Raw genomic sequence first — 144179 nt, 5'->3', positions numbered from 1 at the left:
AAACATAATCAAAGTCATTATGTACACTGCTGAAGTCAAAGAAAACATCCCTGAAGTAAAAATAGCTTGTGAAGGCCTTACCTACAAAGCAAAGCGTGCCATGCAGTAGTTATGAGTTTAACATTTTTTTCTTATGTGTGTTTCAGGTAAAAAAATAGTACATACAGTAGACATTGTGCTATTTTTTAATCCCTGCCGTGGCCGTTTCTTTTCAGTAAACAAAGTGGCAAATGACACATTTTCATAAAGTAATAACATTACTGAGGTATACTTGTAGATCAAACAAGCAAGGGAAATCTTTCAAATTTAACTTGAATTACACTTCAAATAAAATAAATGTGGAAAAGGGGTGGTTGTACAATGAACAAAAAGAAGGGGATCTTGTTTATTACATTCCACCTATAGAATAACAACATAACAGAAAAACAAACTGTTGATCACTATATGTAACATTTCCCTTGGGTCAGTGTTGAGGCATTTTGGAGTGATGTACCTGTATCTGTATCCCCTGATTCTGACTTGCTTCCCAAATCTTAAGCAGCAGACTTTAGGTAGAGATCACTATTTGGCAGCTTGGGTTGCGTGTGCATCCTAATCTGAACTGCTTACTTTGTTTACTGTTTTGCAGACTGTCTCTGAATATGTTAAAGACACAGGGCCAGTTCAGTTTTTAAGGCCACAACGCAAGTTGCTCAGTTTTTTACAGTTACAACTGAATTTAAATGTCAGAGTTCTTTTTTTTCTGGTTTGGTAACTTTATAGGGTGCATTTTTTTCTAAATTTGTACTCTAAATGCAGTAAATATATTTACATTACATTATGTTATTATTATTATTATTATTATTATTATTATTATTATTATTATTATTATTATTATTATTATTATTATTATTATTATTGTATGAATTCCTGTGTTATTGGATAGGGTTTTACTGCTAAATATACACTAGCACTTGTCTGGTATTTCAGATTACATATATTATGTTATTGATATTGATAGGAGCTGAATGCATCAATATACACAATACACTGTGTTTAGTGTAATCAGTAAGTGTTCGTAGAGTACTTTCCTGGCTTTGAGATTTAGAAAATGCAGAAAGTGCAGAACACTTTGTGAAACAGAATAGCACTCCTTATGTCCAATGTGATTGATCTGGTGCTAGATAACATACAAATGCTAAGTGTGGGATCTGCTAATTAAAAGTGGTAGAATGTGAATGCATGTGTTGTGAGGTGCTCTGTTTCAAGCTGTTTTAATAGTGGAATGTGAATGCATGTGTTGTGAGGTGCTCTGTTTCAAGCTGTTTTATAGTGGAATGTGAATGCATGTGTTGTGAGGTGCTCTGTTTCAAGCTGTTTTAATAGTGGAATGTGAATGCATGTGTTGTGAGGTGCTCTGTTTCAAGCTGTTTTAATAGTGGAATGTGAATGCCTGTGTTCTGAGGTGCTCTGTTTCAAGCTGTTTTAATAGTGGAATGTGAATGCATGTGTTCTGAGGTGCTCTGTTTCAAGCTGTTTTAATAATGTGAAATACCATTCCGCACAACCCAACCAACCTCAAGGGTTTCTCTCTGTCTCTCTTTCCTTTGACAGGTTCAGGTATTTGGGTTGTACACCAGAGAAGGCTTTCATGAAAATTTTGACTGCCCCATTAAAGTAAGTAGACACCTTCTCCTCTTGTTCTTATTTTTATTTTATTTTATTAGGGTGGTCACCAGTTTCCCAACAGCGTCGTCTTTGTTTTTCTTTTAGCGTTTGTAAATCTTTTTTTTGAAAATCTAAAAGAAAGCCAGACGCCGTGCAGAGATGCTGCTGGCTGTGTGCTTGTTCACAGGGCATGGCAGTTGGAGATTGGCTGGCTGTGTGCTTGTTCACAGGGCATGGCAGCTGGAGATTGGCTGGCTGTGTGCTTGTTCACAGGGCATGGCAGTTGGAGATTGGCTGGCTGTGTGCTTGTTCACAGGGCATGGCAGCTGGAGATTGGCTGGCTGTGTGCTTGTTCACAGGGCATGGCAGTTGGAGATTGGCTGGCTGGGTGCTTGTTCACAGGGCATGGCAGTTGGAGATTGGCTAGCTGTGGATCCCTGACCAACCATTGTGCTTTTATCCAGGACAAATTCATCAAAAATTAGGACGCAGTCCTGCTCCTTTAAAGTGCGTCAACCGGAACAGTAAATTAGCCCAAATAATGGCAATCAGTCGGCTTGTCCGCACTTTCATTTGCTGGAAAAACCAATCAGCAGTAATATTAACAGACTATTCAACAAATGTGATAATTTGTTCATTCAGCACTGATGCATGCAGTATGTAGTAATACTGAAAGAAACCATCAACTCTATTAAGGATAGTAGCTCATACAGCATACAGCCCCAAGTGTTTATAGTTGTAGATTAAGCACTGATAAATGTACATAAAATTATATTCGGGGAAAAAAATGCTTCAGCCAGTTACCAGCTATTCCATTGGACACAGTTCTTTCAATTATTACGGCAGTCCTAACATCTACTGTCTTGGGAGCCAAGTCTCATAGAGAGCGCCACCAGATCAAAATATCTGAGGCAGGCCTTCCAGATTTCAGACCCATTGAGAGAAGCTCTCATTACTGACTGCTTGCGCCTCATCTACTTTATGATAAACTGAGCCCTTCAGTCTCCCGGCCCGCCAATCTCTCACCTTTCATGAGCTCTTAATCACAAAAGAAAAAAAAGGTAATAAAAGGAAAGGCAATCAATAGCCTTTTTAATCCATGGGCATGCATGACCTCTTGTAAAACATGCTAAATAAGATACAGTAAATCAGCTTCCCTTTGATAATACTGGTGTGTGGCTGGAACTTCAACCGTCCTTATGAAAGGATAGAAGAGGGTAATATGGCCAAGAAGGGTGGAAGGTGTGTTTAAAGGGTGGCTTGTACAGGGAAATTAAAATAAGTTGTTTAGCAGTAGTGCTGGGGGGGACGGGGACGACACATTATTACAGATGAGAGTTATAACGAGGGACGTGAAATGAAAGAAAACAGCCCTGAAAAGTTGAAATGAGTTCAGAGACAAAAATACTCGAGAGGGAAGGGTAATAAAATAAACTTAAATCCGGTTAAAACATAAAAATAGAATCCTACTTTTCTGCTGCTTGTCCACCGTGCTGACACAGCACACAAACTGCATTCGGCCTCAGGCTTTCTTTGTTCCAGCATTATTCAGTTAACATTATCGATCGGATTAAGAGCAGATTCTCAAAACTTCTCTCTCATTCCTTTACAGTGTCTCCCCAGTTTGACTGTACCACAACCCCCCGTCACACACACACACACATGTATTTTTACTTCATTAGCAACTCACCTTCCCTCTTGGCTGAAAGAGAATAGTTTTCACAAAAGGCTGCTTGATAATTAGCCAAAAAAACAATTGTGAATGAATTTGTATGCCAATTCAGTTTTTATTGCATTTCTATTATCAAAAATATGCTGGTGACAAAAAAGTATGTTCAGCATTTATTTTTTTCATTTATTGATGCAGAAAAATAATGTTAAAAAATCAAATACACTAGGAAGTGATGGTAATTCTTAATCCTAAAATTATTTTGATAACTTGTATTTCCTTTAAAAAGTGTGCCTATTATCATAATTGCTTACAGACTGGGTTGAGCATTGAACACACTTTTACAATGCCTTTATTTAAATGCTGTTATTGTTTAATTATCTTTTCAGATAGTTGCGCTCCACCCGCAGTTTGGAAGATCAAGCAGCAAGCAGTTTGTCACAGGAGGCAGTAAGGTGAATGTCAAGGAAAATTGAACAGTCTGTCTATGAAGTTAAGTTATTCCTTACTCTCAAAACCTTGCTGATTTCAAAGGGATGCAACCCAAGCAATGTGCTTCACTGCAAGAGCCACCTGTGCTTCTTTTAGCTCAATGCTGATTGGAACTGCTCTTGAGGGCTGGCAGGAGGATACTGCTCAAGTCGGGCATGGATTGTAGTGAAGGTCAAGTGTATTACAATGCAGGCGTCCGGCAGTGTTGCCCTTTCAGAGCACCTTGACTCCTGCTGTTTGTACTGTGCCAAACTAACCTGCTTTAATCTGGGTAGTGGACGGATCAACCAGTTTTTGGTTAGTGCATATAGGTTACTGCCAGTATAGTAGGTACTGTCCTTCAATTCTGATACAACCATTTCACAGATGGTTTAAAAATGTCCAGTAGGTGGCATTAGGGTACATACTTATTAGTGTCCAAGAAAGTACATTGTAATGTGGGAAGTATGGCGGTTATATAATAGATATCAAAAGACTTACAAATGTAGAACACTACCATGCTGCAATGGCTTGTTGTAGTAATTGAGCTGCATTTGCAGTGTTGTTGCCATTGGGATTCGGCTTCAAATTTGGTATTGTGAGCTTACAGTCCCAAAGCAATAGCTGAGATCTCTTCCTAGAGACTTGTTTAAGCTTACTCTTTCTTTTAATACACATTGGATCCTTATTAAAGGATAACAATAAACGTTATTTCACTCAATTATTACTGATTTGTTTTCCTCCCTCTGCCTTTTTATATTTAATAATATCCCAGAAAGCATGAGGAGTAGACTGATAAAAATCAATAAACTTCAAAGGGAGGTATATCTTGATGTAGACGATTCAATATTGTGCAGAAATCACTCTTGTTAGTTCAATATTATTTCCACAATGCTTTGTGACCTGGTCTCACACATAGAGACGCAGAGTAATAACAATGTTTCTGTAATTCCTTCCTGTGTTGTTACTTCTTATACAAAAATGTAGTTAATGTCCATATGGGTTGTGTTCTTAACATCTGCAGTTTCTAAAGAAGATATGCACTTTGCAAAAATCTATCCAGCAATATGGTCCAATATGTAATTGTTAAATATTACAATATATAATTCAGTATAGCTGTAATAACTGTGAATTTCCATCTCAAAGATTGCTCCAAACTGTTTTATCTCTTTCTAAGATGTCACTTGCCTCCAGGTGAACACCTGATGTACTGGTAAACATTTTGTATTCAGATCTTCCTGTAGAGATTTTGAGAATAGGTCTTCATTATACTGTATTATTAACAATTTTTTGCTAATCCCTTGTTCTCCAGTCTGATCTTGAAAAAAATCACATGGCATGAATGTTGCCACTCAAGATCTATTAAAAATGTGTAGATACTGGTTTCCTTTTTTGGTATAGTAATCTACAAAAAGACTAGCGTACCCCAAGTTATTCTCCATTTGTCTGTCTCTATCCTCAGTTTTATGAATTCTGTGGATTCTGAGAAAATGTTTGATTTGACAGAGTGGAAATATCTCAAGTTCATTTTCAAACATTGGCTTTCCTCCAGATTTTTCTTATTACCGACAAGCTGATGTTCTCCCCTTTCTATCTGAAACGGGAAGTCATCAAGGATGCCTGCAGTGGCCTCTGCATATTGGCAACACAATTACTTGCATATTTGATCTCACAATGACATCTAAAGAATTGCAGTGGAAGAGGCAGGCATAAAATCCTGACAAAATGCTTGCTGATAGTATCCTTTAGCATTGCCTGTTGCATTTACAAAGAATCAATACATGTTTCCAGGAAATACATATTTCACTATTTTCAAGCTGAAAAAATAATTTGTTAAGTACATTGGCTGGTTTTATGTAGGGAAGCCTCTACATACCGTATGTACTTGACACATACTTTACATACAGTAGAGAGTGAGAACTGCTTATCTAATTGGGATGAATCTTGCTAAGGACATTTTTAGAAAGTATTTTAGGTTTTACAATCATAGTGCAATTACAGTACCATTCGTCTGTCTGTATGAATGTGTGTGTATATACATACCTGCGTACTGTATGCATGTCCCTCTTACTGTGATTGTAGGTCAAGGGGATCATGATCTAACGAGTTTCTGTAACTGCTGATAATCAATAGTCACAGCACTAACTCATCTTAGTGACACCTGTTGACTTAACTTTACTGTTGGCATTGATAGGGAATTGAAATCAGTAGGTGTCGAGAGCACCAAATTTTGCATACAAATGCAAAGGCACATTACAGTGCATCAACTTCTTCACAATTTGGTGTGTGCCAAAATAAAGCATTGATTAAGAAAGAGAAGGCTGACAATCATGATGGTGTAAACACGACAATAATAATAATCGGATCTAACATGACATACAGAAATATATCATGAGAAAGTGGATTTACGTGCAAGTTAACAACCCTTTGTTATTCAGAATAGTCAATATTCAGAATAAGTGAACAGAACCTTCAGAATGAGTGAACAGAACATTCAGAATAAGTGAACAGAACCTTCAGAATAAGGTAAGCAGTAGTCTGAAGAGGAGTATTCAGGTTAAGATGTGTTAGATATGGAATTAGTAAACTATTGTAGTCAGGGATTTAGAAAACCTGTGGTTAGAGACCACGCAAATAATAGTACTTCTGGGGCGCACAGCATTTTTGTGTCCCTGCAGATTTTAATTTAAAAGCAGCCTGCAGTTTTAAGGAAATGCTTATATTGGGTTTAAATGTTAATTCATTACAAATAAACAGCCTGTGTTGCCCGCAGCTGACAGGTTGATGTTGCAATACAAAACAGAAATGCAGTGCATTTACAGAGTGGATAACCTTTTTAAATTTCCTTCTAACTGTTAGGAATAATGCTATATCGAGAGCGTTGGATTGAAGCCTGCCTGGCGCTGTGCCTCAGATACTGTTAAGCAGTAGGTGGTCTGTGTGTGTACTTGTTATAATTAAAACATCAAATTACTCCTGTTAAACTAGGCTTGCTTTGTAAAAACTTTGTAATTGTGTCATTGCACATGCCCAAGGTGTGTGGCAATTTGGATATTTCTGTCTGCATGTAAACGTGGAATAGTGGTGAGAAACAGATTGAAAAGGATACTTATTTTGAATATTCATTTTCAGAATACTGAATTATACAGATTATTAAAATGACTGTCAAGTGTATAAAAATATGTATAATTAATATTATTCAAAATAATAACACACAGGTGATAGGATCATATCTAATTTAATATTCCTATTCTGAAGTTTTATTTACAATTTGTGTGTCAGTATTAAGAATAGCAAATATGGCTACATAAACGGCACAGGAATTATTTGATACAAATGGGTTTGGTCTGCTTGTTGGGAGCTCAATGGATAAAGCTGATGTGGCGGGTTGTAACATACGATTGACCTCACACAGTGAGGCAGAGATTAGTTGCTGTAGCAGCAGTTTGACAAAAGACAGCACCTTTATGTTTTTACACAGTTGAACCTATAATATAAAAATCCATAGATTTTGAATAAATATTGGAGCCACAGAAACATATATACTGTAGGTGCCCCTATAATTTCCTCTCAGAACCAGCCTGCCTTATTTAGATAGCCTATACAATACATTCGTTCCGGTGAATATAAAATGTTTCGATTTTGTTTTCAATATACTTTTGTTTAATGTATACTTTACACAGAAGTGTGAAAATGTGCAGCTGGTTTAACAATGACAGAGAGCCTGATATGTCAGTAGCATATACTTCTAATTTGCTGCTGCTATGGAGGCTTAATGTATCGATCCCAGCATGTGGCAGATGGTTGAGACCCTGGGGAGAAAGCAGGTTTTAGGAGAAGAGAGACAGAAAAACAGATGGCAAATCTCCAAGGATACGGGGCCAATCTCAATGAGATGAGAAGAGTCGGCTAGTGTTTTCAGTGGACAGGCTCCGGGGAGCTGACCAGACGCTTGGTAAACAATAAACTGCCAGAAATAAATTAGCTGCAACATCCAAAACTAAAATAGTTATGGAACAATTGAAATAAATATTGCTCTAGATAAAGTCATTAGATATCACAGTATTCATCACTACTTAAATATGTAAATAAATATACCCATATATAGCAATATTTTTGTATATTTGTCTCTATAATGTAACTGCCCCTTCCTGCTATTACGTTGTTTCTTACTTGTTGTATACTACAATGGTTTTATTATCTCAGAAAATATTACTGTTGAGATGTACTGTAGAGTGCCTATAGAAAGTCTACACCCCCTTTCAGAATTTTCACTTTTTGTTGCCTTATGTTGCCTTATAGCCTGGAATTAAAATGCATTAAAATAGTTTTTTTTTTTCATTTATCTACACATTCTACCCCACAACTTCCAAGTGAAAAAAATATTCTAGAAATTTGTAGAAAATTAATTAAAAATAAAAACTGAAATAGCTTGGCTGGATAAGTGTCCTCCCCCTTGTAATAGCAATCCTAAATTAGCTCAGGTGTAACCATTCGCCTTTAAAATCACACAACAAGTTAAGTGGCCTCCACCTGTGTTAAAGTGTAGTGATTCACATGATTTCAGGATAAATTCAGCAGTTCCTGTAGGTTTCCTCTGCTGGGTTGTGCATTTCAAAGCAAAGACTCAACCATGAGCACCAAGGTGCTTTCAAAAGAACTCCGAGACAAAGTTGTTGAAAGGCACAGATCAGGGGATGGGTATAAAAAAAAAAAAATCAAATGCCTTGAATATCCCATGGAGCACAGTCCAGACGATTATTAAGAAGTGGAAGGTGTATGGCACCACCTAGACCCTGCCTAGATCAGGCTGTCCCTCCAAGCTGGATGACCGAGCAGGAAGGAGACTGATCAGAGAGGCTACCAAGAGGCCAATGGCAACTTTGCAAGAGCTACAGGCTTTTGTGGCCAAGACTGGTCAAAGTGTGCATGTGACAACAATATCCCAAGCACTCCACAAATCTGGCCTGTATGGTAGGGTGGCAAGAAGGAAGCCATTACTCAAGAAAGCCCACCTTGAATCCCATTTGAAGTATGCAAAAAAACACTCGGGAGATTCTGTAGCCATGTGGCAAAAAGTTGGTCTGATGAAACTAAAATTACGCTTTTTGGCCTAAGCGTTCTGTTTAGCGCAAACCCAACACAGCGCATCACCCAAAGAACACCATCCCTACTGTGAAGCATGGTGGTGGCAGCATCATGTTATGGGGATGTTTCTCATCGGCAGGGACTGGGGCACATGTCAGGATAGAAGGGAAAATGAATGGAGCAAATGAATGGAGCTATGAGTACATAGAAGTCCTTATGGAAAACCTGCTGCCCTCTGCAAGAAAGCTGAAACTGGTACGGAAGTTCACCTTTCAGCATGACAACGACCCAAAGCACACAGCCAAAGCTACAGTGGAGTGGCTAAGGAACAAAAAGGTAAATGTTCTTGAGTGGCCCAGTCAGAGCCCTGACCTGAATCCAATCGAAAATTTGTGGCATGACTTGAAGATTGCTGTCCATCAACGCTCCCCAAGGAACTTGACAGAGCTTGAACAGTTTTGTTAAGAAGAATGGTCAAATATTGCCAAATCTAGGTGTGCAAAGTTGGTAGAGACCTATCCCAACAGACTCATCGCTGTAATTGCTGCCAAAGGTGCTTCCACCAAGTATTAACTCATGAGGGTGGAGACTTATCCAATTGTGATCTTTTAGTTTTAGTAAGTGGGGAAAAAATCCTCATTTAAAAGCATGAAACTCTGAGGCACTGACACAACAAAATGTAAAAAAAAAGTTCAAGGGGGTGTAGACTTTCTATAGGCACTGTATATGTGCCCCTTTGTAATTGGAAACAGCACTGTTATAAATTGTATCCAGGTGCCCTCTTGTGGTGAAACAAGAAACTACAGATAACATTTATATTCACTGAAACTGAGGAATCCCAAATGCTGCTCATTGGGTTAATGCACTTCAGATTTATTCCTCTCATTTCAAGAGTGTCCCAGGATATTAAATACAAAGAAAACTTTGCCTTATTCACTATTTACAAATCTATTATAATACTATACGTACATGAACTACAACATAGCAAGCAAGGGTAGGAAGAAATACATGTGTGTGTTTGATGGAGTGTGTGACAGTATCTCCAGAAAGCATGCTACTGGCTGTCATAGGAAGGAGTATTTATGGGGTTTTTTTTTGTTTGTTTTGTTTTGTTTTTTTACAGTATCTATCAGGTTGGGATCAAGGCTAGGCTTTGATAGGTTTAGCAAGATCATGGTACAAAATGTTCATATCTGTATCATTTCCACTCAGTTCTGTGTTTCCTACGACTCTAATAAATGAATGCCGTCAATCGGGGGTTTGCATAAACAAAGTGCAGCTAACACATTTTCCAAGATCCTCCAAGGGTTTTTACACATGTATGTCCCTGTTTTATTTAATTTCATTTCCTTTCATGCATGAGAAGTTATTGTAGGTTTTAATGGAACATTGGATCATATTACCACTGGTAAATAAGGCTTGACATTTAATTTATTATGTTATAAAATGTTTTTAAAACGTTGTTTTAGTCACACTTGCTGTAATTACGCCTGTTTCATATTCTCCTTTTACAGCTGAATTACATGTATTGTCATACTGCATGTCCCTTAATTTGGGATATTTAACTTAAATGAAGGAGCATTTTTACATAGCTTAATATAATAAGGGGATGTTGGAAATACAGGCCATCGATTGCCCCTGATATTGTATATGTAGGAGATGTACGAAGGTTGCCTTTAATAAAACTTATCAGACTATCAGCACTGAAGTGCATGGTGCATAATATATTTGGGCGCTCATGAGGGCCAAACAAACATCTCTTTGTTTTATTTGTAAATCAAATGAACCTTTATTTCAAATCTTATCAGCTTCAACTGTATGAAAGAAACTGGCTGAACAGATGGAAGACCCTCACTCTGCACGAAGGAGAAGGGACTATTACTAACATCAAGTGGAAGGCCAACCTGATTGCATGGGCAAACAGCGTGGTAAGTTTGTCTTTAACCTCCTAATGAACACGTTATTTATACACAACTTGATTTAAGAACCACAAAATGCAGGAAAGAAAAGAAAACCTGCTTCTTGTACTCGGCTTTGAATGTCGTAATAACCCCACATTTCTGTATGACTGCAAACCGCTACTAAATGACCAGTTCTGGTGTCTGTTGACAACGTGATTACATTGCTCTGCCTTCGGTACACCCTGCTTTATCAGAAAGCAGAGCTTGTTGATAGTTTATCTACATTCCCCAACAGTAGTTTCAGCTGCTTGCCAGTGAATTCTTCTGCTACTTGTAGCTTCAGGAGGATACACAGCTACAATAAAACAGACAAATGTTTATATCAGTTCATCTGTGTGACAATTTATTTTTGATAACTCCATTAATCTGCCTATTTTTAGAGCACTGAAAATTGGTCCTAAATATTAAACTATTTTATATTTGTTTGCAGGGTGTGAAGATTTATGACATCAGCACAAGACAGCGAATAACCAATGTGCTACGGGACAATGCCAGTCTTCGCCCCGATATGTACCCCTGTAGCCTTTGCTGGAAGGATAGCACCACCCTTGTTATTGGCTGGGGAACTTCTGTTAAGGTAGCCCTGAACAAAGTGAAATTAAGCATCCCATTTGATGCTTATGTTTTAGTAAATCCACTGTCTGCATCTTTTAGATGTTATTCGCTCATTTTGAGGAGTTTCCATAGCTTGGAAAACCACTCAGGCAAAATATTCACTGTGATCTAATATGGCTGCTACTTAGTGGTAATGTGACTTTTTGGTTTTCTGATGATGGTTATGGATGATGGATATTAGCTTCAACGCAGTACACAGCTGTATTTTATGATTCTCTAAGCCAAGTTTGGTCATGGGTATTGAACAGAAAAGTGAACCCTTTTGTGACAGTTTTTACACAGCTGTCACATCTTTGTTTTATTATATTGAATATTGTGTTTTTCTGGACTACTAAAATTACTAATAAATATTTTCAGTTGACAACTTGTTATCTTGGCATGTTTAAGGGAATCTAATATAAAACAGCCAACAGCTGTAGGGCATCACGTTTTACACAACTGATGTTCTAGTTTAGCAATTTCATTAGGCCTGATCCTGTGGCAAAGGAACACTCTGGTTTGTTGTCGGTGCAGGGCAGTTTCATAACAAGAAAATACATACATTTGACCTCTCAGTCTTTAACGTTGCATAAAAAAATGTACAGCTTATTTTAGCATTCAATCTGCTTAGATCAGAAGCAGAATTATCTGTAAGGCAAATGGCATTCACTGCTAGAGGCTGCAGTTTAGAAGTGCAGGGTTCTGTAGTCTAGTATTCACTTGGTTTCAATTCCATGTAGATATGCTGTATCATTTTGCTCCTGCTCGACTAAAACAGATTGTTAGACCAGCAACATAATGACACAGAGAAGTCCCTACTGTGCTATCAATAATGTATATGGTATTCCGGTGTGGGGGATTAGTAATGGGACCCCCATTACTAACAGTAGCTAACAACATAATTCCTTAATACTTACATTAATGAAGCCGGCGCTTTTATCCAAAGCGACTTAGAGACAAGGGGGTGAACTATGCATCACAAGTGCTGCTGCAGAGTCACTTACAATAGGACTTCGGTTTTACGTCTCGTCCGAAGGATACAGGTCTCACGTAAGCAGTTTAAAAAATGATATCTGGTACTGTACATTAGGTTAAAGAAAACACTTGGTTTGGTTGGGTTATTTTCAGGTGCTCGCTCTGATTCACTTCTGAGGTCAGTTTACCTTTTGGTAAGCTGCTGGCTGATTAATAACAGGAAAAGGGACCTTGAAGGGGTGGGGATAATTCAAGGTGAAATGACCAAGAATGTGCAAGTCTACCTGAAAGCAAGGCATAGAGATATATTTAACCTAGTACTTGTGTTTCTTTCAAAACTTCACATTTTAAATATGCTTAGCAAGCAGAAGTGCATGACAGATATTATTATTATTATTATTATTATTATTATTATAGCTATTAAAATAATAATAATAATAATAATAATAATAATAATAATAATAATAATAAATCATTGGCTGTCCCTTGCATTTACTGGATTTTGTAATACTGTGCATTATCCCTAACATGTACAGCATTCTGTATAATGTAAAGGCTGCATCTCCCTGTTAAAGTCTCTATTGAGAAATTTTGACTTTAGTAGTACAGTAGGGCAGGCCCTTGGTTGGCAATTTTGCACACTTTACAGATGATTCTCAAGGAACAGACTTTTAGTGAGAAATTTATGAGCCATGTCAGAGGACAGACTTTACTGCCACTAATTTCTATGAAGGAATAATAGGCAGCACTTGAGTAGTAAAGCATGTCACTGAATATGTTTTACAAAAATATGAATTCTGTTGTACTAATCAATCATACCAAGTCCTGATTGAATCATGAGGATAAAAGAGAGAGAAACAGATCTTTCTTTCCCACCAGATTTGTGCAGTGAAAGAACGGGACCCAACAGAAGTGAGAGATTTGCCCAGTCGCTACGTGGAAATCGGTACTGTAACTGTTTTTTTTTTTTTTTTGGATGTCATTAAACTCTTTGCTGGTTCAGCTGTGGAGTACAGCCTGATGTGCTGAAGCTGACAGTGTGACCTTCCCTGTTTGTTTATCCAATGTCCTGCCAAAGTGGAAGAGAGGACTGTGGGTTCAGCAGAAAACTGCGCTGCAGGCATTTTATTTTCTTCTTCTGTTTACTGTCTGCTTGGTGTAATGTATGCTGACGTTCTGTTGCACCTGGTTAGCTTCCATGCCAGGCATTGTATTTGTTTTAAATATAGGTTGCATCATGCATTAACACCTTTCACCTTGTCAGTGTGCTGTAGTTCATAATTGCAGATACTAATTAAACAGACAGTTTAACCTTCAGGTACTGATTCACACAAGCAAATAATTAATTACAGTGTTAAGAAAGCCTGCAAGTTGACAGACATGTCTTTTGGCATTCCATACAGACAAGATGTTTGGTCTTGTTTATAAAAGAGCATAATTGCACATCGCTCTCTCTCTCTCTCTGTATGTGTGTGTGTGTATGTGTGTGTGTGTGTGTGTGTGTGTATATATATATATATATATATATATATATATATATATATATATATATATATATAAACTACAGTATATACACAATCACATTCAAAGGTAAAACACTTGAGTATTGCTGTAAACTATTTCAGTTATTTCCACATAAAAGCATGCTATGTTTTCACAGCATGAGCAGACAAAGCAACCCGATAAATGACCTGTCTAGTACTTCAAATATCACACCTGTCAACATATTTTAATTCCTCATATGTATTATTTTTCTCTTACACAAAAATACTGTAAAGAAAATGTTTTTATTAAAAAAGAATCTGCCTAAGATCTTTAGGCAGCTCACAGAATGAATTAAGGTGAAAATTACAATAAACTGTTACAACATGTAATGTCAACAAATCAAAGGGGGAGGGTTGAATAGTAGAAATCTAGGAAGAAAAAGAGCACTGACATTGTATCCGCTACATGAGTCTGCCTGACTGCTTGTGAATGATGTGTAATGGGGATGAATATGAAGACCTTAACTACCAGGAGAAATAGATAATTGAGGCTTGGTGGCACACTGCATTCATTCATTAGCCTGTCAACTCTATTGAGGCCCAGTTCTGACAGCGGCTTAGGCTGGAAGGGAAAGAAACAGTTCCAATTTAGTCAAGTAAAGTCTGACTTAGGACTACATATACAGGGCTGACAAGCAAAGGAGAGAAATCCTCTTCCCCTCAATAGCGTTCTTTATGTTTTATGTTTTTTTACGATAGTTTTATCTTGCATATCTGACACATTCTGGTATACGAATGTGTATAAATTCCATGTTATACTTCTGGCTTACAGAACATGATACATTCTGCCTCTGAATTTATTTGTAATGCTTTTTTTTGTCCAGCATCCCAGCATGTAAATAAACCCAACTGCACATTTCCTCCCTCACTTGTCATGGGCGCTGGAGGGTAGTAGGAGTTGGGTGCTTTTCCACAATTCAAGAGATTTGAGTTTTGACACATACATACCCATGTGTTTTTATACACTGCCACGTGTAAATCACTGTGTGGACTGCTGCAGTATTAAATGGTACACATTCCTGAAAACTGCAGCATCTGGAAATCTTAATATTTCTCTTTTCCAGTGTCTGCATTTGATACCGAGTTCTACATCAGTGGACTGGGACCCCTCGGAGATCAGCTGGTGATCCTGTATTACGTGAAGGAGATTTCTGATGAGACGGTAACAGCAGCTCTCACTTACACACATCTCCATTCAGGAAACAGCCCAGTGTTAGACGAATGAAATATTTCTGTATGTTTATGCACTACACCTGTTTAAAAATATGTAAGAAAAGTACAGGTTTAAGAAAAGTAGTCTTATTTTTGAGCTGTAACAATGGGATTTCTTCTACAATAGTGGTAGTGGAGGCTGGGGTATTTGACCTTGGCTCTTCTGTTCCACTGCAAGACTTTTTCTAGCTAATATTGTATGATTACCTAAGCTGTTTTTTGTTCATGTTTATTCGAACTGAACAACACTTTATGCAGTATAAACGCAGCAGTAGCAAACAGAAATGATGGGCAATCACTGTATTAAGAAGGCAGTGTGGTCCAGTGGTTAAAGTCCAGGGCTGGTAACCAGAAGGTCATCGGTTCAAATCCCAATTCTGCCACTGACCGACTCACTGTGTGACCCTAAGCAAGTCACTTAGCCTCCTTGTGCTCCATCCTGCAGATGAGATGTTAAATCAATGTCGTATTGTAAGTGACTCTGCATACAAAGCACAGTTCACAGCCTACCTCTGTAAAGCACTTTGTGATTGTGGTCCACTATGAAAGGCGCTATATAAAAATAAATATTATTATTATTATTATTATTATTTATTATTATTATTATTATTATTATTATTATTATTATTATTATTATTATTATTATTATTATTATTATTAACAGACAGACACAAAATTGCATTTACAGAGATGTCCCTAGATGGTAGCAGCTGCAGCATACCATCTTTATGTTCAGAGCTTAACCACAGCACACAAGTGGGAAGAAATACCAGGTAATCAGCAACCCCATTAAACTTACACATACTGTTTCATCACCTGCTAATCTGTCATTCTATTGCAGCAGGACAAGGAGTTCCGTGCCAGACCACGCCTGGACATCATCCAGCCTCTTCCTGAGGCCTGTGAGGAGATCTCCTCTGATGCCCTGACTGTGAGGCACTTCCAGGAAAACGAGTGCCGAGACTATGGACTAGGTAAAATGCCAGCCTCTTTACGTGGGTTTGTGGAATTCAGTTCCAAACATATTTTCAAGAAAAATTCATATTTAAAAATGGAGCACATTTAGCTTTGATGAGCATTAAATTCACAAGAAATGAACAAATAAGTCTACATTAATATTAGAAAAGGTGCTGTTACAAGGTTAGAGGATCTGCACTCAGTCCTGATTTCCAGAACTTCCCTAAATTAAGTACATTATTTAAAGAGCCAGGAATCTGACCAATCACCCCAGTTAAATACATTATTCCTTCTCAATAGCTGCATGAACAATTCCTAATAGTAACCCTATAAACTCAGTTCAAACTGTGATAAGCCCGATCAGTTCTTGGTATTGACAATGTCGAACCAGGGGACTTTTTCAGCTTGAAAAAAGAAACAAGGATCAGGGGTCACAAATGGAGATTAGATAAAGGGGCATTCAGAACAGAAAATAGGAGGCACTTTTTTACACAGAGAATTGTGAGGGTCTGGAACCAACTCCCCAGTAATGTTGTTGAGGCTGACACCCTGGGATCCTTCAAGAAGCTGCTTGATGAGATTCTGGGATCAATTAGCTACTAACAACCAAGCAAGCAAGATGGACCGAATGGCCTCCTCTCATTTGTAAACATTCTTATGTTCTTATGTTCAGAGCAGATTTAGTACCTGCTCACCTTAATACCTAAACAAGGGTAATTCTGAAACCCATTGGGTGGAGGACTATTGCGGGATTCTAGCCATGCATTGTACTCCGAATTCTTCCATCAAGGGGCATAGTGGCAAGGTAAATTGTTCTCTTCATACTGAGGTTACACTTTGACACATTTTTTTCACAGAGCATTCAGAAGGGGAATCCCTGTTCTACATTATTAGTCCTAAAGATATTGTTGTTGCCAAAGAACGGGACCAAGATGATCATATCGACTGGCTGCTTGACAAAAAGAAATACGAAGTAAGTCTACTCTCTTTTGGGTGTAGGCCTTTTCACATCTTGCAGTATGTGCCACTGTGAAGCCTTGTGGCTGAATGGGTGGAGCTAAGTAATTAGTTTAGCCATGCAGGTATAAAATATAGTTCACATTGTCGTTTTTTTTGTATTGCATTTCTGTTATAACTCTTTCTGGTTATACACTTGGAGTGAGTTTGTATTTGCTTTTGCAAAATAATACATTGAAAACGACAAATGTTTTGCTGGGTTTTGCACTTTGTCATTGTCATTATCAATGAAGTAAGATATGCTATAGAAAAAAAAGGGGCTTTTACTTTTAGGTAACCTGAGATAAAATTTTGTTTTTTGGAGGGTCAAGTGCTACAGTTTGTTTCAATAATGACAAACATCTTTGTCAACAACTTGCACTTTCTATACCACAGGAAGCTTTGATGGCAGCTGAGATAAGCTTCAAGAATATAAAACGTCATGAAGTGCAGGTATGTTGGTCGTCCTTGGTGTGCACAGCTAATATAGGAATCTGGCTTGGTGACATCAGAACAGTAAGACTTTTTGTTGTTTTTAGTTTCTTATTTTTGTATATGTGAAGAGCTTTGAGGTGCCTTGCGATGAATTGCACTGTATGAATTGAAATGATAATAATGACACGTACACGTCTGTCCCAATTTACATTAATTAAATTACTTATTGAAATCATGCTCTGAAAACTGTTTTTCTTTTTTGACCAGAAAATTGGCATTGCCTACATCAATCATTTAGTTGAGAAAGGAGAGTACGATGTAGCAGCAAGGTAAAGAGATATTTTATTGTTTCAAGTTTGCAGGTTTGTTTGAGGCGTACAATACAGTGTGTGAAAAGACGTGTTTGTCTCCCTGTCTGTAGAAAATGTCAAAAGGTGCTTGGCAAAAACATGGAACTCTGGGAAAATGAAGTGTACAGATTCAAGACAATAGGGCAGCTTAAAGTAAGTAATGATAATGATTTGTGATATGATTTAACAAGCCTTGACATTAACATTAGGACTGTCAATTCATCACAGTTAACTTCTGCGATTAATGCGTAAATTTTTGAGGAAATACACATTTTTGTAACGCATGTTAATCGCACTCCTGTTTTGTCCCTCTTAGCATACCGTAATTCATTACCTGCAGCACCGTTTTAGTTCATGCCTGGATTGAATGAATGTAGTCATCGTTTGAATATAAAATTAGTCACGGCACCGCATTATGTAACAAAGCACGCAAACTGAAGGACTTGTGAATGGGACTTTTTTTTTTTTATTTAACTTTCTGACGATTCATTGGACAGAAAGAAGGTTACTTACATCTACTGTCAAAGTGAGTTCCAGTATCACAGAAGTGCATCTAGTCTGCTGTACCACCTACGTGCAAAACATGCTTCCACTTCTCAAAATACACTCTAGTAGTTTTTCTGCTACAGACAACAACAGATGTAACCCATCAGTTTCGACAGAGTACTCCTTTAGAAATTCAGGATCGCTGCAAACCCATGAATCAAACTAAGTACAATACTATAACCAGTGTTGTTGCATAGCAACCGACTGCAGACCCGTTAATATTGTAGCTTTGTTTTATTTCAATAACCACATTTGTTTTTAAACAATATTTACAATTATGGAGAATATCATCGTTAATCAGTGAATGTTTTGTTTTGTTTAGGCAATTTCAAGTTATAAATAAAATACAATTTCAAATGTATATTATAATTATTTATTATTATTATTATTATTATTATTATTATTATTATTATTATTATTATTATTATTATTATTATTATTATTATTATTTAAACGGCACCATGGGTCATACATCAGCTGGGCAATTCATTTCTCAACAGTCCAAGTATACTGAGCAGCTTCTCAACAAACAGCCTGCCATCCATTTTTAGCGTTCTATCTCCTAGCAACAAGGTCAGCGACAAAGTCAAAGTTCAGTTGATTTGAACTCTCGGCGATGCTACCAGCGACTGTCGTTTTCGAGCAGGGCGATTGTCAGGCGACGCTATAAACCTCCCTGCGACATGACAGCGATGATCGATGGTAGCCTTGTTTTTCAACGACGGTCGAGCAATGGAGTATAAACCGGTCTTAACACTTCAAAAGTGTATTTATTATGAAAATGAGATAATGTACTGTTCATTGTTTATCACCGATGAACCTTGAATTTTAAAGTTGATCTGTATTGATAGGCGATTAGCCAGTATTTACCCAGAGGAGATCTACGACTGAGGCCTGCCATCTATGAAATGATCCTCCACGAGTTTTTGAAGAGTGACTTTGAGGTACCTGGTTATTTTTACATGTATATTATAATATAGCCAGGGGCTAATACCCCTGCTCTTCTTTGAAAGATATCAGAGATATTTAGTCCACCGATATCGTGATATCTCATCCACATATCAACCCCTAACAATGCTGTTCACTCTACTCTAATCGAAGCGTGTTCATCCACCAGGGGTTTGCTACACTGATACGGGAATGGCCTGGCGATCTGTACAACAATATGACAGTTGTACAGGCTGTACGAGACCACCTGAAAAAAGATCCAAACAATGGGACATTGCTAACAACCTTAGCAGAACTGTAAGTATGTTTAAACATTTATTTCATCTCATTTCATCCAGATTTTCAAAGCTAGCCCTTTATGCCAACCAATTGCAGGTTCTGATACCTATATATTGGTGTCAATTAAAAAAAAAAAAAATTGCTGTGACAAATTCCTCAGCTTGCCATAGAGGTTACACTACATCATGCCTGAAGGAACTGATTTACAAGTAGCCTTTAGCTCCTTGTCTCTATATTTTCTAGCTATACCTATGACCAGCGTTATGACAGGGCTCTCAAGATCTACCTGCAGCTGAGGCACAAAGATGTCTACCAGCTGATACATAAACACAATCTTTTCTCCTCCATCGAAGACAAAATCGTTCTGCTGATGGACTTTGATAAAGAGGTAGGAACGTGAATTCAAAAGTGACGCCTAACGTTTTTTGACGTATTAATGACACCTAACGTTTTACAGGCAACTTTAATTTAACAATGTGACAATAAATGAAAATGTTTACTTGCATGTAATCTGAAGTTAGCCAAATCAAGTCTTTTAATATAATACATAATACTGTGCCATGCATTACTGTAAATTAGCAGCTGTACTACAACCAATACTGTGTTGGATATGTTGGGCTCTTTTTTGTATAAACTTTAAACTAACAGGTAATTTATTTAATTGAGTGCTATTTTATTTTAATTTATTTAAGACTTAGGCTAGAGCTGTAAATGTACTGCTATGGTACAGATTTAAACTAATAGAATAAATTGTTAAAAAAAATCAACTTACTTGCGACTCGGATGACAAGATAAACTCGTAGTATTGTCGTGAAAGGAAAGCTCCTAAGAGCAAATCATGCAAGTTGCCTTTTTTCCTTCCTTCTGAGCCAGTGGTTCATAAACTTTTTTTGCTCCCTACCCCCCCTTCTAAAACAGTCAAATAAAATTATAATATATATTTAAGATGGATACACTTTATTACAATTCACTATTTGTAATTGTATTAACACCAATACAAAAAACGAATCATTTAAATGCTGCACTCTTTATTTCACAGAAAAACCCTGTAAATAAAACCGATTTCACTATTATTATTGTTATTATTACAATATTGTTATTACAGTATACCTGTGACTAGATTTTAAATAATGTTAATGCAATTACGAATAGTAATTGTAATGTTTGTCCAGCTTATTTTATTATAACTTTATTAAAGATTTAATTAATACAATGTTGCACCCTCGTTTGCCCCTTTTCTACATTCTGCACACAGCAAATCACGTAAATTAAACTAAAGATAAGCCCCCCCGCCCCCCCCCCCCCCCCCCCCAATTTATAAGCTGAAGCTGTTTCTAAATCTAGATTTATATTTTATTTTATTTGTGAACAAAATGTATCTGATATTAAAACCCGCCGCAGCTATACTTTCAAATGAAGGAGGGCTGGGCGAAGGCACTGAGCTACAATAGGTCTGAAACGACACAAGCTCTGTGGACGGGGGTTGGTCAGACTAAACGTGATCCCTGCCTGGATAGTTGATAGAGTCAATCATCCTGGAGACCCACCGAGTCTGCCATTTACCGTGGAGCTTTTACAATTGCCAGGAAGTCAAAAAAAATGTACTTTCCAGTCAGGTCTTGGCACCCCCCTAATAACATCTGAAAAACACTGTTCTGAGCTATGGCAAAATTTGAGTACTCTCTGCCATCTTTCTAGATTTCTTTCTCACGCACTGCTTTTTGCTAAAACACGTGGGTAGACTAGATTAATCGATCAATGATTTTTTTAATCGATCAACACACACCGGCATGATTAATCGATTAAAACCCCTAAAAAGTAGTGTTCTAGGATGTGCCGTATATTTCTATAGGATACTCTGTTCATAAGAACAAAACTCACATGCCTATTGAGAGTCGTCCTCCAAACCATTTTGATTAACTTCATCAAACCGAACAAATATTGTGTGAGGCACAGCAGCTGCAGTATAAGGAATTGTTGTTTGATGTATTTAAGTTCAGAGATTGCGTCTTGCGAAAAAAGAAATAGTAAGACACACTCTTTCAAGGTGAAAGTGTTTCTGTTTTCAGAAAGCTGTCGATATGCTGCTGGACAATGAAGATAAAATCTCAGTGAGTACCATCCATTTTCTTTTGGCTTTTCAAAGGCATTACTGAGTGGCAATTTGAAATAAGTGTTCTCCTGGAAACATATGTTTTGTGAAGTTTCTTGCTGTACTTTTGTATTTTTTAGATTGACAGAGTTGTGGAGGAACTGAAAGATCGTCCTGAATTGCTCCATGTGGTAAGTCCTAGAATAATTTCATGGACACAAAGAAATGGAAAAAATAAATAAAAACATTTTAAATATTTTTCTTTGCATCATTAAGAAGCTATTCCCTTAGAACCACAGTTCTATGTCAGGGTACTTTGTCCAAAATGACTGGGTTTGAATTCTGGTATAAAATAAACAGATTTAGGTTATGTTTTAAAGTTTAGGCGCTATTGCCCTCTACTGGTCATTTTATATATATATATATAGATAGATAGATAGATATATATATATATATCTTGCTCTTATTGTATTACTTGTATTGTAACGCTTGAAATGTTTTTGCCTACGATTGTAAGTCGCCCTGGATAAGGGCGTCTGCTAAGAAATAAATAATAATAATAATATATATATATATATATATATATATATTACTCTGTTACAAGTGAGTCTGAATACTAACTTTCATTCATTGTGTTGCATTTGAAAAATAGTCGGACTGACGGACACAAATACAAGCTGTAAACCGGATTCATTCTCCTGCGTCTTTTTGAGAACTTGTATAATAATTTACAGCACAAAACAGACCCTGAAACCACTCAGGGATGCTACATATATATTTGACATTGTTTTGTTATGCCTATTTAAGCAAATTAGAAAAACAGTAAGGATAACATGCTGCAGTTTTTTTTTATTTTTTAAACCTTTAAATCTGTTAACCTGTTCTGCAGTCCTACCTACACCAATTTAAATCAATTATTAGTATAATTAAAGTATTCAGAACGAATCAATGATAGATAAGTCGGGACATTGCCCAGCAGCACTGGAAAATGTATGTATTTATTATTATTATTATTATTATTATTATTATTATTATTATTATTATTATTATTATTATTATTATTAATAAAGTCAACGTGAATTGATTAACCATTTCCACAGTTTTTCCAGTTTTCTGGTGTTTATTGGCTATGCACCGATTTCATTTTTTTTTGGTATCGGGGGAGTTGTATCGGGTTTTAATCGGTTAAAACCGAAAATCAGAAGCCCTAATTATAATGCAGTTGTTGGGGTCCATCATTTAGGAGATCGCGTTTTGTGTTTCACCTTATAACGAATATTAGCATTTTTGTTCCCGAAATGATTTTCAATGCCCATAAGCCAAATTAATATTGTAGTGTACAGTGGAAAATGAAGGAAAGAGACACACACAATTTGCAGGTACTCGAATCCACGTTTATTCCCAGCTCCTGTTAGCCTGGGCCACACCAAAAACAACAAACAGTCTTGCCACAGCAGCACATTCACACAGCAGCTTGTCTCGCTCGACTCTGCCCGCGCCAATGTGGGCACCCCCCTATATGTTTTCATGTTCCTGCCTCCCTCTTGCCGTTCCTGCAGAAATCAAGCGAGTAAGGCAGAGTCTAATTCATTGTCTTCAGCACAGCACATTTTTTTCCTAGAGCAGCCTACTTTGGAGTAAGTCAAGAAAAACTTTTAGCCATCCATGCAATGTAGATTCATTTGAAACTGCTGCTTGAGTTTCACGTTTTCCTTTCCGTGTTACAACAGATTCCCCACTATAACAGGTAGCATTATAACGGGGTAGCACTGTACTTATTAAAAAAAAAAAAAAAAAAAAACTGACAAATTTTAAAATGTGACTGTGAACCGTCACTGTTTTAAAATAAACAAAAGCTTGCCCAGAAGATGGGTTAGAGGTTTTTTAAATATAGTGTATTTTTACTATTGTTGTAATTATTGTATAAAATATAAAATACTACATAGGTAGAGTGTTTATATAAAATGAGTAAAATGTTACAAGTAAACTATCTGTGTATTAGTGGGCGGAGTTGTACCGCATATATAATCACAGTGGTTAAGTGGGGGAAAGAGGGGGGGGGGGGGGGTAGTGCTCAGGAGCAGTGACTTATGCAGTTCAAACATCTTAACTAGTAGGAACGTTTAGAGAGCTTTTATTTTCTTAACTAGTAGGATGGTTTAGAGAGCTTCCATGTTCCGAAGCCAGTGTGACACCGTAAATAACTGGTGGCAATAGTAGTGCCAGGGGAGAGGAAATTAAACTGATAGTTTGTACCTCTGTGCCTGAAGCGGTTTGCATGCAGTTTGTATCCTGTGAAGCTGTGCTACAAACTGTTTGTATCCTGTGCTACTGAATAAACATGCTAGTTATCTACATAGGATACCAATGTCCAAGTCTCCAAAGTTTTACAATGCATTTTACACATGAAACATTTTTTAAAAGGCTCTTTGTATTTCCTTTGCTAGTACCTGCATAAGCTGTTCAAGCGAGACCACCACAAAGGACAGAAGTACCATGAAAAACAAATCAGCTTGTATGCCGAGTATGATCGACCAAATCTGCTGCCATTCCTGAGAGACAGTACCCACTGTCCTTTAGAAAAGGTAGGGCCAGCATCAGCTAGTCAGATTGATGCCTTCATTTCCAGTATTGTATCTGTCAGAACCAAACTCAGTTTTGTAAAGTTTATTTTCATGACATGTGGCAGGGTGGGATGTTATAAAATCAGATATCTGAGATAAGTACATTTTTCAAGTAATTTTTCTAATTCATTGTAATGGTCTTTTACATTTTTGTTTTCATATTTTTCATTAAAATATAAATTCTTAATTATCAGTAGAATTTGTGTAATGTTTCCGTGCCGATACTGTGAGTTTTCTTTTAGACCAGAGACAGATAAACGAGGAATTTACTGAAGACTTTGATTTGAGTTAAAAAATGTAGCAGACTATAGACTCCCGCTGTATAAGACTGATGCCTAGAATCAGAGGAAAGATGGATAACCAGTATAGTGTAGTGTTACAAAAATGTGTTGACTATTCAAAAGTGATGGTCCAACATTTATCACTATGATATATATTTTTAGATAGCTCTATCAGTTTGACCAATTATAATACTCTTACCCCTTATTGATCACAAAGAATCAACTTTCTCTGTGCAGGAAATTATCACTCAGACCTCTTGAAATACCGGTGCCAAATAGACTTTAATCATTGAATTGCTGCATACCAGACATCATGTAACTTAGTTCAACAGATAATCCTCAGATGCCTCAAGTGGAATATTATTTTCTCCTGCAGATGGCGATCTTTTCTAATTGATAGGTTGCATACTGCTAAGGAACACTTACTTCACAGGGAATACACAGTTGGCATTGTAGTATGTCTGCTCAAAATTACACAGCAAATTTATTTTCTTTTTTTTTATTGTCTCCTTCAGGCCCTTGAGATTTGCCAGCAGAGGAACTTTGTGGAGGAGACAGTGTTTTTGCTAAGTATGTTCTCCAGATGTGATTGGCTGGTGGCTATCCACTGTGTCCTGGTGCCAAGTGTAATACAATGGGGAAGGATATGCATTTTCACAACAGCCTTGAAAGAAATGGGCTTTGTGTACAAAAGGTGCTCTGGGAATTGTTCCCATATTCTTTGACATTGCAGGAAAGAAGAGCACACAAATCATAACAAAGGGAGGAAGCCACACACAGTGCATTTCATGGCATGTCAAAACAAATCCCTGCTACTGGGATCTACTGTCTGGACATTTAGAATTGTTGTGGAATTGTAGTCCATGCAAGTGGCACTAATTTTGAACATTGTATTAAAGAAAATATACACATAGTTATTCAAGGGAATGTATTTAGCAAATAATTTAGTGGGCTCAATAGAGGTTGAAAGGTATTTTTTTTTTTCTGTTGTAAAATACCAGGGAGGGTATATGGCACCTTTCTCAGACATTAAATGAAAATAAATAGATATTGTAGCTGAGAAGGTAGTGTCTAAAATGGTGTGGCTCTCCTCACAGGCAGGATGGGTAACAGCCGAAGGGCCTTGCAGATGATAATGGAAGAGCTGCATGACGTGGACAAAGCGATTGAGTTTGCAAAAGAACAGGATGATGCTGAGCTTTGGGAAGACCTGATCTCCTATTCCATCGACAAGCCTCGTGAGTCGTGTGTTTCAAAGTGGTGCACAGCTGTCGGTGAATTCAGTACCTGTAGTAGGAGTGTGCTGAATATTTTTGGATGAACCGACTGAGATTCTTCAAGAAAACATTACCAACATTTTAATTTAGAGTTTGGTTGCCGTAACATGATAATTGTTTATCTACTTGAAATAGGAATTGGATAATTTTGTCTTAAGATTCACTGATTTTTTTTTTTTTTAAATAATACATTTTTCAATAAAATGTGTCATTTCCCCAGTACCCCTAGGCCAAACCAAAGTGTGGTCATAAGTAAACTGTGCCCAGGCAAATACACTCTTTCTAAATACAAATGCATGTGCAAGGTGATCTATTTTCACTTGCTTGGAGTTTTTCTCAACCCGGGCATGCAACTGATTCCAGAGTCCACCAACTAACACAATTGCAAAGCCATAAGGTTTGGCATTCTGTGTGTGTTTATGATACATTATTTGTCAGTTATGTGATAATTTCCTCATTAAGATTCAGTAAGATACAGTATGTTGGTTTATATCAAATTGCATCGAAATGCACACTACTTATTATGAGTTACCAAAATAAATTACATTTTATCAAAAAAGTAGCTGTTCAGAAGCTTTCAGTAATTTTATTTATTTTTTTGGTAGATTGGATTAAAATTGTTATCCAAACATAAATTAAGTAAATACATTTAGTCTTTTTTTTTTACTCCCATTTAATGGTGTGTTATTGTCCTTCTCTAGCATTTATCACAGGCTTGCTAAACAACATTGGGACTCACGTTGATCCAATCCTCCTTATCCACCGCATAAAAGAAGACATGGAGATTCCAAGCCTGAGGGATTCGCTGGTGAAGATTCTACAGGACTACAACCTACAGGTGGGATGAGAGTGGAATACACGTGGTATTGTTAAAGGCATGATTTATTAAACAAAGATGCAGCTTCATCTTAATCAACTTAATGTGTGCTTTATTAGTATGCACGTTATGTGTGGATATATTTCAATAAGAACGTGTGTTTTATTCACATGCGTGGTGTAAGTGGGAGCACTCTATTGTACTACGTTTACAGTAGATCTGTAAATAAAGCAAATTATTATTATTATTATTATTATTATTTATTTATTAGCAGACGCCCTTATCCAGGGCGACTTACAATCGTAAGCAAATACATTTCAAGTGTTACAATACAAGTAATACAATAAGAGCAAGAAATACAATAACATTTGTTCAAGCAAAGTACAAGTGTGACAAACCACAATTCAATAATACAGCAGATAATAGTGATAGTGACATCAGGATATGATTAAATAGTGATAGTTACATCAGGATATGATTAAATACAAAGTACTACAGGTTAAACACTTGGCAGATTACAGTATTCTGAAGTACAGGATTAAATGCAGTAAAATAGGGGGCAGATAAGAGCAAAATAAAGCACATTTACATGAAGGGTGATAGTGTCCCAGGATACAAACAGAGGAGTTCTACAGGTGCTGTTTGAAGAGGTGAGTCTTAAGGAGGCGCCGGAATGTGGTCAGGGACTGGGCAGTCCTGACATCTGTAGGAAGGTCATTCCACCACTGCGGAGCAAGGGTGGAGAAGGAGCGGGCTCTGGAGGCAGGGGAGCGTAGCGGAGGTAGAGCTAGTCTTCTAGTGCAGGCGGAGCGGAGAGGTCGAGTGGGGGTGTAGGGAGAGATGAGGGTCTGGAGGTAGCTGGGTGCAGTCTGGTCAAGGCATCTGTAGGCTAGTACAAGAGTCTTGAACTGGATGCGAGCGGTGATCGGGAGCCAGTGGAGCGCTGCTATTAAACTGCAATAAAACCAATCAAATAATACATAGCGTGCAGAGTAGCTAGGCAGTACTGATGCATAATCAACTGATGTTTCCGCAATGACTTTCCCTTAAAGAAAAAAAGTGGTACTATAAAATCAAGTGAACATTCCCCCTATTTTAAAACACACATTGGGGATGATCTGTGAATTAAAATAGTAACATGGTAGGGAAGCAACGTTCAAGGCTGTGCTTCCATATTTGCATTCGTACCACGCATTGGAAGATCAATCGATAAATCCATGGTCCTGGAACGCTGCAGGTCTAATTTACTCATGAGAGCTGCTGCCTCAGCTTTAATACAGAATATGCCACTTAGCCAAAAATAGATAACCGCCAGCTTGGCAGATCTGGGAAGACCACTTAAGCCTCAGAACTGCATTGTCAGTCCGCATGTAGCCTACTCAATTGAATGTTAAGAAATAAAATCAGAAAAAAAGTAAAAATAAAATGAATCCACAACTCCAATTATAGCAAAGTGCAGTAGAATTAAATATTTTGATAGCATGACATTTGGGGTGTTGTAACATGGCAACATAAAAATAAAATACCAGGACATGCCACCAGTGGGTATTGAGGGAGCAACTAATGCATCACATGACCTTTACAGGCAAGATGTCACCCGACAGGAGCTAAGATGCATTGGGGGTGCCCACTATACCCATTTGTGATAACTCTTGACATATGAGTTCCATGGTGCCCTGATGCAACATACTAGATTTCACCTTGCTGCCATGGACAACAAAATAAAATGCTCTACATGATAACACAAACTTCAAAGACAGCTCAGATAGGGAGTGCCCTGTTACAAAGTCAAGGTAATGGTGCTCTTAATGTACCATCCTTCCATCTTGTAGATTCTGCTGCGAGAGGGCTGTAAGAAAATCCTGGTGGCAGACTCCTTGTCCTTGCTAAAGAAGATGCAGAGAACGCAGATGAGAGGGGTCCGAGTCGATGGTGGGTACTTCACGGTTCAACACACACCTGTATGGAAAGTATTAAAAAAACAAACAAAAGGATTTCATCTATTAATATCAACTCTTTGTTTGTTTTCATATAGAAGAGAATATTTGTGAGGCATGCCATGCTCCGATACTACCAACAGGTAGGTCTTCAAGTTTAATGAAGCTTGTGTGTTCCAGAAATAGGAATTATATTCTAAACTGTGTAACAAAAGTGAGCAGGGGTGTTTTTAATGTGGGACTGTCAGGTGCAAATGTTGTATTTGAAAGTCATGCCTCTGCAAACATGTTCATTGCTGGAGGGTGAAATTTGGAGTGTAAAAGCTGAGAAACGCTGGAGGAGAATACCAGGGCATGCCACTGGTGGCCGTTGGGGGCCACAACTGCTCCTGGCATTACTTCTGTGGTGCTGCATAACTAATTCCCCTATGCTGCCCTGAGTAACATTTTTATTACTTCAGAATTTTAACCAGAAAAAAGTTAATTGAGATAAGCCATCTTATTTCCAAGAGCACTCTGAATAGATCGCAAGAACAGGGCAGCAAATAATTCATACATTTCAAAAATACAAAAACTTACATACAGGCATCAAATTAAGCAACAGATTATTTTCCATTGAGCCTAGGTGCCTCCCATCTAGGATTGGGCAATGCACATATACAGTTTGTTACTAGAGGCAGATTTACTACAATGGGTTGTTTATTAAGACAGTTTGGCAGATGAGTTGAAGCTTATATCTTCATAAGCCAAAGCTTAGAAAATACTTGAGCCGGTGATAAAAATCAGACATAGGAGCCTAAAATTTAAAAAAATAAAAAATTGGTTTGCAATGTAGTATTTACAACAGAAAATATGTATTCTTGCCACTTTGTCTTTTTTCTCTCTCACAGATACTGCCAAGGTCTTCAATGTTGTGGTATTCCACTGCAGACACATGTTTCACAAAGAGTGCCTGCCTTCTCCCAGCACTGTAAGCACTGTGGTTCTAACTTCTTTACATAATAACGCTGGAGTATTTGTAGCTGCTCAACGAGGTGTAGCAAAATTGAAACAAATTAGAACATTGCAACAATTAGGTTTGCTTTCATAATCAGAAGAGTAAGAAGCAATTCATTCTTAAAGTAAAGGCTACCACACACCAGACACAGTGCATTCAGCTAATCTGTGCAGTGATGCAACAAAATTAATAGTACTTCTACTTCTGATATTTGCACATACTGTGAACGTAGCTCACGTTTTCACTGCACTGACACATTAAAACAAATGCCCATGCAAGTCAGAAAACTTATTAACCAAGATAGCCTTTATAGCACAGCTACAGCTTTTCAGTTTTTGATAAGCATGGGCATTTGTAAATCATGGTATCTTTTCATCACACTGCCACCTGTGTTTTGGATATCCATGGGGGATTATATGTTTGTTACTGACAATATGTCATGGCAGCTATCAGGGAATTTAAACTCCTCCATGGTGAGCTGTAGTTCATATCCAGTCCCCTTGTGTCACTCATGTCCAGATACTTTTCACTTCTACAGTACTGAGCTTTAGATGCTCATCATAGAGCTCCATAACACATATATTTAACTGCAACAACTAATATTAATTTGTGTAGCTAAAACCATGTGTCACAACAAACCATTATAAATCGAGTAAAGGAAAAGAAAGTCATATTTAGTAGTTTAATACCTTTAGACTTTCTCAACACCAGTCAAATGTGCACTGTATTACTGAAAATATGTGACAGATGAGGCATTGCATTAAATATTTTGGAGATCCATTTTTTGTGTGGTGTTTTATAACTTATTTATTTTTCCTTTTCAGATTCCTGCTGTTCAATTCTGTAACATCTGCAGTGCAAAACGCAGAGGGCCTGGTAGTGCAATCATGGAGATTTGAAAAATAAAACCCACACAGCCTTCTTTTAAATGTGGCTTCGTTTTGCATCCATACTGTTATTACTGCTGTAATGGAAACAAAGATATGGCTCATGCACTCATTATGGAATGTTATTGGCTCTGTTTCTGACTTAAGATACAAATAAAAATGAATAAATCTGTAATAATCTTTATATTGTAATAGAAAATATGATTTAGTGATTAAACAATTGTAAATTAATAGCAAAATCCGAAAGAAAGCAGTTAATGTTAGTTCAGAGCTCTAGTCGTCATTTATTTATTTATTTATATATATATATATATATATATATATATATATATATATATATATATATATATATATATATATATATATATATATATATATATAAATAAATTATGTACTGTATTCAATTTGTTTTAAAAAGTGTGGTTGGTCAATAAACATAAGTAGCACTACATGTTGTCCTGCCTTAAAACCTAACTGTGCATCTGAGACCACACAGCTTATTGAACTGATCTATTTCAACTGCTCAGAATCGTGCACATTCTACCCAGTGGCCTCCTACTGCAGAATTGGACGTTATGGTTATGCAGATTTAAAGGTGTATTAACCAAGTATCTAAATAACATTTTCTTACTTGTTGTTAACCCCATTTTGTGGCATGTTTTGCTGTTTTTTTTATTCCACACTATATTAAACAGTTGGTTGTTTTTCACTAATTTGGGGAGGACTGGATACATTTTTTTAAATTATTTCTCTTAATATTTATATAAAATCCTGCCAGTTGAATTGATTCAAAAGAGTGAATGATTATTGATGTATAAGTGATATATAATCTTACAAACAGAGATTACTGGATGCACCTGTCGTTTGTGTGTTTGTGTGTCTGTCTGTATGGACATCATACTTACATTTTAACCTATATCTTGATCTGGTCCTGACCCCACATATGGGGGGGGGGGGGGGGGGCTGTAAAAGAACACAGAATTCTTCAATTGCAATTACAGTGGTTCATCGCAAGGGTACAGCACCAGCCGTGGCAGCACCTAGCGTGGGACATCTTCACACAAGTCATACACAACTATACAAACAAAAACCCTTACAAAATTTCTTACAAAACTAAAGTTTGCTGCACAAGGACTGTGTGCGCTACCCTCCTAGAGAGGAGTCTCGTCTCTGGAACACTATGTTAGGCTTGACAGCCCTATCTATTTTTACTTGCGCAATACAGAACGAGATTCATGCTGCTCGACTCCTACAAGCTGTCTTGCCTGCGCTGGTATTGAATGCACTCGTTTTGTCTTCCGTACAGGTGGGAGGTTCGGCTCCTAAAGGGCTTGCACATCCTGAGACCGAATCCTTAGTATTTTTAGCTTCATTTTTTTACAGCAGGGAAGTTTCCAAGCCACTCATCTCGGGTGTTAGCAGTGAGTTTTCCATTCACAGGTTCCTGTTAATTCACAAATGTAGAATTCTATTTAACGGTCCGTTATGGTTGCCAGGCTGCATGAACAAGCTACGTGTGAGAATTTAAGAACTCCCATTCTTTGCATTCTCACATTGTTTGTTTTTCCACCTTGGCTCAGCCAGAGTGCTCTCAGCTGACTCTACACCTACAGGAGGAGACATTTGAAGTTTAAGGCTCAGTTACTGTATTACCTGGAAGTGAACTTATTGTTTACAGCAGGGAAAATGGTCCGGCATCAAACTGAAGTGAGTGGGAACAAAACAAAAGATTTAAAACCTTGGTTATTACACCTTTTAACACCTGAGTATACAGAGTTGCATAAAGCTTTAAAGTCTGAACTTGAGTCTACAATCTTAAGCTTTGCAGCCCACTGATATCACTGATACTGTATAACATGTTATTAGAAACCTGTCTTGCTTTTAAATAATTTAGTTTCAAATGGTATTGTACATGATGTTCCAGGTAGTGATTTGTAATTGCCTGGGGTCTAATGAATTCCTGCCCTGGGAGGTTTATGAGGATTAAGATACAGATTAAGGTAGAGCATTTCATATTGCAAACAAACACAGTGAATCCTCAAATAACCTTGAGCCACCCAAAGGGACTGAACATGTGTAACTGCTTAATGCCTGTGCCGTAATGGAAGTATAGTTGATTTACTCTGGGTAGAATGTGTTATCTTTTTCTCCCGGAATACAATGTAGGTTCTTGTATACAGCATCAGTCCAATACAATGGGTACCCTCATGTTGGATTATGTATATGTAAATACAGCTATTGTTAGCATAAATATACATATATGTTAATTATAGCCTGGAGGAATAGACAGGATTATGTCCAATGTAAACCAGCATTACTGATTGGCTGTGAATGTGATTTAACAATGCATAATGCCTATAGTGTCCTTGACATAAGAAAGGAGCTCCAAAATACTGTTATGTATTGTATATGTTATTTACATTTTATAGAAAATACCTGAACAAGATTGACTGTAAGGTAGATTTAGTTTGAAACATACATCTTTAGGGTGATAGATGACTTTAGAATTCAATTTGTTTTCATGACAGACAAAGAGCTGTGGCTTTTTATCTGAGAGATGAAGTAATTTTGAGAGGCTAATTTGATTTTAAAGAGTACTATAATATTTTTTTTATTTTTAACCTTTGCCATATTTACAACAAGCAGCAGTGGCTTAATTTAGCCCAATTTACCATTTTAGTATAGACTATTTCTCGTGAGATTTTACTGGTGGTCATCATTCATGAGTTTATCAAGTTTTTTTAAGTTTTTCTTTATTATTATTCTTATTATTGTACAACTTGTATGAAAGTAATATTTTACACTTTGACAGTCACAAAGTTATAATTAAATCAGAGTTTTGTATCAGTGCTGTCTACTGTTCTACTCCTTAAATAGTCTCCGGTAAATTCTCCACAACTTCAATTATATGTTATTATTATTATTTATTTTTTAGCAGACACCCTTATCCAGGGAGACTTACAATTGTTACAAGATATCACATTATTTTTTAAATACAATTACATTTTTTTTAATACATTATTTTTACATACAATTTCCCATTTATACAGTTGGGTTTTTACTAGAGCAATCTAGGTAAAGTACCTTGCTCAAGGGCACAGCAGCAGTGTCCCCACCTGGGATTGAACCCACGACCCTCCGGTCAAGAGTCCAGAGCCCTAACCACTACTCCACACTGCTGCTGAATTAATATATGTATTAATTCAATTAATACCTGGTGTAGGTAATGTGCATTGTAGCGTGGATACTGTACCAGCTTGTGTAAGAGGACCTCTGAGAAGCTGCTTCTAGAATGATAGCATGTATAAATGGGTATTTTTTTTTTTTTTTTACATAGTGCTTTTGTTAGAACCTGATTCAGTCTTACATTCTGATAATGAAAGAAGGTGTGAATAACCTACTTCTGTGTGAGTGTCTCCAGGTCATTTAAAAACTAAATCAATACAATGGTTTATAGTTAATAGGCTTTGTTGGATAATTGCAGGGTTGGATATGCATAGAGATGTATTTTGTGTATATTTATAGAGGGACAAGCAATGCTTAAGCCTCCATATTTCAGCCTTAAATTGACATCATTGTTCTGTTTTATCCCCTAAAGAAAACAAAAAATGTGTAAAGCAATATATAATATAGACACTCTCAAGGATGCTTATGAATACAAATTCCTCCATTGACATTTCTGTGATGAAAAAAAAAAAATAATTCACTGCAGTGTGGATTAAAGGCTTTAGAAATGTACAATACCTTAATGTGAAAACAGAATATGAACACTGGATCTGCTAGATTGTATTTTATTGTCTTAAGGCCTCAAGGTATGAATGAAATACATTGAAACTGAAAAGAAAAAAGTGTATTACAGGGAAATGCTTAAAGGAAAGAGTGAGAAGATCTGACACAGAGACAACTGTTGAGAGGTAAATTGAGTTTTATTAGTTATTGTGAACAACAGTGAAACTCTTAATAAATCCACATGCTGTCAATAGAAGTCAGTACAGAGCAGAGGGGGGTGGGGGGTATTTGTTAAACCCTTTTTGTAGTGTAACTTGCACCTTTTCTTGAGACAGGAGAAAACGCCCAAAACTGTTACAAATGTAATTAAATCAGAGCCTGTACAAAATAAATAAATACATAAATAAACACAAAACAGTGGAAAGCTTTGAAGAGTTATTTGTATTATAAAGCTAATCTTATTTTTTCAAGAACACTACCATATTTTAATCTGTTAGGCAAGGTTACAATTCTATTGGCATTATTGTAATTGAATAAATAGTTAAATAAACATTTCTAAGAGTTGAGAATACTGTAGAAGCTTTGGAAATGATAAAATACCCCTTTAAACCTACCCTTTAAGTGTGATTGTCAATAAAAGCTGATTTTTCTTTTTTATTGCATGGGATGCAGTGTAGTCTGGTAGATAGAACAAAAGGAATATGAGATGGGAGGTCCCAGTACTCCTGCTGACTCACTGCTGCGACCTTGTTAAAGTCAATCCTCCTTCCTATACCACCTCAGCTGTAAAACAAGGTAAATACTGACTGTATATTTACACTTCAACTTGGAATATGCAGATATTTCAAAATCGATGTCATAGCAGTACAATTCTGTCACAGAAGTAACCAGCTGCTTCCTGGTACTAAATCATGTCCAGTGTTGTGGCTCAGTTTCTTTCCAATCACCTTGTGACAACCAAACCATCTACTGCACAGGAAGTGGGTTGATACCAGGAAAAAACAGAAACTTTTTTTTTTTCTGTACATAATTTTACTCAAAAGTTCTGTATAATAAATTACAATACCATATATGAAACCAGCAAAAAAAAAAAAAAAAACACAAGGGGACAATGATATTGTTGTTAATGCTTACAGGAAATATAAAAATGACACTTTCTGCCCCAGTGCTTTCTGTGAACATAGATTACTCACACAGGATAACAGTGTGGAATATCATAATGTGCTGGAGAGAAAAATTGCCACATGTGCCACATTATTCTGGGAATAGCTAAAGACTGAAACATGCATAGATTGACTCTGATAATGTGATCACAGCAGAAATGTTTTGTATATGGAAGCCAGCCAGATGGGTCTACTGAAAGGCTTTTTATGTGACGGCTTTTTGTTGAGGGGCTCGTCTTTCTCACTTTAGGGGACATTCATCTGTTGCTTCTAATTTCTTTATCTGGAGACAGCTTGCAGTATATATTGTCGCAGTGCTGGAGAAAGGATACCAAACCTGCATAACAAACGGTCACTCTTATTTGTGTTGGTTTTGGACTTCTCTATAGATATATAGGTATACTCGTTTTTTTTAAGTGAATAACAATCACACGATACACAGTTGTAGTTCATTACATATTATGATTTCTTGAAAAAGCGGCATTCAGTTTTTCAACAATCGTGGGCTATGTGGTCCAGTGGTTCAAGTCTGGAATGTTACTGGTTCAAATCCCACTTCTACCACTGACGGTCACAGGTTCAAATCCCACCTCTGCCACGGACTGACTTACTGTGTAACACTGAGCAAGTCACTTAACCTCCTTTTGCTCCATCCTGCGGATGAGATGTTAAATCAATGTCCTATTGTAAGTGACTCTGCATATAATGCACAGCTCACAGCCTACCTCTGTAAAGTGCTTTGTGATGGCAGTCCACTATGAAAGGTGCTATATAAAGATATTATTATTATATAAAGTAAAAATAATTGAACAAACAGCACATTTCTCATGTACTTTCCATACATAATAAAAATGTGTTATTATTAAGAATGTAGAAAGTTTACAGACGTTTTTTTTTTTTTTTTTTTTTACTGCAAATGTAGTGAAAACGTGTTATTTAATAAGAAACAGGCTGCATTTCAATTGGAATCCTGCATACAGATAGTTCTCTGATTAATCCATAATTAGGGTTCTTTAGAATTGCATCAGTTTTTAAATTTGTATTTTTTTTATTTTGGTAATACCTTTTAATAGGCTCATCTGAATATGTACAGTATATAAAATACACTTGCTGTGAGACCACAAAGGTCTCTTCTTCAGGTGAGTGGTGGAAACCGAGGTAAAAATAGCACCTTCCAGGTCAGATCAGCGTCAGGAAATTATTTATTATTTATTTATTTATTTATTTATTTATTTATATTTACTTTTTAGCATAGCAAAAGCAGCCTATAAACACTCCGACATAAAATGAGTTAACTTGCAATTGGTATTAATAAAGCATAACTGTAGCTATACTTAGAAACATAAAGTGCCGATACAGACAATACGGTATGGCAAATGCTTGACACGTCACGTCCATGTGGTTTTGACAACTCCTCCCATAAGTTACATTTTAAAAGAAAGAAATTACAAACGCAACTGCGATACATACCCAACACAATAAGAAATGTAGCAGTTTCCAAACGGGGTCATTCTGTCTTTCTGGAATTCTATAAAAACATCACTTCACGTTACGTGTTACATACTGTAAAGTACTGTTCCTTTAAGAGGACCTCCCCCCTCCCGTTTGCTTTGTCCATCACACTTTCTCCGGGTACTCGAGCCCTGCTCAGTTCACTTCAGCACCAGCAGCCATGGCCGAGATCAAAACGGGCGTCTTCGCAAAAAATGTCCAGAAAAGGATCAGCAGAGCGCAGGAAAAGGTAAGCGGCCACTTGCATAATATCCGAGGGTCTCCGCTTGCAAAGCCGACTGTCACCATTTTATTTTTAAATTCAGGGATAACACGGCAGAAATGAGAGGATGCTCAGGATATCAGGGAGGAGCAGGTGTAACTGACAGCGGCAGGGTAATAGTAAAATAACAATGCATAGCATTAGTAATACATACATGCATATAATTAATTACATTGTTGTACATATTTACACATATTTGTTTTAACCTTTTGTTTATTCCCTTGTTTAATGAATCAATTTGCTGCAGCAGCAAATTGCAGTATGATCCAGTGACAGAGTGTAATGTTATCTGGTGCTGCCATGCTGAAAAGGTGCTCTGTGGCATACATCATTATTCAGTAAACTTGCAGTACCCGTTTTTAAATATGGATATTTATATTCAGATCGTAAAAATTACACCCTAAAGCAGTGTCACATAAAAAAAAAAGTTTAATATCCTTGTTGCTTTAATAATAATAATAGTAATAATAATAATAAAAAGCTTGTTGGCATGTGTTAGTTGGTTAAATTGAATCCTGCACCAGAAACCTTCTCTCATTAGAACAGGCTAATGTTTGTTATTCCAGCACGAAATACATTGAACACCAAGTAATTTACACGACAAACGTAATTGCACCCATCTGTGGTATCGCTGCCAGAAGAAATTCTATTAATAATAATACATTGCGTTTTTTTATTTTGAAGTCACAAACACAATACTGATTAAAAATTAATCAGCATTTGTTAAAGATGGCCCTGCTAAAACACGTCCATGTTTTCTAGCAAGGTCAACGTAAGGGGAGGGCAATAATGCTTGATTCTACGCACCATAAATCCCATAGGAATGGATGGCGTTTTTCAGCAATATACATTTAGCCGTTGAGTTGTGTAGTATGTGAATACCGGATAATCTATATGGATTTTGAAGTGCTCTAGCTTGGGCAGAGCCAGCGACCGATTAAAGTAATTTCCAGATTAAATGATGTCCCATTTCAGATGCTTTAAAGCACGGCGTTAGAGCGACACCTTCACCCATGTTAAAAGTGGCAGATACTTGATTGACTACCAGTATGTATTTATTTATTTACTTATGTATTTATATAAGAAGTGTATTGTTCAAACATGTGAATAATTCTCACCTATACCATCCTTAGCCTAAGTAATATAATATGCACTATGCTTTTCCGTCAGATGTAAGCATCAACGTTGCAGGACATGTGGGAAATACAAAATTGTATAATTTCAATGGTTTCTTCTATTTTTAAAATATAATTCGACATATTTTGTTTTCTTTATTTTTGCGTCCATAGAGTAATATTTGCTTTGGCGTTTTCAGGTGTTGTTATCAACGACCAAAATCACGCAGTAAAATGTCCTGTCAGAGTGAATTGCTTGGCATGTAAACATGACAGGGAAAGCCTGCTTCCTTCATCCCCGCCTCCACACACACACACACACACACACACACACACACACACACACACACACACAAACACACGCACACACACACACACACACACACACACACACACACACACACAAACACACACTCACAAACACACACACAAACACACACTCACAAACACACACACGAACACACACACACACACACACACACAAACACACGCACACACACACGCACACAAACACACACTCACAAACACACACACACACAAACTGTTGTAAGAGGATTGCATTTCTTTAAATATCCACCGTCCCACTCATCTGGCATAATGGTGTTCTCAGAGCGAATAGCACACTTGATTTAAATAGGACATAAGCTTACAGATATAGTCAGGATGTACTGTATACAGTATGTATGGGTCACGGGTGTATGTCTGTGTATATCATATTTCCATTGTGATGTCAAATTATATCAACATCCACAAGACAGTCAGGATAGAGTCATTACTGTTAATCTATTTCTTTCTGTACACGAAATCAACTGCAAGATTCATTTCTATAGCCTGGCATTTTCATCCAGATGAGCTGATATCCCCTTGCCCCCATATTGTTCCTACATTTTTATTTATTTATTTATTTATTTATTTTACGTAGAATAAAATCATATTTTTGTAATACAGCTTATATATTCTGTTTTGTTGTTATTCTGTTTTTTTGTTTTTTTAAATGCTTACTGTTTTTCAGTAATATGTATTGTTTTTGCCTTTATAAAGTGCTTTGTGGCGACCTGTTGCAAAAGGCGTTATATAAAAATAAAATTGATTGAATTGATTGATTGATATGCACAGATACGCAATTAACTGTAATGTCAGTTTTGTGGAGGGTGGTTTAATTGGTAATTCATTTAACCAGGTCTTCATTGGCCACTGCTAGCTTCTTAGTAACAGGCAAACTTACACATCTCAGTTTCTTCTGTGACTGCATCACCAAGCAAATCAGCGCAGGCATGAGGAATAAAATAGATTTGCAGGTTGAGCTACTGGATTGCACAAACCAAATTCTGTTTTTCTTAAAGTAAATATGAACAATGTACATTGCCACTGAAAAATAACAAACTACTGTTTTCAGCAGACAGATAAACACAGCTATCAGAGCAAAGGGACACGTATGCTTTTGTAAACCAATATAAAGTAGATCAAATATAAAATGTTTTTTTTTTTTTCTTGATATTACAAACAAGCAAGGGGTTCACAGCACAGTGCTTCCGTTTTGAACCTCACATGTACATTGCTGTGTAGCGTTGTTCTTACATTCAGACGTTGCTGAAAATTTGGACAGCAGCAAAAATACCAAAGAATTGAGACCGAGCGGCCTGGAGAGCCCGTTCCTTCAGCGAGGGTTATGTCTCTAGGGTAGTCTTATCTTGCTTAAATGATTATTTTAGAGAGTATACTGTCTCCAGTTATTTTAATTTCTTTACTAGTCAGCTATGAGATTGAGTTATATGCCATGTAGGTTTTCATTTATTTATTTTTTGTTTTTGGATTACAAATAAATGTTTAAAAAGGTGAGGCAGTGCCAGTTTAATACGATTAAATTTGATTAAAATGCTAGGTGACTTATCAGGGTAAGAATGCAATATACTAAGCTGCCAGTATGATGAGTAGCACAGCAGAAGATGCTACAAGGCATTCTTGCCCCTGCCAAAATGGTGTCTTTTAAATGTGACCATGGGACCATAGGGTAATCAGTGCCCCGTGGTGTACATTCCTGCTTTTCCTGTAAGACTTTTAGAAAATGCACAGTTTTAACGTTCATTTCTCAGACATTTTCCCCCATTAGTTAACTAGTTAAGGAACATTGCTTCAGTGGTCATCAAAATAAAAACAGTTTGCTAGCCACAGTGCATCATACCCTTAATGGAAATGGTTAGTGGTACTGAAACATGTTTCGGTATACCGTTAAAAGGTAATGGGTGTCCAGATAGCTAGCACCAACTATGTATTATGAACAGCTGAAAGATGGTAGGAAAGACAGTGGATGCGTATATATTTGTGACAATATTAGGTCAGTATGCCTAATGGTGGAATGACACCACTGAAGGGATGGGACCCATTGTAGTCAAGGTTAAAAAAAACATGTGGGGAGCACAGTTACAATGCTGGAATAGCAGCAGAGGACTGTTTCAGGACAACAGATAATAGGATGTGTAACAGAGTGAGTTTAGAGATCAGGCACCACCCCTCCTCCCTCGTGCTGCACTAGGCAATAAACAAATAAACCGTAGCTGCTGTTCCAGGGTTTACTGTATTTATTCAGGGAGGTTTGCAGATTGACACCCATGTATAATTACAGCATTCATTCATTTTGTTTAAACCATAAGAATAGCTTTTATATGCAACTCTTTCTATTTGTCAGTGAACAAAAATCTCACTCTTAAGGGTAAGTCTTGCTTTTTTCTTTATATCAGTATCTTTTTTATGCAGACTGTCTTAACAGACCTTCAACAGTAGTACGAGTATGAATGTGACTAAATGTACACGTCAGCTTGTATCACAGACTGTGAGCTGGCTTTAGATTTATAGTCCTAACACGTTTTAATGTAAAACACTGATAATTTATATTGTTATAATGTACAGGATTTCACAGGCAGTCACATTTGACAAGGGCTGGAACTGAAACATGCTTGTTGCGTGAAGCTCACTCGTTCTGGTCACATGTTCTGAAACTCCAGGCTCTATTCACAAAGCTTTAACTCATAAGTTTTGCAATCCTTAAAATACAATTTTAAATTAAAAACTGTTCAAGACAGCTGTTGGCTTTTGTAACACCAGTTTAGACAGTTATTATCAAACACTGTTTCACTTACAAAAGTGTACCATAGTGAGTAAAACAGAGGGGGCAGGTATACGCTTAGAAAGTCGAGAGACACACCGGCATCCAACATTTATTTACAGTTATTTACACAATATGCAGTTTCATTACAGTGTAGTGTGGCCACCACTAGGGTACCAGAAATGGCAACCAGCAAACAAAAAACACTTTTATAAAACAAAACTAAGAAAATGAAGTTTGTCGAAAATATAGGCTGAGCGCTCTTCACTAGAAAGTGGGTCCCATCCCAGTAACAGTCTCCCTGACACATCCTCTCTAAACTTTTGTGGGATAGGAATCCTTGAAACAAAATTCCTTTTTCCTCAATACTAAATACCCAATACAAAGGATCCAGGTGTACACATGGTGATCCTCAGTGGTTGATTTCTCTGCCTACAGCCAATTCATCTTGCCCAGACCATTTGTATCCCTGCCTGTAAAACAAAGGAACGGGCATTCCAGCTCCTTTAATAGCACATGGCCAGGGCTAAATGTTAATCAATAAATCAATTATTTAATTATTTTATTTCTTAGCAGACACCCTTATCCAGGGCGACTTACAACTGTTACAAGATATCACATTTTTACATACAATTACCCATTTATACAGTTGGGTTTTTTACTGGAGCAAAGTACCTTGCTCAAGGGTACAACATCAGTGTCCCCCACCTGGGATTGAACCCACAACCCTCTGGTCAAAAGTCCAGAGCCCTAACCACTACTCTACACTGCTACCCCATCATTAGCTCTTGGCCACATTCCATACATTTTTAGCAGGGAGAGGATTCTTACCCCAGCCCTGCCATATCTAACAAAATCTACAAAATCTACAGTGTTCTGTAGGCTACTCAGAAACAACCATTTTAAACGTAACGTTCTTATTATTGAAGAAAAAATATATACCGTTTCATTTTTAACACGGTAATAATTCACATGCTGATTTTGTATATATATATATATATATATATATATATATATATATATATATATATATATATATATATATATATATATATATATATATATATATCTATATATATGTACATTTACACTGGATGCACAGAGAGAAACAGGAGCAGTTTATTTATCTGTTTCACTCCGCGCTGTGAAAGCCTGCATCGTACAGAATTCAAAAAAAAAAAAAAAGGTTACTTGATGTGAAAGGACCTTTAACTAAGTTTTGTAATCTAAAGTAACATTTAAACTTGCCAGCAGTAAAAAGCAATAGTCTATATATTGTTTTTTGTTTACTATTTAAAAGCTCTTGTGTATGTTGATCTAGCTAAACCTAAATTGTTTGGTGACCTTTCCGTGACATTATCATGAATTATTTTTTTTTTCCACAATTTGCCAGTGAAATGTACTAAAAATCACAGTGACAAAATCATTTCCTTAACGATGAATTTTGGTGAATTTACTATTTACTGGAATCAATTTTATCCTGAACTGACTTGTTTAAAGCTTGAAAAACATAGTAAGTTAATGCTTAGCAGATCCTCAGTTGGAAAGTGTGACAACAGAAAATAGCATTTATTTAAAAAAAAAATAATATATATATATATAGGGTTGATGAATAGAACAGGCTAAAACAAGCAAGAGTATGTATGCAATACATTGCTGAGGTAGAAAGAAGGCAGCTGCAAGAGAAAATAAAAGGTGCAAAGTTCCTGTCAGTGATGCCAGATGGTTCAACCCATAGCACTGTCATAGAAGAGGAGCTAGTATATGTATGATTCTGCCAGAAAGGTCTGCTGACTGTACAGTTTGTGGGCATGCAGTCTGAAGAGGGCAGATGCCCAGCACATCTCAGAAGCTATATCTTCACTCATGAGGCTGATTGTTTTAGACCCTGCTGAGACTGCTGCTAAATGTTGCTTGTTTTTGCATTTTCTTGTGTCATCGTCACCCCCGGAATGATGTTGGCTGGTAAAATGTCTGTGTGGCCGGTGGATTTTTCCATCCACTAGCTATGGTGGCTAGTGCCTGGAAAAGTTAATTTCAAGCCCTGTCTTTGACCTTCCTGGGCTGGAAGCTCGCAGTCATGCGCTGTTAATCACCCGTTAAAAAAGGGAATTGGCTTGGTGGTGGGATTGAAACCTTTCAGTTTTCCTGAGCTGTGGGGAGCTGCTGAGATGGGAGAACATAATTGAACATTCTAAAAAAAACAGAATGCGCAAGACCAAGAGGCCTTCCTTTGTGTGCCACCTGGCCAGGGCTTGGAATTCAGCCTTTTCTTTTCTTGTGCCTTCCTCCATACAACTGCTGTAGAAGTCATGGCAGGTGAGGCCTACTGTTGCCTGCTGATGAGTGACTGAATAGGATTTAAATTAGCCTTTAACCTTACTCAGTTACCATCTGTCAAGGTTTTTTTTTATGCAATATAAAAGTGGCAACCCTTGTTATCTCCCTGTAAATAAACCTATACAAGAGACTTGTAAATTAAAAATCAAAGATACTATGTAAAGAAGGCATTTTAAAATATTTATCACAGCAGGGGCCATATGCCACACTGTGTCAACTCTTCAAGATGGTTTCAAAGGTTTCTATCTGATCAGTAGGCTTTTCATGAACTGATGCAGAAGACAATAATGTTTGATGAGCTGATAGTAAGCCGGATAACATTTCCTGCCCATGTTTCAAATCTGTCTAGGGGTGTTTAATTGTCCATTGAAAACTATCCACATCTAGCCAGGTTTGTATTACAGTTTGGCTTCTGTATTCAACCAATCCAGGCTACTGAGGCTTCTTTTTACTATTGATGCCTCAGGTAAATCAAAAATTTCCTGGAAATGATTTCACTGTATCATTGAGATAAGAGTAAGTCGCACCGACACAGGGCAGTCTGAATCTGATCTATATGTTAACTATGGTGCTTCAGGCACTGTTCAAGTGAAGGGCTAATTCAGTAACCATGCTGTGTAAATATATAAGACCATTTCTTACGGCCTCTGCTCTAGAACTTCCTGCAATCGTAAGTAAAATCACAGTTAGACATCACAGTATGGGGACTCACAATGTGTGGTAGTAACCAGTATGAGTGATATTTAGTGCGTTAGTATGAGCAGTGGGTAGAATGAAACTAACTTTCATTTTAATTAAAGTTCCCCTACAGTTTTGTTTAGGTATATGCCAGCAAGTGTATTTCTACCTCTTCCTTTTTGTATTTCTTCCTCTTTTAGAAGCTGTTTCTGTTATATTAGAGTCTTAAAATGTGCAGGAAGCGAGTGAAAAAGAATGACTTTTGAACTGTGTATGAAGATACAGATAACAATACTATATAGTTGTTTCAATCTATTTTTCATTATCATTATATTTGCATGATAACAAACTTTGGTAACACATTGCATGGTACCATATTACTATTGTTTTTAATACCATATTTGCTCCAAGTTTGTGCTGTGGTCTTCTAGATTGTACTGCTAAGCATTATAATGATATACCTGTGGTATTTTTGCAATGTTTCTGTATACTGATAGAGCAAAGACATAAGCTTGGTGTGTGAAAATTAAAATAAATATGTAATTTCAAACAATTAGTCATCCTTACTTTATTCCTTGGAACAAAGTCAGCTTGCCAATATTTGTCAATGACTTCCTTGATAACCCTGCACAGTTGATTATTAAGGTCCTTGGCAGCTGAATTTTAGTAGCTGCATTGATATATATCCAAGTTCAATGTGGAAAGAGCTAGAAACTCATTTTCAGCTAATATGGGTTTGTCAATGAAATGCAAACATTAAAACCAATTTTTACAGCTGGTTGAAACTTTACCAATGCAGCTGCTAAAATTCAGACCTTAATAATCAGTTGTGCAGGGTTATCAAGGAAATCATTGACAAATATTGGCAAGCTGACTTTGTTCCAAGGAGTAAAATAAGGATGACTAATTGTTTAAATTACACATTTATTTTTATGTTCACAATCACACCCCTAGCTTATGTCATCCATCCTTAAACCTGTCAGTGGTTTTGATTGTGAGATCCCTGATTAAACCAACAGAAACAATTTATTTTGGTTTTATGTTGCTAGTCAGCTGACAATATGAATTGAAGTCTTTTTTTTTTTAATAATGAGATATTGCTTCACGATATATGACTCCTGCTGCTCTGGTTTCTCTCTCTGTCTGCACACACAGCTTAGTGCAATATAATTTTCTTGTGTATTGGAATGACTGGGCACATTATGAAAACCTTCTTGGACTGTGTCAAATTTTTGGGTCACATCACAGAAGGCACCGTATGTGTTTCAATGTGAGAGTTGGTGGAAGAGTAAGAGTGCAGATATGCAATTGAACCAGCCAGCTGACATGACAGCTCAGTGGCATCATATACCATGTAAACGGGGTGTTTCTCGAGGATTAATGATTTTATTTCCTCCTGAAGCTAGTAGCGCTTTTGATCTATACATTTTTTTTTTGTTTGGCTGTATATTTTGCAACACTAGGAGCTCTTTAAAATAAGATCGATATCAATGTTTTAAATAACTACATTTAATAGAATTGAAATTGATTGGAAGTCTTGGAAAACTGCTTTTACAAAATCCAGTCCTGGAACACCCTGTAAAATTGGTATTTTATTACAGGGTCATGGAAAGTCATGGACTTTTTAAAAAAATGTGGTACTTTTTTAATTGTTGCATTTCACATTTTTAAGCCCCTGTTCATGCTTTTTGATTGGCTCACCATGTTGTCAGTCAAGTGTGTTCTCCTGTGAGTTTTATGCGAGCGAGCGACAGGAGAGATTGGGGTTGCTGCTTGATAATGGTTTAGTAGTTGTGTATTTAGTCTTTAAACACTTTAAATTCACTCAAAAATGCCAGGCAAGTGCCATTTCAATAAACGGTGGTTTGAAAACAAGACCTACAATGACTGGCTGCAGAAAGACAAAAACGATCATAACAAAGCACGATGTCGGTATTGTATGAAAAGCTTCGGAATGCAGAACTGCAGTAGCTAAAATTGTGGGTAAATTACTGGAGAAATCGCCGATCAAATATGCTCTTATGAGAGGCATGTCTGCCCTAGATCCAAGGCTTATGTCCTCTGCTAGAGATAAGTGCTGCATAAATCTGAAGAAAATTGAGGATTTTAGTGGATGCCAAAAGAGTAAGTGAGAGTAAGTGTGACGATGTACTTCGCCAGTTCGGAGAGTTTATGGAAGTGACAGTGACTGAGTCACCCGCAAGATTCAAAGATTATGAAATGAATGACAGAGTCGATGCCCTTCTGTATGAACACATGGCCAATAATCCATCTTTTACAGATTTGTGGAAGATTATTCAAACATTGCTGCTGCTTTCGCATGGCCAGGCAAGTGTTGAACGAGGGTTTTTGGTGAATAAGGGGCTTGAAGTTGAGAACCTGCTTGAGGAATCATTAGTATCGCAACGCATTATCCTCGATCACATTCAGTCAGTTGGTGGAATACTAAATGTGCAAATCACAAAACAGCTTTTGCACGTTGCTTCTGGTGCTGGACAAAAGTATATGGCACATCTTGAAGAAAAGAAAAAAAAGGAGCAGCCGTGTCAGAAACGAAAATCGGTGATGGATGAGGCAGAGGATCTCAGAAAAAAGAAAAGGAGAATGGAAACAGACATTGGCAGAGTAATGAAATTGACTGATGAATTTGCTGAGAAAGCAGAATCAACAGGACATTTAACGTAGATTAGAAAATCCAACAGCATGAGGAAAACTGGTAAAGAAAAAGAGCGAGACCTCTCTTCCCTTCAGGATAAAATTGATGAACTTCTGCAAACATTAAAAAATGCAAGCAAGTAAACAGCCAGGTAAGATTGTCTGTTAATATATTATTATTATTATTATTATTTATTTCTTAGCAGACGCCCTTATCCAGGGCGACGTACAATTGTTACAAGATATCACATTATTTTTACATACAATTACCCATTTATACAGTTGGGTTTTTACTGGAGCAATCTAGGTAAAGTACCTTGCTCAAGGGTACAGCAGCAGTGTCCTCCACCGGGGATTGAACCCACGACCCTCCGGTCAAGAGTCCAGAGCCCTAACCACTACTCCACACTATACTAAGTCTGCGCTTTTCAATATAGTATTGAAATAATATATGAGCAGTATTCATAAATCATGTCTATTCAAAAATCATGTAAGACATTTTTTGTAAATTTATAGAAAATAAAATATAATTTTATAATCAGATGCCTTTAATGTAAAGAATTTTAGTTTTATTTGTTAACGTCATCTATAATTAAAATCGTACATGCAATTTAATACAGTCCTACAGTAAATGGTTGTTTTGGCAGTTTTGTGATGACTTTGTGTGTCAGTGTTAATGTCGTGTCTGATGTTTATGGCTTGTTCATGATGTTTATGATGCTTATATATTGTAGTATGACATTATTTTTTGTCCCTGGAAATTATAATGTGTGTGGTCATGGAAAATGCTTTGTAAAAATAGTGTACGAACCCTGTGGAAATGACTAGAAGAGAGCTGGAAGTATTGTACACTGATTATCTCTCACTTAACTCTTTCTGATGGCCTAGAGTTATGTAAAAACTGTAACAAATGTATATGAACTAAACCATAACTATATCCTCCCAGTTACACTGACTGCTTGGGGAATGCATAAATGTATGCTCTGTCTGTTTTATGTAATGGGATCAAAACTATGCATTGTGGATGTTTTCTCAAACCCAACAAAATGTGCATGGAATTCAAATGCATGTAAAATGGCATGTTAGCAATAGTTCACTTCTGTATGTTTTTTGTCCCCCAGAGCCCTTTGTAATTCATGTTTTTATATGCCTCTAAAATGTAGAACTCTGCTAAGATCCGTTCTGGAATCATTACATTGTGGTGTTTAAATCTAGATGCAAATTCTTATCTATTTCCTGTGGCTTATGCCTGATTGCACTGATTGCTGCTTGCTAAACTGTAAGCTGACATATCAAAATGGTATCATGTTATTCTGGACAAGGACTCTTCACACTGAAAGCTGGTTGTTAAGTCAGAGGATCTTGCCTTCTGAAGAATTCCAAGTCAATTGACATGCAGAAACCGTGTCAGTTCCCATCGATCTTACCCTGCAATATTGCAAATAAAAATGTCATACAGCAGCTTTCCTAAATCAAGAATTAACTAGGGAAAAATACATTTCTACAGTAAATACAGTACTGTTGTTCAAACTGTAAATAACTTCTCAGTCAAACTTCCTTTTCTGTCTCTCCCTTTTGATACAGTATCTGAACTGAAGAAGAGCTGCGCTGGCACTTTATAACACAAACATCTTATTCAGCATTCGTTTTATAACTAAATAAATATTAGGTCTATTACGTGGTTATCTTTCCTAATGTATTTACTTTTTTGCTGCAAGAGGAGCTGCGGCTTTCTCCGGGAGACGAGACTCTTCGCTTTAGCCCCGTAATTCACAGAAAGTTACATTTTATCCTCCGTTTATAATGCTCTTCTGTTACAGCACTCATATTGTGTGTCCCCCGAGACCAGCGTTATAGTGAGGGAGCACTGTATATATATATATACAGTGGTTTGCAGAAGTATTCACCCCCTACCAATAACGTCACATTTTGTTGAATTACAAATAATGTATGCAGTTTTTCAAACAAACTTTTTTTTATTCAAAGCTGTAGTGGTTAAACTGAACACTGTTATATGAGGAGGAGGTTAAATGTCAACAAAACTTGAAAATAAAATGTACAAAATGAAATTTACTGGTTGCATAAGTATTCAGCCCCTTAAGTCAGTACTTGGTAGAAGTGCCTTTTGCAGCAATTACTGCTATGCGTCTTTTTGGATAGGTCTCTACTAGCCTTACACAGTGGGATATATAATCCATCCATCCATTATCTCAAACCACTTAATCCTAGAGGGTTGCGGTGAGCCAGAGCCTAACCCAGCAGATTTAGGGGTGCAAAGCAGGACTACACCCTGGACGGGACGCCAGTCCATCGCATTAAAATATCTTCACAGGAAAATTGCTCCAGTTCTGATTTTGGGGATCGTTGATGGACTGCAATCTTCAAGTCTCATCATACATTTTTGATTGGATTCAAGTCAGGACTTTGACTGGGCCACTCAAGAACATTAATTATCTTCTTGTTCAACCACTCCAGTGTGGCTTTGGCTTTGTGCTTCGGGTCATTGTCCTGCTGAAATGTGAATTTCCTCCCCAGTTTCAGAGTCTTGGCTGACTCAAACAGGTTTTCCTCAAGGATTCGCCTGTACTTTGCACCATCCATTCTCCCCTCTATCCTGACAAGCTTCCCAGTCCCTGCTGAAGAGAAGCATCCCCATAACATGATGCTGCCACCACCATGCTTGACAGTTGGGATTACCATGCTTGACAGTTGGGATGGCGTTGACTGGGTGATGTGCAGTGTTGGGCTCGCGCCAGACGTAACGCTTGGAATTTAGACAGATAAGTTCAATTTTTGTCTTGTCTGACCACAAAACCTTTTTCCACTTGTCTGCAGTTTCATCTACATGCTTTTTCGCAAACTCCATATATGCTTTAAGATGGGGCTTTTTGAGTAATGGCTTATTTCTTGCCACCCGTCCATACAGGACAGCTTTGTGTAGGGACCGGATTATTGTTGATGTGTGAACATTGACTCCCATCTCAGACACAGAACTTTGCAGATCACTCAAGGTCATTGTTGGCTTAAGTGACATCCCGAACCAGTTTCCTGCCTGCCTGGCTGCTCAGTTTGGGAGGGTGGCCTGATCTGGGTAGTGTCTGGGTGGTATGATGCATCTTCCACTTCTTAATGATGGACTTCACTGTGCTGAGAGGGATAATCAGCGCCTTTGAAATTTTCTTGTACCCTTCTCCTGCTCTGTGCCTCTCTACCACCTTATCCTTGACCTGTTTCGAAAGCTCCTGGTTGGTTTGTTGGATCACTATGTGAGTTGCAGCTTGAAAGTGGTTATATACCTGAGGGAAATTATCTACAAGTTAAATCACTTAGGCTGAAACCATTTCACTAATGTTGTGACCTTTCAAACAAATCATTTGCACCAGAGCTGATTTAGGGCTGCAGTAGCAAAGGGGTTGAATCCTTATGCAACTGAGATTAATCTGTTTTTCTCTGTAAATCTTACTTATTTATATTCTTTATTCATTTTTTAACTTGTGTGTGTGTGTATGTATGTATGTGTGTATATATATATATATATACACACACACACACCATGATATGAGCCATTAGTAGTACAGGGGTTACAATTTTATGTTGGTGTACCGATGGTTTCCCAATGGTATGAACTATTAGACACTGCCAGTCCTTTTCAGTATTATTCCCAGTGTGTAGTAAATGTTCTAAATCCATTGCTGGTGTTCACACTTTATTACAACCTCACAAGACAGAATAGAGTATTTAATAATAAAACATCCCACCAGCTTGAATGTAGCTAGAGGGACAATGGCAATGTGTCATTGTGATGGAATGTATATATTGCTCAGTAAGTATGAAGATGTGTTGAGAAACAGGGTCATGGGGAGCTTAGGATGGTGTTTTACTGTATTTATAGGTATGTATATATCTGGGACATTTTGAATAAAGTGTTAGTGGGCTTCAGAAGCAGTCAGTTTTTTTCGGCCAGTCAGTGTATGTGATGGTAACCTATTGATGCCTGGAACAGACACTACTGTATCATGTGTTTTTATATCCTGTGTGGGTTATGTACGGCATGTTGCTTACAGACTATGGGGTCTATTCATAAAGGGTTAACGACTGTCGAAATGAGAAAACAGGAGTACATGATCGGATTTTGTCCATAGCCGCCTATTTAACTGCAGTTGCTATTCATAAGAGATAATTCAGAGGCATCGTTAAGCCTCAACGAATTTCTTCTATGTTTTTAACAAATTGAGAGAAAGGATTACCTCGTTAGCATAAAGTTTTCATTGGTTCTGAGCGTCAACCAGCTATTTATAAGAGTGAATGACAGCAAAATGCTGTCGATAACTAGGAGTTATTGAACGCTTTCTACAGTCAAGTCTAAACTAACAACAGCCTCGGCAGACTCGTTTTTTAAAGACCTATTTTATTACTACACTTGCTCTGTTATACAATTTGACATACCTGTGATTAACACTGCCTATTTTGAAAAAAAAACTTAAAAAATCTGTAGCTTTATATGAAGGAACATGTTTAATATAAATATATACTCACACAAGAACATATTCTCTGGCATAATCATTTTAAAACAGTGCTGTGAAGCGGAAAGCAAGTGAGAGACTGAGAATAGACAGTTGTATTATTATTATTATTATTATTATTATTATTATTATGATGTCTTTGCTGTGATTCATGGCTGTCAGCGTTCCTTTTCTTTTTATTTATTTTACCTGTGTTCACAGTAAACAATTTGGACGAATACTGCCTGTGTGAACCTGTTTATTTTCATGGAGCGTTACAATATACAGTATATCAGTGCTGCTTATACAGGGAAATTTGGGCTTGTTTGGTATTGCAAAAAACACTGATCGAGGCTCGATCTGTGTTCGAAAAGGAGTCTTTTTTTTTGTGCACCACAAAACGATCAATTTTGTGTACAGTGTGCAATACGGAGTGAAACTTTCACTGATTCAATAAACATAAACTCGCCTGTTTTATTCTCTAGTTTAAGTGGGGTTTATTAATAATAATAATAATAATAATAATAATAATAATAATAATAATAATAATAATAATAATAATTGTTTTCAAAATTATTATTATTATTATTATTATTATTATTATTATTATTATTATTATTATTATTATTTTTATTATTCAAACATCCTCCTACAGTGCTTTTTGTTTATTTATTTTTTTAGTTATTTTTTTGGTCATGCAGTTAAGAATGGAAATCTTATGTGTGCATATGGAAATGTGTTTACCAGCATTGCCAAACAAAGTATTTTTTTTTTTCTAAATTGTCATGTCCTGAATTTTTGGCAGACGTGATAGGGGCATCGGAATCAGGTTTTGCAAACTGCCTGTGACTGGCAGCTGCAGATTGCAGACAGGTTTCGGTAGGAGGCTACTGTCAGTGGATTCCATTTTTCTTTTTGCAACAGCTACCGACGTCACCCAGGGAACATTAATAATGCTGATGATGTCATCAAAGAGAGGCGGATTTTCGTTCTTGAAGTGCTTTGCGACAGCCGCCCGTATTCTCAGATCATTTTATGAATAGCAATATGGATGACTTTCGTTAGTTTTAAACGAAATTCATTTTGTTACGGCAGTCTGCAAGTACTTTTATGAAGAGGGATCCTTGTGTATAAAGCTTGTGAAGCTGTGTTTTCTCAATGCTGATATGTGAAGAAGCAGGTATGAAGATACCACTTCTGTTTGAAACTAAATGAAAATCTTCACAACTTTAACTCTAGAGCTTCTGTTTTTCTGTTTTAATTAATTTCATTTTTCGGTACTTATTTTTTGCTATTTTCGAGTTTTATGTAAATATTTTTTTTATTCGGGCCTTTCGCATTTTACATACTGTACATAATTATTGTTTTCGGTTACTTTCCAAAATGCTTGGACGTTTTTTTTTTCTGTCACAATATGTATAGTAACTCGACAGTACAGTAGTCTCTGCGTATAGCAACACCTCCTAAGAGAACACTTCGCCTAAGGGAACAAACACTCTTGTGGTGAAACTGAGTTTTCACATTGTAAATACTCCGGCTAAAAGAACAGGAACTTCTCTAAAAGAACACCTTCTTGGCACCGATAGCGATTCATTCACAACGGATACAGTAATGTTTTGTAAACTCATCATCATCAAACTTAAATTAAAAGTGTTTATTCAGACTTTTCAAAAGGGACTTGTCAGTGTCTTTTTTTTTTAATTTAGTAGTCGCCAATTAGGTTTTTTTTGTGTTTTCTCCCCAATTTAATAGTGTCCAATTATTTTTAGGCTCAGCTCACCTCTGCCACTCCTGCGCTGACTCGGGAGCGGCGAAGACGAACACACGCTGTCCTGCAAAGCGTGTGCCGTCAGCCGACCGCTTCTTTTTCACACTGCAGGCCCACTATGCAGCCATCTCAGAGCTACAGAGTTGGAGGACAACACACTCTGGGCAGGTTACAGGCAAGCCCGCAGGCACCTGGCCAGACTACAGGGGTCGCCCCCTAGGTGGTGCTCGGCTGGTGGTGGTGCTCGGCTTTCTGTAGATTTTTCTGTGTTACAGGTAATAGGACCCCACCTGACCCTCGGACAATATAAAACATAAAACTGACGGGGTCCTATTACGAGTAACACAGGAAGTGAATTAAAAAGGAAAAATTGGCTGAATATGAGTCAAAGTAAAATTCCGGTAAATAAGAAGTTCAATTGAAAAATGGTCTTGTGTGAATGTTGGTTATTATTGTATCTTTAAACTGGCAATGTGTTCGTACTGTAGTTATATGTGGTTGTATAGGAAATTACATTGATAGATAGCTATGCTGTGTTCCATTGGAGCACTATGTTTACTTCTGGAATCCACAATCATTCTGCAAGTCAACATTTCAATCATGGAAACTAGGAATGAGCCAATATAGACTTAAAAAAAGGATACTGTTGGGAACTATTGTTCAAACAGCTGGCAGCTCTTTCCAGCAATCTGGGGGAGGGGTGTATTTTAATGTACCACTAGAAAGGGACTTTATGTAACATTCCAGCATGAAATTTGATGAAGTAAAGTCTTGTTTCAATTCTACTGATGCATGACAGTACTGACTGAGAGCTTTTCCTGACCTAATTCAATCCAGTCTGAGCCAGTGACTCCCCTATGCATCCCCTAATAAAAGAATCAGTCAGAATAATGTCACCCAGTTCCTAAAATAGGGATAATGTCCCCAGCAAAAAGTTTGAGTTTTTGTCTTGTAATAGACACCCATTTTAAAAGAAAGTAAAATGTACACTGTAAAATATTCAGGTACACATATCTACCAGGCTTTGGGAGAGGGGCTGTATGGGTAAGTGCCTGTACTGTGTATATTAACCATGACTTTGTCATGCCCTCCCTCGTTTTTAATGAAGGACCTTCTGTATCGCTGTGACCCATTCCATTATTTATCTTTGTTAGTGTCTACATAGGAAATACCTACAGTATTGTGCAAATGTGTTAGAACACCTCAAACATGTAAATCTCTGGGTGTGAGAATTTCAATTTTCAGTCAATAATCAGTGAAAATGTTAGACATTATGTGTTTTAATTAGGCATCTTAAACAGCTTGGATGGATTTTACCATTTGTGGCTATGTGTTCCTTTACTCTTACTATTTTACATGTTCGTGCATGGCTTATAAAAATGATCAATTACAGTACAATCACTAATTTCTCTGTTTTGACAATTTTCCAAGATTTCTAGTTAGAGGTGTTTGATTTCACATTCACAACAAATCAAATCAACAGAAGCAATGGGGTGTTCTCGTACATTTGTACACTACTGTATTTTTACAATAGGTTCCTAATATCGATTGTTTCTTAAAATGTGAAAAACAAAAACAGTGTATTTTCTTCAATCAAACAAATAATCTGATAAAATATTTGGATGAAATCCTTTGTTAGTTACAGTAAATACTAATAAAGAAAAACATTGGATGAAAAGGCCACTTTCACCCATGTAACTACGTTTGTGCATATTGCTTTGGACAGATGTCAGATGAGTGATGATGACATTTTGTATTGTGACTGGTAAAACATTTAGTGACCCGTCACTGTGACAGGCAGCAGTTTTTCCTAGCGGACATCAGGCACCTGCTAAACATGCGGGTGGATTAAATCGAACCTTTTTGAGTTGTAAAAGGGAAAACATTACTTTGCATATTTATCACAGTACCAGTTCTACAGATTAATAGTGCTGACAGATATTTCTGTACCAAATCTAAATCTAACCCCACTCCCTGCTTTTCAGTGGAGAGCTGCAGAACTGTTTTGCAGGGGTAGATCTGTCTATTGCAAAAATCAGCTGCTATTAACAACTCTGAATGTCTACATGCAAAGCAACACTGTAATGTAAATGTCGAAATGTCATTATCCATAATCCATTTTTAATGTAGGTACTCTTATTGGTAGTAAATTATATTGTGGGTTAGTTTCATTGTTATCTACAGCTGTGTTTACAATTTTTGGGAAAATGTTTCCCTTAAGTTTCCTTTTAGCACAGACAAGATTCGTGCTGCGCTAAAGTTGTGCCAATCCAACTAATTCCAGTGAGGTTTTAACCATGTACTATTAACACTAGAACCGCCAGATTTTCGAACTACCTAGAACCGCCACGTGGGTCACTGTGACCCATTCATTATTAAACTGCATCGTTATGAAAATGAAAGACATACTATCGGATACAACCGAAAAGTTTATTCATGAACATCATTTCTAACATTTGCATCGCAGAAACACCATATTTAAACAGAAAATTCAACATAAAAGGCTTTACTTTTAAAATGAGCGAATATACAGCACGACTACAAACAGTGAAAAAATATAATAAAATACACATTTCAAAAGAAACGGGTATGTACATATACCTGTGTACAGGTGTAAACGGGTATATATACACACAAAACTATAAAACCAAAATCATTGTTTCTAATACTACATAAAAATTAAATATAACACTACTTCCGGTATGACGGCTGCATTGTACTCTATGGAGGAGCGTACGCGTCCGTCAGCTGACTGTACCTGCATCCAGGAGCTGTGTTGTAAACACAGACACAGTTCCATTAAACACAATTGTGTAAACTGGTACATACAAACCTGTAAAACCTAAATGTTTTTTTTTTTCTAAAAGTAATATTAAAAAATAATATAGATTTCATATTAGGTACATAAGTTGTTATCCTACCTGTCATTTCAGTTTGCTGTATGCATCTGAGTGCAGCTTGCCGTATTCCAATCAAAATGACTACTTTCAAGATTAAATATTTCCTTCTGATATATTCCCAGTTGCATTTGTGAAACAAAACGAAGGATTGTTGTCTCCCAGGTACACTGAAAAATAAGCAACTAGGCTTTCACTGAGTTGGCATCTTGACAAATCCACAATCATAGCAATCTCTGTCTAGTAGTCAGTCTACAAATAAAGAAAGGCTTGAAATAAAAAATAAAAAAACATGTGTGCTAGGAGCAGGAGGCGTGTCTTGTTTGCTGCATTTACAAAAACTATAGAATATCTTTTGTTATGTTAAAAACAAGCCATGTATTGTAATGCATAGGTCACATTGACCCACGTGGCGGTTCTAGGTAGAACTGTTTATAACTTTATCATTTTTGCGATTCTGGCTATCAAACGCTGTCAGGATATTTAATTCATATATTTAGGAAAAGTCAAAAACGAACATACACATACGATTTACAACAGAAGAGTAATTAACATTTTAAATGCAAAATGGGTCACACTGACCCGCATGGCTGTTCTAGTGTTATGTGTGTTTTGTTTTATGGCTACCTGTGGCAGGGCAAAAGCCCTGCTTGTATAAATAGTGTGTGTGGGAATGTAGGGTTGGCAGGGATGGGGTTCATTCTGTCCCTGCCAACAATCACAGGTGTGGACCACGCAGTTCTGAATTGCACACAGACAGGCCTGCAGGTGCCCGGCCAGCCACAGGGGTTGCTGGTGAGCCAAGGATTCCCCAGCCGACCTGAACCCTCCACACCCAGGCAGCGCTTGGCCAATTGTGCACCGCCCCCTGGGAACTCCTGGCCACGGTCAGCAGTGGCATAGCCTGGATTCAAACTGCCGATCCCCAAGGTATAAGGCGCATCCTGCACTCCGGGCGGAGTGCCTTTACTGGATGTGCCACTCGGGTGTATAACTTGCTTACAGCTTACTCTGGGAAATCTGTTATGAAACACCTGAGAATGTACTTTTGACAATGACGGGGATGCACTGATGTAGTTCTGTGTAGGACTTTCCCTGGTTTGTATTTTTTAATTTTTTTTATATATACCAAGTGAATTGCCCTTGCGTTATTTTTTATTTTCTTTGCTGTTGTGTGGTAAGCATTTCTTTACATAAGATTTGCAACACGGTTACAGAAGATCATGTAGTTTATGATCTTGACTCTCCAACACGTTGCTATTAGCAGTCTATAGTACGGCACATCATGGTACAGTATATACTATATAAAACCTTTTGTGTTGGCTTGTGATGACTTAATGTAGTAAAGATTGCTTTCAAAATCTCTGTTTAGTACTGATCTGTTTTCTATTTATGAATGCAGTGCTTCTGACACTAGCAGATTGCAACTCAGTATTGTGTTAATGACTCATGGAAACCAGCACTCTGCATGTCATTATGAGTTTCAATGGCTCCAATATATGGAACAGACAAGAGATATATGTTCGCTCTTCACATTCATGATGCCCTTTCTTTCTTACTTTTAGGTGCTTCAGAAGTTGGGGAAAGCCGATGAAACAAAAGATGAACAGTTTGAGCAGTTCATCCAGAACTTCAAGAAACAGGAGGTAGGGATTGTGCTCATTACATTGTGCCAACAATGGATTTATACAAAATGGAATGTCTTGATTTGAGTTTTCTGTCCAAAGCTTATTCCATGTTTGAATGTATTTTAATTCAGAAGTAAGCGGCCCATGTAAGGCCTTATAAGGTGGCATGGTCATGTCAACCTTTTGCCCCATATGTAAGGTATATATTTATGCTAAAGATCGCTATGTCCTCTACAATAAGAGGTAATTTCACGTGTTTCTGGTTATATTTATATTTACTTACATTTTTGTTTTGTTTGGTAATTCACTGATGGTGAAAATAGAATGTCTTTAAAAGGCGGACATAAAAAGTGAAATATTCTACAATTTAGTATTTACTGTTTTTCAGGTAAGCATTTACATATTAAGGAACATTTGTTTTATAATAATTCTATCGTAAATTATCAGTTTTGAATATGACAACACAATTTGTTTTTAGCTTTAATACATACATGTTTACTACTGAATAATCTATTTTTAGACTGTGAAATGTCACAAAATAAGCCATGAATAAAACATAGCCCTCACCATAAGTGTGTCATAAGTGTGATTGTTGGAAAACATGGAACAAGTATTGAATAGCAGTTTGCTACGCATGAGGAATGACGGCTGTATTCATGTTATTTTTCTGAAAAGTGATTTAACATTGGATAGAAAAAACTGTTAGTTCCAAAAATGCAAGCACTGCTGTGATAGATGAAAGCTGCAATATGGTAGAGAAGTTAAGATTCATTTGTGTCAAAGCAAGTGGCTGGCCAGCAGAACACGGCTGTACAAACAAGTCCTTTGATCTCCAGCCCTGACATGAAAGAAGTTTGCCCTTCGGGAGTCCACTGGGGTATAAAACTAGTTAAACAGGTTTTTGCTTAGAAAATACAGCTGGTTTATGAGGGGGTCATAAAGCTAGTTTTCAAGGGGACCAAAAGAAGAGACCAGGCTCTAAGACTTCAGAGAGATCCAAAGAGATAGTGCCACTGGGATCAAAGGGTCTTAGGCAAATCGGAGAGATAGGAACAAGGAAGGTGACAAAAACCAGATGTATGGACCTTTGTGGCACTAGGGTCTGAAGACTGCACTGAGTTCAGAGATCTTCACACTAGATCACACACACACACACACACACACACACACACACACATACACACACTCACACACACACACACACTAACACTAAATGAAATATATGGTAACAGGATAATGAGTTGTACCTTTTCTATTGGTTAAGTGTCAGAGAAAGAGGAGGAGAGAGACACCTATGCAGAAGGGTATTTAATGTCATGCAACAATTGTAAGAACGAGTATTCTGTGTCCTGTACCTGGGACCAGACTCCCTGCATATTTCAATAAACCTAACAACTGACTGAAGAAAAGGACTCTGTGCAGTTTCTTGAATCTACTTACTCACCATCCTTTTTTAAGTTACATCAGTGATACTACCTTAAATGTGTCATAAATGTGGTACTACTGTTTTATAAAGCATACATTATTTGTAAGACACATAAATCAGAAAATAAGTTAATGTAAATCAGAGAAAAACATGTAGAATAATATTTTTGTACAAATGGCGCCCCATAGTTTTTAGGGACTTTATGCTAATAGAATTCCCTAACACCATTCCTAACACATGGCGAAATGCAGTTTGTTCGTTATCAGTTTGTTACAAGCCATTACTGGCCAATGTACCTCTCAATATACTCTACAGCAGGGCCTTTCAACCGCATACCCCTGCGGGTACTTCTAAGGGTCATAGGGGGCGCGTAGGAGAAATGCACAAAAAAATGAAAGTAAAAGAAAACAAAGATCTTGAATTGATTTTTTTACTGTATTATATATTATCTGTAAACCGCTGTGTGCATAAATATTTCATTTTTGTTTAGCAGCTCAAAGGTTAGTATAGTATAATTTTAAAGTTATCATCCACCTGTACACACGCATGATTTCAATTGAGTGGATTCCCACTCTGATATTAGGGTGGGTGAAGCAGGCGTCTCGCGATTCAGCCTATGGAGTCTTCTGTGCAGCTCACAAACTTTGCAGTTTTCAACTCGTCGTATAATAGCACACTCCATTACTGGGGCTCTTGCTAGGGAAGATAATAATCGGGGAATTGCTGAGGAGGGTGAATTGTGATGAATAGACGTCTGCACATTTTTAAAATCCATGCCGCAGTCTGGGTGCATTGGATTTTGTGTGGGGGGTGTTCAGAGCCTTTGAGATTTGAATAACCTCTTTAGATTGGTTTTAGCTCTGGGGCCGTGCTCATTTTCATTCACTCTGTCGGCAGGTGCATGGGAAGGGGAAACAGCATGGGAATTCATAAAAATGCTGATAAGGTATTTATCTGATGTGAGCAATTAATGTTCCAGCAGCTCACTCGATTTAGAATCCAGCACTGACAAATCCCTTATGAGAACAAAATAAACATGACATGGTAATATATCGTTTAAATAATTAGCCTGTCAATGCCCACTACTGTGGTTTCATCATTCCTAGAAATCAGCTACATTTTTGGTTACCGCTGCAATTGCTCTTAGAATGTTTCTATATAGTAAGTATATTTGACCTATTCACTACGACTAATATATTTAAGATGATCTTTATTTCCATTGAAGTATATATATATATATATATATATATATATATATATATATATATATATATATATATATATATATATATATATACAGTACTGTGCAAAAGTTTTAGGCAGGTGTGAAAAAATGCTGTAAAGTAAGAATGCTTTCAAAAATAGACATGTTAATAGATTATATGTATCAATTAACTAAATGCAAAGTGAATGAACAGAAGAAAAATCTAAATCAAATCCATATTTGGTGTGACCACCCTTTGCCTTCAAAACAGCATCAACTCTTCTAGGTACACTTGCACAAAGTCAGGGATTTTGTAGGCATATAGTCAGGTGTATGATTAAACAATTATACCAAACAGGTGCTAATGATCATCAATTCAATATGTAGGTTGAAACACAATCATTAACTGAAACAGAACAAACTGTGTAGGAGGAATAAAACTGGGTGAGGAACAGCCAAACTCAACTAACAAGGTGAGGTTGCTGAAGACAGTTTACTGTCAAAAGTCATACACCATGGCAAGACTGAGCACAGCAACAAGACACAAGGTAGTTATACTGCATCAGCAAGGTCTCTCCCAGGCAGAAATTTCAAAGCAGACAGGGGTTTCCAGATTTTGCTGTCCAAGCTCTTTTGAAGAAGCACAATGAAACGGGCAACGTTGAGGACCGTAGACGCAGTGGTCAGCCAAGGAAACTTACTGCAGCAGATGAAAGACACATCATGCTTAGTTCCCTTCACAATCAGAAGATGTCCAGCAGTGCCATCAGCTCAGAATTGGCAGAAAACAGTGGGACCCTGGTACACCCATCTACTGTCCGGAGAAGTCTGGTCAGAAGTGGCCTTCATGGAAGACTTGTGGCCAGAAAGCCATACCTCCGACGTGGAAACAAGGCCACTATGCACGAAAACACAGGAAGAGAGAGAAGCAACTGAGGCTGCCTAAATCCACAGAAGAACTGTGGTTAGTTCTCTAAGATGTTTGGGCCAACCTACCTGCCGAGTTCCTTCAAAAACTGTGTGCAAGTGTACCTAGAAGAATTGATGCTGTTTTGAAGGCAAAGGGTGGTCACACCAAATATTGATTTGATGTAGATTTTTCTTCTGTTCACTCACTTTGCATTTTGTTAATTGATAAATATAAACTATTAACATGTCTATTTTTGAAAGCATTCTTACTTGACAGCATTTTTTCACACCTGCCTAAAACTTTTGCACAGTACTGTATATATATATATATATATATATATATATATATATATATATATATATATATATATATATATATACTGTACCTAATATATATACTGTACCTATGCTCAACAAATACTATGGTATGTCTAACATTAACTCTTGCTTATTCAATGATTGAACATTTTGTATCATGCAAATCGTATACAGTTCTGACTGAATGCGAAGAGGATGATCTTTAAATGACCTTTTAAGTTTTAAAAAGGAACCTTACTGTTTTAAATCACCAGCTGCAATTTAAACAGTAAATTCCAGAGGGAGCCCTGGCATATTATTATTTGTTTATTTAGCAGACACCTTTATCCAAGGCGACTTACAGAGACTAGGGTGTGTGAACTATGCATCAGCTGCAGAGTCACTTACAACTACATCTCACCCAAAAGACGGAGCACAAGGAGGTTAAGTGACTTGCTCAGAGTCACACAATGAGTCAGTGGCTGCGGTGGGATTTGAACTGGGGACCTCCTGGTTTCAAGCCTGTTTCTTTAACCACTGGACCACACAGCCTCCTAAGGCAAAGCTGTTGATAATCATAGACTTGCTCCTGTATAAAATTATTTTTTTTATTATTTATTTAGCAGACACCTTTATCCAAGGCAACTTACGGAGACTCCCCAGAGTCTCCCCAGAGTCTCTGTTTTCACCCCAGAACTAATAAACACCTCATTATGGTGAAATGCTGTAGTTGTTGTTGTTGTATTTCATTTCATACGCATCACACACAACTCTTTAGATCTACTCATTACTTTAATTATCTTCACGTGCATACAGACTACTGCACTTCCCTTTTGACTGCACTTAAGGAGCTAGAGATGTGCATCTTCTGAATTGGGAAGCATATTTGTTCATTATTTGTTCAACACATTGTGAATGTTCTTGATCACACACTCAGATTTTTTTTTAGCAATACCTTTAAAACTGCTCATCATGTTTCGATGAAAATGGGTATAGATGTTACTGTACATTCTTCAGGATCTACTTATGAATCGTTGTGAATTATTACTCTGAAGTAATTTAAACACATTTAACATTTGTTACAGTAAGTTACTGAAAAAAACATTATTCGACCACACTACAGGAATTGAGGGATACTAATTTTCATGTATGTATTAAGATATTTTGTGGTTGATGTTTTTATGTTTCATTATCTTTTAATGAGATAGTGATATGTTAACAGTAAAGAGACCTTATTTTATATGAAAGTTACATGGTTGTATTTCATGCAGCAGGTGTTTCTGGGCATGTTATATCTGACCAGATAAACAGCTACCTGACTTGTGTGCATTTTGTTTTCTACAGGCGGAGGGGACAAGGCTGCAGAGAGAACTGCGGGGATATTTAGCTGCAGTCAAAGGTGAGAAAACTGAGCAAATGATTCTGTGCGCAGCAATAATTTGAAGGTTGCAAATCCCAGTGCAATCAAGGAATCAGCACGCCTCCTCTGCAAAGCCAAGCCAGACTGCTTCATAAGAGCTGGTCAAGGTTATTATATTATTCACACCGCCTCCAGAGACAGATGTGAAACTAAAACCATTTTCAGTGTCTGGCTGAATTAAAGCGCTGATCCTGAAAGCATGTTGCCTTACAGTGTTTGTCAAGACATTCGAAAAGGAAAAGGAAAAAGCCTCCCAATGCTCACAGTTCCTTACAAGCTGATCTATACATTGATTTTAAAGGTGACTCATATGGATTTATTTTTTGTTTCAGTTGTCACCTTAGCAGCTTCACCCAGCATGAAAATACCTGTATCTTACTGCAAGCAGCAGCAGGAGCATGCCTCTTATGCTCAAGGGGTTACATAGTGACACATGGGTTAAAGGGAGGATCGTGTAATTATAGATAAAACGACTTTAGTGGACTGTTAAACTAGACAATGAATAGGTTCTGCTTTCTAATACATAAGTATAGAAAATAAACATGATTGTTGCATACTTCAGGGGGCTTGGTGTTTAGTGGATTGTCAATAGGATATCAAGAGCCATATTCTCATTTATTCCAGTCTTTAACTCCAATTTTTTAAAAGATTAATTTTACAAAACTAAAAACAAACAACAAAGTAAAATAATCTAAGTTCTCTTAAACATCCAGGGGGTTTGTTTCTTATTCTGTAACACATGATTTGGAGTTAATTAAAGACTGGAGGAAATGCTTGGTCTCTTTATTTCAGGGCAGTTGTGTCTGCATGTTATTTTGATTATATTGACTGCTGGAGAACTACATCACATGTATGAATGTGAAATGGGTTCTGGTGGTCTGAACGTTTAAGGCTAATTCTTAGTTTGTTGATTTCTAGCGATGCAGGAGGCCTCCATGAAGTTAACAGAGTCTCTACATGAAGTCTATGAACCTGAGTGGTATGGCGCGGATGACATCATGCTCATTGGAAAGGTGAGTTAAGATGACCATGCTGTCGTTGAATATTTGTTAATGTTGTCCTAAATAAAATACATATTTTTAATTATACATTTTCAGTAAACTTTTTAATTACTGAGATGAGGGTTTCATTTCCTGTGGTGTCCTAGACACTAAACAATACAAAATACAATATTATACAAAGCATGACAGCCATTGCAAATACAAAATAACCAAACAGAAATAAAACATATATTTAGAACACACAAGGCAGGGCAAAACTGAACTAAAACAAAAGGATAGTGTTAGCAAATAAAACGATTTCCGTCAACTGCTTTTAGCATGTCACATATATTATGGTTAGTTGGAAAGTGTTCCAGTTTTAGAGGCATGTAAAAAAACAAAAAAAAAAAAAAAATGCATTTTCATCAATCACTTTTGGTCTGATTTTGCTTTTATGTACTTTTTGATATTTTCAATCTCACTATTGGACCCTGTTGTTTGTGTTGTGTGATATTTATGAAATGGCTTCATTAGTTTAATCCTTTCAAAGGCAGTGGGTAGCGAGGTGACCTGTGAACAAACAGCTACTTTCCAGTCGCAACCAGCAAATACATATCAGGACAGATGCATTCCTAATGATTATACCCTCCTGCCGTGTTAAACGTCTCCCTCCTACAACATTAAGTGTGCACTGTTATTTATTTATTTATTATGAATTTCTCTGTGACACTGACAATAATGTAACTTCTAAAAGCTTGTAACAAAATAACAGAACTATTTGAAATAGTTGAATTTCCTTCCAGGTGGATTGGGAGCTTACAAATTGCTTTTCTTAATAAACTATTTATAAATGGTTTAATTATTATTATTATTATTATTATTATTATTACATGATTTAATATTTAGCAGTCAGACAGACCCCTTGTAATGATTAGTTTTCTTGTTCATTTGTGTAACCAAGTGTTAAATAATTAAATGCTGTACTGGCATTTTGATCGCTTGATACGGCAGTTTCAGCTAATTCATTGATCACGCTGTTGAGACTTGGCTGTAAATTGGATGGCATAGTGTGTTGATCGAATTAGTCTAAAATGACCATGCATATTGTATAAGCAATAATCCATTTCACACTTTTTGAATATTGTAACTTGGTATTCGGTTGGTATCAAGACACCTTCCAGCACCTTGTGGAGTCTATGCAACATCATATCACAGCTGTGATCAGAGCAAACAGAGGCACAACCGGGTATTGAGTACAAGTCAGACAGTGCATGCCATACTTCTCTTTTTATCTATCTGTCTCTCTTATGCATGCGCATCCTGCTATAACAAGAATATAATCAACAGGAGGAAAAAAAGCTCTCCTTTACTTTCAAATTGTGTTATTGATATACTGATAAGATTCTAAAGGAGATACCTACAATATTGAGCTGATATTCTCAAAATGAGCTTATGATATAAAAACCTTACTATAACCTTCCTGTCATTAGTTACCTTCATTAAACCTACACCGATAACCTTTGCCTCTGTAAATTTGAATTATTGATAAAATATTACTGGATTTATACATTGTATGATTAACCAGCAATCATCTGTTATTTTAATATGTACCACCCTGTAAAAGTTCAGCTGATATACAGATATAATGCAAGATTTTGCATGCACACCAACACCACAGATACAACATGGGTGATTTGGATGTGAGGTGACAGACCTTGCCTTCCTTTTGTGCTTATGGCAGCTCTAGATATGCTTGCTTCGTTGCAGTCACAAGCTTTTTCACACCTCAAAGATGACTTTGAAGCAGTATGCCAAAAAAGACTTACTCTGAAGTGAAAATTAGACAAAGATACTGAGTTCAGGTACTGAATAGTTTTGGGACAGCTTGGATAAACACAACCAAACCCAGAGAAACCAAGCTCAGAAAAACAAAAAAACTCTTTTACAATATTCAATATAAATTAAATGTAAATTACAGTATAGAGACATATTTTGAATATGATATATGAAAAAGCCCTCTCTGTCTGTATATTTAGAGTTATATACTTATATGGACTTGCCAGGTACATTCCTAGTACACGTTACTGGGCATATCTGAGTTTGGGGTTATATAGAAGCATTCTGTCTGTCTGTGTACAGGTATGTGTCACTCTTACAGTTTTACATTTAACTAGAATGCAAATCCACTTCAGATAAAACCTGATGAGGGCATTGTTCTTTAGTACAAATTATTGCGAGTACCTCAACACCTAGAGGTATATCAAGATGACTTTGAAAACGTACCTTTGTCTTTGCACTTACTTACTTACTCCTGAAGTCTGATCTGCATATTTTAACTATCTCAAAGAAAATAGCTCAAAAACTGGGTTTTCTTTTTCGACAGTGAAAAAACCTTACGCTTCAAAGTAGAAATCGTGTTATAAAGAGCTGTATTTTCCCTTTCATTGAATATGGTGATACTTTATTTTTACATGCCTTTGCTGAGCAATTAAAAAAACTTGATCGATTAATGAACAAAGCAGCCAGATTTATATTAGAATGCCACCCTCAAACCCATCACTGCCAGTTACTGGCTTCTTTAAATTTGATGTCACTTAATTGTAGAAGGCAATTACTCTGGGTACTTTTTGTATGTAAAACTGTAGTAAATTTCTTGCCAGGTTACCCAGGTTCGCTACAGGTGAATATACAGAAGTATATTTTGCGATCTAGTCTTGCACTTATTTATCAAGTGCCTTGGAGAAGGTCCTGGGTTGGCCGATCAGCATTTAGCTACAGAGCCCCTATGGCATGGAATAGTCTGGACAGTAGTATCCAGGATATGACCGAGTATCAGATAAATACCTCAAATGTATCACCTAAATGAAGAATAAGATTACATTTATTTTAATGAGTAGGTTCCAAGAATTATCGAAGTGTAAATGTTTCTGATCCGAGATTGAATGTATGATTCGACTGGCTTTTAGAGTGATGTTATTTTTAGGGATGTGAAATTACTGCTGCCTGTTTCTGGTCATCTTGCCAGGACACTTGTAAAAGAGGCCTCGGTCTCAATGGGGTTTTTTCCAGGTTATAGAATGAATAAATAAATAAGTAAATGAAATAGAGCTCATTGCTTTAATCATTATTTTGTAACAGTTTGCTTGTTGTAGACAGTGGATTAACAGCAGACTGCTGAGTATGGTGTGATAACCAGCACTGCATATTTTGGTAAGAAGATGCCATTCAACATTCTTGTGGTATACTGTATGCAGTGATAGAAGCCTTGGTGTACTTCTTGACAGCAACCTCTCCTTTGATGCCCACATCTCCTCCGTGGTCAAATCTTCCTTCTACCATCTTCAAAACATCTCCAAAGTCTGTACCTACGTTTCCCTCCCGGATGCGGGGATACTTTGTCATGCATCTGTCTCCTCTCGACTCAACTACTGCAGCTCTCTATATGATGGTCTCCCGGCACGCACCATAAACCAACTGTAGCTAGCTCAGAATGCCGCTGCCAGGATCCTTACCACATGTAAAAAACGTGATCATATCACCCCCGTCTTGTTCAGCTGCACTGGCTACCTGTAAAGTTCAGGATTACTTTCAGAACTCTCCTACTCACCTACAATGCCCTTCATGGACCCTTCTGGACTGTTTGTTATCTCCAAGCAAAAGTGCACCACACTTGGAGAACGCTCGTTTAGCTTCATGGCTCTGACTCTCTGGAACTCTCTCCCAGCTTTGGTGCGTGGTGCTCCCACCGTCGCTCGCTTTAAATCAACTCTCAAGACCCACCTGTTCTCTCTTGCTTTCCATGCTCTTCAAGCCTAATATCTGCTATTAGCTGCTGTGTTGCTGCTACTATTTCACATATTATACTACTATCATGTATTATGCCCTTTGTTTTTTACTGTATCGCATTTATTATGCATTTCTGTGTATTTAAATTGATTTGATTGATTGATTGATAGGCTGGAAACAGGAATTCAGTACCAGTCTGGCTACCGTGGTGTTATGAGTCCCACTGATATCTGAACTAGACACTGCAGATCATCGAACACATTCTATTCCAGAAATATCACATCCCAATGCTGAATCTAAATACTAATATAAAGTGACATTGATGGAAAGTTGAATTTCCTAAACATGTACTGTGTGGTGCGGCATTTTGCAGTAACTGCCACTTATTAAATGTGAAGTGTTTCTCAAGTAAATATGTTAACTTTGGGTTAGTCTAGCAGGATTTTTTCAGTGATTTTATATTTCCATTATGCCTGTTTATAAGTTGTGGTGTGTTCATCTATCCAGTCTTCATCTACCTCTTCAAATATTGAGCTGGTCACAAATAAGAAGAATTGAATTCTGTTCACTGCGAGTCTCTAAACATTATGCCTTTATAGTTTATATATATATATATATTTTTTAAGGTATGGTTTGACAGAGTAATCCACAATAAATCACTGTGGTCTTTGTTTTGATTCCGACTCAAATTCATGTTAGATAGTGTTGTAATGCCATTATAAATCCTTTAAGAAATGCGTGTACACAGTGTGAATTCTGATATTAAGTTTGAACTAAGACAGGCAAATTTATTAAAAAAGGGTTGATGACTCTCCTCTCATCTGTTCTGTACAGTCTGAGGAAGCTAAGGGGGCTTTTTGTAAACCCTGCATCTGTTTCAGTAGCAGTAATTGAGCACAGCATGAAAGGCAGAGGAAGACGTTGCTTTGTGTTATTTTCCATTGCGTTGTGTTATTTCCTGCCCTTGCTAACGTGCATTTCTTGATTTTGCAGGGCTGTGATGCTCTATGGGAAGACTTTCATCAGAGGCTGGTGGATGGGGCCCTTATAACATTGGATACTTACCTGGGACAGTTTCCTGACATTAAAGTACAGCATTTTATGTTTTAACAAATTTCAATTAAAATACTTTAAACCTCTCCTTGGTTAAAAGGCCATGAGGAAAATTCCAGGAATGACAAACACTGATGTATGCTGGTCAGAGCTGCTGGTTTGATGGTTTTCAACTGTTCTTGCTGGTTCAGGAGACTTGGTGCTGGTTTGGAGAGCAGGTTAAAGAACATTGGTCAATTACAAATCCCTTTTGTGTAAAGTTCTGAAATCAATTGTGTGTGCCTACACTCCAAAATGAATCAATTTGCTGTAAGCAATGTGCAGGATTGTATATACTTGCTGGCTACCAAGTAAGAGACCAATAAATATTTGTTCTAATTCCCAACTCTTAGCTGGTCACCAACGCACTCTATCTAAATACTGCCACCATTTAACTATTTAAATAAGACCAAACCTGGAATTTTGCTTACTCTTACATAACAAAATACTCTTACAGAGACTAGAGGTGTTGGATTTCACAAACTTCCCTTCTTTTAAAAATATAAACTACAACATTTAGATTCAGTAGACCCCACTGTCTTGTTTAATGCTTATGTTATGTGGTAATCAACCAATTCCATTTTTAGCTAACGTGATGCATATTTATTAGAGTTTTAATAATAACAGGCTAGATTCTCAAAACTATTTACTCCAAATTGTCATTAGCACAGTATTGTTCTCAAAGGAAAAAAACACCAATTACAAATCTAAAATGAATACGAAACAACCTAAGACTGAGTTGTTTATTTCTGGTTTGATACCTTTTTGGGTGTGTGTTTCCTTTTTGAAAAAATGGTGCTAATGACAATTTGGAGTACAGAGTTCTGAGAATCATGCCCAGTTAGCTGAGGAAGGTAGTGAAATCCACTGTGTCTTGTTCAGTTCAACTACTGACTCAGTGTTTGTGCAACGATAATCTGTTTAAATGCCTACATGTCTGTTTACTGTATTTTGCACTATTTTTCTGAAAAGGAAATAAAACTGCCAATGTTACAAAACTAATAAGAAACAATACAGACAACTACAAGTGGTTTCTTACTCAAAACTCAAAGCTATATATCTAACAGCTGGTTTCACAAACCTCTATTAGCATTAATCCTGTGCTACCTTACCCAAAATTAACATTAGGTCGTCCAAGATTAGTTCTAATCTGGGTCTGTGAAACCATGCATATGTGTTAGTGTACATATTCGGTTGTTCTCTGGTTACATTACCAAGAATACAGTAATTGCATTGCAAGTTTTGCCAGCACAGACTGCAGGCTGATGTTGCTTGCTATCCATGGGTTGAAATTCTCTTTAACAGACTCGCATTGCGAAGCGTAGCAGGAAGCTGGTGGACTATGACAGCGCCAGGCATCACTTAGAGTCCCTACAGAACGCCAAAAGAAAAGATGATGGCAAAATCACTAAGGTAGGGTTTCTTTTTTGTTGCCATTTTCAATATTTGTATTTCTGAATCAATTTAAAAAGCAATCACGTGAAGAACCAAAGATTCTCTTCACAATAAAAGGAGGGACCAGGAATACTTTAAATAAAGCGGAAACACTTAATGGCCACAAATCCCTAATCAATTCTGACTGAACACCACAGTAATAACACTATCTTATGCACTTCCATAGAGGTCTGAAGTAATTCATTTTTAATTCAGCCCTGTTAATTCATGTGGATTTAATTATCTGTATTCATTCCATGTTCCTTTGTAACAAATGGTGTTGTTTTCATATGTATAAGGCATGCATTCATCCATGAATTAACATGTCTCACAATCCCCAGGTGGGCAAGTAACAGGGTATGAATTAGTGAAGAATAAACAGTGAATTCATAAGGAACGGATGGAGGGGAAAGGGGAACCAAATTGTTTTTAAATCATAATGAATTAACAGGGCTGAATTCAAAATTAATTACTTCAGAACAGAGGAAGTGCATAAGATATGAAGGTGTTATTCCTGTGGTATCCAGCCGGAATTCATTATGAATTTGCGACCATTATTTTGATGTGTTACTAATAAAGCTAACAAGGTCAGCCATATAATAATCACCAGTATAAACTGTATGGGAGGCTGCAAATGCATCTGCCTCTATACAAGGACCCTATAGAACAGTAAGTGAACTATGATAGTGCTTTTGCTCAACAGCCAAGGAGGCTGTACGGTGTTCTGTACACAGTTCTTTAATGGATCTGTCACTCCATATTTGATTTATAATATAGAAAGGACCTTCTTTGTATATTGAAGGTCTCATACATATTTGATCTCTGCAGGCAGAAGAAGAATTCAACAAAGCACAAAAAGTATTTGAAGAACTAAATGTAGACTTGCAAGAAGAGCTCCCGTCTTTGTGGGACAGGTGAGACGCTTCAGTGTTATCCTCCCCTGTGAGGGATACAGTACATATTGTGGGGATGCCCAGCGTCATGGCTGGTGATAAGTTCTATAAACATTAGTAACAAGGCTGTATATTGGGAACCGCTGATACATACATTTCTGATGAACCTGATAAAGGACATTGGTTATAACATATTTAAGGTGATATATTTTTTTCATTGTACATTGCTTTTTTTATTTAAATTTCCATGCAGCAAGTAAAGTTTATTATATATCCAGTATCTATACAGTAGCACCACATTTAGTTATCGATGTACTGTACAGTGTTTTTTTACATGGTGTGTTTCAGTGAGTGTGTCTTACATAACTGCTTTACTTTCCTGTGCTTTAACTTATTGGTACATTTTTTTAATGTTCCCTTTAATATTTTGGTTATATCACTTTCATATCTATATGTATCTTTGATTTCTGTTCAGTATTGTATTTTCACGAACATTTTAAAATTGGTCAACTTTTTTTGTTGTCTTCCCTTCCCTGTAAATCAAGATTTGCTATTTGTATAATTTTTGTAAAAATTCAAATCATTTTTATCCTCCTGCTTTTCATCTGTGCTGTGGGTTGCATCTCTGTCATAGGAATGCTATCTGTGTGTTAGTAGCCTTTGCCCTAAAGAGGATGGTATTGAGTTGTGTTATCCTAGTCGTAGAAACATATGAATATAGTGTGTAGGCTCCTTTTATCCGACTTGCTGGCTTTATTGATGTGTGTCTGTGAAACAGTATAACCTGCTGTTCATGGAAGAGCAGTTTGGTTATGCCTTTGTTGCACAAATAAGCGGGAGACTGACATTTCCCCCATGCATGCCTCAAACAAATATATTTTTAATTTATAATTATGCAATGTGATGGTACTGAATATGCTGGAAATATCTATGTGTTTTACAACCTGTGACTCACTACTGTCCTAATACTCGTAGGAGCGTCAGGGTAGTGTACATATTATCGTGTGTGTGTGGTAGAATAAGCATATTTATCAATTACAGAAGAGCTTCCATTTGCTCAAAATGAAGCAATTGCTATGGAATACAGCCCAGCAGTGTTTAATCTCAGATGGGTTTCTCTGACTGGAAGAGTTGGGAGTACAGCTCATAGAGCTTGGGGCCATCACTGTAGAGCATTAGTGTGCTCAGTGACTGAGTCAGCCTGATTTGAGGGCAATGCGTTTCTCTTTGCGCTGCATTTTCTACATAGTTCACTGGCTATAAAAATACAGGCGTCTCACCACCTTATTTCACAAAAAATTTATATTTATTGGAGGAATTCTAAACCTCCTGAAGTGTGACGTTATAACTTTAAAACAAAACTGAATAAGTACTATTCGTCAATTTAATTTGTAACTGGCGCCCTGTGTTGTATATCTGAATGAAACTTTACTATCACAGGCGTACCCCAGTGACAGGCATGTAGTGAGATGTTTACATATTTCTATTGAATGTCAGAATCTGTGGCCACATGGAACTTCTCTGTCCATCCCCATACTGTATGGGTAGGTGGATGTCGGTGATATATTTTTCAGCATACTGAGAGCGCTGATTAATGTATCTGTGGCAATGGATATATGTTACTAACAAAATTATTCTCTTACTTTTCATATCAAAATTATATATTCTTAAACCTGACATACTGTAGTGCCTGAAGCAATACAATTTAATATATGTAAATGTGCTAAAACTGAATGTTTGTTTTAATTAAACATCTACTGATCTCTTGTTTGTTTGTTTGTTTGTTTGTTTTCTTTACTAATTTAGTCGAGTTGGTTTCTACGTGAACACATTCAAGAATGTAACAAACCTGGAGTCAAAGTTTCATAAAGAAATTTCAGTTGTAAGTATGAAAGACAGTTACTGTACACGTTATTTAGAATATACAATACTGTGGTATACATATGTTTAACCCATTAAGTGCCATTGCCCTCATTTCAGGACAGGCTAGTTTGTAATTATTGGAACCTTTTTAACTGACATCTAGCAGTTATTTAAATTTTCTCTTTAACTATATTGTTATGATAACTTACTCTAATTTTCTTAAATGCAGAATTTAAGTCTAAATGTAACTATTGAGTCAGTCTGCAAATATAGCCCTTCAGATACTTTTATGACGCCTTAATAAAATAAGAAGCTGAAGCTGTGTTTTCCTACCCGCAGTGATGATAAAACTCAGTGGTCTATGTGTCGAGCTGCATAGCCGGTGTGAAATCACACTGGTCTGATTACGGGCACGTCTAACTAGACAGTCCTCAAAATAGGACGCAGCAGTTTGTAGCCAAAACAAAGCATTTCATTTTTTTTTTCTGTGAAGGAATATTCATTCAGAATGTATCAAATTACATAAATACAGCTTGTGTTTTGATTTTTTTCAAAGAAAAATGTATTTGGTACTTAATGGGTTAAGGGTTTCATTAATTAACAAGTGTGACGAATGTAAGAAGCTTTGTTGCTAAAAATATATATTTCAGTTAATACCTACAATGTTATCAGCCTTTATGAATTACTTGTTTTTGAGTGGAAATGTTCATATTTGTAAACTGAACTGCTAAATCGACCATTGCAGGTAATTCAGGTGTATCTTTGAATTTACACTGTCCTGAGTGTTTGCAATCTGCTTTGCTGAGGACACATGCATGCCTTTAGCATAAACTGAAGTGAACTTTGCAGTGTTTTTAGACTAGCACAGTGGCATCTTAATTAGTGCATATTAAATGCCAGTATAACAGTTCCACATCTCCCTCACATTATTTTGAAATCCATAATTTAAAATAGAATGCCCGAAATATAACTAGAATATGGGTTTTTAAATATGTAGTAATATATTCTAAACATATATTATGGATATGTGTTAAGAATATGTATAGATATCGTCTCATACAAAAATACAATTGAATTAGCTTGGCAAGTGCTTGGAGGGGTTTGACTTCAACAAGCAATCAAGCACTCCTCCTCGTCAAACAATATTTCACAGTGGAAGCAAACGCAGATGCTGCTGGGACACAAGAGTATATGCATTCGATTAAAATGCTGTCTTTGGTGGAATTGAACCAACTGTTTGTTTACTTTAATTTTGCACTGTAGTCTAGCTCTAAGTACATTCACTTTCTAAAAGACACCTTGCCTAAAGATAACTTCAGAAAATAAATATATCCCTTGCTCCCAGAGGCAGGTAGCTTTATATATATATATATATATATATATATATATATATATATATATATATATATAAAGCTACCTGCCTCTGGGAGCAAGGGATATATATATATATAATATAAATCAGTGTTCAGTGAATCAGTGAATTGTTCTGGTAGTTTCTGGAAATGCAGGCAAACTGTGCAGGCACATTTACTACTAATGCGAATCACACAATGTCACATTTTTAAAACAACTTCCAAACCAGTTAACAATTCTTAAATATGGTGAAATAGATTGTCCCTTTTCCCAAACATTTTAGTAATTCGTAACTCCAGTGGACTTTCAAGTCTTCATTATGATACGCTGTCCTTGCTGTTCAGTAGAATATATAAAGCATGGATTAGCAGGATGTGTAGTTATAACACATGGCTTGCATGGTTTTGATTTTAGGTGTATTTAGAAACCTTGTAATCTGCTCAAAATAAACACTTGCCTGTGCCCGTAAAAAGGGAGTCACCTGTTTTTGTTGGAAAAAGGTCATTACTGCAGGTTACACAATGTACATCCAAATGAATATGTGCCGTACTATTTTAAATAGCCATGCTAATAATGTATTAAATTGTAGAATCTAGTAATATACAGATGCAGATTAACATACAGATTAGAAAGAGGCTGTATATAATATACTGGTTACAAATAGTCATGTATACTTCTAATGCTTTACTGCTCAGATTTGTTTGTAGTTCATGTCACATTCCTGGCAATGTCCAAACTTCCATTGTACTAAAACAATATTTATTACAATAAACTGATCAGAGTAAACAGAGGTTCTCAGTCATTGGACTACACTGGACCGTGAATCCCAGTTGGGCCCTGAAAAATGCTGTTTATCCAACTGGTCCAAAGGTTATTGCAATTTTAAAGATCATATTTGTATATCTAAAGTGCAGTTTGTAGTGCTTTCTATGAGTCAAAAATACATCAAATTCAAGGCACAAATTGAAGAAACGCCATCTTACTGAGACAGAAATACACTTCCTTATTTCCTGTCATTTTGTTGCCTAGTGTTGTGTTAAGAAATGCATATCACCCACATCAAAACAAATAACAAATGAAACTCGGTATAGAAAATAAAAAAATGCCAACCAGGAACATGGCTCAGTGCTACATCAGTGCTTCCCCACGACTGTCAAAAGTACATTCTCAGAAACAGAATACAGTGCTACCCCTTTAGAACGCTGCAGTCAGGAGCCACTGTTAAGAGACTGTGCTATTTGTGTTCCACCTTATAACGAGAACACTAGTGTTAGTGTAATGGCATTATGGGGCAAATGGGAGCCATGACTGTACCGCCTTATAAAGGGGGAGCACTATAGTATCGAATCCTGGAGTTAAAAAATATTTTAATACAAAATAATTATAGTAATAATTATAGAAGTTATAGCCTTTCTTAGAAAATGTATTGATTTGAAGTTAAGAATCGTACATCTTAACTGTTACAGTGTAGCAATTCTGATAACCATTATTGATTTAACTAAAAAACTAAACACATATTAACTTACATAGTTCAAAAAAATAAACTTCATTTAGTTAGTAGTAGCGGTAGCATGTTGGCACTTTAGTGCAATACATTAAGGAATCCCTTTTGTACTATGAGGGAATCTTAATAGAAACATTTCTCAAATAATTAAACGTAACCATGCTTGCCGATATAAAAAAAACAACAGGCATGACCAGTAGAATGCTCCAGTGACTGTGAACCCAGATTGCCACAATTAGGTCAGTAAAATTAGAACATATCTGTAAGATTGTTCTAAAATCTTACTAAGATGTTATAAACACCCTTTTTAATGCAATCCACGTTTAATTATAAATATAAATAATAGCATAACAGTCATAGTGTGCAACCTCTATATTCATTGTAAATGTAGCCATAGATTGCTAACTTTGTATTCTTTACCTTTACTATTAAATGCAGTGTTGGAGATGACAGTGCAGGAATCTCTCTGTTTAATAATTAATAAAGGAAGACACACAGTGCTCTAACAATGCAGGCAGCTGTCTATTGACCTGTTGCTATGGTGACTGGAAGGATGTGTGCTCTTGGCAGGATTTTGTATGCATATCAATAGATCTTATGATAAAGCAGTCTCTTATGGGCAAACACTTAATGAAATATTGAGTAATCCATTCATAAAGTGACTTTGCTTCCAAAGAAGGGAGAGTGTGAGGCTGAATACCTGATAAAAGTGAAAAATCCACAATACAGTACACTTTGTGTAGCCCTGTCTAATTAGCACAAGGTAACACGACTGTCTGAAAGCTTGTCCCAGACGGGCAATTCCCTCGCTAAGGCCATTGAAGAAAATCACGTTTCCTAAGGGGCAGACCTTTCAAGAACTACAAGCAGAAAACATCACCGATGACTGAAAGGGAAGATATGTGTTTGTCTCTCCTGCAGGGATGTTGATGCGTGATTGGTGCTCACTCACAGGAACATTGCAATTCAGTCTGCATGAGGAAGTAGGCATTCTCTTACAGGTGGTACCACCTGAGTAGCCTGAAGAGTAGAGTGCTTCTGATGAAATGGTCAACCCACCCCCCGTCCATGAATCATATCTAGCATTTGTCTCCTTGAGCGTTGCATTGGTCCTTCTAAAGATAGACAGGTGGCTAGATGGTGCACACTGTCAATTTGTTTTCTGCATATCATTAACAGTACTCCTCGTTTTGTGTCTTTGCTTATTTCAGCTGTGTCACAAGCTGTATGAGGTGATGACCAAGCTGGGAGAGCAACATGCTGACAAGGCCTTTACTATCCAAGGAGCTCCAAGGTACTGCTCTGTGCAAGCGTAAACACACACACACACACACACGCACGCACGCACATACACACACACACACACACACGCACATACACAAACACACACGCACACACGCACGCACATACACGCACACACGCACAAACACGCACGCACATACACAAACACACAGACACGCACGCACGCACATACACAAACACACACACTGCATGCACGCAGACACAAACACATGCACACGCACGCACGCACATACACAAACACATGCACACACATACGTACCTACTTACTTATATACATACATACTTACAGTGGATGCACACATATTATGTAAAACTTACGCCAAATAAATACACAGATAGACACAGAAAAGCATTTTGTTTCATTATTGGTTAATATGGGGGGATGTTATTATCACCTAGTAGAATGCATGTTAACTTGTGTGGTCCCTTTAATATTTGCTATCTTTTAAAATTCATAGCCAGTGCGGCTAAAGTCATCATCTGGAGAACTCAGTATTGTGAGCAACATTTCCTAACATACTGAATAGTAATGTCATAAATGTAAATAAAAATATATATTACACACTACCTTTCTACTCAGTATCGCAAAGGCTGACAACTGCTAGTTTGAAAAAAATCCTACGTCACACACCTCTTCAACAGCTAAGTCAATTTAAAACCGTGACACTAAAACTGGTCACCTACCACATTCACCTGACGAAATTCCTTTCTAAACATAAACAAACCTCAATACAGCGTAACAATTTACAATCTGATGGACTATAGATTAGAAATACTTCTACTGCAGTACAGCCATATATAATAGTTATAGGATGGAAGTGCCTGTGGGGGGGTTATATTGACACTAAGAGCACGCACATAGATCTCAGCTTTCAGTCTGTCAGTTCACTTCTAATAGTAACAATATTCCCCCATACACAGAGGCTGGACATCCCATAACCCTATCATAGAATAAATAGACTATCGTTTGTTTTGTTTTTGTTCTGTTCAAGTACTAAAATACCTTTATGTGGAACCAAGTTTTATTTTGTTCCAGTGCCACAGTTTGTGGTTCAGACTGGCTACATTTATTTATTGATTTATTTATTAAATATGATTGATTGATTTTTTAATGCAAAGCATCGTGATCGTACCAAAGTGCATTTTACTGGTGGTACTAGTGCTGTACTCTCCCTCCTGAAAGCACTGTACAAACAAAGACATTTCCACTTTCCAATGAACTCGAAATGCCCAAGACTAAACTTTTAACAAATATAAAAATAACCTAACAAGATGAAATGTTGCAATTGTTTACTCATAATGATTCATGCTGTTTTTCTTGCAATTTTGACAGAAAATCATGGTAAGTAGATGGATTGGTATTGTAACAGAGCCATGATTTGGGGACAAAGCTCTCAATCATGCAATCTGTATGTTCTACCATAAGTAGACAACATAGCACAGTACAAACTAGCCTAATGTGTTGTACAGTGTAGTACTTAGGAAACACGTATGTACACTAGATTATAGAACTTAAACTCTTGATTGTGTAAGGTTGAAGGAAAGTTGATAAAAAAAGAAAAGCACAGAAGTGACCTATGGGGCTCTATTCACAAAGCTTTAACTCCTTAGTTAGTCATCAGTTGGGTTATTTGACCTTTGTATTGAGCAAGGTGAGTCTACCCAGAGGAAAGAACAATATGGACCTATTGGGCTTGCTGGTTTTAAGAACTAGCAGTTTATGTGTTCATTTATTTAACACAGTATAACAATAGTATGTGAGTGTGAGTTTGTGTTCGTCTTCAGTATACAGTTTGGCATGCTTGGCCTAGTTGCAGATAAAACCTTCTTGAAATCTTCTGAAAGCTGTATATGGAACGCTTGGACCGTAAAGACACACCCAAAAAAGTTGCTAAACCAAAAACTAAACCATTTAGAAATATAATGTAGGGGCTTGTGAGTAGTTATTTCTTATTTGTTTTAGAAGTGCAAAGAATATTTTTTCTTTAAGACAAAAATTGTGCTAATGGCGATTAGCTTTAAGAATCTATCGCATTGTTTCCAAAGGTTGAGTCCACTGGATGAAACATTTAACAAGTTAAAAGTAACAGTCTACAATAGTTGTGTGAAATATATAGCATTATTTAATTATTCCAAAAGGTGAACTGAGTTGATTTTCTGTGAATAGATCACCATAGTCAGTGAAAACAATATGTGAATACAGCACCATGTAACCACATGGACCACATCAACTAGGAGTTCATATGGGAACCACACAATTTGTCCCAGTGTTCCAATTCCACATGTGAATGAAATTACTGTGTTTATTTTTTTGGTTAGGATGCTCCTGCTTTCATTAAAGTAATTGTAGCTAACAAAATAATTCTATGAATCTTAGCCGTTTTGTGCTTCTGTTAGCTACATAGGTCTCAATTGTGCAGTTTTAAAAGAAACATGTTACGGCACACATGCATTTTAATTTTGAAACATGATGTCTGGTACTACTTTAGGTTAAGGAAACTCTCAGTATCTATGCATTTCTCTTGGGTTATCTGTTTGCACTCCCTGGTTCATTTTACCTCAGCAGTGTCTTCTGGGTGAAAGCATATCAGTTTGAATAAAATATCCTAATAAAATCTGCGGGTATGTTTTTTGGAGCACATGGCTGACAAAAAGAAGGAGTTTAAATGTTTAGCTCCAGTTGATGTCACTAATTGCAGTCCAGCATACTTTTCTAAGACTCTTACTCAAAGCACTGCTCCGCTTCAGTGTATTTGTCAGTCACACATTTTGAATGGTTTACAGTATATTACTCAACCTGCAAGATACAAGAAACAAGTGTGACTGTCTATTGTGGATTGTAGGACATCCTGTATATCAGGGGAACAGAAGGGTGTGCATAAAAACAGAATATGGTTTCTAAAATAGCACCTCCATAGTGTTTTGGCGCTTGATTCTGGTATTTTTACTTCGAGATTAGTCAAGTTTTGTGATAATAATAATAATAATAAGGACAGTTTGAACTGTGTACTCCTAAAAGGGATACCATCTAGATGTTCTTAATATTTCATTTATATTTGATATCCTAGTTTGTGTGTTCTCTATCATTCTTGATTGTTGTTTGCGCCAAGATCATTATTGACCAGACTTACTTACTAATGCCATTTTTCTACCACAGAAAAAACAGAATCTCTGAAGTGTGGTGATTTTTGTATAGAGATTTTGTATGTACTTTTATAGATCATGTATGATGAATCAACCAACCACCATTATAGATTTGTCATAATTTCAGTATATCTTATCTTGTGTACAGGTGTCACCTTGTACGCAGAACCAACTCCACAATTCCAAATAAATAATATATATATATACAGTAGTAGTTCCTGGGTACACCTTCTGTTTATGTGATTTTTTTTAAATAGGTTAATATGATGTGACGTTGTGTTATGAGAGCTTCACAGTTCTCTCTCACAAACTGCACACAATCTCTTTTAGAATAAGAAACACCCTACATACTGCATAGTAACTTAAAATCCACTGCTGCAGAGTGGACAGAAATTACAGTTGCACACCTCACTTAAGAAGTTCAGCTTTTCTCTGGTTGAAAAGGACACAGATTTTAATACAATATCATACACTTAATAACGGTGGTGTAAGAGGTGTGTAAAAACTATTAGCCTGAATGAATGTCCCTTGACATTTTTTTTAAAGTCCCTTGTGTGTGTGACTTCATGTATGCTGCGCTTCATTGTTTTTACAGTGTGTCCCAGTATTTATATTTATCCACATGTGGTTGCTAATCTTTATCAACTCTTAAAGCAAAAAGTCAATTTGTTCAACAATTATTATTATTATTATTTTTATATTTGTTTTGTAATTAAAATATAGTGTGTAGTACATATTGGTATAGGGTCCCTTCTGTCTGATTCATTAATTCACGATTCAACTGTAAATTGCAGATGTACTATACTCATGAAGGCCTCTTTACTAATTCACTGCCTTCAGTATTAGTATCTGTTAGTCAGACAGTGAAATAGTGAATGGCCACTTTATTCTTGAACCTGTCTTATATTTAAATTGGCCTATACTTGGTTTCCTCTCTTTTTTTATTCAGAATTAATTTGGAAATACATTTTTTAAAAAAAGACACTGTGGGGTACAATATGTGCTTTAGCTTCCATAGGATCCTCTCATGCTGAAAGAAGACTGTCTGGTAATAAATGCTCTCCATAACTATGAGGCTGTTTCAAAAAGGGATGTATAAAAAAACACAGAGAAACCTATTGCTCTCCCTTTTTAAAACAAGGTACTTAGTAGTGGACTATGCTTGAGCCATTTCTTTTAATCCAGCAGCATTTACGTCAAGCAGAAGAATGGGATACGTTGATGGTTCCTGTGAAGCAGCTCATGGGCTGTTTCCGTAAGCGGTAATTAAATTGTAACTGTCATGCTTTTCTCAGTGATACTGGTCCACTGCGAATTGCCAAGACACCCTCGCCCCCAGATGAACCTTCCCCGCCTGGCAGTCCTGAAGCCAGCCCCAATCACATGCTGGCACCCGCCTCACCAGCACCAGCTCGTCCAAAGTCTCCAACACAGGTAACAGACCTGCCATTGTGCCAACAGGATGTTTATTGTACCAGGTTCATATCCTAGCCTTATACTCGGGCTTGGCTTTGTGCAAATGGGATATGAGTTTGGTGATCTCCAAGAGACTGTAGTCAAAGGGAATAAAGATAGCATAGAATCTGTTATATTCTGACAGGATTTCTATGGTTATCAATTGTTAACAAATTTGTTGCGTAGTATTTTGTCATTGGTGTTTGTAATGTACTTCAGGGTTCCTGTCCGGTCCTCATTTTTTTTTAAACATTTTTTTTTTTTTATGCTGGAGGTTACAAAGTTTATACAGTTTGTTTGATGTAAAAACATGTACAGTTGAGACTGGTCACGTTTGTGTAAGGGAGGTCAACAATGGGACAGTATTGGAGCTTAAACTCACACTATTGGTCTGTGGATAAATAGAAAAGGCTTTCTAGCACCTTCCATGCATTCACAATTAATGTAAAACAGTGAATGTAATGTGCCTTTCTGCTGAACTATCCTGTAAAATCCAATTCCTACTAATATTCTGTAATATCACAGGCTATCACTATTGGTTTATACAGTTTCACAGAACGTTACACTGCACTGCACAAATTCAAGGAGATACTGTACAGCTATAGCCAAAGGTTTTGCATCACTCTATAGAATTAACTAATTTTGCAATATCATTTGGTAGTTTCTTTGATTACATGATGTTAAATATAAGATCTAAATTATGTTTTTTATAGTTTTCTTTTTTTGTCTCAGTCCTAAAATTCTGGGTAATGCAAAACTTGTGGCCATAGCTGTAGTACTTGTGGTTATGCCTACCTTGGTGTTTTATTATGCTGAAGGGGCTAATATAGTACTGAACAGAAGAGTGTTTCTTTTAAAATCCTTGGCGAGACTGGTAGTGGAAATTCAGTGTAAGTCAACTTCTAAGATCGACTCACCAGTCCAATGCGAGGGTGGAGGTTGAAGAGGGCACTGATTAGAAAGAGGCTATTCTTTCATCCTTGTTATAAGAAATTTACTTTGATTTCCTTTGGTTTGCTTCTGCACTCCTTGTTATTGAGAGAACCATCTTGTATAAAAGCTTAAAGAGATCAAAGGAAGAAACTTAATTACTGGAGGTATCCTGTTTAAGTGCAACAACCTGAATTGTGATATAAATTGACAGCTAGCACAGTATGTAGATGAAGCGTATCACATTGCCATTATGTGAGCTGTTTGAATAGAAATCATCTTTTAAAGTTAGAAAAGAACATGGCTTTCAGTACAGCTGTATAATCCATTCTATAACATTGCTTATCTGTTCATAGTGTGTGTTATCTGTTTACAGGACCGCAAGTTTAACATGCTACGCTTTTCCTGTCCTGTCAGAATAAAATATTTTCAAACAATAGATACTGAACATATTTTGGCGAGTTATTGTATTTATTTCCTGTGTATGAAATCACGTAATTCTGTTTTACACAGTTTTTCATCCAAGAAATCTACTTTGGTTTCTCAATAAACTGGTTTATTCATTGTTATGTAATGTTTTTGGTTTCCAGCTAAGAAAGGGTCCTCCTGTCCCACCTCCTCCAAAACTCACCCCTACGAAAGAACTGCATCAGGAACAAATCCTCAACTTGTTTGAGGACAACTTTGTCCCAGAAATCAATGTCACCACACCCTCACAGGTAAGTTTCTTTATATGTTTTCGAAGAGCTATAGCTTGTCATTGTTACAAACACGAGAATGTGTTGCTAACACAATAAGAAAGCATCTGTTTGGACTTTTGGGAAGGTCGGTTTGAATTAAATCAGTTCTGCAATGAGATATTGAGTTTTTGGTATCCTAAAAAAAAAAGTTTCAAAATCTGATCAGAGGGAAACCAGAACACGCCTTATCTACCTGGAGTTAAATAATCAGACAGCATCTCATCACTCAGGCAAACATGGAACAAGTGCTTGCTGCTTTGTGAATGGTCTTAATATCATGTTAGTTACTAAAGCAGAGCAGAAACATTTTACTCAGTTCTGTTATTGAATAGTAAGTCAATTGTATGAAGGCAGGTGATGCCAAGTAGGAGCAAGCTGACATTGATATAAAAAGGGTGTTTTAAAGATACCATACTTATGTAGAAGAGAAAGGGTACTGACCAGAGCTCTTTCGAGACACACCCACACGTCAGGGCAAACCGATACAAAAATATTATTATTATCCATGTATGCCATGTAAAAATTGGCAGTTTTGGCAGGCTGCAAAAAACAACAATAAATAGAATTGTGCATTACAGTTTCTGCAGCCATTACCTTACAAGTCAAGTTCATATACCCAAGTATGTATTTGTACAACATGTTATCAAAATCTGAATAAAAATAAGCAGTCTTGAGAAATAATCTCTGCACCACACTTACTTCTGCTCTCGTGGCACAGTATCAAATGACAGGCTAGCTGAGAAGTTTGACCTGTACAGGTCCTTCTGCAGGACCCTTTTTGGTCAAGGCAGGCCATTCACCAGGGACAATGTGGCATCTGAAACTAGACTGCCTTCGACTTATTCCTTACAATAATATTTTCAGCTAATGTCTGTGAAGAAAGATTGATTGCATAAGCGGAGATTGCTGCATATCCAATATGTGAAAACGAAATCCCCCCAATTTATTTTAATTTTTTATATGAGAGCCATTATTCAAAGCAGTGCCACCACAAGAAGCTGAATTGATGATAACCACAAAGAAAACATTAGTCAAGTGTCATCGCAAAGACAGTATCGCTGCTGGAAGCTGTGCATATGCTTAAAGTTCCTCTGATGCCAGCTGCTTTTCGAAAGCTGTCCTCAAAGTCCTTGATATCAATAACACCATCTTGGCTGGCACTGAAGTCAGTGACCGTGTTCATAAGGATCTCTCTGAAGCGCTCAACAAAGAAGTGCTTTATTGAATATGCGGTGTTTCTGTGCAGTCATGTTTTTGATAGTGTGCATGAAAGGACGACAGCAAAAAAACAGTACATTCTACAGCCAGAGTAGCACATTGCTGTTTTGTAGAAGCTGTTTAGGTAATAATGGTTCTTGTTTTAATTCTAATTGATTTAATTCAGGCCCTAGTGACAGATTAATGAAATATATAAATAAATGTGTTCTCTCATGTACCTACTGCAATAAAATCTTGCTTTTAGGCCATTTCTGTAAAAAGACCACCTGACAATTAAGGCCAGTTTTTTACAGCTGTAACTGTTCCAATTGACGTCAAGATAACGTCAGCTTATTATTAGGCTGCTCCTGTGTTCAGTATAAGTGCCACCTCCTGCAGTCCAAAACACACCTGCAGCTCTGTCAAATTACCACACTATTAAGACCAACCTGCTGTAAACTACCACATGCCTTTTTTGCTGCCTGTTTGACAAACCATTCTAAAATCCTGAAAGTTCTAGATCCAAAACTCTTTTGCACATTTGATTTTTAAAAAATATATACAAACACAAAACCTAATAAAAACTTAAACCAACCAAAACTAAATTAGAACAGTTTGAGTAAAAGAAAAATAAAACACACTTTTTATATCAACACACACACACACACACACACACACACATACACACAAGCATGCACACGCACGCACGCACACACGCACACACACACGCACGCACACACACACACACACACACACACACACACAAAGCCCCTGGCCCCAACCCCTGCCCTGTCAAGTATCTACCAATAGGATTGTTTTTTTTTCTGTGGGAAAACAGACAAATTTATTTTTGAGTGATGAACAGAAGCCCCTCAGATTCCGCAAAGGAAAGATGCCGAAATCATGGGCAAAATATATTAAAAACATAAATCCTTCCTGGGAACGAGAAGCAGTCTTTTAAGGGTGAGAATTTGTCTGTTGTTGGAGCTCGACCACACACATTCAAGAGCAGATGTCTGTTCATCTGCTACTCTTAATACTGTACTAACACATGCCAGTTGCATCCTGGCTTTAATGTATCTCACCATTGCAATTAAAATGTACATTTCAAAATAGATTTGTTTAAACCTTTTTTAAACTGTTAGTATCAGAAGATACGGCCAGTTGATCATTTTGGCCCGAATGGTAGACACTTTGGCTGTTTCAACGACACTTTCTATATATGTGAGACTGCAGTGTACACTGCCTATATGTGAGACTTGCATTGTGTTAATTTTCCTTTGGCCAGTTTATCTGCATTTTGTATTGGCAAATCTAACTAGCAATATGTTATTTATTACAGTAACGTAAAAGTGCCTTTAAACAAAGTCACCTGCGTTTCAATACATGTAAGCAGATATATTATGATCGCAGATTAAAAGCACCGTTAAGAGACGTTACTAGTGAGACCAGACCATCATATAAAATGTATATTGTTATAATAAAAGTAAAATCAGTTTATTTTATGGGGTTATGTGAAACAACCAAATGGGTTTTTAAATCGTCCAATTTTCTTTGCTTTCTCATTAAATGCAGAATGAAGAACGCTAAAATGAGAGCGCAACATTTTAAGTGACTAGTCTGTATTAATGTTAATACAATTACGAATAGTGATTGTAATAAAATGTGTCCTGCATTTATTCTGTTTGAAATGATAAATTAATTGCTTATTAAAATGCCCCCTCATTGCATGCAGTTTCTTCGTTCTGCACATCAAAACAAGTAGCCTAAATTAAACCAATTTTAATACTAAATGGCTAGCAATCGAATTCTTAAAGGGAAAGAAAACATCAGGGTGAAAAACACAAAAAAGCAGCCACCTTAAATATAATAATAATAAAGTTATATTAACTAACCCTTAAAAAGGAAATATTGAATATATTAGAAAAACTCCCTTATAAATGGCTTATTTTCAAATAAAAACATACAGCGCTTTTTATTCATGCTGATATTTTTCAGATTCCATTGTATTAGAAAACAAGTAAATTAAGAGAACTCCTCTTTAAACATTGAAAGTAAATAACTAAGTAAAGTCTTCTCTTTTTTACGGTGGCTAATTGCTGATCCAGGAGATAGCCAAAGGCTTCTTCAAATACTTACTCCTCTCCTGTAACTTCTGTCTTTCCTTAGGGTTGGTGTTTAAATGTTAGCTGTTCACCCTGGTGCACTTCTGACACGGAAAATTATTCAAATGTATTTTATGCGTGCCCGCACATACTGGGGTGCAGCCCCCTCAATTCTGTGTTCTGGCCCTCCTTCCACTCCATCATGGAAAGTCTGGCACCGCTGTCATGGCAAATCAAAGACGGAGCGAGCAATTTTACACAAAAAGGAAGAAAATTAGATGGCCATTTTAATTTCCTAGTTTTAATAAAATTAAGATTAATAGCAGGCAGCATTAATAGCATTACAGTGATAAATATACTTGCTTTGTATTTTTATTATTAAATGACAATCAGAAATCATATCATTGTAAGTGGTTACCCACCATGACCCCCACCCCCACCAAGATTTGGACATTATTTATTTATTTGTTTATTTAGCAGACGCCTTTATCCAAGGCGACTTACAGAGACTAGGGTGTGTGAAGTATGCATCAGCTGCAGAGTCACTTATAATTACATCTCACCCGAAAGACGGAGCACAAGGAGGTTAAGTGACTTGCTCAGGGTCACACAGTGAGTCAGTGGTTGAGGTGGGATTTGAACCGGGGACCTCCTGGTTATAAGCCCTTTTCTTTAACCACTGGACCACACAGCCTCCTATGAATGTAACTGAATACCACAGTAATATGATCTTGCAATATTTACATGACAGTGTAATACATTCACAGCATTGAAGTTGAGCATATACACAGTACTTTTCTTCTACCGTCGGAGATTTAAGCTCAAGCCCTTTGCATTGGACACTCATTGGGTAACTTCCACCATCAGTGAGCGCAGGAGAGATCGAGTTCTGCCAGCCTGCAATCCTAACTGGAGCCCAAATAAAATGGGTTGGATTTCAATCTGAATATAAAACACAATGATAGGGTGAAGGAGGGGGTGCCAACCTGAGGTAACCCAGATTTAGAAAGTAAATGCTAAAGAAGCAATATTATTTTATTTAATCAATTTACTGTAGCTGCAGATCCAGTCAAAAAGGACTGTGGAGAATGGAAAAAATGTGAAGGCTACCTGTTACTTTAAAAATTGCCATCTGGTAAATATGCATTGCAGATTCCAATACAAAAAAAAAAATGTTCGAATCAGTCTATAGCCCAATCATGATATGAACTATTGATTCTGTGTTTTTTCTATTAAAAAAAAAAAAAAAAAAAAAAACTGTGATTGTGTTTTTAACCAACTAATTGGAATCTGAAAGATGAGTACTGTACCACATTTTTTATTATCATTCAATAGATGCTAACACTGCTGTCTACTCACTCAAATCAATTGTGAATAGAATAGTGTTCTTTGACGTTGTTCAGTGCTTCATTACGTGTGCTGCATTATATACTGTACAGTGGTTCTGAAGGGTCCTGTTTTCTTATTCTCAGTAGCACAATAAACTCAATAAATTAATTTCCTCAGGCAAAAGAAGACACAGCAATGTGTGTTTGAAGCTGGAATTCCAAATAGACTGAAATATTACCCATATATTTGCTTCTCCCAGAGGAATCTCTCTGTATTTCTATTCTGTATCTGACTTAATTCAACAATAACTCAGTTTGTGTACTGATGTACGAACAGTACCAGACACCTACAACTGACCACAATTCTGTTAACGCTCTTAGGAGTGGTTTCACAGACCACAAGTAACACTAAGGTTACACTATATATATATATATATATATATATATATATATATATATATATATATATATATATATATATATATATGTGTGTGTATGTATGCATTACGTGTGTCACTATTCTTAAAAAGATTCATGGCTTCTTACATTAAACTTTTTTCGCTCTGGCTAATGTTTGTAGTACAGTTGAAGATGTCAGTGAAAACCATTGGTTGTCAGAGGTTTTAAACTAGAGACTTTTAAACACCTGAAAATGGTGACAGTTATTCTCTATATTAAGAATAAGGCAAAAAGTTATCTCTGACATCTCTAAGGCAACAAGCTCTGTTTCTGTATTATTCCCCAAAACTGGGCAGATTGTATTGTGCCATTAAAAATAACTCTGCTTGCTGTACACGTGAGGCTTAGGATTTGATTGTGGCGCAACAGATACCAGATGTGCCTGAAGGCTTGAAGGTTACAAGTTATCAGCACTGCAGTGGAGTGCTGTGCTGTTGGATGTGTCATTACTGTTTAAACAGAGGACTCCTCTGCTCCAGGCACTTTAAAAATCCTGCAGCACTTGTCAAACACTTGTTATTCACCCTGGAAAAAAAATCACAATACAAATATTTCCCATACCATGCATCAAAAAGAGAAAATCCTTTTTTTATTATTATTTATTGGAATGGATTTGCATGCTGCATGCCTGACTTATACATATTTTTACCCATTTGTTTCTGTACATTAAACAAAATGTCACGAAGCTTCAAATATGGGTTAATTGAAGGTATCTTGTATACATCATTAGCAGTTTGTTATTCTTTCCAATTAACTGCTGTTATAGAGCAAAATAATTATGAATATGGCCCTATTTGAATAAGCAAATAATTTGTCTTGAGTTATGAAAACCCTCATGGTTTAGCATAAGGACCCTATTTTCAGTTTTTTACATCTGACACAAAGCGGCTACAGCTTTGCTTCTGGCTATTTTCATTAGAACAGAACATGTTTTGCCATAATCTACTGAAATTGCATTTGCAGCTTTCTAATAAAGATGCTCTGCTGGTACGAGTAGAGACAACCAAAGATGGAGCTAATTAGTAACAGTTTAAAGTGCTTTCAAGCTGTTTCGGAGCCAGTGGTTATGGACGCCCTCCAAAGCTTTACTTGTCTGTTTTTGAAGCGAAACGTTCCATACTTACTTAGATTCCTATGTAGGTGTGACAGAAAGACAATGATTCTTGGTGGTAAATCTCCCTCCCAACCTGTGAGGGCGCTAAGTAACAGGAACAGAGTACCCTGGACTACTTGGCCTGACACTTCATTCCTAGGGTTAAAAGGAAGTCGGTCATTTAGAAAAGGGGTGGAGCTTCGGTACACTAACTCATCGACCCGGAAGGGAAATAATGTGGCAGCCGCGGAAGGAGTCATGAGTGACGGTATAAGTAAGGGTCGAAGCGACGTAATCTGTTCCTTTGTTGTGGTTATACAAATGAAACGAATGGACCGGTATTTCTGTGTTTAAAAAGAATGTGAGTGTTTTGTTTGTTTTTGTCAGTCTGTCTATATCGTCTTGTTTGTCTTGTGTATTAGACTAGACAGCTAAACACAATCCAAAGCTGTCGCCCACGACCAGCACAAAACCCGGACAACAACGCACTGAGTGTTCACTAAAATAACACCGTAAATTCACGACCAGCACTACAGCACTCACTGAGAGAGGTGACCGTGTTTGTGTTTGGGTATTTGCGTTGGGATTATTGTTCTTGTGGGATCATTGTTTATTGTAAACGGAACTGCAACCCATCATCATTTACTGTGCAATACACATCGTTGTGCATTGCCAGCCATCATTGTTTGTCTCTGTTTGGTCATCAGACCCCTGGATTAAAATAAACAGAAACCTTTTCACCCGTGTTTGTCGATCGTTTCTTGTTGGATTACTGCACTGCACCGGCAAGTACCACATAGAACCAGAAAAAGAGGGCCTTACAATCTGGTAAGGCCCACCTCGTGCTATTAAATGCCTGAGCCTAAGGGTTCTATTGCTGTTAGAAAAATGCTGCGTTAAAAAAAAAAAACATTTTAAATTTTCCTGTTTATTTTTTTTCGTGATTTTATGTAGCACTAGTTTTTGTTTCTGAAGACTACAAACGTTTTCCCTCAATATTCCATGAGGAATCGTCGTTCAGAATTCCAGCTGTGGTCTGGTAGCCTTCAATCGGCCTTCTTTATCCCTGCAGTGGACCCTTCGTGGGTATTTCCAATTGCTAAATAATTTAAAAAAAAAAAAAAAACCTTCAGCTTACATGGAACTTTTTTCAGTTCAGGTACCTCGTACACAAAAGCAAACCTGGTTTGTGAACTGTTTGTTTTTATCTACCTCTTTAAAAAAATGTAAAATAATAAAAGTACTGGAAATGTTTTATTTTTTAATTTGGATTTGAGTGCACGTTTGTGTACGTTTCAGTATTTAAGTTGGAAACATCTGTGAAGGTACAACACCATAGAAATGTCTCTCCTCTTTAAGTCACAAAGCCTTAGCCATTGCAAGGAAACATCTAACTCTGTGTTAATTAGTTTTGGAGACAGTACAGTTAATTGTTCAGACAGCAGTAATTCAGAAGTAACCGAACAGTGCTCTTAAAGACATTAACACAATGCCCTCTTAAGTGTGTTTTTATTTGCTAATTACAATCATTCATTTGTTTTGTATGTAAAGCACATGTCAGAATAATAATGAGATGCATAAAAGCATGCAGCAAAGAATCAAACAGAGATTAAAACCTAATTAAGATGTTAGGTGTTGTACACCATATTACCTACAGTATATCCTGCTCTCCACGGTTAATTCAACTGTGTGATCAACACAATCATTAAACCTGTTAATATTCTTTGTCTTTTTGTATGCAAATAAAACATCTTGAACTAATCCAATAATGATTAACAAAATAATAATACAAGTGGGTTACAAATAACACTAAAAGGGATCGGAAAGGAATTGAATGTAAGATAAAGTTGCAGTAGTCTTACACAGCAATAGAATAGAAATCCACTTAATGGGGTTGACTAGCGCTGATATCTGGAAGTGTATTTTTCACTGACAAGTGATGTGCCACTGAGATTCAGCAGGATATTAGAGCTGCAAGGACATGGATCCTTTGATCAGACATGAACAGAACATACTGGTCTATGGGCTTCCTTTTCATTATGAATTGTGAATTTTTTTAAGTGCTCAATTGGCTCTCTGCATGCTTGGTGAAAAAGTCCAGCTCAGTTTCTTGGAAACAACAATGTATTCCACACACTCATCACTGATTATGCCAAGCAGGCTGTTTATTAGCACCTATTAAGAGAAGCTTTCTGAAGCATCCCCTCATTCTAAATTCTGTATCCTGCTGTTTTCCTGTCATTGTTAACCCCTTCCCCACCTGGCTAAATATGTTTCATATTTTATTTGAACTCCAAAGTAAGATACTGAATTTTATTAACGATAAATGCCTAAAAAATGCTATAGTATGGGTTTAAGCTCCATTTCACGCATTATCAAATTTTGTTTTGCTTCAACCTTCCTCCCTTCATCACCACACTTCCTTGAGGTGGCTTTCTCCAATGAACTACCTCAAGTTGATTGGCTCAATCCGCAACCATCTTAGTATGTGTGCGACTGCTGGGAATGTAGCACAGTTTACATCATCATTTTGTCATGAAGGTATACCTTTATGACAAATCTTGTCAAATCAGTAAATATTTGTGATACCATGCCCTGGCTCTTGTTAAAATGCCACCATGTACTGGAAACATTTCCTCAAGTTCTCTCTGACTTTTGAAGACACCAGAACCATAACGTTTTTTTTTAAGTTGTAAAATATAACGTTCCCTGGCTTTTAACATATTTTTACAAGTCCCACGTTTTCCGTTTTCTTGCAGAATGAAGGACCATGGGCTGTGAAAGAGGAGTCGTTACTTGATCTGGATTTCGACCCCTTCAAACCTGATGCAACAACGCCGATAGGGAAGACTCAGTCCCCCAGTTCTCAGGTTCCCTATATATTTCTTTATTAATGGATTTGTAATGTACAGTAATAACATAGTCTAAGTGAATGCATCTCTGGTTACATCAGATGTCGAAACATAGTTAATTTAGGGTGGTGTTTGAACAGTAGAAATAATCAAATCAGACTTTTGCAGTAAGAACCCCATACAAACACGTCTAGTAACCCCTTTTGGGGTTATTGTGGTATGCACACGCTGTGAAGAAATAAATAAAAGTAACAATAAGTATCATAACTACTGTCAGTATACTAGAATATTTCTTTGGAAGCCTGTAATTATTGGGACAACTCTAAAACACTATTCAGGAATGGCTCAGCTGAGTTGGGGTATATATACTTTATTTGATGTAACTAGTGAAGCAATTCACTTTTAAAGCAACCTGCACTGCTACTTCTCACACATTGGATAAACATATTAGATAACTGAGAATTTACTTCTGAGTGACCATGCTTGCATACTAATGGTAAGAGTAAAATAACCACATACAGTACAATATTGAGTTTTTATGTTTTGTTTTGTTTTTTGTATACTATGTAAGTTATGTTTTACTTTTACAGGCATTACCATGGGATTTGTGGACGGTAAGAGTTTATCTTTCTGACATTTTATTTTAAAAATTTTATTTTTAGATGTACTATTTGAACGTACGATGCATTAACTTGTTTTACAGTGACTCATTTTCCTCTGCAGAAAAGTTATAACAAGATTTTTTTTTTTTTAATTCTTAGATGCAGAATAGGTTGCAAAACAATTATGAATACATTTTACCTCATGTTATCAAATGTTTTATTTTCTATTTCTAGTCATTAAGCTAATCGGTGTTGTGTTTGTGTCTAAACGTGTTTGTGTATATTTCCATGATAATATACAATTCTAGCAAATGTAGGTTTAATAGGCACTGAGAATTGACCTGCAATACTGTTATCACAGACTAAATAGCCTTTTGATGTATACAATTGAGGTTCAGACTTGATAGAAAATAAATGAAAATGTAATCATCTACTTGTGCAATGGGCACAGTCTTAAGTACTGCAAATGATTCTGCTCAAATAAAGGCTTAACAGGAGATGGATTTAATTTATTTTGCAAGCTGTTTAAATAACTGTCGTCTACACATACTACTATAATATAAGAAGTATTTATGAAAATATGTGTATTTATGTTTCTTTTTAGGCAAGCGCTGGGCCAGCACAGCCTGTAAGTAATCACCAAAAAGATTTGCCTGGTTTAGATCAAATAATCGAAATATTCATTCTGCAGACATTTCAATTTGTAGTCAATTAGCTATGCTTGTATTGTTAACAAAAGCTTCCCTAGTCTCGACTGTTATGTACTCTTCCTGCAGTACAAATCTATACATTTCATTTTCTCTAGTGCTTCTCATTTTAGCTGTAATGTAATCATTTTAGCTCTGTTTTTTTTTTTCTATTTTATTTCTGGTTTTGGTTTATTTCTCATTTTAAATCATTTTTGTTCTTTCTTTACTTATCTGTCTTATCTAAAGCTTGACTCTTCAAAAAGTCTCTCTCTCTGTAACCTCTCTGTGGATGACAGCACTCAAAGTCACAATGCAGAAGACTTTACCCGATCATATTCTGACCAGGGTTCAAGCGGTGGCTTAGCAACAAGCTGGGGCTTAGACTTTAGCACCGCTAGTGTCAGTCAGGAGATGGCAGCTAACAGAGACTCTGAGCAGCTGTCTTCCCAAGGAGAACAAGGAGGGACTGCGGATGAAGTTCACCAGTATTGTTCGGACCTTAGGAATCCTGTAGAGGGACAGGAGTGGCCCCCAGCAGACAGCTGGCAGGAAGCACCTCTGGAGGAGCAGGCAGATACTGCAGATGCAGAGGTTAGGACCTGGGAAACCGATCAGTGTCAAGAACAGGCCCTCGACAGTGATCCCAGTGCTGTGGGTGATGGTTTAATATCAGGTGTTTTGAGTACAGAGGATGTTCATCTAGAGGGTGCTGGGGTAGAACGACTAGGAGGGAAGAGTGATGAATTTTCAGAGAACAGCGAGGCAGGTTGGATAGAAGAAAAAACAATCAGTGAGCTCAAAATGCCAGGGATAATATTTACTGATGAATATGGGCAGGAGATACAGGAGGAAACCCTGGTAGGGCTAGGGCAAGGCTTTGGTTGTGTGGACAGTGCAGACGAACAGTATCCTGATGACGAACCTTTAGAAGGAGTTGAAAATGAAGGCGGATATGTAATAGATTCTGGGTGGACAGAGGTGGATAATAAAGGGCAAGTTGAGGAGGGGGACCAAATAGATGGCGAGATTATGGAGGCTCAATGTATAAATACTGTAGAAAGTGATACAATCCTTGAAGCATTTACAGAGGGGGTTGATGAGAGGCAGAGCACAGAGAACAGTGTGTCAGAGGGCCTGAAACAATGGGATAGCACATGTCAAGTTGGTACATCCGATGAAGAACCTGAGAACCTGGGAGCAGAAGTAGCAGGTAATGTGGGGGTTGAGTCTACGGTGGGAGACTGGAACGTGGAAACAGAAATACATAACTTCAGTGACACCAAGTTTGAGTCCAGCGTTTTAGGACAAACAAAACAGAATCAGAGCCTGATCGACCACTTTCAGAAGGATGTTGCCCTTGAACCCAGTTCAGAGAGTGCACTCCAAATGCAAGACACTAACCACATAGGGGCTGATGTTCAGGCAGAGTGGCTTCCTTGCCCAGAAACTGTAGAAGAGACGCTGACAAACAAAGAAGAAAAAGGAGACGGCTGCGGTTCTGATGCATCGGGAGAAGATAAGAATCAGATCTGGCCAGAAAATTGGGAGCCAACGGTAAGCAATGATGATTGGGGGTTTTCTGCCCCCCCAGAAGGTCATGCCAATGGCTTTGACCAATGGCCAGCATTTCCTGGGGCACCTGACGATACAGAAGGAAGCAACAGTAACCCCTGGCAGGAGATCAGTGACAGCAGTGGGTTTTGGCCCACTGGCAGTTTGGGAGACGTTGGAACTGAATGGGGTGGTACCATTTTATCAGATGGGGACCAGAAAAATAGCTCTTTTACAAGCCAAAATGTGGTTGGGGAAGAAGAAAGTAACAGCCTGGTAGAGACGGTCAAAGATCTGGCCAAACCACAGGGTCACTTTCAAATGGGGAACTCCAGGAACACTAGCATCGAGAGTTCATCCAGTCCTAAAGATAACGAAAACAGCTCTGACTTATCAGAAGATGAGGTTGCAAACCAGAGATATGGAACATTATACCAGGAAATAGATGCTGAGAAGGAAGAGGTACTTAACATTATCCGGGTGTGTAGCATAGAATAGTAAAGAGAAACAGCCCTCTTTCCCAAGATGTAACACAGAACCTAGTGTTTTATGACATCAAGCCCCTATCCCTCTTTCAGTGCCCAGTCTCCTTTCCCTTTCTCCATTTGTTTTGCTCTTCGTTTATTTTATTTTTTTTCCCCAAAAAGCTTTTTCATTAAATATCACCATTGTTACACAATTTCGACACATTGGAGCAGCTGTAGATCTGTAGAAGCTTAATATTTTGTTTTTCTCTGATTCAATGTAGGTATCCAACAATGCTTTTAATGGATTCTCTCAGGTAAACAGTCATGCAAAAACCTTGTATTTTACGACTAATCTGCACATTTCTGAATATTACTAGGCTGAGTTACTAGGGGACAGAGATGGCAACTCTCTTCAGCGATGGTTATTCCAGTCAAGACTGAATATGTATGATCATGAATCTATGAATAAGACTTTGTAAATCAATTAGGTTCACACACAAAATAGAGGACATGGAACCTAGACTGACCTATCCATCAAGCACTGGGGTTGCCTTCTGGGGTCCCTTTCTATATGGGAAATGCTGGATGACACCATTGGCTTTCCTTTTAATAAGAACTGACGTCTAATCCACTGGTTCTAACCCACGCCAGACATGAATGAGTGAAACTACATTTTGTGGTCAATGTCCACTAGGATTATCTCTCACGAAAGTACATCATGATAACCATGGTGGTTCATGGGTCCCATTGTAAATTTGTGGAAGTTCCTTTGAGAATCTCTTGGAGACCCCATGTTAGGCTTATTGGAATCTCGTGAAAAAGGTTCTCCTGATTTTTTCATAATTACTGTACATGAGGAGACAGAGTTCATAAAACATCGCTCAAATTTTGAATTCTAAGTCAGCAAATGCTGTTGAGGTTGGCAGTTGAGGACTACTAGTGTAATACATTCCAAGTACAAAGCTCTTTATTTCATATTCTCTATACTGGATATCGTTGGTTGTATGGTCTTATAATGTAAGCATACTGTTTACAGAAATAGCAATACTAACACTAACCCTAGAACACTTAGAATGTAGGCTAGTTAATATTGAGAAAATGTACTGTCCAGCATTAAAAAACTAGAGTATTTGGCAAGAAAAGCTGAACTTGTCTACCAAATGTTACTGAAAGAAGCATAAAGGAAAATGTAACTGTGATAACAGTGAAGCATCCATTCCAGAAGGGTTTCGTTAGACAGCGGTACATTGAGTAAAATGCACACATTGTACATGCTTCCACACAGAAACATTGTGTAACAAACTCAATGACTGCTTCACCTTGGTTTTTGTAGATCTTTCAAGTGGATTCCTCTTGTATTACTATCAACTGTTTGTGAACGATTCAACCAAATACTGAAGTGTATTTGGCTGATTGTTGATACTAAATATGAACCATTGTCCCTTAACAGTCATTGTGAAACATATGTGAAAACATATGTACAAAAATGACATTGCATATCACAATTTCTAGTGTACCGTATCAATTGCTAATGTATAAATACTGTATTTAAAAAGTCGTATTTAAGAGCTGGTGTTGAGTGTTTAAAAAAAAAGGATCAACAATACTAGTCAACTGGGAATATGTATTTCATTTAAGACTGTTGTTTGATATTCAGACATACTTGTTTCTGGTCATTGTATTGTTAAAAGGTTTGTAAACAACACTAAAACTAAAAGTTAAAATGCATGTTAGAAGCTGGTATTTCAGTAACATGCACAATAGTGTATGCAATGCACTGATCATTTACATATCTTGAGACTTGTTCAGGAAATCATCCCAGTTCACAAGCACCTGCCACCCTTATATAGAGCTGAGCAGTTTATAGATTTGAAATGAGTTTATATTGGATCTTAAGCTAGTATTTTTTATTCCTGGTTTGGAATCATGGGCGTGTCATGTAGTCCAGTGTCTCATAAGAGACAGGAAATAACCAGTTCCAAAGGCTACTGGAAGAGGAAGTTGGCCTTTGCAGTATTCTGTGTTGGATGAATTGTGATGATATAATTTACAACATAAGCTTATATTGATATGTTTGTAGTTAGCAATTAAACCATCAATTGGTCCCTCTACAGCAACAACACTGAATGACAATTTCAGCAACATAAAAACAGCTTCTCTGTTGCTGGAGCGTGCATTGATCTTGATGCATAATATACAGTGATGGACAGAAGGCAATTGCTGCTTCTCTTGGTAAACACCACCAAGGATCATTTCTGAACTGTGTTTGGTTTCAGTCTCCAGCTGAACAATAAGTGTTTACAGTATGTTGAAAAACGTGTTAGATCAATAAGTACAACACAAGATGAAACGTAAAGCAATGCTTTATTGTGAACCCTACAGGCTTTTAAAGTAATTGTCTGCTCATTGTAAGAACTAGCAATGAGCCTGACACTCCCAAAGTGGTGTCTGTGGCATGAAAAATAATGAAGGTGCAAAAAAAAAGATGTCTCCATGAATCTTGAATGAGCCCACAGACACATTTTAATAAGATTAACAAGTCACGCTGTTTTGACCAAACAGTGTGTGCTTATTCTTAGTAGTAGTGGGAATACTGTAGAAGTGCTTACATTCTATTATAGACATTTGCATTCATACATGCATGGAATTCATTTTAAAGTTGCTATAGTCAAAATGTAGTTAAATGTTCTTATTGTTTTATTACTGTATGTTCACTCTTCCTTTCAATTCTCTTTTTCACAACAAAGCTGGATGCGGGCACCTCCATGTTTACCTCCGATTCTAACCAGAGTGTGTTCAATACAATGGTGAGTCCTCTGCTTTAATTTGAACAACCTGCATTTATCCTTGTGACTGTCCCCTTATCCAGCTGCCGACAGTATCATTTACTAAATACTCAATGGCTACCTATCACGCTGAGAGCAAATTATTGCTGAAGGGTCGAGTCTGTCACCCAAAGACAAGAGAAACCGCTCTCAGAATAAGTGGTAGCCACAGATCACTTTTAAACAAGTTGTTAGAAAGCTGATAAATGGAACAATTTTATTAGGATTAGAAGTCATTAAATATAAAAAAACAGACATTAAAATGCTCATTATTCTCTAGATTTTTTTTCATTCATTTTATGATTGCAATAATTCTAGCTGCTTCCTGTTTATTTTGATACTTTCAGTATATTTTTCCACTGCCTTTTATATCTCCCCTTTCATCACAAATGCATGTCCTATCTCCTCCAGTGCAAGGGCATGCTTTATGGCCTCAGCACTGAGAACTCTATCAACCTTTCTTTAGTGCCATTTTGTTGTGCTGTAGGACCAAATAATGCCTTTCCACTGGCACTTTTATTCATGTTAAAAGGCGGGACACAAATAGCACAGTCTCGTAACCATGGCTACCAACTGTAGCGTTAGAAAGGTAGAGCACTGTAATATACTTGACATAGTAATGAACACCGTTAAAGGGAAAATAAAATAAAATTACCTTTAATACATTGAATGGCTAATGGCATGTGATTTAAATGTAGAAGCCTATTGGTTTTACTGGTGTGTTACAGTGTTCATTACAGCTTTTACTTACATTTTTAATAGCCACAGCAGATTTTATTAACCCTAAAGCTAGTACATGCGTAAAGGATAAACAGTGTTCTATTGAATTGCTGAAATCACTATTGATTCAACACCTGGAGAATTTCAGTAAGTGGTCCTGGTAGTCTTCTTATTCCTTAATTTAAGACCGTTTTCTTCAAATGCTTTTTGTTGTGGTTTTATTGCTTTAGTTCCTTTTATGATTGCAGTTGTTCTGAGATGTCCAGAGCTGCTCTAACCCTGACAGTTTCTTTAGTTTCGTACTTGCCATTCTGCTGTTTATAAACATTGTGGAAATATCAAGCTTCTGAATTTGAGTTATATTGTAATTGGCAGAATGAATGGTTAACATGCAATGCTTAGAGCACCAGCCCAGTTGAAAAGTACATCTGGTGTAAAATATTTGATAATGTGACAACCACCCTAAGTATTTATTACTGCCACAGAAACTGGTACACAAACTAGTATGTCTGAACATACAGCTGTTTGGTTCGTCAGGGCTCATTCCTTCCTAACTAAGAAGATCTAATCCAACCCAAACCATGTAAATATACTCTCATCTATACAGTTGTGCTGCTAAATGTGTAATAATAGCCATGCAGTTATACTACAGCCCCAGATTAAACCTACATCACAATTGAATTTCATGCAGTTTTTGTGCCATGTTTTTTTTTTTTCAAACACAGAACATCTCTGTTTCATTACTATAATTCTATACCTGGCACAGGGCCTCCAGTAACTATGCCACACCATGAAATAATAGAGCTGCATTGCATGGTAACGTTGGGAATGATTTCTACTATTGCTGGCCATGTGTAATCATGCCCTGTCTAACCAGGCACTGCTACTTGATCATTCCAGATCCATGCACTTTGTTTTTCATTACTATAATTAACAGTCATTAAATTATATTTACATTATAGTCAACACATTCAAGCATGCCAGTTACTGTATGAACAGCATATTGTAGCAGGTTGTTGTCATTTTGGGATGTGACAGCAATGCCCTGGCTTATCATTCAATATACTTTGTGAGAGCGTAGTTAGCTTGCTATTCAGTTTATTATTTGGATTGTTATTCACATTTCACATTCCCAGTGCCAACTTCGGAGGCGTGGATGTAGTGTGTCCAGTAAAATAATTGGATACATTCTAACATTAGGCAGTGGTATGTATAAAAGTGGGAGGATTTGTCACACATTCTTATATTTGAGATTCTGGGCAAATTTAAAATGGAGACCTGTGCTTTTTTTTTTTTTTTTTTCTTTCAGGCTAACATAGTATCAAGATATGCTTTGATATTGAAAAATGTATCATGTAGGAAAAAATGCTTAGAAAATGTGTCCATGGTTACCACAATGTAGTGTTGGCTGCTGATTCAATAGATCCAGCAGCGGATTGAGGTTGAAAGATGATTTGTACTGAGTTACATATGAATTGCTTTATGATATTTTGCCTCCCTTGTTTTAATAAAAAGCCTGATGCAGAAGTCCCTCCTGTTGTGGATTCTCGGGCCCCTGAGGCCCCCTCTGAGCCAGCCCAGGAAACTCTGCCAGCTGAGCCTCAGCAGGCAACAGAGAAGGCCGTGGTGAGTCAACCAAAGCCATCATCGCCCCTCCATCTCACCGGCAGCACAGAGCACCACAGGCCATCCCTCAGCCTCGCGATTTTGTTTTTGCACATTATTATACATTGCGCTTCCTCTTTAGTTCATCCAAGCCTCCTTTGTTTTGGAAAATCTTCACTGCAAACCTCCTCTGCAGACCTTCACCGCAGACCACTGCTGTGCCATTCCAGGGTGGGTGCACAGTAAGGTTAGGAACTGAGAGTTAGTTTGAAGGTAAAGTGTTTCATGGCACTTGGTTTAACCCTTGAATGCCTAACTCATTTTGTATGGCCGGTAAACACAATATGCTGCCGAGGTTGGCAGAGTATTGTATCATATGTGCTTTACATGGTTAAGATTATTAAATACACAGGCAGCAGCTCATAGACTTGGATGATTTCTTTCAGAACACATTATTGCTGTGTTATTTATTAATTTATTTTTTAATTTTGCATAAATCCAGTTAAAGAGCTGATTAAAGGACCTTTGAAGAGCTGATATTACTTGTCGCCTCTCATGAATGCGGCACCCATTTCACCATTAATTGAATATGTTCCAGATAGTGATTTGGAATTCAGGAATTCTGCTTCAGAATTCAGAATACAATGTTTACATGACTGGAATTCCCATTGAGAATGGATATGAATAGAAACAGAATCCCCCTGTCAAATTAACACCAAATACAAATAAATAAGCAGCAAAAACAAAACAGTGGCAGAGATACAAGACTAAATGGTATGGAAAGGAAAGGAAATGAATATACTAAAACATTATTATAAGAATAAATGTCAAATATGTAGAAGTAAAATTTGGTTCATAATAGTTTGAAATACAGCAAAATGTAATAAAAACAGTACAACTGTATCAGAATCTACCCAATACTCAGAAACACTGAATTATTTATCACACATGCTGGAACAATAATCCTCAAATGGGCTTTACAAGATAAAACTGAAGTGCTGGTTTCCCTCCTGCCTCCATTTTCAGTTTCTGGGATGTGTGCACTCAGGTATGGAGAGCTCAGCTACCATAGCTCCCTAAACCCCTGCCTTAATGCAAGTGCAGTGAAAAGATCACAGCATTCAGAGTTCCAGGAAGAACAAGGTGTTTCCATAGCAACAGAACCTGCAGCAGTGGGCAGGCCATCTGCTTAGACTGAGGGTTTATGACTGCAGATGTGTCCAGGAGGCTCCAGTCTTAATAAGTACAGAGAGAAAGATGTTCCTGTGATTTTCACACTTTTGACTTAATCAAATGTGTGACTTAGTCAAACCATTTCTTCAAAGGAGCAGAAATAATTTCACATGTATTTTGTTTTATTGAATTTATTAATTTTATTATGCTCATGCAAAATGTTCTTTCGTGAATGAAGGAACAAATAATAGTATACATACAGATATGCACCACAATGATAATCAAGGTTTGATTCAGTATTTGTGGACACATTGCTTGCAAGTCACAGGAACGTGGTAGTTTCATTTAGTCTCATAGCTCATTTCTATATGTATTGTTAATACATTACAGCTAGTGGATGACATTCTTGTTTCATTGTATGTGGACTTAAGAAAGATGTCTTAATGAATTAAAAGCAGTCATAGATTTACAATATAACTCTTATTAATAATAATAATAATAATAATAATAATAATAATGATAATAATAATAATAATAATAATAATAATAATAATAATAATAATAATAATACAAGTTTAAAGCTTTCATACACAAAGTTGAACATGTCCTTACCTCATCCTGACTGGTGTACATGTACTGTAACTCAAAATACAAAGGACTTGATCCAAGCAGACCTTTGACAACTAATTAGACTATTAGAGTAAGGCTTTAATAAATGCCTGATGTACACCACATGCTGGTCAAGACAAAGGTTGTTGAGTGAAATGATCACCCATCATTTCCATAATTATTCCATTTATTACATCAACTAATGTTTTAATTGGCAGTTGCAGAGTGTAGTGAATGTGGACACATCATTCTGAATCCATACCATGCTTCATTTTTTTGTCCTTTGTGATGATCGCTTTGTTTTGGCTTCACACTTGGCAGTGCTGCTGCAATTTGCTCATTTAGATTGCAATCAGCTTTTATAGACACTGAAAACAATGTTAACGATATAATGCTGTTCCCTCCCTGTGAAGGACAATGTTGAGGCGGAAGTGAAAGAGCCTGTAGTAAGCGCTGAGGCAGAGAGCATGGAGGTATGTATCCGCACACATGGGATTTCATCATAGCCAGACCTCCATTCATCCCCACTACTCGGTTGTATTGCACATGCCACCACTTTATCATCACAGTGATTTCCAGATGCACAGAAAACACACGACTGTTTTGTCATTACAGTAGTTATTTATTTGGAAAAAGTCATGCGCCAAATGATGTCTCGACAACTATATTAAAATGCCAAGAATAACACTGAACTTGAAGGTGCATTGTGTTACCATATAGAAGTTATCATGCTTTTTCTTCATTGTGATGCTTCATTAATTGGTGTTGAGGTGTCTATTGGTGGAATTTCATCCTTTTGTATTTGTGTGATGCTTTTAAATATAATATGTAAATACTATGTTTGTTCACAAGCAGGTATATTTTTGATTTGAGAGCCATTATGGCACTTTAAATTTGATAGATAATGAAGTGATCTGAGAAAACGACTTCTTCAATAATGAATTTGAGGGCACATGTCATATATAAGTCTATAAAAATGTTTTTCTGCGTTACCTAATGCTGGTTCTACAACGCTAAAATGACGCATAGAGGAACTGCAAAATGCCCTTTGTTTGACCTTGTTTAATACCAAGCATTTGGGCAACATTGTGATTTTTTTTTATTTAACTACAATATTTATCCTGCCTTAGCTATGGCAGCATACAGAATTTAGACTTAATCTGACCCTGAAATTAATTGTTTCCTTTTAGAATTGGTAAATGGTTTACATGTGCATTTCCTGTCCCCTTTTTAAAATGTAATAAATAATGTTATCTGTTGGTTAAACATGTTCTTAAAAGGAGTAATATACAATTTAATAGTGATTGCATGTAGTTTCACAAGGGCAAACATTTTAGTGACTGGAAACCTGGTATTTTATTTTATTATTATTATTATTATTATTATTATTATTATTATTATTATTATTTTTTTTTTTTTTTTAATTTATGGGGGATATCATTTTTGGATCAAAGTTGTGATTCAAAAATATCCTTTGCCTTTTATGGTATCATTTCTGAGTGTTTGTTGAATGGTTGGTTGACAGTTTCTGTAAAACAATTCCAAGTTAAAAAAAAAAAAAAAACAGTATTGGTTTTAATTAAATACAGTTTGTAAGAATATTGCATCTTGTTTTCAAAGATAACACACTGAGTTCAACATAACGTTTGATGTGTGTGCCTTCAGAACAAAAGCTGACAGTTCCAAACTGTCTGTTGCTATTTTATAGACCTGATTTCATGTTTATTGATTCAATAACATACAATTAAAATGCAAGTAGTGCAGTGATATATTTATAATGGGGTTGCATATTATTTTGAGGGTATTCTTGTTTGTATATGTATGTATTTATTTATGTTGTATTTATTAGGGGACTTGTATGTACTGGTACTAATTACATTATATAAATATGTAATGTAATTTGCTAGAGAGGGTCCTATTGGTGATTTAAAGGATGGTTTATTCATATCTGCCATTGCTTATGTCAATTCAATAGACATGGATGTCTTTACTATTGGGGTGCTTGATAAAACACTCCACTTATAACCAGAGTTTGGAGGGTTATATTAAATTGCCCTGGGGGCTGATTTTGTTCCACAGGTCTTATGTCTGCTAACTTGGTCTATTGTTGTAATGTGTTCAAGAAATCTAATTTATACCCTAGCTAGAGTTTGACATATCTTCTGCTACTTTCATGACTGTGTGTTCCACTCTTTCTGGTAAAACAAATACAGTGTTCCGTTTTATTTATTTATTTATGTATGTATGTATGTATGTGTGTTGATGCTTCAGCAATACTTCCGTCTTGTACATTTTCTAAAATGTTTGTGCAAAACGAAATTGTATACTATCTGTACGTTGCCAAAAGCAGTCCTTGGTTTTGAAGTGCAAGGTTTGAGGATATAGAAGCTGTAGGGTATTACTGTTACCTGCTGTGCAAGGCTGTCAGCTTGGGTTTCTTCTGTGTCCTGATCTCTGTGCATTCAGTTAAATGACATATTATATTATCCAATTAACTGTTTTAACTAAACAACTCTTTTGTGTTGTTTAGTTAAATGTGTTTAACCTCTTTCAAATAAATAGGAGTTACTGTAATTCACCAGTGCAGTAAGCACTTTGAAAATATGCTTCCTTTTATGGTCTGGCCCAATAACTTTAAAATTGGAATCTACCAGCCATACTCAGAAACAGCACTCAAGAGTGTGTTTTCTCAATATGAAAAACCAGTAACTTGAAACACTTAAGTGAGCATTAACACCTGAGTGCTGTTTCTGAATATCACCGCATGCCTTTCATTCTGTCATGATGTTTATTTTTCCTTCTCCTCTCTTTCGAAAGGGTTCAATAGCTCATTACCTTCATAAGGTGGGTGATTCCTTTCAGGCTGAAATGTAAGATCCTGGGCCGCACCTGCAGTACCCTATCACTTCTATTCTAAAGCAAGCATTATTATCCTGCTACCTTGCTTTTCCAGTGGTGAGCGGGTTCTTTTTTAGGATAGTAAATACACAATTTATTTTCCAATTTCTGAAGGCCTCTAAGTGCTAATGTAGTTACTTATCTTTATCAGCTCGATCTGGTTATTTTCACTTACTATCATATTTGGATCGTCACTGAAATAACAGCCGTGACCTCTTTTCACACATAGGCTACAACAGTGGATGTGGAAAGTGAATCGCCCCCAGCAAAAGATTTGGTAATTATGGCCTATGTCTTTTTGGCATAAGTGAGTCTGCACTCACATACTGTATACCATAGTATATATATATACTGTGCTCTGGATTAAAGATGCTTCATTTAATAATATCTATCTATCTATCTATCTATCTATCTATCTATCTATATATATATATATATATATATATATATATATATATATATATATATATATATATATATATATAAATGCAGTATAGATTGATGGGACCAAAACTGCTACTAAGTACAGATATGGATTTTACAGAGAAATGCCCTACAAACAGAACGTTATATAACTTTATATTGGATTCCATTACTATATAACAGGCATATAAGGACTATCTATATAGTCTGACTCTGATTTAAGCAGGGGCACTTGGAATATTCACACAACCTTATTACTTTCTAAGAACAACTTACTAACAGTGGTTCTTATACTTGTTTATTTTGTTCTAAATGCACCCTTTCCCAATTTAAACCTATCCTGGTTGCTTTTGGTTTCTTATGTGTATTATTGACACACTTAAAGACATTTTTGGTTTGCTTTATATCTATCTTTGCCTGGATAACAGACATAACTTCTTTTCACATCTAGGCATCAGCAGTGGATGTAGAAAACGAATCCCCCACAACACAGGCTCCGGTAATTATTACAAAGCAGTAGCAGGGAATCAGTCATGGACTAGTGGTTTGAAATGAGTGTGGAAACAAGTTTCCAAACGTATCTCTACCCCACCTTAGCTCAGTCTGTGTCTCGCATGTCTCGCTTTCCAATGTTAAGAAACAGCATCGGAAGAGATCCACAACGGTGGTCCTATGGAGGCTTATCATGACAAAAACATGATAATAGGTTGATTTATTGACATTGCCATGTAAAATACACATTATTGGCCCCTGACTGTGCATAGTTGCTTTCACTGGGAAGCAACTATGGGAGGCTGAATTGACAAGGACTGTTTCTCCTCACCATGCTACAGTGGACCCTACTGGCAAAGTGCCTTGTGACCTCAAAGCAGACACCTGCAGGACTGGCCTACCCATAGACAACTCCAGAAACAGTATAAACTACCTGTTGTCTGCAAACAAACTACTCAACGGTTGATGTCATGCAATGAGCCATTCATTTTATTGGCTGATGATGCTCTCTGTGCCCACACTGCTATAACAAGTTCTGAGAAATTGTTTATTGGCATCGTATTTGCATCTTGAATAACAGGCATAACCTCTTTTTGCGTGTAGGCTTCAGCAGTGGATGTGGAAACTGAGTCCCCAACTGCACAGGCTCCGGTAATTATTACAAACCAAAAAGTACCAGGGATAGGTTAGCCTGTAGTTACTTGGCTTGGTATCTGGATTTTAGATGATGTCTGACCCTGATTGCTGTAACAGTAGTATGATCATTTTAGTGTAATGTTGTATTTAAGAGTAGTTGGGTTGATTGTAGCAACAATCATTGAGTGCTTCAGTCAAAACCTGGTATCTTCATGTCTAATTTCAAACATTGTTAAAAGATGTATTACAGGTTGTTTACACTATGTCGTTTTAATATATTTTGGAAGTGTTTCATGAGAATCAAATAGTGATATTTTAGTTTTATGTTGTTCTACTGTTGTAATGCTTCAAAATAATTAATAAATAAATGAAATGGAATGGGAATCCCACTGTAGGTAGAACTGTATTCCCCATCACTTTTACCTTCGTCATTTACTCAGGGATGTGCAGAAAATGTGGCACATTTTGAATGCAAACATACCATTAATGTCATTGATTTCAACATTTGGTCACAAATTGAAACAATGCACAAGTTGAACTTTCTTTATAAGTTAAGATATAAATAATTTAAAAAATAGATTTTAAATTGAATTATTTATCTATAATACTCCATTTTGTACATATCCCTGTAATTTACTTTTCTGAAAGGCTGTCAACCCTTTTAATTTCTGTGAACTGTCTTCCTTATCATCTAACCTGTCCCTTTTGAGTCGTGTTCCCTTAAAAACAGTTTTAATGGGTTTATAGCTGTTGAAATAATCCCATAAATCTTAGCTGGCATCGTGCCATTCACGAAATAGGTCTCACATGCACTTTAAAACATATCTGGTGACCATTCGAGATTAAAGAAAGCTCTGTTTGCATGCTTCATTTTTAGGAAGTCTTGCGCTTCATATTGTTGATAGTTTTATCTGGACAGTGAATTTGTCCTCACCTCTTCAAAGCCTTCTTTCCTGACATTTAGCAACTTGCTTGTTCCTCCTAATATCAACAGCCAGTTACATGAGTAGGCTTGAAACACCTGGACTTTAATGACCTTGGAAGTTGAACAATAACAGACTGTCTGGAAGTAGTAAGGTATGCAAACTGAGAACTTTCTTTACCCTAGTATGGTACCAGATCTACATTCGTTAAATGGAAATATGATTGCTAGGAAATGTATGTCTTTCAGAATTGCATAGCAAATGGTAGAACACATAAGGTAAGGGCTATGGAATTATTTCATTTGCTATACCACTTTAACTACTAACTGTTAACTACTAACAACCATTAAGCCACCTTTACGTTGAAACTGCATGACCTAGTGAATAAACGAACTACCAAAAAGAGGCAAGTGATGACATTTTTTATATTGTGCACATTCAAGTGCTGCTGTAATAAAGCTTTGTTTTTCTAATGAGGATTAATACTTTAGACTTTTTATGAGAAATAATAAAAGTATTGAGGCACTCTATATCCTCGTGAAGCAGACAGCCAAAAGCAATTATGTAAATAGGAAAATAAAAAGTATTTTTACCAGTTGTAGATAGAAAGCTGGCAGATAGAAATAGCAATGCACTGCCCAGCTAGGTTATACACTGTGATTGGAATTTATCAACAGCCATATTCAATCAGGAGTTACTGTGTTCCAAAACCTGAGAGGTCAAAACAATTAATTCTGTGTCAGCTTGCATCATTGGAAAGGGCAGTTCTTTGAATTCACGCTATCGTATCTGTGTCGTCGCCCCCCCCCCCCCCCCAGTATTACAGGCAGTCCGCCCCAGGGGGTGGAACTGTTGAGTACTAATACAATGGTGACTGGAAATAGAAACCCCTCTACTAATCGCCCTTACCCTTGCTCCTACCCTGCAAGTACACCTAATAGCTAACCCCCATTCCTGAATGTTAAGACTAGTCTCGTTTAGCTATGTCTTTGTTGTTATTTTCTGAAAATAATCTTTTAGAATGTAGAGCCTGAAGTAGGAGATGAAAATAAAGAGGTTACTGAAGACACTGAGAATAAGCAGGTAGATATGTTTAAATTAAATTACGTTTTTTTTTTTTTTAATAGCTTATCCTTTTGATTTTGCCATATGAAGGAATACAGTTGTTTCATTATTACAGTGTGCTTGGCTTTTATTTTCCCAATGAGTTTACTCAATGGTATTAAAATGTATGAACCCAGTGACCTCTTGAATATTTTAAATCCACAGTTACTAAGGTAAATTAAAGTGATTTCTTGTCAAGGCTCCTATCAAAGCTCCCCACCAGTTTGGACAAAACATTAACTCTCATTCTTGTCATACTGTAGCCTGCTCACAAATTCCACAGACGAGTTAACTGGACAGTATTTGCTGCAGTGGATGAAGGATTCTTCTCAGTATTTTGTATTTTTTTTATGTGGTACTGGATAGAATTGTAAATGGAGGTTCAGGGGTTAAAAGTATTGCAAAAGGAGGGTGAGCGTAACATTAGAATCAATCTCTTAACAGGGGTAGAGGCACACATCTTACAGTCTAATCTATACAAAGTGAAGATTAATAAGAAAACAATGGGTTTTTTTATAATGACATAAGGTTTTGATGTGGAGTATGTAACCATAAACATTTGTAGAAGCTGGATGTATTAAGCTGCTTTTTAACATAATCTTTTATATGTGTGGTAATGAAATAATGTGTTTATTTGTATTATTTAAATGAGCCCTATTCACAACACATCATATGTTACTTTATATGCTGTGTGTATACACACACACACACACACACAGTATGTTGAAATTATTTTATTATTTGATTTTATTTCAGTATAGCCAGTGAATGATTTCATTAGGTGTCCTAGCAGTATCTTTCTGTTTTTATTATTTTTTTATGTTGCAATAGTTTTTCTTTCAGTAAAACTCGAACTTATTTATAAAAACAGAATATAACAAAACATTATTTAAATATCTTATGAGTTAAAGCTTTGTGAATAGGACCAAGTATGTGAGAAGACTGACATCAGTTGGTGTAGAATACAACTCTAAAGAGCGTTAACATTAACTCTATTAACACTTGAATTGATATACTTTGAAATTAAAGGATAACATGGTTATTTTATTCAGGGATAACAATAAGTCAGTGGACTGAGTTGTAGTGAAGTCTATCTGAAACAACTAGTGCGTTGTGAACATTCTTTCATGTGGTTTTAGAGCTAAGGGGGGAAGGTTGTTGTCTTTGTCGTTGTCGTTGTGTATCTTCTTATCAGTATTTTATTTGACCTTGTCAGTTCCAGGAAAAGATGACTATACCATCAGTGGTCATTGAACCAGCATCAAACAATGAATGGGATGATGAAGAACTACAGGCTGAAGATGTCAGAGAACCAGAGGTGGTACCTGAGCCTGACAGCAAAGTCAGTGACAGCAGGGAAATGCCAGCAGCAATACCAGAGGAGCCAGCAGCAGCAGCAGCTCAGGAGAGTCAGCCACTTACAGAACCAGCAGTGGAGACTAAACCTGAAGTTGCTACAACACAAAGCCTGCCTCCTGGGTACCTCTACAAGGTAACTGCATTCGTACACAGCAGTGTGCTCAGTCATAATTCTGACCTACTGCAGTAAGTAATACCAAGTAATGCCATGGATTCAGAAAACGTTTTGTTCTGTAAAATGTAAAAGAATGCACGTGTGATTTATCCCAGCACGAGGTCTGAGTGGATCAAAATCTCTGGGCCAAGCATTGTTTATACTGACGAACACATTAAATGTTTGTTGATTTCATTTAGTTTCTTATAGTTTTACCTGAAAATAATTATTCCCCTGCAGACACACTGTATATCCTGTCATCTGTTCAAATCAAGAGGGTTAAGAATAACGTGGTGCCACATTTACTGTGAAAGCTTGCAGAGGCACATTGTAGATTCCTCCCAGGTGAAATACTCGTAATTGCACAAGAGGATAATTTCGCAGCCTTATTGGGAAGCTGCCAAGGTATTTATGAGCTCAATATCCAGGTGAGCTCAATAACAACAATGCCGAGGTTCCACTGCTTTCTCTCTTCTTGATTTAGTTCATTGTTTGTATTTTATATTAAACCTATCAATCATCCTTCAATGTGAAAACATGTCACTGACATTGATAAAAGTGACACGTTAGGTGAGGCAGCATCACAAGGGGAGTGCATTCTGTTTATTGTTCAGGGAAGAGTAGTAGAGCCAGTGCTGCTTTACATACTTTATTAATTAACTCTTAAATACCAACAAGCTAGTAAAGGAGTACTTTGATAATCATTTCTCTTGCAGGCTGAAGCACTACATGATTTTGAAGCTGCAAGTTCAGATGAACTTGATTTGAAGAAAGGCGATCTTGTCTTAGTCATTCCTACTGCACTAGTGGAAGATCAGGTACATATTAATTGGTGTTAGACCTTTTTTAATAAATGGTATTGCAGGGCTGTTCATGTAATTTAATGGTAATGTTTTCTGTTTTATTTATTTATGTGGGTCAAATATTGGACCTTGAATTTTTCTGTTAAAGAGTAAATATCTTCAAATTACATGTTCTTCATTTTTTTCCCTGTTCCCTTTAACTTTTACTGTTCCCTTTAACTTTTTATATGATAAAAAATGATATTGAGCTCACAAGATAAATCATCTTAGGCTCTCAGGATTTCAAACTGTTATGTCGAGATCACGAGATTATCTCAGAATCTCTTTTTTTAAACACTTATTTGTCTTGTAATCGTGACATGTGTGTGTCTATATATATATATATATATATATATATACTGTATATATACACACATATGTCACAATTACAAGACAAATTATCTTGAGATAAGTGTTTAAAAATAGAGATTCTGAGATAATCTCGTGATCTCGACATAACAGTTTGAAATCCTGAGAGCCTAAGATAATATATATATATTATCTTATGCCCTCAATGAGCCACCATATTTTTTATAATGTTTGCAATAGTTCTACAATTACTCAAATATCGTGTTTGTGTTTTTTATTATTATTATTATTATTATTATTATTATTATTATTATTATTATTATTATTATTATTAATATTATCATTTATGTTGTGGTGCTTTGACTAAGAATTCAGGAGCTCTTCAGTTCTATAGTAGTTTCCTGCCTCAAACATGTGAAATGTCAACTAGGTCAACCAAAAGTGTCTTTAAATTAGTTACCGCCAGCACCATCTAGTGCACAGCTAGTGTATTGCCACTAAAACGTGTTTCCAAAGATGGTGCTGGTCTCACTTCTATAAAGACACTATCTATGGCATTGCTCCTGAACTGAAGTGAATGCATTTTAACACAGATTTTGAACTTGATTTGGGTACATATACCTATCAGAAATGTATTTTCTTTTTAGGAAGCTGGCTGGCTAACTGGAATTGCAGAAAATGACTGGCTGCAGTATCGTGATATCACCCATAAGGGACTGTTTCCAGAAAACTTCACTCAACGCATTGAATAGAGATCTGAGAAAGCAGACGGTTTAACCAGCTGACTGACTTCTGGGCTAAATGCAGCAAAAAACATGGTTCTCCGTATTCTGGTGATTCCATTAGCATATGGCTGAAGTGGAATTGTTTTTAATGATTTTAACAATATGAAAAAACTGGAGCATGAAGCAAGAATATGGTTTCCCTTCTTCTGGAACCAATAAATAAATATATTCTTGTTTGTTTACTTGTAAGCAGCAATGGATGTATTTGTGCTTTGTTGGGAGCTATGGTGATCCCACATGTAACCCCTTCCTGTGAAAAAAGAAAAAGCTCATTGCTCTTAAGACAATGACCTTATCTTCTCTGCACTAAGTGTATTGTATGAATTTGTTGCTCTGCAGCAGATTTTTTTGTAACCTGTAGTGATATAATAATCTATATAACAGTTAAAAGTGTTACAAAGTTGCTGAGAATTTTTTAAATGTTTAATTTGTCATAAATGTGACCCTTGCATTGTAGAGCTGTTTTCTCTGTAGTTTCATTGCTGCGTGTGTTGCTATGATGATATTAGGCATTTTGGTGTTCATAAACAAAACTTGCTATTCCTTTGCCAAAAACAACAACAACAAAACAATATAGGGCGTACTGTGTATTTCCAGTGTTAAATATCTATAATGTTTTACAAGAGAGCTTTTCACAAATGAAGACTATATACTGCAGAGTGTTGTTAACACATCCTCCAAATATGTGCTTCATTCCGATAAACTCCTATTAATAACTATGATAACAGTTGAACTCCAAAGTAAGAAAATGCTGTAAAAGCATCTACAAATTATTTATTTGTATAACATTAACTATATTTTCCATTTTATTTTTTTTAATTAAAAGCTAATGGGGGAGGGGTGGACAGTAATGCAATACATGTAACTGTTAATATATCTCCCATAGTCGTATCTGTTCAATAATAGCTGAATTAACATTGTAGTGTGCTAACCGTCAACCTTCATAATAGAACCCATTGTGATGTACATGTTTATGTTAATTTAATGTGAATAAAAAATAGTTCACAAAGATATAAATCACAGTGACCCTATTTGTTGTGCAAATAGCACATCATGTATTCCGTGTTCTATAAAAGCTGCATCACCTTTGTTGCAAGTTAATTTCTGTCGGAATGGCCTGGACAACAGATCTGACATATAGATACAGATCAGACTGCAAATTACTGACCAGTGTCAAAAATAATAACTCTGTGGAGAACTTCCAACACCAACCTTTTTGAATGAATTGGAGTGTGACCATGGATTAATGGCCCTGTATCCCTCCAGAATGGCCCTGCCCTCAGTTGAGTGTTACATCACGTGTTTCAGAATGGCCCTGCCCTCAGTTGAGTGTTACATCACGTGTTTCTAGTTTTGGTCCAACTACTGTATTTGGTTTTCTTACAAATTGTAGCAGTGTGCAGCAGTGCCACCTTCTGGTCAATTATTTGGAATCACAACTTGTAAGTATGAAAACACATGTGCTGCACTTTGGTAAGAAACTCTTTTATCCCTCTTGGCAATGTTACAACATTAGAACTAGGATGTTGTAATGTCACTTTCACAAAAATGCACCCTGGAATCAACTAGAATAGTCATTGTTAACATATTGCTATTAAGTGCAGTGTGTATGGTGTTGCCTTCCACAGGTAAAGATAGCTGAAACTAATTAAAAATAAATAATTAAAGCAAATATATTCTGTAACTTTTGTAACTTAATTTAAATAACTATACATAGTGTATTATTACTGTAATTTTAAAGCAACCATTATGTTAAATGTTATGCAGTAAAGTCAGGATGTTATCACATTGCTCTACAGCTTATATTAGCTAGCAATTAAACTTACATTTAGGAATTTTAATAGTTTCAACTAAAACAACCATGTTAGAATTTATTGTATTTTATTTGTTCAGACTCACAGCTGCAGAGAAGAGAAGCTGTGACACCCCGTAGCGGGCGTACAATTGTATTAATGAAAACTTTAGACATCTGTGCTTGAAGAGAACATTTTAAATCTAGGATCCAAAACAGCTGAGGCTTCAGCTATATTCTTTATGTACACTAACATGTTATGCAAGTCCCTGCTCTTGATGTCATTGCACCCTAAACTACTCCTCCTCACGAGGAAAAATAAATTATCATATTTGTGTTATATGTGCAGAATCATGATGAGTAGATATGGGGCCACAAGTGTAAAAAAAAAAAAAAAAAGCATTAACATTTTAACTTATTTTTTCCCACAATTAAATAAAAAATGTTTATAATTTATAAATCATGAAAAACATTTTAATACATGTTTAAATGTGTACTTTCAGATATAATTTATAAATCTGAAATTATTTAGCAAAGTTTCAACGTTTAAATCCAGAATGTGAAATAAATCTGAGAAAAATGCTCCAGTTTTTAATTTTTTTTTTTACACTTGGCGAGTTGAGACTCAGCTAGCTCAATCTTTGCTGCTTGCAAGTAAATATTTATTTTCAAAATAAACTAGTTAAGGTTTGAAAGAAGGTCCTGTTTAAAGTCGATTTTACAACCAGCTCAAAAGTGGGGTAAAACCGCAGCACCAATTAGAGTTGCCACCTCATGACCTCAAAAATAAGGAACACACACATTTTTATTTTTTTACTCACAGATACAGTAGACCTCTTAAAGCATAATGATTAGTTAATGTATTTTAAGATACTTTGACAAATGAAAGCATCATAGGCTTTTCACGTTTTCTATTGGCCTAAAACATTATATACAACATTAGTTCCAGGGCACTTTTGTAGATTCTTGGCAATTCAAACAAATGTCAGGATTTCACACACATTCAATACAAACAAATAACAATGAAAAACTTAGAACTATGTGGAATTACAAGTTCCCTTTCAAATAAATTTCCTCTTTAAAATAAATACCACAAGCTATTGCACATTTCAAATGAAGCAGTAGACATGCAACCTGCCATGGTTACCGATGAAATTGCTGCTGACAGGAAGTCACATGACAGAATGAATTTGCTGCATAAAGCTAAAGATAAATAAAAAAAATTAAAACAAAGATATATTGATCTTCGTAACTCTCTGCATATACAAATTCTGATCAATTCTCAGCCTGAGTTTGTAAGTCTTTACAAAATGAAAATTGGTTGCCAAAATGACTAAGATATGTGAATTTAGAAATTGTTAGTAAAGTAGAAATTATTACTGATTTACAAATTGCTTATGATGAGCTAATAACAACGCTGTTGTGTCCAAACATGGATGGTACCAACATATATTGAATCTTTATTGGCAGCCATTAAGTATTTCCTTTTCCATGCATATTTTTGGTTGCTTCTTGCAGCAGCAAGGAGAGGGTTGTCCTCCATGATCAAGGAGTGGAAGTGCACACCCCATATCAAAATTGAGGCTCACAAGGAGCTCACTTTTGATAAGCTCTACTGAACACCTGTTTCGGCTGTCGCTCCATTTGTTTTGCGATGGACACCATAGTTGACATTTGTCGTCACTAAAAGCTGAAACTGAGTTCAGAGATAATCCAAACCTCTCCAGTGAGCTGGTGATGCATTTCACAATACCATCTGCAGATTCATCTGGATTTTCCACAAAATCAATCATTTTATTTGCTACACCATCCTGAGGAGTGAAGAACTGGACTGCAATAGGACACATTTTCGTGTTCCCTTGGTTTGAGGCATCCATTTGTATGGAAAAGGAACGTGGCTTCTCATTCCCATTGGTGGATGAGAAGGTCTGGATGACGTCAGCTACTGCTTTTGGGGCAAGCACATCCTTCACAAGTGACTCTGATTTTGTTCTCCCACAGACAAGTCTTTTACAGATGTATGAATCACTAAACGTTTTCTGTGCCAGTTTCAATGCACAGTCTGTACTGTTGTAGCTCAAGTTGTGCTTCACTGTGTGGTATACATTACCCATCTTATTATTAATAAAGTAGCCTATGTTATTAAAAGCCTCTTACACTAAATACTTAACTTAATAGAAATAAAATGAAATAGGGCAATAAACAACTGATTCTGTATTACAATATGTATCTGGCAATTACTTTATCTTATGTATTAAAATATTATTTCAATAAGAACATAAGAAAGTTTACAAATGAGAGGAGGCCATTCAGCCCATCTTGCTCGTTTGGTTGTTAGTAGCTTATTGATCCCAGAATCTCATCAAGCAGCTTCTTGAAGGATCCCAGGGTGTCAGCTTCAACAACATTACTGGGGAGTTGGTTCCAGACCCTCACAATTCTCTGTGTAAAAAAGTACCTCTATTTTCTGTTCTGAATGCCCCTTTAACTAATCTCCATTTGTGACCCCTGGTCCTTGTTTCTTTTTTCAGGTCAAAAAAGTCCCCTGGACACTGTCTATACCTTTTAGGATTCTGAATGCTTGAATCAGATCGCCGCGTAGTCTTCTTTGTTCAAGACTGAATAGATTCAATTCTTTTAGCCTATCTGCATACGACATGCCTTTTAAATCCGAGATAATTCTAGTTGTTCTTCTTTGCACTCTTTCTAGAGCAGCAATATCCTTTTTGTAACGAGGTGACCAGAACTGAACACAATATTCTAGGTGAGGTCTTACTAATGCATTGTAAAGTTTTAACATTACTTCCCTTGATTTAAATTCAACACTTCTCACAATATATCCGAGCATCTTGTTGGCCTTTTTTATAGCTTCCCCACATTGTCTAGATGAAGACATTTCTGAGTCAACATAAACTCCTAGGTCTTTTTCATAGATTCCTTCTTCAATTTCAGTATCTCACATATGATATTTATAATGCACATTTTTATTGCCTGCGTGCAGTACTTTACACTTTTCTCTATTAAATGTCATTTGCCATGTGTCTGCCCAGTTCTGAATGCTGTCTAGGTCATTTTGAATGACCTTTGCTGCTGCAACAGTGTTTGCCACTCCTCCTATTTTTGTGTCGTCTGCAAATTTAACAAGTTTGCTTACTATACCAGAATCTAAATCATTAATGTAGATTAGGAATAGCAGAGGACCTAATACTGATCCCTGTGGTACACCACTGGTTACCTCGCTCCATTCTGAGGTTTCTCCTCTAATCAGTACTTTCTGTTTTCTACATGTTAACCACTCCCTAATCCATGTGCATGCATTTCCTTGAATCCCTACTGCGTTAAGTTTGACAATTAATCATTTATGTAGGACTTTGTCAAAAGCTTTCTGAAAATCTAAATAAATTATGTCGTATGCTTTGCAATTATCCATTGTCAATGTTGCATCCTCAAAAAAGTCAAGCAGGTTAGTTAGACACGATCTCCCTTTCCTAAAACCATGCTGACTGTCTCCCAGGATATTGTTACCATATAGGTAATTTTCCATTTTGGATCTTATTATAGTTTCCATAAGTTTACATATAATAGAAGTCAGGCTTATTGGTCTGTAGTTACCTGGTTCAGTTTTGTCTCCCTTTTTGTGGATCGGTATTACGTTTGCTATTTTCCAGGCTGTCGGTACAACCCCGGTGTCAAGAGACTGCTGCATGATCTTGGTTAGCAGTCTGTAAATAACTTCTTTCATTTCTTTGAGTACTATTGGGAGGATCTCATCCAGCCCAGGGGATTTGTTTATTTTAAGAGCTCCTAGTCCCTTTAACACTTCTGCCTCTGTTATGCTAAAGTTATTTAAAATTGGATAGGAACAGGTCGACATGTGGGGCATGTTGTCCGTGTCCTCCTTTGTAAAAACCTGTGAAAAGTAATAATTTAATATATTTGCTTTTTTTTTCTTCATCTATGATTTTGCCATTTGTGTCTCTTAGACATTTAACCTCCTCTTTGAATGTTCTCTTGCTGTTATAATATTGGAAAAACATTTTGGAATTGGTTTTAGCCACCTTAGCAATATTGATTTCTATCTCTGTCTTGGCCTTTCTAACTTCCTTTTTGACTTGTGTTTGCAGTTCCAAGTACTCTTTCTGTGTACTTTGTTTTTGGTCCCTTTTAAACGCTCTGAAAAGTGCCTTTTTTTGCTGAATATATATTTTTTAATTGATCTATTAAACCATTTTGGCCATTTTGTTTTAGATTTAGATTTGTCTACTTTTGGGATGTAATTGTTTTGTGCCTCTAGTACTACATTTTAAAAAAAACAGCCATCCTTTTTCTGTGGATGTTTTCTCTATTTTACTCCAATCTATTTCTGTTAGTCTCTGTTTCATACCTTCATAGTTTGCTTTTCTAAAATTGTAAGCCTTAGCTTTAGTCATAACTTTTAGGGTTTTTTAATGTCATTTATATAACAGATTATTTTGCGCGGCGGCCGAATTTTGCGGTCTATAGCATACTCCTATTACTATGCCCTTTGAATTTTTGTCCATTATTCTGACCCATATTGATTCTGTGTTGTTTTCTTTGTCCAGATTTAACACCTGGGTTTCAAGACTATTTCTTATGTATAGTGCTACCCCTCCGCCTCTTCTGTCCTGCCTGTCTTTCCTATACAGTGTGTACCCACTAATATTATATTTGTCTCCATCACTCTCAGACAACCAAGTTTCTGTAACACCTATCACATCGTAAGTGTAGTGTAAGTAAAATACAAAATACTACAGATTGGGTTAAGTACATGAGTAAATACAGAAAAATAGGGAGCAGATAAGTGCAAGTTAAAGTGCATTAAAGGCAGAGTGCTATATTGTCCATAAGGGAAGAGTTGAGTTTTACAGGTGTTGTCTGAAGAGGTGTGTCTTGAGGAGATGCTGGAAAGTGGTCAGGGACTGGGCAGTCCTGACATCCGTAGGAATGTCGTTCTACCACTGTGGGGTGAGGGTGGAGAAGGAGCGGGCTCTGGAGGCAGCGGAGCGTAGAGGAGGTACAGTCTTCTAGTGCAGGCAGAGCGGAGAGGTCGGGTGGGGGTGCAGGGAGAGATGAGGTTCTGGAGGTAGCTGTGTGCAGTCTGGTCAAGACATCGGTAGGCGAGTACAAGAGTCTTGAACTGGATGCAAGCGGTGATCGGGAGCCAGTGGAGTGAACAGAGCAGTGGAGTAGCGTGGGATAAGCGAGGCAGAGAGAACACCAGATGAGCAGCAGAGTTCTTGCACTCTTATAGTAACTAATATATAAGAATCAGATGCTGGCAACTACTGTGCTTCATGGAAAATCTCACGTTGTTTTATCTACAGGAAATCATCAGTCAAAACCTATTGTACAATTTACCTCAATTCAACAGCTATTGGTACGTACTTGCTAAAAAGCTACAGGTGTTATGCCAAATACTGTCTTCTGAAGAAAATAGTCTAATTTGTAGTCAGCGTGCATGCATAGTTTATGTTTTGCACCGTCTTGTAATCTTGTTTGCTAAAAACAGTCTAATTTCAATGGTTTTGCATTGAAATGTAATGATGGAAAGATCAAAGATGTGTGACACTATTCTGCTACAGTAGTAAATGCACTAATTATCAGTACAATGTTCTCTGATCTTACAAAGCAAAGAATATAAAACAAATTACATATCCAATGAATATGGTTCTGCAATATATTGCACAATATTACTTTATTATTAAAATTGCACTGGAGTAACAAATACGTCTATTTGGCCGAGACAGTATTTGGCATAACACCTGGCATCAGGGAAGAGACTCTTTGTGGAAAAGCAAATACCCTCTCCTCCCATATTGATATTGGTTTGATATAAAAATGACACTGGCGGGGCGAAAGCCCTAAATGTAAATTGTGTGTGTTGGGAATATAGGGTTGACAGGGAGGGGGTTAAAATCCTCCCTGCCATAAATACATGTGAGAATGTGGCTGGAGCCTCAATTGAATGATTAATGGTTAATTATGCTCCAGCCACATGATATTTAAGGAGGAGAAAATCCTTTGTTTGCGGTTTGGTGTGGAGGTAAGTGTAACCTGTGCTGTGCTGTGCTGTGCTGCGTTGTGTTGTGCTGCGCGCATGCTCTGCGTATATTCTGTGTATTGCTCAGTGAAGGTGAATGCCCAGCCTGGCATCAGTGTTTGTACATTATTGTTTTTTTAAAACCTTTTATTTTGGCCACTGTTCCTGTTTGTGTATTTTTGTTAATTAAACATAAGTACCAAGTGCATATATTGCAGCTTCAAAGCCTCTGAGTCTCATTCCTATCCTGCTACAATTGGTGTCATGGGTGGGATAGTGCCCCCTAGAGACTCAGAGCAGGACTACAGTTTAAAAAACAAACATGGACCTCATTAAAGACTGGCATGAGGAGAAATGGGGGTGGGACGCTGAAGGAGCTCCGTGGTGTGAAGTCTGCTGTGAGTTTGGGCACCTCAAGGAAGAGTGCCCCTATGAAGACCCCTGCTTCATGGAGGCATATCATAGGGATGAGGTTGAGTCCCCTGATGAGTGGCTCCGCCTAAAGGCCCAAACCAGCTGTCTACCCAAAAGCCAGAGACGGGCACCTCTGCCTCCCAAGCCATCTGGGATGGTGGTTTGGACGCCCTCCTTACAGGCCTGGAGGACCAAGGTTGGTGCCTTGTCTATGGTGAGTTTGGACACCCTATGGTTTGTGCTGCTCCCATCAGGGTGAAGAGTAGTTGCCACTGGCCCGAAGAAGGGGAGGATCTGCCATTCTTGGAGGTGAGCAAAGGAGCCAGTGCCATCTCCAGCGCCAGAGAGGGAAATGCTGCCTGCCCGAGTGCGAGAGAGGGTGCTGCCTGCCCAAGTGCCAGCGAGGGAGTTGCTGCCTGCATGTTCACCAGCTGCATGTCCGGAGGGTCCAGCGCCTGCACATCCAGAGGGTCCTGCCTGCTTCGCCACGGCCAGAGGGCCCAGCACCACCCTTGGTAAAACAGCCCCAACAGGGAAAAGGTCACGGGCTTAGGGGGTTAAATGGGCCCCCCCTCACAGAAGCTCAGGGGTCACCAAGGAGGTTAAACGGGCACCCCCTTACAAAAGCCCAGGGGTCACAGCAGGGGTTAAATGGACGTCCCTTACAACAGACCCAGGACCACCTTGGCCGAAGGAGGAGGTGAGGGGACCAACCTGTGCTCCCGACGCCCCATCCATGTCGCCTGGGTCCCTTGTCGCCGGTTTTCGGTCTTCAGGTGGAAGCACCTTTGGGACCAACCAGCCCCCCAACCCACCCACAAGAAACCAGACGGGGAAAGATGGACACTGGGTTAGGGTGTTGGTGTTTCAAGGGGGGAGGTGGCAGGTTGCGATTGAATGTCTCAGTTTGCTCTGCATTTTTTAAAAATGATAATTAAAATAAGAAATATCTAATGGCTGTGTTATCTGGCCTTAGTTTTAGACATACAGTAATTGAGTGAGTTTTTCCACCCACTCAACAAATGTTACACACCATATAACAATAATAATCGCAATATTAAAATAAAATGTTAAAGCTTAATCTCACTATTCTGTTGTAATATATTGTGGCAATTAAGACATTCTACGTGGATATACTAATGTGGAATGCTACAGTTATCCACCCAGTAAAGACTTAATGTGCAAATGAGTGTTTCTCTGTTTAATGAAAGTTATTCTCCCTGTAGTGTTATGTTCCCTAAGAAAACGGGAATTATGAATAATTGAGGTTCAGGTTATTAACTGGGATTTGAGAGTTGTTTATTTAAGAGAAATTGCATTTGGTGAAATGTCGGTCTACGCAGTCTGTTTTCTTAGTTATCCCTCATAATTTCTGCGTTTTTGACTTTATTGTCTTAGACACAACTCTTTGTTTATTTTAACATACCGGTATATGCTTTTCTACAGTATAATACATCATTATTACATATCATTTACATTCTGAAAATGCTTGCGTTTACATTTGCTGCTTTCATGCAGAGACAATAAACCACACATTTCTTATTTGTGTAGACGCTGATGACATCATTTGCATTGTGCTTTTGGTTAAAATTCAGTTTCGGAACGTCTCAATTACATTTTCAAGCAGACTGAACACGATGCTTCTTTATTTTATCACCGTGGTCATTTTTTGGTCAGGTACGTATACGTTGCAATACAATGTCCATGTTTTTTTTTTGTTTGTTTGTTTTTTGGAAAGGTACAAACAAATGCTTTACCGTCTTGATGTTGATGTTTCACAGGAAGCTGTAAAGCTGATTCCATAACACAGTCCCAGCTTTCAATCACCAAGCGACCTGGTGCAATTGGAGTTATCACCTGCAAGTTGGAGAAAGGCTCATTCCAGGAAGAAATTATTCACTGGTATAGGCAAACTCCAGGGAAAAATCAAATGGAGTGGCTCCTTTATTTTAAATCAGCTACAACCAAGGACTCAGTCCCCAATGCAGACATAAAATCCAGATTTAGCGTAAAAAAATGGAACGACAGAAACACCTGCACTCTTGCAATACAAAGCGTTAAGAAAGAAGACACGGCTATCTACTATTGTGCGTATTGGAGCACCACGATGCCTTACAGCTTGGGGCACTTCATACAAAAAAAAAACATGTGATTGTAACCGGGTATACAAGTTCACTGTAGAAACTGCAATGCCATTCTTAGTTCTTACGTGATTAGAACTGGAAGCGCATTTTGTTTGGTCGCATTTGTTATAATCGTTGTTAGTCAGAGTTGCATATCATTATTAAAAATACCGAAGCATGGGATGGATTTTCCTCCTCAATTATTTTGATGTAGTTATAATAGTTATTGGTCAGAGTTGCATGGCTTTTCCTTAATTATTTCGATGTAGTGTAATTTTTACATATCTTTATAATAGGGCTATCATAAATACAATAGGACAACAAGGTTGTGGTTGAATACTAAAGGCCATGTAGCAAAGCATTGAACCAAATACTGTTTCATCAATCAGCAAAACAACTCCCATTTTATTGAAACCGAAGAAATTCGTATGAAGTTACTGCATCACATTAAGGTTGTTGTTTTAATGTACAGGTCATTGTGCAATGAAGAAGTCACCATATAAATCGTGCTAGCGACCGAAACATTGATGGACAGAGCCCGGTATTACAAAGAAAACAAATATCACAAAGCTATGTGATTGGAATGGAATCGGCACGATTACAACATCCGATTGCTATACAAGAACGCCTTGTGGTCTATTGTTTTCTTCCTTAATTTGAAAAACAAACAAGAAAATGTTTTCTAGTTTATATTTACAATTTTAACAAGTATTTACGCACTAGCCACAAAACAAGTGAGAATAGGTCCCTAAAGCAGTAACAGCTTTAGTAAAGAGGAGTCACGCAGAATGTTCTTGCTACATTTCAGGTGAAGGATCCATTATAACTGTTAATGGTTTGAGGATTTGAAACAACAGTCTATTAAAATAACATTTACGGTATTTGGCGCAAAACGTCATCTAACCAAATAAGGATTCTTACATAAATACCGCATTGTCTTATTGCATAGTATTGAAGACAACAAAAAAAAATAATAATAAAAAAGTATTGCACGTTAAAAATAAGAAAGACGCATGGTAAACATAATGTTTAGGAATTAAACATCTTATTCAATAAACATATTCAATAATTACATCATTTACCAAGGCAGAGGGGGTTCCAAAATTACTGTTACAAAACAAATATGTTTGTTACATGTCTTAAAGTTAACTTAATAGTTAATAAATGTGTATGTAACAAACGAAACACATTAAATTAGCGGTGGATTCAATGTAATGCTATTGCAGGCTGTAGTGTTGTTTTTCTCTTAAATGTATTTAGTTGCAACAGAAAAAAGTAAAAACAAAACACGTTTGTTTTCTTATATTATGTTAAGTTTTGTGAGAAAAAAAGAACACAAAACAACGGAATTACTTTTTTTGCTGCACTTGAAACAATGGTTGTGTTACAGAATACATTGAAATGACAACCCACAAAAACACATCTCATTCGCTACTGTAAAACATGACGAATGCACTGAAATGACAAACACGTACCCACTGAATCTGAAACCCCTGAAAGCATGCAGAACAGCTTGTTCAAAATGCTAGCGTTTGTTATAGCCTTATTGACACTTTTACCTCGTAAGTTTACTATTATTATTATTTATTTATTATTTATTATTTATTATTTATTATTTATTATTTATTATTTATTATTTATTATTTATTATTTATTATTTATTATTTATTTATTATTATTATTATTATTATTATTATTATTATTATTAGTATTATTACATTAAGTGGATGGATGAATACATGTAAAAAATAACACTAATCATTTTGTTATTTTCCCTTTGTAGCTTACACTGGGGCTGATATTATTCAATCACCTATGTCAATAACGAAAAGCCAAAGGAATTATGCGGTGTTTAAATGCGCAGTGGATGGCGTGTCTTTAAAAGACACTGGTATACACTGGTATCGACACCATGAAGAGAAAGAACTTGAATGGGTTTCATATTTCAAGTCAGCTGACGATCAGAAATCTGCTGCCGGTTTCGAACACAGGTTTTCGGTTACTAAGGAGGATAGCTCTTGCTTGTTCACAATATCTGGTATTAAGGAGAGCGATGCAGCCACCTATTATTGTGCTTATTGGAGTACACAGTGGTACAGCTGCGAGGAAACCTCGTCCAAGAACAATCTTTTGAAAGGACAAAAACACCACCTCATTATACAAAACTAGAACGGTACGAGGCTGTGTGGTCCAGTGGTTAAAGAAAAGGGCTTGTAACCAGGAGGTCCCCGGTTCAAATCCCACCTCAGCCACTGACTCACTGTGTGACCCTGAGCAAGTCACTTAACCTCCTTGTGCTCCGTCTTTCGGGTGAGACGTTGTTGTAAGTGACTCTGCAGCTGATGCATAGTTCACACACCCGAGTCTCTGTAAGTCGCCTTGGATAAAGGCGTCTGCTAAATAAACAAATAATAATAATAATACGATAATATGATTAGTTTGTTAGACGTGTGTTTCCCTGGCTACGCTTTAAAATGAGTGTCTGCAGTAAAATGTCCAGTTCAATTAATTTAAATGATAGGCACCTAAAGATCCATTCAATATATAGTCGTACATTTTGGGCGATACTTTAAAAGTGGGCTTATTCATGAATAATCAATATTGATGCTGTGGATTAAGCATATATATGATATGATGTTACCAAGATACTGCTTAAATCAACTCTGGAATTCTTGAAGAAACAAACGTAAAAGTTCTGGAATGCCCTTTGCAGTCACTAGATCGCAATCCAATATAAATGCTTTGGACATCTGAAAAAAAGCTGTAGTCATGTGTTGTGTGTCCATTCTGTCTGAGCTGAATGAAATATGTAAGACAGAATGGGCCCAGATTACACCAACAAGATGTAATATACTGGTTAAGAATTATTATAAACATCTGAAAGCCGTGAGTTTTGAGAAGCTCCGAGAACTGTGCAAATTTCTATCCGGCGCAAAATTGTAGGGGAGTTAGAGACGCGGGTAGTTTTACTTTTTGGAACGAACTAAAGTTGCTAAGGTGCAATGCGTTCGCCTAGTATTGGGTAAAAACACATCCGCGTCATTTCCTCGAACAGCATATGGATATCTAATTGCTGTTGCAACAGTTGGTTTTGAAGTTAAGCCAAGATGATGTTCTGGTGTTTCATTTCTTTTGGTTCTCTTATATGTGAGTATTAGGTTATGGGTGTCTCTGGCTGATACAGCATTCTATCATGGTGATTTGGATGAATCGCATTGTCACTTTTCTTCTTTTATTTCAGGTGGAGTGTTTTCTGTCTCTTTAGAACAGTCGCAGATATCTGTCACAAGACCAAAAACAAAAAGAGCAACTTTCAGCTGTAAAGCCGTCGGGTTAAACATTAATGATGCTTATATACATTGGTATAGACAGAGACCCGGGGAAGGGTTAAAGAGGATATTGTACTACCAGAATGACGGAAAATATGAATACGACCAAAGTTTTAATAAAAACCATTTCAAAGCTGAAAAACTAAACGAGGGGGGCATCTGCAATCTCATTATAACCCGCGTGGAAGATAACGATGCTGGCAGTTATTACTGTGCTTATTGGGACAGCACTGTGACTTAAAACAGCAGACGCTCTACAGAAACCTTTTACATGGTGGCACAGAAACACAAAGGCTGTTACAAGTACCATTGTATTATACATTGTACAGGTCGATTAAGGTCATCCTTCAAAAGACGGGATCCGCAAAACGGTTTCTTTCTTAGATTACCATAGGAAATATAAATACAGCATCTGAGATAAAAATGTTATGATTATCCATCATTTGGCAATTTTTAAAGAATATAAAACGGTAGATTTCTAATTTGACAAAGTCTATTCATCAAAATTCATAAGAAAAATAAAAACGACCCAAAGTCGCAAATCAAACCTACTTAACATTAACGTTACAAACTTCATTGTAAACACAATTAATACCCTCCACATGTATAAAACCAACGAATTGTGATTGAAGACATCTAATTAGTATTTTTGTAATATCAGATCCAATTAGTAATACAACTTTAAAAGGGCGTGCATTTACGCAATATGCCTCTACTTCAAATACAACATATTCATAATAACAACAGAATACTTAAAATTCAGCACCCCGGACAGAGGACAGAGAACAGCGTATCACTCTCTCAACGTCCTTCTCAGGAAGCAGCTACAGTAGAATATGGCCTGTCTCCCTAGGTGTTTCTTAGCCTTTATGCAGAGGTGGCGACTATAGAAAGTACGCAGACCATGCAAGAAAACCCCTTTCCACAGCACAGTCACCAGAGGGTTAACAACCTCGTCACTTCCATCCCAGGCCTTTGTTAAATTAACCCAATCATCCCCCTGGCCAATGCCTCGTGCATATACTTATTACAGCGTCAATAGAACGGCGTTCCTTTCTTATTTAAAATACTACCAGTTATGTTGCAAAATACAGTACCAAAGAAAGGTTTATGTAAAATGTTTTTCTTTTAAACATTTTAGTTGTGTTTACTATTATAAGTAATAGATACAGCTTGGCTTTATTTCGGTTTCTTAATTAGAACGACGTCTATGGAAACAATTACAATGTTGTCTGCCATTAAAAAAGCCTTTAAATTGTCATAAGGTTGTTTGAACATGCCATGGAAATGTTGCTGCTATAAAGCTTGACAGTGAATGCGTGCAAAAACAACTTAAACTCTGGAACAGATTGGTTATCTGATCACCGAGTCACTTCCTCTTATTTGCTTTTTAAAGCAGTTCAGAACAGTATGAGGCGTATTCATTTTTAAAAGACCACAAGATGTCTCGGGCAGTGTGTGTAATAGTGGTTTCACTTTTCATCTGTAAGTTACAGAATTTACACAAAGTAATATGCATGCCTTATTACTGACAAATCTCTCAAGAGTTTTCTTTTAATGTATGTATTTATTTTATTTTACAGATGCAGAATCTGCTGTAACACTGAATCAGCCAAAACAAACCCTCCTTACAAGACCAGGCGATTCTTCCAGAATTGATTGTGAAGTGGGAGGAATTAATTTTGCTAAATTGACAATCCACTGGTACAGACAAAAGGATGGTGAAGATCTGAAGCGGGTTCTTTATTCCACAGCTTCGAAAACTGAATACGACGACAAGAGCTCCACAGGAATCATGTCTGAAAGAAACTCAAAGGACTCTGTGTGTACTCTTGCTATGTCTAACACAAAATCAAGCGATCAAGCCACATATTACTGTGCCGTTTGGCACCACTGTGATGCAAAGCTATATACAGCCTGTACTAAAAGTAATACAATCTACACTTGTGTTTAGATTAAAACGACCACAAAAAGTCACCTGTAAAGATACCAGGAAATGCAACATGTCAAAAGAGTTGTTGAAGAGCTCAGATATTACAATGATTCATAAAGTCAAAGTTTTACATTCTGAAAGTATTTTAGAAACTTGCTAAAATGAAGATATTTTACTTAATCTTAATAAGGTTTTGTACAGTAGGGTACTACACATTTTGGTACACTGAAAAAACGGTGTTTTGTTTTCTAAAAGACCCGTCATTTTAACAGGTAACCGTTACTTAATCCCTTACCCACATATTCTAAAGAATTCCGCAGTAGGCCTACTGTTTTAAAGAATAGGGTTTTAGACTCGAGCCACTGTATTTACTGTTCACGAATACATAAATAAACAAATTCATATTTCATTTGCAGCTCGAATTCAATGACATCATGGAAGTCTGGACAACATGTACTTCCACTTCACCAATACACAATAGACAACATTCACAACGTTATGTACTCCAGATCTTAATTTTCATTAAAAAAAAACAAAACACTTGTACAACAATTGTAAAAAGAATAATAAAATACACACAAATATAGCCTCATTGTGTCTGACTGGCATATTGTATGTGCTGATCTATGATTGGTTAGATTCATTTCCTGTTGTGCCTGAATACAAAAAAAGCTTAGTCAGTAAAAAGGAAATTCTAAAACCAATGCCATAGTTTAACCTCAGTGAGAAGCTATGTCCTGGGCACCATATATAATAGTTGTTTTATCTTTATCATGTAAGTTTTACATTTTAAAAACAAACTTTTGAAATGACAGCCTGTGTGACAGATACATAAATTATGGGAGTCAAAGAACCAACTCCCCAGTAATGTTGTTGAAGCTGACACCCTGGGATCCTTCAAGAAGCTGCTTGATCAATGGGATCAATAAGCTACTAACAACCAAATGAGCAAGATAGGCCGAATGGCCTCTTCTTGTTTGTAAACTTTCTTATGTTCTTATATTCTTATATCACCATGTCATTCTTCATTGCAGATGGAGTGCTTGCAGTTTCCTTGAAACAGTATTCACTCTCCATCATTAAAAAAACTGGCAGAATTGCAAGAATAAGGTGCAAAGTCTTACCTAAAGGCACAGTGGAGCTTCAATATATCCATTGGTACCAACAAAAAGATGGCCAAAGTCTGAAGCGGCTTCTTTATAGCATGGGTGCTAACTCTGAATATGATCAAGAGAGCTATAAAAATACATTCTCTGTTAACATTGATGATGAGACTGTGGCAAGTATTCTTACGTTTAAGTTGGAGGAAGGCGATAACGGCAAATATTACTGTGCCTCTTGGGACTCTCACAGTGATGCAGAGGTAGAGGAAACATCTGCAAAACTATTCCTAATTCTTACAAAAAAACCCCAAAACAAACAAAAAAAACAGTTTGCCCTTAAGTAGCAGATAAGAACAAACTATCCTTAGTCTACCGTTCTAAGGATTTTTGTTTAGCAAGCACCTTGATATAAACTTTGCTTGTACAGACAACTGTAAATATTTCCATATTCAAGGCCAGTATAAATGTCTGTGTTCACAGGTGCCTGTGCAAGCAAATGTTCTAATTGGGTTTTATTCAGATTACTTGGTCTATATTAATGGAAAATCCCATTGAATTTTACTGTCCCATTGAAGTAGTGATTGGTACAAATAGAAATGATACCATCTTGCCTTCAATAGATCTACAGGGGCAACACTTTAGAGAAATACTCACCCTAACATGTCCATACACAGAAACATAAAGACTACAGAAAGACATTGTGCTGCTGAAGATTGAGTACAAATATGAGAATCTAACCCTAAATGATTTGTGATTTTAAGCTTCCTATGTATTTTTATGTTACATAATTTGTTAACTGTCCATTATTATGGGACTGCTATAACCAGTAATGGAATTGTTTCAGTAGTCATGTATGATGAAACAGTTTAAAGATAGCACAGTCCCCCACCGTTAATGTTCTTCTTATTATATAGGGGCCTGAATTAAATCACATTTTGTGATGCCATCACTGCTATACTCTACGATTATATAACCATACTTTTAATTGTGTCCAGGCCCTGAGATTATAGTGAAATTCAACATATCAATTAGAGCATTATGAATTATGTCATGTTCTCAGTTTTTATTATCCTGGCTCGCCTTGTAAAAAGTTAATTAAATTAAATTAGAGTAGTAACTCTGAACATCAAGCTTGTTGGGAGCCAATCAAAGCCATTGTGAGAAAGTTGACTCAGTCAGAGTAGATTTTGATTCCAGTGAATGTGTGCTTGTGACACGGATGGCTTTGTGGTGTGACGTCACAGACCCAGAAGATATACAGACACTCAGACATCACAATAAAAGGTTTGAACAGAAACAAAACTCTTCACAAAACAAAAGGTGCAATGAACACGGAACCAAACAAGTATCATGCTAGTCTAAACTAGCATGTGTAGCAATTGTTATTTATGTCTTACTTCTCTGTAAGTCATGACTCATGTTCTGCCTCCAAACACACACTCTCCATGCAGCCAAAGCTGCAGGTCTTTCATATTATGGCTGAGGGATTAACTGGCTATTAATTATCTTATTAACCCCTTGGCCATAGTTTGCACGAGTTTAATAAATCTGCGTGACTGTCAGCTAATTAAATAGTTACTTGCCGACAGTCACGCATTCTCACGAGATGTAAATTCTAAAACAAAGCAATGACAAACAATGGCAGACAGCACTTCGCTCGTCCTGCATTTTAAACAATAATACAAATACAAAATAATACAGATCATATGCACAGGGGCGGGGTGTACCTCGTCACAGTGCTTAACTAAAAAATGGGCAGCAACTCAAGCAAGGTGCCTATACAGAGCTTCAATAAAACTGGACGACTGCAGCCACTTTTCATGTGTGTGCTAAAGAATACGCGGGAAATGTAACAATGTGTTGTGTTTAAATAAAGTTAAATTATTTTAAATTTAAGTTTGGAATGTGGCTGGGTCTTGATTGAATAATTGAACATCAATCAGGTCCCAGTCACATGGTATAAAAGGGAGACCAAATGCTTTGTTTATGTGGAGGAGTTTGGAAAACCTGTAGGGAAGGCCATGGCACAGCTGAATGGTAAAGTTTGTGGTGGTGTATGACGTGTGTTTAGCTTAACCCTTTATTTTGGTCTCTGTACCTTGTTTATTTTGTTCCCCTGTTTTTGCTTGTTTGATGCTAATAAATGTGCGCAACTGCGATTTGAACTACAGCTTCTGCCTCTGGGTCTGCTTCCTACCCTTCAACAGCCTTGGCCGTGATGCTATTCTGCCGCAGACATATTTTCAAATAAACTTCCTTTAACTCTGTTGAAGTTTTGGTAGCTTTTTTTTAAAAATCTTTTGTTTAAATGTGTAATTATAAGCTAAAACCAGTCGTGTTCACCTTCAATCATTTCAGTGAAAAGAGACTTCCTCTTTGGATATTTTTGCATACCAGTTTTTTGTTTGGCTTAATTTGAATGTGCAATAAAACAGTCATTGTCATATTGTATGTGTTGAACTTTGATTGGTTAGATTCATTTCCTGTTGTGTCTGAAGATGGTTTCAAAATCTTAGTCAGTAAGAGGACATTCTAAAACCAAGAGTATAGTTATACCTCAGTGAGAAACTATGTCCTGGGCACCATATATCATAGTTTTATCTTTATCATGTAAGTTTTACATTTTAAAAACAAACTTTTTAAATGACAGCCCATGTGACAGATACACATCACCATGTCATTCTTCATTGCAGGTGGAGTGCTTGCAGTTTCTTTGGAACAGAATCAACTCTCCATCACTATAAAAGAAAGTGGCAGAACTCCAAGAATAAGGTGCAAAGTCTTACCTAAAGGCGCAGTAAATACTCAACAAATCCATTGGTACCAACAAAAAGATGGCGAAAGTCTTAAGAGGCTTCTTTACAGCACGGGTTCTAGCTCTGAATATGATCAGGAGAGCTATAAAAACAAATTCTCAGTTGACATCAATGATAAGGACGAGTGTATTCTTTCAGTGCGTAAGCCTAAGAAAAATGATAATGGCAAATATTACTGTGCCTCTTGGGACTCTCACAGTGATGCAGAGGTAGAGGAAACATCTGCAAAAACTGTCTTACTTGCTATGCTCTTGCCTTAGTAAAAAGTTTTAAGAAAGTTTGAACAAAAATGGTTCTGCACAACAACAAAAGGAGCCAATTCATTTGAAATAAAAGTATTGGCAATACTGTTTGCATGCAATAAAATAGTTCAAAGTGGATTCCTGTGTCATATTTGTCTTTTATTGATGGCAGCATGGATAGAAAATAAGTGAATTCTACACTTTTACTTCAGATTATACAGTTATTATATTTATCAGTTACTAATCAGTAGCCCCACTATCTGTAAGACAACCGGTTTGGTTTCCCATCAATTTTCATAACATGAACACTGAGAACATAACATAATTCATATTATAGATCTTCTTAATTGCTATGCTATTGCCTTAGTAAAAAGCTAAAGATAAATAAAAAACTGTTGGTAGATAAGAACAAACTATTTTTAGTCTACCGTTACAAGGATTTGTTTAGCAAATCACCTTGATTTAAACTTTTCTTGTTCAGATTACTGTGAATGCTTCCATATTCAAGGCCAGTAAAAACATCTGTGCTCACAGGTCCCTGTACAAGGAACTGGTTCTAACTGGGTTTTTATACAACAGTGGGGTAAGTGCTCTTTGCTCCCATTGTCATGAGCACAATTCTTTTTTTTTTTAAATGAACCAAAAATAGAAATAAACAACCTGGAATTGAAAGGCTTGTCATGAGTTTAAAGCTGTTTATTATTTGTTATAGAACTCACAGTTCCTGCCTCAATGTGTATCTCTAGTATAAACAATAATAAAAAATACCAAACATTTTGAATGTGCATGTTACCGTAGCAACACAAGGCAGTGTAGTAATGCAAATGTATAAAAATCTTATCCCCTTGCATTGCATAAACCTCCACCCAGGTATAAGTCAGGTGCCTATTTACATGATTACATGGTAATACTTTATAAAGTTTGATATGCCCTGTAATGGAAAAAGGAGACCAAGAGAGTTGACAACTTGATACTGAGCTGGTCATTTAAAAACAGCTCTAAGCACATCACTCAGACAATACAAAAATATTAATATATATATATATATTTTTTATAATACATCTAACTGGATTGCAAATATATGAAACTAGATTATCAGATTATCTAGAGGAGGCAGTATGATAAACGCTTGGTGAAGACTGGGCAGAATCAAAGCAGTTATTGTGTTCACCATATACAGTGTTACAGACAGACAGACACATTCCACGCAAAAGAGATGCAAACCTTTGTTAAAAACAATACACGAAAGAAAGCGATTTTTAAACTAATTCACAAAGAAATAATTCAAGCAAATACATTCCGTAACTTCTGTAACCCAGACTCTTTTCATTTAAATAACTATACATAGTATATTATTACTGCAATTTTAAAGCAATCCATATGTTAAATGTTATGCAGTAAAGTCGGGACGTTATCACATTGCTCTACAGCTTATATTTGCTAGCAATTAAACTTACATGGATGCATTTTAATAGTTTCAACTAAAACAGCCAAGAATTGGTTGTATTTTAGTTTTTCAGATTCACAGCTGCAGAGAATATAAGATGCAACACCACCTAGCGGGCACTTGTATTAATTAAAACTTAAGCGATCTGTGCTTGAAGAGAACATTGCACCCTAAATAATACTATACCACGACTGCTGCTCACGAGGAAATGTTCCATATTACAATGCAGTGTGATGTGTGTATCAATACAAACGCTTAGGACTAAATTCTCAAGGCTATTTACTCCAATTCGTCATTAGTATTTTTTTCCTGAAAGGATTAGGATACCAATAAAGTTACGAAACCAGATAAACAACTAAGACTTTTAATTCATGGGCTCGAATTAAGTATTTCGTTGTTTCTTCTTTGTTTTATAGGTTTAATTGATGTATTTTCCATTCATAAAAAAAAATGCGCTGATGACAATGCGCTCTCAATCCTATACAATAATTGAGTATACATTGCCACGATGGTCTTAAACTTTCAATATCTGTACTTTATAAATTGTTTTCTGTAAATTGATTTAAACAAATCAGAACCTGAAATGAAATATGCTTCACAAATGTTAAATGTTGGAACAATAAACCACACACTTCCCTTTTCAGAAGATGACATCATCTGCTCTAAGCTTTTATAAAAGTTGATTCACAGAGGTCGGTTACATTTCCAAGCAGGCTAGGGCACAATGCGTGTTCTTTATTTCAAAGTTATGCTCATTATGTGGTCAAGTAAGTATGGTGTAGTGGTAAGCTAATAATAATGTTAGGAGTAACGTACAATACAGTACAAAAACGTTTTACAATATCACTCCTCTTTTCACAGGTAACTCAGAGTGTAACGGGGACTATGTAACTCAATCCCCCCGTTCAATGACAAGAAAAGCGGCAAGTGAGCAGATTGCGTTGTTCAGGTGTACATTTGAGAAAGAATCGTTTTCCAAGGAAGCAATTCACTGGTATCGTCAAACTCCAGATGCAAATAACCTTGAGTGGATCATGTATTATATATCCGAGGATAAGCAAGATACCATAAAAAACGAGGACATAAAATCAAGATTCTCTGTGAGGAAATACAACGAAATTAAGACGTGCAGCCTGACAATAAACGACGTTAAAGAAAGTGATGCCGCTACATACTACTGTGCGTATTGGGACACCACACTATTTCACACTAAAGTAAACGCCACACAAAAACATCAATTGCGGATGAAATATGTAAAAAATATCACGAAAAACCAAATAAACATTGTAGTAGCCTACATTTGAACATTCTGTTCATCTGCTGCTCATACAGCCATTCACTTTACAGAACTACAAACAATATCTCTGAATATTAGTGGTGTATAAATATCACACACGTTCTTTACAGATCAAATGGAAGGAAATAAATACATTCTACTAACACTTCCAAAGAACAACAAGCAGGTGCACAAACGATGGGGTTGTATTATATTAATACATTTAGTCATTTTTGTAATAATTTGATTCATATAAACATTGTGGGGTAGCACCTTTTTTTCTAAAAGGTAAATAACACCAATTACAATTCTAAAACTCACAGAATTAAACGTTTGAGTTGTTTGGTTTTTTCCTTTCTTGCTAATGAGTAAACAGCTTGAATAGATGTCAGATTTTACAGAGCGTATGTACTAGCTTTTCAGGAACATTGTAGAGTTCGGAAAGATCAGACAGGAGACTAGCTTCGATCCAGTGCGGAAGGGCAATTCTTTATTGAATATTGCTCACAACACACGGTAAGAATGCCCTGCCAAAGTATCACTACTGGTGCAGCGACACAGCCTCTGCAGGCGCTGTCTCATGCACGCATAGCTGAAGGCTGGGGTTGTGTCGGCAAAAGCGGATCATAACGGCGCATCCCCAATATCCCAACTGTACAAAAGGGATGGTCTGCAAGGCTTGAGGTGTCAATTATCAAATGTAGGTTTTAACATTTTCCATTCTAAAGAGTGTGCATGAAAATGTATGTAAACATATTGTAGCACTGGATGAAATTGCTATCGGATAAAGCATGCAGTCTTGACAACAGCACGGTTCAATAGCCGGCAGGCTCTTTATTTGAAGCAGCAGGTTCACAGCAAGTAACACAGCTCACGATCTTCCACTCTCTGAATCCACACACCTGATGCACCGCCCTTTTATCCCCCCTCAGACACAAACACAAATTTACAAGTTATGTGAGGCTCTCCCAATCAGCGCCTACTGACCTTTAACTAACAAAATGTTAGGAGGCTGTGTGGTCCAGTGGTTAAAGAAAAGGGCTTGTAACCAGGAGGTCCCTGGTTCAAATCCTACCTCAGCCACTGACTCATTGTGCGACCCCAAGCAAGTCACTTAACCTCCTTGTGCTCCGTCTTTCGGGTGAAACGTTGTTGTAAGTGACTCTGCAGCTGATGCATAGTTCACACACCCTAGTCTCTGTAAGTCGCCTTGGATAAAGGCGTCTGCTAAATAAACAAATAATAATAATAATAATAATAATAATAATAATAATAATAATAATAATAATAATATTTCAGTGTAATAATGTCATCATAATAAATTGAGAAATGCAGAATGTCTGTATTTGCCATTGGAATCACTGAAGCCCCAAACAAACACCAAACCATTTGAATTGCCTAAAGCCTTATCTACAGTATCTCTGGACCAGTTGAATCACAAGCATTTCATGAGGCAGTGCATCTCATGAAATGTTGGTTCACTAAATGTTAAGGCATCTTGATCTCTTTGGAGTGCTTCGTAAGACATATATACATACACACCCTTGACCCAGCATGAGGACCAAGCTTTGCACTGATATGCAATGCGCTGCCACGCAACCATTAAAGCAGTCATGCTACCAGGTCCCAATAACTTTCCCCCTTTTCCCCCTTTGTTAATTTGCACATCAAACAATTTGCATACGACTGTAAAACTTTCAAAAGTTAACAATCCCTTGTTAGGTTATTATATTTATTTTGAGTTAAATATTATAATCAAGATGATTTTCTACTAGCAAAGTTCGTTGTGAAGGAAACCAAAAACCACACAATGGTTTCTTTGGCTACAGGTGGTTTAATAATCAACCAGCTCCTTGCTAATAAAAACAGACTTAACAACTTTTATACTGATCTCTTGAAGAACTGCTCAACCTTGTAAATATGTTAACCCTTTCCCTCATCTTCCTTCATAACTTCTTTATACGTGGGTTTGACATGTTTGCTTTTTATTTCTGTATTTAAAATGGTATACACTGTCTGGATTTATTTATTCATTAAAATGATATGAATCATGTTGTCATTTAAGGTCATACTGGAGGAAATATAATTAAATCGTCATTGTCAATCACAAGAAATTTAAGAGGATATGCAAAGATTGAATGCACAATTGAGAGAGGAAAGCTCATTCTAGGACAATTTTTTGGTACAGACAGGAAAAAATGACAATAATTGGAATAGATAATATGACAGCATTGCAGACCGTTTCACGGCCAGGATGTCCATTAAGAAAAATGGGGACAAAATGTTATTGCACTCTTATAGTAACTGATATAGAAGAATCAGATGCTGGCAACTACTGTGCTTCACGGAAAATTTCACATTGTTTCTTCTACAGGAAGTCATCAGTCAAAACCCTTGGGTTTAACAGAATCCACAGCTGCCGTGTGCTGCAGTTGAAATGCATGTTAGATGTATGAAAGAATGAAAAATGTAGCTATGCATCTGTTCATGTTCAGTTTGGGGTGCACAATAAATAACTCAACTATTCTTTAAATGTCAGGAATCCGAGGCCCCTTTTAAATATATAACAAATATTTTTGTTAAAAAAAGTTCCCTACTTTGTAACATTTTACAGTCACTTGGCTGTTCAATTTGTGTGCAATGAAATTTCCTGACAAAACGGGTTGACGCTATTATACAATTTACCTTAATTCAACAGCCATTGGTACGTGCTTGCTAAAAAGCTACAGGTGTCATGATAAATACTGTCTTCTGAAGAAAATAGTTTAATTTGTAGTCAGCGCACTTGTGCATGCGTAGTTTATGTTTTGCCCTGTCTTGTAATCTTGTCTGCTAAAAACGGTTTCATTTCAATGGTTTTGCATTGAAATGTAATGAAGGAAAGGTCAACACAAGAGCTGGTTTCTTTGGAAGATGTGTGACACTATTCTGCTACAGTAGTAAATGTACTAATTATCAGTACAATGTTCTCTGATCTTACAAAGCAAAGAATGTAAAACAAATGATATATGCAATCAATACGGTTATACAATATATTGCACAGTATTACTTTGGTTGTAATGCAATTTTAAATGGGAGTGAGTTGTACTGGAGACAGTATTGGGCACCTAAAATGCCAAATAATGTCACTGCCAAATTGAGTCTCCATTGAAAAGTAAATAGAGACACTGTTCTGCTCCACTACAGTAATAAATGCACTGATTATCAGTATGGTTATACAATATATTGCTGTGACAGAGAAAGAATGATTCTTGGTGTTAGATCTCCCTCCAAACCTGCGAGGGCTCTTTTTAACAGGAACAGAGTACCCTGGACTGGATGGCCCAACAATTCATTCCCAGGGTTCAGCGGAAGTTGGCCATCTAGCAAGGAGGTGGAGCTACAGTAAAGCCTGGAGATAGCAGGCTCGAATCCAGGCTATGTCATTGCCAACTGTGACCGGGGGTTCCTAGGCGGTGGCGCACAACTGGCCAAGCGCCGCCCAGTAGGGAGGGATTAGGTCAGCAGGGCAATCCACGGGTCACCGTGCACCAGTGACCCATGGCTGATAGGGCACCTGCGGGTCTACACTGGAGCCATTCAGATCTGTGTTGTCCTCCGGCACTATAGGTCTGGTGGCTTCGCTGTGCATCCACAGTGCAAAAAATGACGGATTGGCAGGAACACGTTTCGGAGGACTCATGTTTCAGCCTCTGTTTCCTGAGTCGCCGGGGTGTAGCAGCGGTGAACTGGGATAAAAAAAGAATAATTGGGCATTCCAAATTGGGAAGAAAACTGGGGTAAAAAAGCCATTGGCGACTAAAATTAAAAAAAAAAAAAAAAACTTATAGTAAAAATATTTGAGAATAAGAGTGAATTCCATTCGGAGCACTTAGTAAGTATGATAAATGGATATGAATGATTTCAAATAAGAGTAATTACAAAAAGTGTGAATTCAGATACCTTTTAGAGTAAAATCAAGTACAAGATACAGAAAATAGTTATAATTAAGAGCAGTAGTACTATATGGCAAAATATGGAGCGGTTCAGTGCAAGTACAAGATGATGCAAGTACTGGTACAGTTGGGTGCCATATAGTCCCGTATAGTCGAGAGTTGTGAGGTTTACAGATGCTGTCTGAACAGGTGTGTCTTGAGGAGGTGCCAGAAGGTGGTCAGAGACTGAGCAGTCCAGATATCTGTGGGTTTCACTACTGAGGGGCAAGGGTGGAGAAGGAGAGGGATCTGGAAGCGGGGGAGTGGAGGGGGGAGGGGGGTACAGCTAATCTTCCGGTGGCAGAGGAGCAGAGGGGGCAAGAAGGGGTGTAGGGAGAAATAATAGACTGGAGATAGGAGGGAGCAGACAGGTCGAGGCAGCAATAGGTGAGTACAAGAGTTTTGAATTAGATGCAAGCAGCGATATGAAGCCAGTTGAGGGAGCAGAGCAGTGGTCTAGTGTGGGAAAAACGAGAAAGGGAAAAGACAAGACAGGCAGCAAAGTTTTGGATGAGCTGGAGCCGACAGATGGAAGAGGCAGGGAAGCTGGCCAGGAGGGAATTGCAGTAGTCAAGGCAGGACAGTACCAGGGCCTGAACTAGGAGCTGTGTGAAGTAGTTGGTGAGGAAGGGGCGAATTCTGTATATGTTGCTGAGGAAGAAGCAACAGGAGTGTGCCAAAGTCGAGATGTGATGAGAGTAGGAGAGGGAGGGGTTTACGGTGACACTGAGGTTCTTGGTGGATGAAGAGGGAGAGAGGGTGGTGGATTCAAGAGGAATAGAGATAGAGAGATCAGCGGTGGTGGAGGAAGAAGGGGGAAGAAAAGAAGGTATGATTCAGAGAGGTTGAGTTTAAGATGATGCGAGTGCATCCAGGAGGAGATGGCTGAGAGACAGGTAGAGATATGGTAGGCGATGTCTGAGTCAGAGGGGGGGGGGGGGAAGGAGAGGAAGATTAATGGTTCATTAGGCTCCAGATGGTATTTAAGGAGGAGAAAATCCTCTGTTTGGGGTTTGGTGTGGAGGTAAGTGTAATCTGTGTTGTGCTGTGCTATGCTGTGTGTTTGTACAGTGGTGTTTTGTTTAAACCTTTTATTTTGGCCACTGTGCCTGTTTGTTTGTTCCTGTTTGTGTAATTTTTGTTGATTAAACGTGCTCTTGACCTGCAGCTTTCAAGCCTCAGTCTCATTCCTGACTGAGGCTTAGATGATGCAGCAGTCTGCCCTCCCTCCAGGCACTCCTATGACCCGGGCTGATGTTCAAACAGGAGGGAGAGAGCAGGATGCCCTGTAGACACACAAACGAAACCCAATACATTAAATACTAAATATCTTTAATATTTTATCCACAATAACTGTAATTTCTGCACTATACTTACATACTGTAACCGAATAACTACAAACCGCCTCTACTGTACGAACAACGTTCTTCACCTCAGGATCATATATAAAGAGGTGAGCTCAAAATTATGTTGAATCATTCCATTTTATTAACAGCAGTGTGGAGTACTTGGGCAGCAGTGTGGAGTAGTGGTTAGGGCTCTGGACTCTTGAACGGACGTAGGTTCAATCCCAGCTGGTGGACACTGCTGCTGTACCCTTGAGCAAGGTACTTTACCTAGATTGCTCCAGTAAAAACCCAACTGTATAAATGGGTAATTGTATGTAAAAATAATGTAATTGTATTTAACAATTGTAAGTCGCCCTGGATAAGGGCGTCTGCTAATAAATAAATAATTCTCATTTGTGACACGCCCGATTCAGATTATTAAGTGAGATTGGAGAGCTGCTTTCCTATAATTTCTGCGTTTTTTGACAAACATTTATTTTAACATACCGGTATATGCTTTTCTACAGTATAATACATCATTATTACATATCATTTACATTCTGAAAATGCTTGCGTTTACATTTGCTGCTTTCATGCAGAGACAATAAACCACACATTTCTTATTTGTGTAGACGCTGATGACATCATTTGCATTGTGCTTTTGGTTAAAATTCCGGTTCGGAAAGTCTCAGTTACATTTCCATGCAGACTGAACACGATGCTTCTTTATTTTATCACCGTGGTCATTTTTTGGTCAGGTACGTATACATAGCAATACAATGTCCATGTTTTTTTGTTTTTGTTTTGTTTTTGTTTTTTTGTTTTTTTGTAAAGGTACAAACAAATGCTTTACCGTCTTGATGTTGATGTTTCACAGGCAGCTGTAAAGCTGATTCCATAACACAGTCCCAGCTTTCAATCACCAAGCGACCTGGTGCAATTGGAGTTATCACCTGCAAGTTGGAGAAAGGCTCATTCCAGGAAGAAATTATTCACTGGTATAGGCAAACTCCAGGGAAAAATCAAATGGAGTGGCTCCTTTATTTTAAATCAGATGCAAACCAGGACTCAATCCCCAATGCAGACATAAAATCCAGATTTATCGTAAAAAAATGGAACGACAGGAACACATGCACTCTTGCAATACAAAGCGTTAAGAAAGAGGACACGGCTATCTACTATTGTGCGTATTGGAGCACCACGCTGCCTTACAGCTTGGGGCACTTCATACAAAAAAACATGTGATTGTAACCGGGTATACAAGTTCACTGTAGAAACTGCAATGCCATTCTTAGTTCTTACGTGATTAGAACTGGAAGCGCATTTTGTTTGGTCGCATTTGTTATAATCGTTGTTAGTCAGAGTTGCATATCATTATTAAAAATACCGAAGCATGGGATGGATTTTACTCCTCAATTATTTCGATGTAGTTATAATAGTTATTGGTCAGAGTTGCACGGCTTTTCCTTAATTATTTCGATGTAGTGTAATATTTACATATCTTTATAATAGGGCTATCATAAATACAATCGGATAACAAGGTTGTGGTTGAATACTAAAGGCCATGTGTCAAAGCATTGAACCAGATGCTGTTTTATCAATCAGCAAAACAACTCCCATTTTATTGAAACCGAAGAAATTCGTTTGAAGTTACTGCATCACATTAAGGTTGTTGTTTTAATGTACAGGTCATTGTGCAATGAAGAAGTCACCATATAAATAGTGCTAGCGACCGAAACATTGATGGACAGAGCCCGGTATTACAAAGAAAACAAATATCACAAAGCTATGTGATTGGAATGGAATCGGCACGATTACAACATCCGATTGCTATACAAGAACGCCTTGTGGTCTATTGTTTTCTTCCTTAATTTGAAAACTAAAAATGGTTTTGGAAATAGTTTTTTTCTGGTTTATAGTAACAATTTTAACAAGTAACTAATTTCTTACACACTAATGCATTAAGTTGATGTAGATCAAGTTCCCAAAAAGTATTATATATTTGTTTTATTCACAGTTGTGTCAGACGGGCAACACAATAATCCAATCTGTAAATGCAATGCAAAACTTCAATAAAATCACAAGGCTTGAATGTCAAGTGGGGGGGGATCGACAATGCTAAATCTTGGTATCCACTGGTAAGGGTATGACTAAAACCAGTCCGGTACACATACGAATACATATTAATAATAAATAGCTTGTTACAGATACAGATGTATATTTAAAGATGATTTGATATATTTACATAGCCTAGTTTTTGCAGTGGCAGAACTCGAAGTAGGAATGTTACGAACACAAGCTGTTCATGGTTCTGAATGAGAGGCAGATGAGCCTACTTATCTGTTTACATATTCATTAATTAATCCATCTGTAAATATACATCTCTGGAATTTATTATTCATATGTATTCTTATATTGTTTTAATTACAAAATGTTCAGTAGTCTACAATATATAACATTTGCACAATTGGGGGGGGTTGGGGGCGTGGCGGGCGGCTTAATTAATGAACAGTGCTGACTCCATGCCATGACTGTGTATTCTAAATCTGCCCTATTTGTTAAATATAGTTGACCACCTGTATTTAAAAAAAACGATGTTCATTCCCCTGTATATTGTTGTGGTTTAGTTTATTTCTGGCATTCTGCCTGATTGATCCCACCCCGATCGAAAAAGAATCAGTGCCCCTCCCTGGTGATTTTTCCCGGGAGGGGCACGGATTCTTTTTTTGTTTTAAAAACACATAACATAGCAGAGGGAGACCAGAAGCGCAGGTAGGGAGATGCGCCCTTAAATTCGGCGACTCTTTTGTCTTTGATTTGCAACACTTGTTTTCTGTTACAATAACATGCATTTGGCGCAAAGCGTCGTGTTGCAATCAAATCATAAGGATTTTTTTTTTAAAGAAATACCGCATTATTGTAGCATTTATTGACCAAAACACTACAAAACTATTGCTCGTTAAAAATAAGAAATATGCACTGTAAATCAAGTGTTTAGCAATTAAACATACGTCTTATTTATTATGTTAATATTAAGTCTATGAAAAAGCTCTTACATGCAGACAATGTATACTTTTGTGATGCTCCAAATGTAACATTGACAAAACATGCATTTTTATTATTCTGTTTGGGAACTCTATATTATTATTATAGATTGCTAAAGAGTCTCAAAATAGCAACGTCATTAAAGGGAAAATGAAAGATTTACCTTGTTGTCTCAAGGCACTTCCTCACTTTTTCTATGGACTCTTCTTCTTCTTCTTCTTCTTCTTCTTCTTCTTCTTCTTCTTATTAATTTTCTTAGCAGACACCCTTACTCAGGGTGACTTACAGTTGTCACAAAATATACATATTTCACAATACAGTAAGAGCAGATAAAATATACAATAAGTTCAGAGCAACTTTAACTAAAATATATACATGTACAGTTCGATAATCACAATATAGTAAGAGTACATACAATACTTCCGTCC

The 144179-nt window shown here is 37.0% G+C and overlaps 2 protein-coding genes across 12 annotated transcripts in view; both read left to right on the top strand.

Moving 5' to 3' along the window:
• LOC117400457 (vacuolar protein sorting-associated protein 41 homolog) overlaps positions 1 to 31230 on the top strand; it is a 63809-nt gene extending 32579 nt beyond the window's left edge. Inside the window, exons 6-29 of one of the 3 annotated variants that reach the window (XM_059023062.1) lie at positions 1594 to 1656; positions 3706 to 3771; positions 10684 to 10803; positions 11267 to 11413; positions 13285 to 13351; positions 15014 to 15111; positions 16003 to 16135; positions 16976 to 17091; positions 17511 to 17567; positions 17817 to 17878; positions 17971 to 18052; positions 19297 to 19389; positions 19563 to 19690; positions 19916 to 20060; positions 21742 to 21783; positions 21905 to 21955; positions 24212 to 24349; positions 25185 to 25243; positions 25771 to 25907; positions 26648 to 26784; positions 28596 to 28695; positions 28799 to 28843; positions 29591 to 29670; positions 30522 to 31230. In XM_059023062.1, coding sequence (XP_058879045.1) covers positions 1594 to 1656; positions 3706 to 3771; positions 10684 to 10803; positions 11267 to 11413; positions 13285 to 13351; positions 15014 to 15111; positions 16003 to 16135; positions 16976 to 17091; positions 17511 to 17567; positions 17817 to 17878; positions 17971 to 18052; positions 19297 to 19389; positions 19563 to 19690; positions 19916 to 20060; positions 21742 to 21783; positions 21905 to 21955; positions 24212 to 24349; positions 25185 to 25243; positions 25771 to 25907; positions 26648 to 26784; positions 28596 to 28695; positions 28799 to 28843; positions 29591 to 29670; positions 30522 to 30596 — 2241 coding nt within the window. In that variant the 3' untranslated portion in view covers positions 30597 to 31230. Of the gene's footprint in view, positions 1 to 1593; positions 1657 to 3705; positions 3772 to 10683; positions 10804 to 11266; positions 11414 to 13284; positions 13352 to 15013; positions 15112 to 16002; positions 16136 to 16975; positions 17092 to 17510; positions 17568 to 17816; positions 17879 to 17970; positions 18053 to 19296; positions 19390 to 19562; positions 19691 to 19915; positions 20061 to 21741; positions 21784 to 21904; positions 21956 to 24211; positions 24350 to 25184; positions 25244 to 25766; positions 25908 to 26647; positions 26785 to 28595; positions 28696 to 28798; positions 28844 to 29590; positions 29671 to 30521 lie in introns of all 3 variants that reach the window. The other 2 variants (XM_034000470.3, XM_034000469.3) reach the window with 2 other exon arrangements.
• Positions 31231 to 36972: 5742 nt separating this feature from the next.
• On the top strand, positions 36973 to 113885 carry LOC117400495 (amphiphysin-like). Of its 9 annotated transcripts, XM_059023054.1 has the most exons (27): positions 36976 to 37217; positions 57874 to 57954; positions 63117 to 63171; positions 64111 to 64205; positions 68952 to 69047; positions 70356 to 70463; positions 71313 to 71398; positions 73184 to 73259; positions 77309 to 77391; positions 81839 to 81977; positions 83519 to 83647; positions 92610 to 92720; positions 93293 to 93316; positions 93909 to 93932; positions 94240 to 94584; positions 96293 to 96325; positions 98759 to 98818; positions 101072 to 101182; positions 103357 to 103416; positions 106071 to 106118; positions 106716 to 106763; positions 107360 to 107407; positions 108564 to 108593; positions 109336 to 109398; positions 110636 to 110911; positions 111649 to 111750; positions 112731 to 113885. In XM_059023054.1, exons 1-27 carry the CDS (start codon positions 37149 to 37151, stop codon positions 112833 to 112835), a joined length of 2505 nt encoding a protein of 834 aa, XP_058879037.1. In that variant the 5' UTR covers positions 36976 to 37148; the 3' UTR covers positions 112836 to 113885. The 9 variants fall into 9 exon arrangements, with proteins under 9 accessions (XP_058879039.1, XP_058879043.1, XP_058879040.1 ...); XM_059023056.1 differs by lacking the exon at positions 103357 to 103416 and having other exon boundaries at positions 36973 to 37217; XM_059023057.1 differs by lacking the exon at positions 109336 to 109398 and having other exon boundaries at positions 36975 to 37217.
• The last annotated feature ends 30294 nt before the right edge of the window (positions 113886 to 144179 follow it).

Source organism: Acipenser ruthenus, chromosome 4 (genome assembly GCF_902713425.1).
Source record: "Acipenser ruthenus chromosome 4, fAciRut3.2 maternal haplotype, whole genome shotgun sequence".
Classification (NCBI taxonomy): domain Eukaryota; kingdom Metazoa; phylum Chordata; class Actinopteri; order Acipenseriformes; family Acipenseridae; genus Acipenser; species Acipenser ruthenus.
Note: the sequence above shows the minus strand (reverse complement) of the source record. Positions and strands in the feature narration are given on the sequence as shown.

What these genes read in the sequence shown, in the direction of transcription:
- LOC117400495 (XM_059023054.1), top strand. Translation starts at nt 37,149, where the DNA reads ATGGCCGAGATCAAAACGGGCGTCTTCGCAAAAAATGTCCAGAAAAGG. An exon ending in GCGCTGGGCCAGCACAGCCT is followed by an intron (nt 93,933 to 94,239) that starts GTAAGTAATCAC and finishes TCTTATCTAAAG; the next exon opens with CTTGACTCTTCAAAAAGTCT. An exon ending in CAAATGGTAGAACACATAAG is followed by an intron (nt 108,594 to 109,335) that starts GTAAGGGCTATG and finishes ATAATCTTTTAG; the next exon opens with AATGTAGAGCCTGAAGTAGG.